Below are 109,054 nucleotides of genomic sequence, written 5' to 3'. Positions count from 1 at the left end.
CAAAGATTTTTCCTTCTGTGATCCTGGCCTCGGCCTGCGATTTAATAGGCGAAATGGGATAGATTTAAGTCCATTAGGCCTGTCGATGGCCCGCGACGTATGGGCCCATAGGGTGGCTCTTGTGAGGTTCACCAAATTTTACGACCCCCACCTTTTGTGTACTGCGGTTACGTTACCTGCCGCGTTGCCGCAGGGCCACGGTCATGATTGGGATTCAAACCGGTCTATCTTGTCTCCCCGGCGTCTCTTCTTTTCTTTTCTTTTAATAACTGAGGTTTTCTTTTTCAAATTCAAATTTCGATATTGTTTGGGTTGTCAACATCTCACCGATTCATGGAATCTAGCTGCCGCTAGGAAGCAGGATCGGTGGAACTTACAAATTATCTGTGTGCTTTGTTTGCTAATATTTGGGAAAGAACCTAAATGGACGCTGGTATTGTGTGGTGCAACAAGACGCTTTCCAAGTGAGATACAGGTTTCAGTTTGGCACAGCCACAGGTTCAAGATTTTGGGCCCAATGACTGAATAAGGTATAGTTATTGCAGGATTTCTTATTAGCGTAGGAGGTTTTACTCCTGAAATACTAATTTCCGAGACCAACTTTAAAGACTCATATGGTTTACATAATTTTTTTTAAAACATTATTTTGGAAAGTTAATTTCTGAAAATATGGTATCTAAAAAAGTGATTTTGATATGTTTGATGGATCATAAAAAAATGATTTATTTCAGAATAATTTATATTTAATTTAAAATTTATTTTTTAAAAAAATTGTATAAAATATTTATTAAATTTTTAATATAAGTAAAAAAATTATCCTATTTTATATAATTTTTTATTATTTGTGCATAAAAAATTATAATGGTTAAGGACATTTTTGGCTATAAATCTTGGTGGAGTATTTGATTCACTGTGAGGAAGGGAATGTACATTTCACTATATCTTTTGAATTTTGATGGTTGAAAGAGGAATTTTTGGAATAAAAACCTCTAATTTCCATCGTATTGGAAAGCTAAAAACTTATGCCCTGCATGGGTTTTCTTTCTTATGGAAACACCTATTACTAATCTCTCTCTTCTTCTTTTTGGTGAGAACTGGAGCCTGAAGCTATCATTATCATATATAGTAACATGTGGTACATGGAAGAACCTGCTGTGATAACCATCAGCATACTACAAGCATACCCGGTCTAAACAACACAAGGCACGAACTATATAATGCATCATACTATAACCCCACATATGAAAATTCCATTTCTTTTTGGAACAGGTCAAGAGATCTACTCCCAGATAGTCATGAGCAGATATCAGCAGCAAGCAATTATGAATTTGCTACCTTCTTCTCTTCACCACTCTACCCGTCCTATCCTCTTGCAAAATTGTGTCCAAGCCATCAAACATAATATCACTGCTATTTAAATACAAATCACCCTGCAATGCCTTCTTTGCAATAAAATCTGCAGTACGATTAGCTTCCCTATATATGTGAGAAGTTCTAAAATTCCTACACCAATTCTTCCTGTGCAAAATATCCAGTAAAACAGGGTACTCAAGCTTTTTAGTGATTGATTGATTAGAGATTAGAGACATAGCATGCAAGGAATCTCCCTCGAGATGGATATCATTTGAGTGCAGTTCTACCACTGCAACAAACATACCCCACCAGGCTGCAATTAATTCTGCATAATTAATAGGAGAAATAGATGTCTATTTGCCCCCTACTCTAATAAGAGTTCCCTTGCAATCTCTGATAATATAGCCTACAGCCACCTTGTCTGTTAGCACAGCCACATCAAAATTAACCTTGGGATATCCAGAGGGGGGAGGTGACCAAAAAACAGCAACGTAGGATGAATTGCCCAGATTGGGCATCTTTAAATCACTACCGCGCCTCGACGGAGTCCCAAGATCCACATGATTGCTGGTGCTGTTCTGACAGTAAACTAAGTATTGCGATCAATCTCCTATTGCACCCATCATCGATAAAGAACATCTGCAAAATAAAGTCTGCACTAATCAGAATGGTATCCGACGGAGATCCTCCGATACTTAAGTCAATGGAGAGTGATGAACAGTAGATGAATGTTTAGAGAGACAGAATCTCAGCTCAAAAAGAGTGTCTTACTAAATGATGTTTATTTATCTTCTTTTATAAACGAGTTGTTGGTAACCGTTTGTAACAATTAGACACATGGATCCCACTTATTTCGGTACTATGTGATCATAGGGTGGGCAGTTATACCCACCACTGATCATGTTCTGACCATTATGCGCTTTCTGCATTGGTGGTTTCTGTTATGCCGACTCTATGTCGGTAGTCTGAATATGTCGACTGTACGTCGGCAATTGGTAGAAATCCGAATGATCATCGATCGACAACTCTAATATACCGATGGTCATCGATCTGAAGTCAGTTGAGTCATCATAGTCGGAGTTTTTCAGAGAGTTTGAAAATAGCCGACTATTGGTCGGCTAACCGATTGATAGTCAGCGATTCGTACTTATCAGGCCGATTGAAAGTCGAAATTGGGGGAGTCAGCTGAATTGTCCTAATAGTTGCCCCTTGTTCTCAAGTCCAAGGTGAAGACTGTAGACTAGCACATGGTTTGGTACGTTGGACGAAGGGAGTTACCATATATTATTGCGAGCTCCGATTTAATTGCAGACATTAATGATTTCTTTGAAAAACGAAAAGTCTTCAACCATTTTGTCGTTTCGATAACTGTGAGATCATTATTGTAGTCTCACTTTGAGAAGATAGTCTGATGTCCGACGAATCTGATTGATTTGATTATGACTAGTCGATTTCGGTCATGTGTTCAGATGTCATTGGCTCTGAGCCATTCACACGGATAATGGAGAGGTGGCGTGATCTGAAGATAGGTGCGTCGAACCGTCTGATTAATGGTCGATTTTGATGTAGCCACATATCGAAATCTGAAGAAATCTTGATTTGAATAACTTCATCCAGACCGTTGTAGGGTTCTATATATGTAATATCAATTTCATTTGGAATCTTCTACTTCTGCATTTGTCATTTTCTCCTGCAACAGAGGATTCCGCCTCGGGTGCTGAGAGCTTCAAGAGTTTTTGAAGTCTTCCTTATTCTTTGTGTCATTTCCTAGTTTCAGGTTGAGTTTTTGTTCCTTCTTTCTAGTTTTTTTTTTCTTTTTCTAGATTATTCTGCCATCTATCATTTTCAATGGCAAGTAGGGGTAGGAAAGGGAAGGCTTCAACTTCTCGAAATAGTCGATCGAAAAATCCGATTGATGATTCTTTTTTGGATCTAAAGATGGAAGTTTCTTCCTTATCCAGGTCCAATATGGATCGGCTTCGAGAATAATATTGTATCTCGAAGCAATTTCAGCTCTTCGCTCCTGGTCCGAATGATCGGATGAATTCTCCTCCTCTGGATCAGATTGTGTTTTATGTAAAAGACCTTCAGGCCGGTCTTCGTTTTTTGATTCTATAGTTTGTCCAAAATTTTTTTGATTATTATCGTCCTTGTCCTGCTTAATTAACCCTGAACTCCATTCGGCTAATTATTAGTTTTGCTTTATTGTGTCATCTCATTCCAACCAACCCTCGTCCTTTTCTTTTTCGAGCTTTTTTCATCCTTTGTCCTCATCCGAAAGCCAAAGATTGATGGTTTTTCAATCTAAGGAAGGGTTTGTCTTTTATTTTTGATTTTTCATTGTCCATTCATGAGTGAAAGAATCAATTTTTCTTTGTCCCTTCTTTATCTTTTTGGAGCTTTCCTTCATCTTGGAGTGATCTGAGAATCGGCCCTAACAAACATAGTCGGGTCGGTATTATTGATCGAAAAAAAAAAATTCTGACTCAAGAATATGAAAGTCCCAGCGCAGCGAAAGCTAAAGACATATGATTCTGTGAGTCGAAGTAATTTTAAGCTGCATGCTTCGATTCTATGGACTATAAATGATTTTTCTACATATGAAAACTTATCTGAATGGAGCACCAAAGGATATCTTGCATGTCCAATATGCAATAGAGATGCATCCTCCTTACATTTAAAGCACGGATAGAAAATATATTTCATGAGTCATCAGTAGTTTCTTCCTGCTAATCATTCTTGAAAGATCCGTTATAATCAATATTTTGATGGTAAGTCCGACCGACGTCCGTCACCTAAAGAGTTAAGTGAAGCAAAAATTTTAGAACAACTTGAAGTCATTGAGAACGTCCAATTTGAAAAAACATCAGGTACTCGCAAGCGGAAGCGTACTAAAGCTGAGCTGAATTGGATGAAGCGAAGTATTTTTTTTAAACTATCGTATTGGAAGCAGCTACTACTTCATCATAATTTGGATGTAATACACACTGAAAAAAATATTTGTGATAATATCATCGGTACTGTATTGAACATCTCAGAAAAAATAAAAGATGGTACAAAAGCTCACTTTGATTTGCAAGAAATAAAAATTTGATCGGAGTTACATTTAGTTCATCGAGGTGAGAGATTTTTTATGCCACCTACATGTTATTTACTGTTTAATGAGAAAAAAAAATTTCTGTGGATGGTTCAAAATCGTAAAGTTTTCTGATGCATATGCTTCAAACGTTTCGCTGTGTTGGAAATAACGACAGTAATATTTCTGACATGAAAAGTCATAACTCATATGTAATGATGCAACGTTTGCTTTTTGTGGTCATGCGTAGCTATTTGAGTAGTGATGTTCAAACTGCATTGATTGAGCTGGGAGTGTTCTTTCGAGAACTATGTTGTCGAAAGTTGAAGATTAACTTACTTGAGAGATCAGAGAAGGATATCGTACTCATTCTTTGTAAGTTAAAAAAAAATATTTTCACTATCATTTTTTGATATTATGGTGCATCTGACTATTCATCTTCAAAAGAAAACTCTTTTGATCGGACCGATATATTATCGATGGATGTATCCTATTGAAAGGTAAAGAAATTATACGTACTTTATCATATCAATTATAAGATGTAAATATATTTTTAAAATATAAATTTATTTTTAATTATAGATTCTTATGTACCTTAAAAAAGTATGTGCGTAATAAAGTAAGGCTTGAAGAATCTATAGCGGAAGCATATGTAGCTACCGAGTGTGTCACATTCTTCTCGATGTATCTTGACGATATCGAAATAAGATTCAATCGTACAGATCGTAACGCAGACCGTGAATGGAATGACAATGAACCAACGTTGTCTATATTTAAACAAACGGTTCGACCTATTGGTGCAAGGAGATATGAATTCATGGACGTGAACGAGCTATCCAAGGCACACTTTTATGTTCTAAATAATTATAAAAAAATTAAAAATTTTATTAAGTAAGTACCATCTTACTATATTGTTTAATATTTTAAGTAAATTTTTTATGTCGATGTAAAATTAAAAATCGTAACTTCTTACAGTGAGCACAAGAGTATACTATATAGAGAGAATAATATGGATGTCGATGATCGACATAGAAAAAAATTTATAAAATAGTTTGGTGATCTTGTAAGTTACATTAGTGATATGTTATTTATTTACTTATAAATAATATTATTGAAACTAACATAATTTTTTATGTGATGATGTAGATGAAACATAAGTATTTCAATAAAGAAATGGATGCGATCGATGAGTTGTATGATTTAGCATATGGTTTCGATTGAAGGATTAATCACTACGCATCCTGTATCATTGGAGGAATAAGATTGCACACAAGAGAGCTTGAGATGCAATGATGGATCCAGAATAGTGAGATTGCTACAACAGGATATGAAAGAGAAGAAGAGATTGATTATTATGATGTACTGATAGATATCATAGAACTAAAGTATGGATCCAATAATTCTGTATTTTTATTTCAATATGAATGGTGGGATATTAGTAATAAAAAGATCGGTATTCATATCAATTCATAATTTATCAGAGTAAATTTTGCACAAACATGATACCAAAATGAGCCGTATATTTTAGCAACTCAAGCGAAACAAGTAATATATTTGAAGGATCTAAAGTATCAAGGTAATTGACATATTATACAAAAAATAACACCTAGAGACGTACATGACATACCAACCCGATTAGAGATAAATAAAAATTCAAACTTATATGAAGAGGAAACTTTTTAGTAAAAAGAATAAACATTAGTCGAGCTTTTAGTTGATGAAGAACTTGTAACGGTATTTTTGAATAGGGCTGATCTACCGTCCAATGAAGTTGAAGCTGATTTTGTATTTAATCTTGATGAGTCGGAGGATAACGATCAGTTCATAAATGACGATGAGATAGAAGACGACACATATATCGATTACTGTGATTCGGAGGAGCATCTACACATCGAGAAAGATACGAATATTGATAAGTAGATCTATATTCTTCGTTCAATCTTCTCTTACAATAATGGTACGTGATATAATTGTATTCATTAGAATATTATTTGATTTTTATTATTATTATTCACTATTATATTTATTTATATCTCAATTATTACAGATATGATATCAAGAGACAGACGACGACGTTCGCATTCACAGTCTACCTCGGAGGTTGAAGCGCCTTCACCGATCTTTGTTGCCGCACCGGCTCCACTGTCAGAGGGTCTTGCACTAGCAAGTCCCAGTGAGATGGATCCCAGTGAGTGTATTATTATATTTTTAAAATAATAATATTTAATTCTTTTATTTGGATCATACTAATGATTTATTTATTGTTGTTTCAGATCAGTCTTCATCGGTAGTGAGGCGAGGGCGAGATCCATCGAAGAACCTCACTCTAGAGCATTAAAGACACGAGCACCCAAGACAGCGTCTCCAGATCGAGATACCAGCCAGCTACACCAAACCCATTAGGGGATGGTGCGAGCCATGGCAGACTGATCTGAATATCATATGCCGCAGTTATACCCCCATGATGCTCTTCGATTGGTGTCACATTCTACTGGCTCAGAGAGAGATTTTCTACATCCACTTATAGATAAAATAAATTATATTATGAATATTTAATTTGTATAGTATTCTTCTAATATTTGTTATTGACAGGATGTATTTGATATCATTGATTTTGAGGAGGATCGTGTGAGACGAGCCATCGACGCTCATCTATCCTTGTATTTCAGCAATTATCGCCATCATATGCATTAGCATTGGTACCGGATGGTGCAGGATCATGAAAAAGAGGCAGCACGGTAGCAGCCCTATGACAACATCACTATGGGCGATTGGACTGCCATATACCAGCATTATAAGGATCCGGCATATTAGGTTACATATCTAAATTTTTTTTTTGAGTTTAATGACTAAATCATTTATTCTTAAATTAAATTTATTATTTACTAATTTGACTGATAATTTTACAGAGATGATGTGCTCAGAATGTGATGAATCGGACGAGATAGACCATGCCGCATTGTGGGGGTTCAAAATCGTTCGCTTGTCACATGGAGCACATGGTAAGTAATTTTTAATTAGCATATAATTTTTTAGTTATTTAAAAATTTTTAATTAATTCTCAAATTACAGAGAGATGCTGAGAGTGGCGAGCTTTCTGGTAAGATCGATATCTACTAGCGGACCCACCAGTGACGGTCGGGGGAGTGGACAATGGGCAATCAGGAGCTCTTTGTAAATTTTTTTAATTATTTTTTCATTCGTAATCTATTTTTTATTAAAAATTAAAATAACTCTAATTTTAATTTTCAAGATCATATGACAGACATGAGATCTTAGCCTATCTCTGAGGGCTCGATCGCACCCACAAATGATGAGATCTGTAATCGAATGCTCGACCCAAGACCCTGTTATGTTAGAGATTTAAGATATGGGATCACTGCTCCCTCATCCTCACACTTATCTAGGACTGACATCCATTCTGCATGCGAGGCTCGACTGATGGAGGTACAGAAACAAGCTGTTGAGGATCGACAGCAGGCTGAGTAGCGATCTCAGGAGTTGGCTGTACGCATCGACGAGTATTAGCAGCTACAGATCCAGATGATGGAGCGGATGGCGTAGATGGAGCAGACGATACCACTGATGAGGAAGCAGCAGGTCAGTCCGAGCTCTATCGTCTGTTCGAGTTCTATCGAGCGCTCTTTATCCCCAGCTCATTCTCTACATGTCGATATTTGACAGCTTATTGATGTATTTTTTTCAAATTTCTTATAATTTTAATTTAATATAATAAAATAATAAAATTTATTTATCAATTTATTATGTAAATTTTTTATTTTTATTTTTTTAATTTATAAAAAATATCATACATATATATAAATTAAAAATATATATTCATAATTTTTTTTTAAAAATGATTAAATTATTAGCGATAGAATTATTTTCGATAAAAAATTTATCATCAAAAATATTTTACTAATATAATTTAATTTTTAATAAATATATAATTAATAACAATGAAAAAATTTTCATCGTAAATAATTATTAGCGACATAAATTTTCATCGAAAATTGATTTATTTATGATGTAAATTTTCATCACTAATATTATTCAATTTTGTTTCCTAAAAATTTTTTATTAAATTATATTTTTTGTGATGTAAAATTTTAGTCACTAAAATTTTTAAAATTAATAGCGATGAAAATTTTTTCATCGCTATTAATTTTTTATTTATTAGCAATAATTTTATTTGTCACAAATATCTTTTTTTTTATGATTAATTTTTTTCATCTTTTATTTTTAACGATGAAAAATATTCATCGTAAATATATTTTATTAGCGATGAAATTTTTTTTCATTGTAAAATATTATCAACGACGGGATTATTGGTGATGAAAAATTAGCGATGAAATTTTTGTCACTAATATCTATTAGCAACAAAAATCTGTTATTAGCGACGAAAATTTTTCATCACTAATAACTTGTTTTGTTGTAGTGTGATGGCAACCCGATCTCAAATAAAATTATCACCTCAGTTCTATAAGCTCAGTTGAATGACGATTCTCCTATTGGTATACGAGGAATTGTATGATATTTTCATAAGATCGGATATAATTCTTCCACCTAGATGCCTATAGCTTTATTTAATCTGATCTTGAGATCATGTAGAATTATTCAGTTTGTCACCATCACTTCACCATTAGATTGTGGATGGCCGACTAAGATGAGCTTATGTGTAATATAAAATTTTATACAAATTTTTTTAAAATTTTAATTATCAAATTATCGATCGTTGTCAATGATGATGGTGTGTGGTGGACCGAATTTGTATATGATTGATTTCTAAATAAAATTTTCCATCTTACTTTCAGTGATTTGTTCCAAGGGTTCAGCTTCCACCCATTTGGTGAAGTAATCAATGACAATCTAAATAAATTTTTTCTGACCAGATGTCGGAGGAAAAGGATCAAGTATGTCAATTTTTCACTGTGCGAAGGGCTATGGTGTAATAATTGATGTCAGCTGGCTAGCTGGTTGATGTTACATATTAGCATACTTCTAACATGGTTCACATCTTCGGACAAGTTCAACTGTATTTTCCTTCGTGGTGGGTCAATAATATCTTTATCGTAAAACTTTATAAGCCAATGATTTGTCCTCCAAGTGATTTCTACAAATTCCTTCATGAATCTCTTAGAGTGCATAGTCGGGATCCATTGGTCTTAAGCACTTTAGTAAGAGAAGAGAGAATGATCTTTTATAGAGTTATCCATTCATTAAAACATATTGTGAGGCCATCCACCTTAGTCCTTTGGCTTCTGAAAGATCTGCAGGTAAAGTTTCATCGATCAAATATTGGATGATCGGGTCCATCCAACTTGACTCGTCATTGATTTGCTGTATTTCTTCTACTATGTCAATACTCGGTTGTTCAAGACATTCGATGAATGTCCGACCGAGCAAGCTAAATGAAGTAGTTGTGAGTCGAGAAAGTACATCAGCTCGAATATTCTCTACTCTTAGAATGTAAGAGATCTCAAAATATTTCAAGGTCGATGTAAGATCTTTCATTTTCTAAAGATACTTCATCGTAACGGAGTCTTAGGCTTCAAACTCATTTTTGACTTGTCCGGTGATCAATTGTGAGTCGGTGAAGACCTTCAAATTGTTAATGTCAAGCTCTTTGACAATCTTCAAATCGACTAAAAGAGCTTAATACTCGGCTTGGTTATTTGAACCTTTAAAATTAAATCAAAGAATATATTCAGTCACGATTCTTTTAAAATTGATGAGGATGAGACTGGCTCCACTGTCTTGTGTGTTGGATGCTCCATCAATATGTAGCACCTACACTGATGCTAAGTCGGTCTTAGGAGTTTCAATTTATTTCGATTTGCCGTCGAGTTCATCCTTAGGATTATCATCGGATACGGTACACTCGGTGACAAAATCAGTCAAAACTTGTGTCTTCATTGACAGTCATGGATAATATTGAATATCAAACTCGTCAAGTTTTATTGTCCATTTTGCCATTCGACTTGAAGTATCGAGTCGGTACAGAATTGCCTTCAATGACTGATCCGTCAAGACAACTATTGGATGTACCTAGAAGTATGGTCGAAATCATTGTGATGATATGATCAGAGCGTAGATCATCTTTTTCACTCTTGAGTATCGTATTTCAGCATTGTGAAGTAATAAATCGATCGTTGAATTTAGTTTTCATCCTCTTGGACAAGTACCGAACTAACCGCCTTTGTCAAAGTTGCCAGATAAAGATATAATATTTCTCTCATCTTTAGTTTGATGAGTAATGGTAGAGATGTCAAATATTTTTTCAGATCTTCAAAAGATTGTCGGCACTCATCTGATCATGAAAAATCTTTTGCTTGTTGTAAGGTCTTGAAGAAGGATAGACATCTTTCTATCGACTTTGAGATGAATCGGCAATGCGGTGATCCTTCCATTAAGTTGTTGTATCTTTTTCTTGGAGCTTGGATACTTCATATTAATGATAACTTTTATTTTCTCGAGATTAGCTTTAATTCCTCATTGTGACACGAGAAATTCAAGAAACTTTCTGGCAGTTACTTCAAATGCATACTTAGTCAGATTCAATTTCATCTGATATCATCGAAGTGTGTCGAAGGCTTCTTCCAAGTCTCAAATGTGATCAGAAGTTTCAAAATTTTTTATCAATATATCATCAACATAGACTTTCATATTGCGTCCAATTTGTGTCTTGAACAGTCTGTTAACTAGTCATTGATAAGTAGCTCCGGAATTCTTTAAATCGAATGGCATTATTTTATAACAGTAGATGCCTTTGTTGGTTATGAAGGCAGTGTGCTCCTCATCTTTCGATGCCATCTGAATTTGATTGTAGACCACGAAGATATCCATAAAGTTCAAAAGTCGATGTTCTGAAGTCGCATCAACTAGTTAGTTGATCTTTAGTAAGAAAAAACTATCCTTCGGACAAGCTTCATTTAAATTTGTATAGTCGATACAGATTCTCTATTTTTTATTAGCTTTTCTCACCATCACTACATTGGCGAGTCAATCAGAATAATTAATTTTTCTAATGAAGCCAGTCATGAGGAGCTTGTCGACTTCTTCGTCGATGACCTTCTACCTTTTAGGAGTAAAAAATCTTTTTTTCTGTCTCATCGGCTTAACTTTAGGATCAATATTCAGTCGGTGAGTTATTACTTTCGAAGAAATTTCTGACATATCAATCACCGATCAAGCAAAAATATTGATATTTGCTCTTAACAAGTTCACCAGTTGTCACTCCAGATCAGATAATTGCGATCCAATTTGGATCATCTTTTCAGGATTATCTTCTCTCAATTGAATGAAAATCAGTTGCTCGACTGGTTCACTCATTTCTTCATTTTCTTTTTGATCCAATTTATCAATAGATAAAGAGTCTTCAGATTGATTATTCTTTATAGAGATCATGAAGCAATATCGAGCAAGTTGTTGATCTTTACGTATTTTTTCAACTCCATTTTTTATTGAAAATCGAATCAATAAATGATATGTTGATACTACTGCTTTTAAGGTATTGAGTCCTAGTCGTCCAAATATGACATTGTAAGCCGAAGGATCTCGGACGATCATGAATGTCAAGAGAACGATACTTTATTATAAATCTATTTTCACAATTAATGAGAGAATAATTTTTTCTTCCACGATAACTGCATCTCCTGTAAAACCGACTAATAACGTTGAGACTCTTCTGAGTCGGTCAGTCGATAGTCGCATTCGGAAGAAAGTCAAGTAAAAGAGAATATCAGTAAAACTTCTATTATCGACTAGAATTTTTTTTACATCGTAATTTACTATCATCGTCGAGATGATGACAGCATCATCATGGAGAGTTTGTATTCTCCAAACATCATCTTTCAAAAAAAAATTATATTGTCAAGTCATCATTTCTTTATCGATTCTTCTTCGAAAGTTGCTTTCCAATCCTTCGGTCATCCAGAAATCATGTTGATCACTTCCGTCATTGATCGATTGTTGATCGTTTCCTCAACTTATGGCTGAAGCTGTTGGTCGATAGGAGATTGAGTCGGGCAATCTCATCAGAATTTTTCAAAGTAGCTGCCTCTATTTCATCCTTAAGCTGAATATATTACTCAGTATCGTGACCGTGATCACAATGAAACCAACAATACTTTCTCTTATCATGACTCCTCGATGGTGCTTTCATCGATGAAGGATGTCGAAGATACTCCTCTCCTTCGATCTCCATTAATATCTGTGCATAGGGAGCAGAAAGAGGAGTATAAAAGTCATACCTGCTGTCATAATTATTCGACCTTGGACTCCATCGATGGGGTGAAGCTCTTTTATTAGTTGTTGACCATCTTGGTTCAGTCAGAGCTTCACTTTTCTTTTGTTTCTTTTTTTATCTTTTTTCTTCTGTTTGGTGCCAGTCAGAAGCACCTTCGTTCATGCGAATATACTTGTATATGCACTCCAAAAGTTCAGCATAGGTCAAAAGGAGAGTTTTATTCAAAGAATAGGTAAATCTAGATCCCCTCAGATCTCTCTTCATGATCGAAATAGCCATATCTTTGTTGAGGTCCCTGATCTCAAGTGTGGCCGAGTTAAAGCGAGCCATAAAGTCTCTCAATGCCTCTGTCTCAACTTGCTTGATAGAGAAAAGATTATCTGATGTCTGCGACATCTTTCGATTAGTGCTAAAATGGGCCATAAATGAATGTTCGAGCTGCTCGAAAGAACTTATGTTCTCCGACTGAAGCCCAGAATACTAGGCTCGAGCAGCCTTCCAAATAGTTGTCGGAAAGCCAATACATAGGGGATGTCGGTCGCCCCTTGGATCATCATAAGAACCTTATAACTCTCTAAATGATCAATCGGATCGGTGGAGTCATCATATGGCTCCATTTACGGCATCTTGAATCGAGATGGGATCGATTCATCCAAGATATGCTGAAAGAGAAGTTGGGTAATGTGGAAGTTGAGGTCGTTGGAGGATTTCCGACCTTCCACTTGGAGTCGGACAAGTTGGCGGTCGATCTCTTTGAATTTATATTCATAATCAGTCGATCTCTTTGAATTTATGCTCATAATTATCGAGCCGCTGTTGCTGAGAAAATTCAGGGGTATAATCTCCTGAAAAACTTAAGGATAGAGAAATGAAAGGTACACGTGGTCTCTTCTCCTTCTTGATGCTATGTACACGGAAAGGAGAGAGAGATCACCATGAATGATGAGCGGCATGATGACAATGTCGAAAAAATGATTGCTCGACTCAATGAGAACATTGAAACAGTCGTCATTCTAGAGATGAAGAGGATGAATGCCGTGGAGGATGGTGGCTGTGCCTAGATGGCACTGAATGCGCCATCGGCTCCTCCACCAACGGCTGTTGCTGTTGCTGTGTCTGTTATTGTTAGAGACTGTGTACCGCCTTTGTTAGCACCTTCTTTTGCTACATTAAAGCAGCAATTTGTACGTCCGTAGTGACTACAGGACGTGAAGAGCTGGACTTTGCCATTGGAGGTAGGGGAGGAAGATTTTTCTGACGGGAAGCTTGCTTCGCGGATCCTATAGAGTTGTTTTAAGCTCTAGTTTTTGCCATGATTTTTCGTATCTCTCTTCCTCCTGATGCGTCAATCTGTTGCAGCCAATCTCCTGTTGCATCCATCACCGGTGAAAAGTACCTGCAAAATAAAATCCGTACTAATCGGAATTGTATCCGACGGAGACCCTCCGATGCTTAAGTCAATGGGAAGCGATGAATAGCAAATGAATATTTAGAGAGGCAGAGTCTCAGCTCAAAAAGAGTGTCTTACCAAATACTGTTTATTTACCTCCTTTTATAGATGAGTTGTTGGTAATCATTTGTAATGGTTAGATATGTGGGTCTCGCTTATTCCGATACTATGCGATCGTGGAGTGGACGGTTATACCTACTACTGATCATATTCTGGCCATTATATATTTTCTGTGCTGGTGGTTTCTGATATGTCGACTCTATATCGACAATCTGAATATGTCGACTGTATGTCGGTAATTGGTGGAAGTCCGAATGACCATTGGTCAACAACTCTGATATATCGATGATCATCGATCTGAAATAAATTGAATCATCACAATCAAAATTTTTTAAAAAAATTAAAAATAATTAACTATTAATCAATCAATCGATCAACAGTTCATGATTCATATTTATCATATCGATTGAAAATAGAAGTTGGAGGAGCCAGTCGAATTGTTCCACCGCATCGGGACAAACCTGTCTCATTTGTTGAAATGGAGAGGCAGCATAATTCCGAAACGCCCGGTCATTCCTACCAATCCAAATCAACCAAGCAGTAATTGCAATCATTACTTTATTTCTTCCCTCTACCCGGGCAGCAGACATTGTAACTACCAGACCTGGCAAAAAGCTTGGACGGCTATCTATCACGTACCACCTTTTCAATAAATCCCAGCAAGCAGCTGCATAGGGGCATTTAATTAACACATGATTCGTGTCCTCTATAACATCCGCACAGAGATCACAATGTGCAAGTGATTCATCCGTAATTTCTCTCCGCATAAGCAGTCCTTCACCAGGCAAAGACTTCCAGATAACCTTCCACCAGAATATTTTAATTCTTAGAGGCACATTTAACTTCCATAACCATTTTACATTCTGATTCAAGGAATTTTGAGGTTCCCAAATTATGGAATAAATATCCTTGAGTCTTATCTCACTAAAATAATTTTGATCCCATAATAACTCATCAGGCCAACTAGCTTGCGATAAGGGCATTTTGCTAATTTGGATCATCATTTCAGTGGACATCATTTGTGAGATAAGGCTCAAGTTCCATTGCCGAGAGGGAGTAATGAGATCTTTCACTTTTAGATCAAAAATATTTGAATTCATGTTAATGTAGGTAGGCCACTCAGCTATAGGCACAGTTGAAATCCATGGATCAAAAACAACATTTACTTCATTGCCACTCCCAATTAACCGAATACAGTGATGCTGAACAATCCTTCCACAGTCAACTATTTTATTAATCTCTCTCCTTTAAAAGCTTCAATCAAATAAGAAAAATTTTTATACTTGTTGCGGCCAATCGCCTCGTCGCCCGATCGCCGGGAAGCGTGCACCTGCAAAAGGAAGTCCGCACTGACCGAAGGCGGCTCCGGCGGGGACCCTCCGACGGTCAAGTCAGAGAGGTGACTGGGCAACAGTGAAATGCAGACAGAGAGCTCTGAGAGGGAGAGAGGGAGAGAGGGAGAGAGAGGAGCGAGCCTGCGTATGTGGGAGAGACGGACGGATCGATCCCTTGCACTGTTGCCTTCCCCGGTATATATAGTGGAGCACGGTATGGCGCCATCATTAATGGCGCGGACAAGTGAGGAACTGTCAACTCACTGTAGGCTGTCAGAGCCGCCGTGAAAATGTCATGTCGCCGTGTAGCCGTCTAATCACCAGGGTTGACCCGGTTCTCGGCGGGACAATGCCCCTAGGTAACTGTGCCGCATGTCCGTGTCAGAGCTGACAACGTCTGGCGGCCGTACGGCGGTTGGTGGAGTCGGCCGACCCAGGGTCGGTGGCCAGCAGAGTGGCGTCGGACTCCTCCGTCGGTCGGCGAGCTTCATGTGGGTCGGCTACCGGACCTCTGGGTTTAGTCGGTCGGGAATGGACCGTGGAATGGCTGCAGTTAGCCGCTGATGGCGTCCGTCGGCCTGTCGCCCGACTTACGATCGGCCAGTCAGAGTCGTCCGTCGGGTCGTCGGTTAGTCGGCCGGGCTGCCAGGTCGGGCCCTCCGATAGCCGGTTAGTCGGGCCGCCAGACGGTCGGGCCCTCCGATAGCCGGTCGGTCGGTCGGTGGGTATCCCCCAACAGTTGCCCCCCTCCACTCCCAAGTCGGATGGAGAGCTGGTCGATGTCTTCATTCGGGTAGCAAGGCCGGACGGCTGGGAGTGGATTTGTCGCATGTGCAGATCCGACCGTACCGCCGGCTGATCCGTTGTCAGACATCTCACGAATCCCAGTGATCCGAACGTCTAGTCGATGCCGGAAGTCGCGCCGGCGTCAGGTGTCAGACGCCACGTCTTGTCGTTGTCAGCCGTCACGTCTGTGCCAGAAGATCGGGTGCCGGACGATACGGCGTCAGTCGATCGGATATTCGGCGCCGATCGTGGATGAGGCGTCCCATCGGGAACGCGGACCGGCGCGGGCGGCCGACTGCGGAGCCAACCCCCGCGTGCCGCGTGTCAAGGTGGTTGGCCGGCGCCCGCTCCGGCATTTAATGCGGGCGGTGCGGGCGCCCCGGGGCGAAGCGCGCCGAATCCTTAGCCAACCGGCGGGCGCCACGCGTCGCGCATCTGGAGGACCTTGGTCGGCGCGGGAGCATCTCGGCCGTCGGTCGGCCCTATATATATAGGACCTCCCGGACCCTGACCCACATTTGCCATTTGCTGGGGAAACTCTGTCCGGGCGATTTTTCGGTCGTCGCGGGCAGAGTTCTTCTCTACTTCCGGAGGGTCCATCGGGTTCGTGGTCCTCCTTCCCCTTCTTGCTTTCTTCCCTCCTTTCCTTTCTTTCGGTTCCTGCACAATGACCAGGAAACCGACTCAGGGAGCTCGGTCGGGGAACCCGACCGACGACACCCGATCGGCTCCAGAAGATGAGGCCTCCTCGCTTTCGGGGCCGAATGTCGATCAGCTTCGGGAGCACTATCGCATCCCGGAGCAGTTTCGGCTCTATGCTCCAGGGGCCGGCGGTCGGGTCAACAACCCTCCGCCCGGTGACCTGGGGCTGTATGTTGAGGACCTTCGTGCGGGTCTTCGACTTCCGATTCCGGAGTTCGTCCGGAATCTGCTTGATTACTACGGACTCTGTCCGGCGCAACTGGCGTCGAACTCTGTCCGACTAATCATTTCTTTCGCGCTGTTGTGTCAGCTCTTGCCGACCAACCCCCGCGTTTCCCTCTTCCGGGCCTTCTTCGTGCTCCGACCCCACCCTAAGGCCCGAGGGTGGTGGCTCTTCAACCCCCGGAAGGGTCTTGCCTTCATAACCGGTCTTCCATCGTCCATTCATGGATGGAAGAACCAGTTTTTCTTTGTTTCCTCTTCCTCCTCTTGGGGCTTTCCTTCTCGCTGGGGTGTACCCCGAACTGAGGCCAATGACAACAGTCGGGTCGACGTGGACGACCGGGAGGACTTCCACCGACTCAAAGACATGTTGGTCCCGAAGCAGAGGGAGCTTGTTACCGAGCAAGCTCTCTATGATGCCGGCCTGAGTCTGGTCCCCCGAATAGGTATCGCCCGATTCCTCAGCTTTTCTTTTTGTTCGGCTTTAGGGTAGTTCTGGTCCGGCCTTTAACAGTGGTCGGTTTTGCAGGGACACCGCCGAGGATGAGGCCGACCGATGCCGAAATTCGTCAGTTTGCCGCCGCGAGGAAGAGGCCAGCGTCGGGGGCAGGCCCTTCGCGCCCTTCCAAGAGACCAGCCCCGGTCCCGCCAACCGTGGAAGCGTCGGCGACCGAGGGGTCGGAGCCGATTATAGCCCTCGCGGCTCCGACCGTCCGAGTCGAGGAGAGGCCGATCGAGGAAGTGGCCGAAGGAGTGTCGGCGGTTTCGCCGCCGCGGGTGGAGCCGGATGTCGTTCGGGAAGCCGAACATCGTCCGGAGGCGTCCGCTGGCGCAACGGGGGGCGCCGGGTCGAACTCCAGCGTCCCGTCGCTGCCAGCCCCGTCGGTCGGGGCAGCTGATCGGGGGAAAGCCCCGATGGAGCCCTCGGAGGAGGAGAGATCAATGCCCCCCAGCGCATACTACCCCGAGGGTGCATCGGCCTTGGCCGATCACAACCTTGCGAGGAGGTTGTGCCAGGGGATCCTCCTCCCTACCGACGTTCAGTCGTTGCGATCTCGGCAGGTGATCGAGATGCTGTCGCGGTTCTACCCGTCGATGGTGGAGGTAAGCTTCGCGTCACCTTTTCCCTTAAAAATTTTTGCTTGCCACATAATTCTGACAAAGCCTTTTTTCCGTCGGCAGCTGATCTTCACCATGTCCGAGTTGGAGGCCGGATACCGAAGGTTCGGCGACGTTCGGGCAGCCTTCAAGGAAAGGTCGGCGGCGGCCGAGGCCGAAAGAACGATGCTAGTCGACCAACTACAGGAGTCGGTCGACCGGGAGGCCAAGTTGACGGACGAGGTCTCCCGGCTTATGGCCGAACTGAAGTCGGCCAAGAAGGAGGCCAAGCACAAAGGTCGGGTCGTGCGTCGTCTTCGACGCGAACGGGACAGTGCCACCTCCGAACTCCAAGGGGAACGCGAGCAACTTCGGGTCAGCCTGGGGAAGCTCGCGGAAACCGAAGAGGACTTGTCCATCGCCCAAATCGACGCCGAAATTGCCAGGGCCGAGGCGGAGTTGGCGAAGGAGGAGCTGGCCCACATTGAGGACGAGGCACGGTCGGCGAGGGAGTCGGCCGATCGTGCGGTTGAGGACTTCCGGGCCTCCGACCGGTTCAAGGAGGAGATGCTTGAATCGGGCTTCGCCTCCTACCGGGTCGGGTTCGAAGATGGTCGGGATGCCGTCCATGCCTTGTACCCGGAGGTGGACGTCAGCCGAGTCGCGCCGCTACTCGTCGAAGAGGAGGGAACCGAAGAGGAGGCCGACCATCAGTCGGGAGGCATCATCCCAACGGAGGAAGTCGTTCCGGGGCAGGAGCCGACCGGAGGTCCCTTGCCGACTGAAGGACATCCTTCTGCCGCCGACCCAGCGCCGCTTATGGTCGAGACGCCGATTCTTCCCGATCCTCCGTCGGTCGAAGAGATTATCCAGGACGAATGATCAGTCCAGCCGACTGTCTTCCTTTTGTTTCTTTTTGAAAATACATGTAATCGGCTTCGGCCCGACTTTGTAATTTCTTTTAATCAATAAATGAAATTGTCTTCTCTTTTGCTTCTTGTTTGTAATGTTTCTTATCGCTGTAATGTCGAACCCTAGTCGCCAACTTAGAGAAGTCGCCAACTCGGGTAAGTCGGTAGGACTTAACCGGCTTGCACAGCTCCGAAGTAATCGCTATTCGGGCGCATCTGTTAAGTCGGGATCCGATCGAACCTGGTAAGGTTCGGTAGTCGGACTTCCGTAGATGCGTTCAGTCGAACATCGACCGGCGCAGTGTCGGGGGAGCGATAGTAAGTCGGATCCCCAAGCTCTTGCATCGGGTTCTCATGTCCTTCGACAGACGGTGGCGAACCGAGTGTCGTTCAGCCGGCCGCAAGTCGGTCGGCGAGTAGTGGGTGCGACTAAGGTCGCGTCATGTGATAGACGGTGGTAAGCCGAATATCCCTCGACCGGCCGTAGCCTGGTCGGAATGTCGCGGCAACAGCCGCGTGGGCTTTTAGCCTTTCTTCGGTCGGGGCCCGATCGATCAGTCGGCCGATGGATTCTGCCCGAAAATTCGACCGTAGAAGGAGTACAAACTCCCGTCATCGTAGATGCATCGGTCCGAGTAAGGGGCCGATGTGTCGTCGGTTCCAGGTCCGCGTCGATGCGTCGGGGCTGAGCGCCGATCAGTAGTCGAAGAGTTAGAACTCCGATTTTTCAAACTGAACTTGTATTCTGATGATTGAATTACAGAATTCACTGGTAATACAGCTTCAAGTTGTCGGCGTTCCAAGTCCGGGGAATGGTTTTTCCCTCAAGGGTTTCCAGCCGATAGGCTCTCGGCCCGAAGGTGTCAGCAACCTTGTAGGGTCCTTCCCAGTTGGGAGCCATCTTCCCTTGGTCCAAGGGCTTCGACACCTCCGCCTTCCTCAAGACTAGGTCGCCAGGTTTAAAGAGCTTTGGTCTGACCTTGGCGTTGTAGTACCGGGCGACCCTCTGTCGGTATGAGGCCATTCGGATTTGAGCCTCATCTCGCAGTTCGGGGAGGAGGTCTAGGTCGGCCCTCCGGCTTTCGGAGTTGTCCGGCTCGCGGTACTACTCGACCCTTGAAGATGGCAGGCCAATCTCGAGCGGGATCATAGCTTCTGTCCCGTAGGCCAAACTGAACGGCGACTCCCCGGTCGGGACACGGGGGGTCGTTCGGTAAGCCCATAGGACGGAGCCCAGCTCGTCGACCCAGAGACCTTTGGCTTCGTTCAGTCGGGTCTTGAGTCCATGGAGCAAGGTTCGGTTCGTCACCTCGACCTCGCCATTGGACTGTGGGTGCCCGACTGAAGTTAGTCGATGACGGATGTGGAACCTGGCGCAGAAGTCCTTGAAGTCTTGGTTGTCGAATTGCCGTCCGTTGTCGGTGATGATGGTGTGCGGCAATCCGAACCTGAAGATGATGGACTTTTGGACGAAGTCCTCCATCTTCCGCTCGGTGATCTGCGCCAAGGGCTCGGCCTCGACCCACTTCGTGAAGTAGTCGATGGCGACAACGATGAACTTCCTTTGGCCCGACGCCGGTGGGAAGGGGCCGAGAATATCGACTCCCCACTGAGCGAAGGGCCACGGAGCGACAATGGGAGCGATTTGGCTGGCCGGTTGGTGCTGAATATTGGCATACTTCTGGCATGGCTCGCACCTTCGGACCAACTCTGCCGCATCCTTTCTCATGGTCGGCCAGTAGTAGCCCTGTCGCAAGACCTTGAAGGCTAAGGACTTGCCCCCCAAGTGATTCCCACAAATTCCTTCGTGAACCTCTCGGAGAGCGTAGTCGGCGTCGGTCGGTCCCAAACACCTGAGCAGAGGGAGGGAGAACGACCTCTTGTAGAGTCGGCCGTCCATGATCACATATTGTGACGCCGACCATCGGAGTCGCTTGGCCTCCGCGGGATCTTTGGGACTGGTCCCGTCGGACAAGTACCGGACGATCGGGTCCATCCAACTTGGTTCGGACGTTAGCTGCTGCACTTCTTCGACCCGATCAATGCTCGGCTGTTGGAGGTTTTCGACAAACGTCCGACCCAAAGAATCATAGGCCGACGTTGCCAGTCTGGAGAGAGCATCGGCACGGGCGTTCTCCGTCCTGGGGATGTGGGAGATCTCGAAATACTCGAGGCGGGCCACGAGATCCTTTACCTTCTGAAGATACTTGATCATGGTCGGATCTCGCGCCTCGAAGTCGCCCTTGACCTGCCCCACGATCAGCTGAGAGTCGGAGAATGCCCGGAGGCTGTCGACGCCCAATTCCTTCGCCATCCTCAAGCCCGCGAGGAGTGCCTCGTATTCGGCTTGATTGTTGGAGGCCTTGAAGTCGAACCGGAGGGCGTATTTGGTGACTACCCCGTCCGAGTTCGTGAGCAGGAGCCCGGCCCCGCTTCCCTGAGCGTTGGAGGCTCCGTCGATGTGAAGTACCCAGGTGGAGATCGGGTCCCGCTCAGAGACCGAATCTCGTCCCGGGCCTTCAGCTCCCGACCTTTTGTCGGTCGTCGGGCATTCGGCGATGAAGTCGGCCAAGACCTGAGCCTTCAAGGCAGGCCTTGGTCGGTACTGAATGTCGAACTCGCTAAGCTTCATTGCCCACTTAGCGAGTCGTCCGGATGTGTCGGGTCGGCGCAGTACGGCCCTCAGGGGCTGGTTGGTGAGTACCACGATGGCGTGGGCCTGGAAGTATGGGCGGAGCCGTTGCGCGGAGACGGTCAGGGCGAAGACCATCTTTTCCGTCTCTGAGTATCTGGCTTCGGCGCCGTGGAGCACTTTGCTGATGTAGTAGATGGGCTGATGGGTTCGGCACTCGTTTTCCCGAACGAGCACCGAACTGATCGCCTCAGAAGATGTGGCCAAGTAGAGATACAAGGTCTCCCCGACCTGCGGCTTTACGAGCAGCGGCGGGGAAGCCAGGTACTTTTTCAGGTCTTCAAAGGCCTGTTCGCACTCATCCGACCAAGAGAAACCATTCGCCTGGCGCAAGGTTTTGAAGAACGGGAGGCACCTTTCAGCTGATCGGGAAATGAATCGGCTGAGAGCGACGATTCTCCCGTTCAGTTGTTGGACCTCCTTCTTGGTGTTCGGATGATGCATGGCGAGGATCGCCTTTATCTTCTCAGGGTTGGCCTCGATCCCTCTCTGAGAAACGAGGAATCCGAGGAACTTCCCCGAGGTCACCCCGAAGGCGCATTTGGTCGGATTGAGCTTCATTCGGTGTCGTCGAAGGGTGCGGAAGGTCTCCTCGAGATCCTGAACATGGTCCGGGATCTGCGTGCTCTTCACCAGCATGTCGTCCACATACACTTCCATGTTGCGGCCGATCTGGTCTTTGAAGACCTTATTGACGAGTCGCTGGTAGGTGGCACCGGCGTTCTTCAATCCGAAGGGCATCACCCTGTAGCAGTAGAGGCCCTTGGGGGTCACGAACGCGGTGTGCTCCTCGTCTTCAGGCACCATCCGGATCTGATTGTACCCGGCGAAGGCGTCCATGAAGCTGAGCAGTCGAAATCCGGACGTCGCATCCACCAGCTGGTCGATCTTTGGGAGTGGAAAGCTATCCTTCGGGCATGCTCGGTTGAGGTCGGTGTAGTCGATGCAGATCCTCCACTTCCCGTTGGTTTTCTTGACCATGACGACATTGGCGAGCCAATCGGGATACGTGGATTCCCGAACGAAGCCCGCTTCGAGCAGCTTGTCCACTTCCTCGTCGATGGCCTTCTGCCTTTCTGGGGTGAAGGACCTTTTCTTCTGCCTCACCGGTTTCATCGTCGGATCGATGTTGAGTCGGTGAGTCATTGTTTCCGGAGGGATGCCCGACATATCAGCTGCCGACCATGCGAATATGTCGGCGTTGGCCGTCAGGAGCTCCGCCAGTCGGTGGCGTTCGGCGTCGGGCAATTGAGACCCGACCCAAACTTTTCTGTCGGGATTTTCTCCTATCGGGATCGCCTCGAGTTGCTCGGCCGGCGAACCCCGCTCTTCCTCCTCCCGTTGATCCAGTTTGTCGATTGTCAGGGGATCCTTTGTCTCGTTGCTTTGGGCGGAGATTTGAAAGCATCGTCGGGCGAGCTGTTGATCTCCGCGCATCTCCCCGACTCCGTTTCTGGTCAGAAATCGAACAAGGAGATGGTACGTCGAGACGATCGCCCTGAGGGCATTCAGTCCGGGTCGCCCGAGTATGGCATTGTAGGCCGAAGGGACTTGGACGACCGCGAAGATGAGGGAGACCGTGCTTTGCCGTGGTTCGGTACCGACCGTCACGGGCAGGGTGATTTCTCCTTCTGTCGTGACGGTGTCTCCGGCAAAGCCGATCAAGGGCGTGGAGACCCCACTAAGTCGATCCGTCGGTAGTCGCATTCGGGAGAAGGTCGAGTAAAACAAAACATTTGTCGAACTTCCATTATCAACAAAAATTCGTTTTACATCGTAATTGGCTATTGTCGCCGACACAACAACAGCGTCGTCGTGGGGAGTCTGGATGCCCCGAACGTCGTCTTCCGCGAAGGTGATTACATCGTTCGATCGTGGCTTTTTCGTCGGCTCCCCCCCTGTAGACGTCCCCGATCCCAGCCGCTTGGAAATCATGTTGATGACTCCGGCCGTCGGCTGGTTAGTCGGTGCCTCTTCAGTCGGCTGGGGGCGTCGATCGGCAGTCGGTCGGGTCGGCGGACCCTTTCGAAACTTGCTGAGATACCCTCGGCGGATGAGATTTTCGATCTCGTCCTTCAACTGGATGCATCGCTCGGTGTCGTGGCCGTGGCTCCGATGGAACCGGCAGTACTTCCGATGGTCGAGGCCCTTTGCCTTCAGAGGCGGAGGCCGTCGCAGGTATTCCTTCCCTTCGATCTCCATCAAGATCTGCGCACGGGGAGCGGAGAGAGGAGTGTAGGAGTCATACCTGGGACGCACCGACCTCGGAGTCTGTCGGCGGGGTGATTTTTGGATCTGTCGGGGTGGAGAAAGCCGACTACCGGCCGTCGGCCTGCTTGGTTCGGCGGGCTCCCGACCTTTTCTTCGCTTCTCCTTCGGACCCCTGGGCTCGACCAAGCGTCGGTCGGACGCTCCTTCGTCCGCGCGCATATACTTGTATGCGCGCTCCAGTAGCTCGGCGTATGTTCGGGGGAGGGTCTTGTCCAGAGAATAAGTAAATCGGGACGGCCTCAGGCCCCTCTTCATGGCTGAAACCGCCATGTCTTCGTTGAGGTCCCGGACCTCGAGCGTGGCAGCGTTGAATCGCGCCACGAAGTGTCGGAGCGTCTCGTTTTCCCCCTGCTTGAGGGAGAAAAGGCTATCCGACGTTCGCGGCGGCTTTCGGCTGGTGCTGAAATGGGCCACGAACGAGTGCTCGAGCTGCGCGAAGGAATGGATACTGCCCGATCGAAGACCGGAGTACCAAGCCCTGGCAGCCTTGCGAAGTGTGGCGGGGAAACCGATGCAAAAAAGAGCGTCGGTTGCCCCTTGAATTGTCATGAGAGCTTTATAGCTCTCGAGGTGGTCGACTGGGTCGGTGGAGCCGTCGTAGGGCTCCACGTGCGGCATCTTGAACCGACTGGAAATCGGCTCGTCGAGGACCAGTCGGGAGAGAGGTTGGGCGGTCTGGAAGTCGACGTCGTTCGAAGACTTCTGGCCGTCCATCTGCAATTGGGCGAGTCGGCGGTCGATCTCCTCGAACCGTCGCTCGTAGTCGTCCGCTCGTCGATGCTGGGAGACCCCAGGAGTGGAGCCTCCGGAAGACTCTGAAGGAGAGGCCGACGGTGTGCGCGGCCGCTTTTCCTTCCTCGCCCGTTCCAACGGGGAAGGAGAGGGCCGCTGGGACCGTCGGTCGTCGCGCCGAGGTCGACCCTCCTCCTCCCCGTGGGAGCGCTGTTGGGAGTGCTCGCCTGGAGGCGGCAGGGGTCGGCGCGACCGTCGGCGGCTGCTCCTGGAAGGCATAGGCCGGGCCGCCGGTTGTTGCTGGAGGCTTTTGACTGCGTCGGTCAGTACGGTCATCTGCCGTACGATGGCCGCAATCTGGGCCTCCGTGGTCACTGCAGGGCGCGGAGAGCTAGGCTCCGCCGCCGGTGGTGGTGGAGAGGCCTCTTCCCGGCGGGAAGAGCGCCTTGCCGACCCAGTGACTCTCGATCGTTGAGCTCTTGTCTTTGTCATGCTGTCCCCTACCTGGCGCGCCAATCTGTTGCGGCCAATCGCCTCGTCGCCCGATCGCCGGGAAGCGTGCACCTGCAAAAGGAAGTCCGCACTGACCGAAGGCGGCTCCGGCGGGGACCCTCCGACGGTCAAGTCAGAGAGGTGACTGGGCAACAGTGAAATGCAGACAGAGAGCTCTGAGAGGGAGAGAGGGAGAGAGAGGAGCGAGCCTGCGTATGTGGGAGAGACGGGCGGATCGATCCCTTGCACTGTTGCCTTCCCCGGTATATATAGTAGAGCACGGTATGGCGCCATCATTAATGGCGCGGACAAGTGAGGAACTGTCAACTCACTGTAGGCTGTCAGAGCCGCCGTGAAAATGTCATGTCGCCGTGTAGCCGTCTAATCACCAGGGTTGACCCGGTTCTCGGCGGGACAATGCCCCTAGGTAACTGTGCCGCATGTCCGTGTCAGAGCTGACAACGTCTGGCGGCCGTACGGCGGTTGGTGGAGTCGGCCGACCCAGGGTCGGTGGCCAGCAGAGTGGCGTCGGACTCCTCCGTCGGTCGGCGAGCTTCATGTGGGTCGGCTACCGGACCTCTGGGTTTAGTCGGTCGGGAATGGACCGTGGAATGGCTGCAGTTAGCCGCTGATGGCGTCCGTCGGCCTGTCGCCCGACTTACGATCGGCCAGTCAGAGTCGTCCGTCGGGTCGTCGGTTAGTCGGCCGGGCTGCCAGGTCGGGCCCTCCGATAGCCGGTTAGTCGGGCCGCCAGACGGTCGGGCCCTCCGATAGCCGGTCGGTCGGTCGGTGGGTATCCCCCAACAATACTTTCCGTTGACTCTTGCAAACCAAATAGAGTTTCAAGAGTTTTGATTATATATAGTAGACAAATGTAATATAATAGCTGCTATAACCATTATAAATACTATTATTTCAAACTCTCGGTTTTGATACATTGACTAACATAAAACCCATATGTTACCCAAAATACAGTTTTTTCTCCTTTTCAACTATCCTTAAAATATAACTTGCAATAGGTATAAGGGAATAGATGAAAGAAATAAAATAGAATATAATGGACATAAGATCATAATTACTTTATAAAATAATTTTTTGATATTAATATTTATGATACATAATCAATATACAAATTCTAATAGCATATGTATATCTATTATTAATATAGATAAATGATACATTACTCTAAGATAATTAGATCATGATTCGGCATGTGAATAATAAGAAATAGAAAAAATATTGCATCCAGGAGTTATTTAAATACAATATAGCATGGTCACTGGTGGTTATACTTTCACTTTTAAATAAGATCATGATCATAAAGATAGGAATAAAATATTAATACAATCCAATAACCTTTGCAGCATATGGGTAGTTTACATTATTAGCATTTTTCATTAATACTAATATACATTAAGTTATTAATAATATTATTAATTTTGTATTAATTTAGTAATAATGAAAATTTTCTATTTAATATTTTTTAATAAGCTAATAAGCTTTTTATTGGTGATGCTATATTGTTATATTTTAACAAAGAACCATATTAACATAACATCCACATGAGAGTGCAACCAAAACCTCTATTTTAGTATACATAGATACATACATGCATACATATATGTATATATATATTACATGTGCAATTGGGAGGGCGTATTATCTTTTTCTCAAAAAAACATGCACATCTTTGATATACGCTTGGGCTTTTTTGAATTCTTTATTAGAAATTACAGAAATATTTTTCTAAAGTTATACTTTTATTGTTTCATTAGTTTCTTCAGAATTTTGAAGTAATAATATCTCTTTTTTCTTTTGAGATCAGGAGAAATCAATCTCCAACTTCTATCTTATGCCTCCCAAATCCCTTCATGATTGGCTTCAATCGAAATGGAACTCTCAAAATCTTGCCTAAGTGGCAAGAAGCAATATAATCCAAGCAAGTGCCTGATGGTTCAAGTAGTAATATCAAGCTCCTTAGAACTAACTTATGAGGAGGAGTACATCAAAGCAGAGAGTGGCTAATCTAAGTGGAAGTATATCCAAGCAAGAAGTCATTAATTTAATGCATCAAAGTTTGCTCAGCCTACTTGCTAAAAAAAAAAGACCTTCTTGTTGGACCTAATATTCTAAGTTTTATGGAAAGATTTATACCAGTATTTGCAGCAAGCAGCTCATCGAGTCACAACCATTGTGCCAACCATGAATGGTTGTGATTGTAGAACCCTCTCTTCCTAGACCAGTGCGGATGGGAGAGGATCCACAGCTCCACGTGCTATGCATATGTCTTCCCGAAAGGAGGGGTTGTGGGTGGTGAGGAGGAAGAGAAGAGAAAAGGATCAGTGTACGTACCTATTATAAAAAAATGATAAGCATAAATAGTTTGGCTAGCACACCTTTTGCATCGAAAGTCAACATTTGACTTGAAAAGATCATATAAGTTACGTACGTAGCTTGGCTAAAATCTCTGGCAGGGTGTTATAGCCCAAACCCGTTTCAGCCCAGCAGATTAAAGTCCAAAATGAAAAAAAAAAAAAAAAAAAACAGAGGAATTCAATATAGGGAAGAAGACTCCCGATGGGAGTCTCTTTCTCCGACGAAATTCGGACGGAATCAGGACTCCTAGGACCCCTCGGAGTCCTAGGGTCCTCTATAAGTAGACCCCTCCCCCTTGAGACCGAAGAACGGCCTCCTCCCTCTCTCTTTCTCTCCGTTTTTTCCGAAGAAGAGCCGCGGACACCGTTGTGAATTCCGTCGTGATTGCCCGCCGACGAAGTCCCAAGAGGCCGAGGTAAGTTCTTCTCTTTTTTTCCCCTCTTCCTTCCTCTTTCCCCCGTGCGTTGTGCGCGGTGGCCGGCGATGAACGTCGCCGATCTACCGATGGGAAAGAGACTCTGTTTTTGAGTCTCTTTTCTTTGAAATCTCCGACGCCGGCGATCGGAATTGACCGCCGGCCCTGTTTCCTCCGTGACCGAGGGAGATGGCCCGTCGGCCGCCGGCCTCCGCCGTGGCAACCACGGCCCGAACGGCCGATTGAGGCCTGAGGACAAGAGTCCTCTGTTCCGGTGCGGGAAGAAGAAGAAGAAAAAAAGAAGAAAAGAAGAAAAAGAAGAAAAAGAAAAGAAAAAGAAGAAAAAGAAAAGAAAAAAAAAAAGGGCTGAGAGAGAGAAACTCTCTTTGCTCTCTCTCTCTCTCTCTTTCTCTCTCTAGATCATAGGATTTATGGAATTAAATTATTATTAAAAAAAAATTAGCAATAAAAATAAAAATAAAATTAGGGTGTCCATGGGTTAATTCGAAAATCGGGATGCTGTCGACGAATTGATCCTAGTGGAGACATTAGATTTTAATAATTTAGTTATTTTTAATTTGATAAAAATTTGATTTAAAATATGATATTTGACGTATCAGGTTCTGAGAAGGATTTTCGAGATCCCCAGAATTTTTAGTTTGGACTTTCTTTTGAGGTAAGTAGTGTTTACTTTTACTGAATTTATCTGGTATATTATGAATTAAATAAATTTATGCATGCTTGCGATTGAAATTATTTATTGAAATAACTGCTGAAAATTATTTATGATTGAAGTTATTTGTTGAGTAATTATTATGATGATATATGATCTCAAAGAATGTTATAATTGATTTGACTCGAATATCAATTAATTTTATTATTCTTAAAAATAATATATGAATTGGAAGACGATATGAAATTGACAACCTGACTGTGTTGAGGACCCCGCCAATGGGAGCATATACGTTGGCAATTGACTGTCCTGAGGATTTATGTCGCCAGTGAGACCAGCGACATGTCGTCAGATAGACCAGCGACAAAACCACCAGCTAGACCAGCGGTTCCAAAGGACTTGGCTGCCAGATGATTCGCAGCCCACCGCAAGCAGATACGCGGTATTATGACCCTGCCACAGGGATAATGTGGTCATAGTCATGGTTGGTAAGAAGAATTTAAGAAATTGATGAATTTAAGAAGAAAGGCATAATTGGAAATTATGATGAATTGACTTTTATATATGATTGACAGTATGATTATGAATTCATGAAATTACATATTAATTTGTTATGCATAGTATTATTTGCCTGATTATTCGGTCAAAGGTATACACTGCTTACTGGGCTATTTAGCTCATGATAAGTTTTATGTTTTTCTTATAGATCCGAAAAATTAGCATGATGCGGGTTTTCGGTTGGGAGAGCGATTAGAGATGGAGTTAATTCATTGATTTAGGATTTTCTCAGAATTGATTCAAGACATTTAGTTTTGTTTTTGGTATTGACTTTGTCAGACAGTTACTTTCTTTTGAACACTTAGTTTTGATTTGTTATTTGAACCAAGGTTTGATTATTGAATAAAAAAAATTTATTTAACTATTTGTGAAGATATCATGATAAGATGCCTTGCATGCTTATGGGAAAAGTATTCTATAAGTATGCGGCAGTTGCCATGACCCTCGATTCACAATCTCGGGTCGGGGGCGTGACAATTAATATGGTATCAGAGCATAAGTAGATAGATAGAGACATGTAGAATAAAGTGAGTGATGGATAGACATTAGGAAATTGAAAGGTTAAGTTATGATAATTATGATTTGACTTGTCACAAGTTATAACCTTATTAAGGATAAGTTATTATCTCAAATCTAACATAGGTCAATATGCCTCCGCGACGAGCGAGGAATACTCAAGGAACGGTAGGAGGGACATCAAATTCACTTGGCGATAATACTCTCCAATTAAACAGCGGTACAACTCAGCAGGAGGGAATCCATGATCCTACCAGAAATACTCCGACAGCACAGGAGCCGAACATGACTCAACTAATGCAAACTCTGATCGGAGTAGTTCAAACACAACAATAGTTACTTCAACAACAACATGCACAGCCACATCAGCATTTTCCACCGGCACCTGGACATGGAGAACATCCGATGCAAAGAAACAATATCGTCGAATTTAAGAAGCTAGCCCCTCCAGCCTTCAAAGGGACCATCGAGCCACAAGAAGCAGATAACTGGATTATGGAAATGGAGAAGGCCTTCGCCGTGCCAGAATGCCAAGATGAAGAGAAGATCCGCTATACAGCATATCTGTTACAAGGCGAGGCATACAACTGGTGGAGTATACTGGAACAAAAATATGAGCACGATGGGATACCACTCACTTGGGAGAGATTTCGAGATGAATTCTTTGACAAGTATTTCCCCCGAAGTGTCAGAATACAGAAAGAACAGGAGTTCATTCACCTGAGACAGGGTAACAGATCCGTTGCAGAATATGAAGCCAAATTCACGGAGTTAGCCAAATTTGTTCCGAGACTAGTTGAGATTGAGCAAGACAGAGTACACAAATTTGAAATGGGACTAAAGATAGAAATCAGGAGACAGGTTGTACCCTATGAGCTAACTACCTATGCCTCAGTTGTGAACAAAGCTCTAATAATTGAGAGAGAAGCTAATGAAGCTCATGCGGAGCGTGAACGGAATCAGAAGAAGAGAAATAGGTTTAGTGGAACTCAAGGACGAAACCAGAACAATAAGGTTCCAGCAAAGAAGCCAGCAACTGATAAGAATCGTGAGAATGAGACAGCTAAATATTCGAGATGTGGCCGAAGAGAGCATGAGACTTCTAATTGCCCATGGAATACTGGTTCGTGTTTTAGATGTGGCCAGAAAGGACACAAGATTGCAGATTGCCCGCAGATGGACGAAAATAGATCAACACAGGCAAAGGACGGAGGTCAAAGGCCGAAAACTCAAGGAAGAATCTATGCCCTCACACAACAAGATGCTCAGGCCTCCAATGCTGTGGTGACAGGTACCATTCCTGTATCTGGTATTCATGCTTCAGTTTTGTTTGATTCTGGTGCTACACACTCCTTTATATCCACTACTTTTATTAGACAGCATGGTATAGGTTGTGAACCCATGAAAACCAAATTATATGTTGAGACACCAATAGGTGGTATTTTGAGTACCGAAAGTGTGTGCAAATCCTGTAGTATTAAGATAGGAGAAAGAGAATTACCAGCAGATTTGGTGGTCCTGGATATGCATGATTTCGATGTCATTCTAGGAATGGATTGGCTGGCTACATATCATGCCTCTGTGGATTGTCATGGAAAGAGAGTGAATTTTCACATACCGGGAGAATTAACTTTTAGTTTTGATGGAAGTACAGGAACCACCCCTCCACGTATTATTTCACTTGAACAAGCTAGACAGATGATAAGAAAGGGATGTAGAGGTTACCTAATATCAATAAAGAATAAAGAACATGATGAATTGAAGTTACAGGATATTCCTATCGTAAATGAATTTTTGGACGTATTCATTGATGATTTAGTCGGACTACCCCCAGATAGAGAGATTGAATTTACTATTGAGTTGGCACCTAATACCAATCCGATTTCCAAAGCTCCTTACAGAATGGCCCCTATGGAATTAAAGGAGTTAAAAGATCAATTACAGGATTTATTGGATAAAAGTTTTATAAGGCCTAGTGTATCTCCTTGGGGAGCTCTAGTCTTATTTGTGAAGAAGAAAGATGGTAGTATGAGACTCTGTATCGACTATAGAGAATTGAATAAAAATACTATCAGAAATAAGTATCCACTACTCCGAATTGATGATTTGTTTGATCAGTTACAAGGTGCACAAGTCTTTTCTAAAATTGATCTTCGTTCAGGGTATCATCAGTTAAAAATTAAAATAGAGGACATACCAAAGACGGCATTTAGAACTCGTTATGGACATTATGAATTTTTAGTGATGCCTTTTGGGTTAACCAATGCTCCAGCAGCCTTTATGAATTTAATGAACAGAATATTCAGATCTTATCTTGATAAATTTGTTGTCGTATTTATTGATGATATCTTGATATATTCAAGAAGTAAATTGGAGCATGAAGAGCATTTACGGTGTGTACTTCAAATATTGAGGAAAGAAAAACTTTATGCCAAATTTAAGAAGTGTGAATTTTGGTTGGACAAAATAGCCTTTTTAGGACACATCGTATCTAAAGATGAAATTTCTGTGGATCCAGCAAAAGTGGAAGCTGTGATGCAGTGGAACAGACCTACAAATATTTCTGAGATTCGAAGTTTTTTGGAAATGGCAGGGTATTATAGACGATTTGTAGAAGGATTTTCCCGCATAGCTGCACCTTTGACTCGTCTTACTCAAAAAGGGATTAAATTCGAGTGGTCTGAAGTTTGTGAACAGAGTTTTCAAGAATTAAAATAACGATTAGTGTCATCCCCTATCCTTACTATACCAACAGGAGATGAAGGTTTCATAATTTATAGTGATGTATCTAAAAAGGGACTCGGATGTGTTTTGATGCAACATGGTAAGGTAGTAGCACCGGTAAGATTCCTATTGCCGCAGGATGATATCCCGAGCAGGTCTCAGGTCAGGAGGAGCACAGCATACGACGGAGATGGGATCGAGCAGCCTGGCTCGACTCTCATGTTTGCCCATCCATGATCAGCAGGCGATTGCCCCAGGGTATGGGGGCGAGGAGATCCAGAAGCTCTCGGAGTTTTGGAGGAGACCGAATATCGAGTCGAGGTGGAGATTGTTAGGATTTGACGCCTCAAGATTTAGCCCACATTGAGCCCACAGCGAGGTTCGCGGCGAAAAATGGAGTCCAACGAGACCAAGATCACCTGAATCGGAGCTCGGATGGAGGAGATACGAGCTTTTGAAGTCGGTACGAGAATCGAGGCGGCGGAGGATCGCCGGCGACCGGCGGCGGGCGGCAGCGGTGCGGCCGCAGGCGGCGGCGCGCGGGACGCACGTCCCAGGCCCGCGCAGGACGCGCGACCCAGGCCCGCGTGGGACGCGCGACCCAGCGGCCTGCTGGCCCCTTGCCCCGGTCCACCGTGGACCGAGTGGTCCACGGCGCGGTCTGTGGACCGCGTGGGCGTTTCCCACGCGTTTCTCGCGGTCCACGGCACTATTCCGTGGACCGGAGCGCGATCCAACGGCCCAAAGGGCTCCCGGTCTTGATCCGACGGTTCAGGAGGTTTTTTGGCTTTGTTTAGGACTCCTAATCCCTCTCTAATCAAGTTTTAAACCCAGGTTTAAGCCTTTAAAAAGGCCTGAGACGAAACAGAGGGGAGTGGGCTCGGGTTTTCTCGCCGCCGTACGAATCAGAGGAGAGAGAGAGGAGAAGAGAGAGGCTAGGGCGCTGAGAGAGAAGGAGCAGGAGGCTCCTGGACAGCGGTCGTCAGGCTCTTCAGGGGTTCAGGGGGGTCTCCAAGAGAGAGAGAGCTTTTGTGAGGGGAACTTCAGGTGAGAGAGAATTGGGTGTATAAGGGTTGAGGGTGAGGTCTCCTCTTGTAAAATTTCTTTTTCGTAGTGAAGTTTGCATGCCCCGTGGAGACGAATCCTTTTGTGACTGATCCACGTATTTTGATTGTTTTTCATTTTATTTTGTTTCTTCTTTCTTCCTGTTGCATCGCGTGATACTGAAAGGATCTTGAAAGGTGGTGTCCTGATCAGACATCCACCCAACAAACTCTAAGCAAAACAAGTCATTCGAGTAGACACAATTCGAGCAGAACCGGTCATCCGCAACTCAGGCCAAACTTTGATGACAACACATTCCAACACCTGTTGTACTATTACTTAAATGTTCTTGAGAAATGAAAAAAATGATTCGCAGCAAGAAGAGGACGCGCGTAACCAAAATTTGGTTATGTTAAGAAAATCTGCGACGGCAAGCCAGATAAAAATGACCATCCTCAGATTTTGTCTCCATCAATGTCGTGTTCTGGGATCGTTTGTTCCGTCCATTGCTTCCTGTGCCGGAGGCATTTGTAGAGGCAGTTGTATTTGGTAGTTGGTAATATCTGGCCGGTTCATGACGCATTGAATGACCGTTTGATGATGCACCAAACACTGTGATTTAGCTGGACTCTTTCTTTGTTTATTTTTTTTGGCCGCTAGGAGTTAGATAAGGTCGCCAAATAGTTGGGAATATGGAATAATAGGGAGTGCTTGTGTAAGTCTACAAGATGAGCTGTCAAATTTGTGGATGATGGCAAGGATCCCAACAACCCCGCCAGCGGGGAGCCTATGGTATAGGGTGCCATCCAGCCCTTGATTGATGATCAAACGCCGGCCACTCCGAAACTGTTGTGTGGGACCTCCGATTCATGTCCAAATGTCTAAATCCGAGACTAGAGAGGCACAGAATAAACGGAGCGAGCGGGCAAAGTTCAAGCTTGCTTTAAATAAAGCACCTCCAAGTCTCACTCGTTTGAAAGGAGGGAGGGAGCGTGCGGCCACGATCAATGAACCGGTAAGCCTGGGCCCATTTCCTAACCCTTCTCCTTTTTTGTCCAACACTCTAGAGGATAAAGAACTGAGAGAGGTTCGCCAGAGAAGAAGGCGAAGAGGACTCGTTTGTAGCTTTTCCCAATATCTCTTCTCAATTCCTTCCATGAGGAAGCTCTGTCCAAATTTTGACCGAGAAGATGGTCTGGATACCGTCCTCGAAGTCCCCATCCCTGAAGAGATGTTCGCGTCCGGAGGCAACACCAGGGGCCACAAATCTCTGGGCACCACCATGAAGGCGTGGATGCGATCCCGTCACTCCCATGTAGACCGGTCTGCGCCCTCTCCTCTCGGCAGAGGTGCCGAGCTCCAGCTCATGCTCGGTGTCATCGGCGCGCCCCTCGTCCCGCTCCACGTCCAAACCCATAAATTCTCTTTCAGTCACCACCTCAAGGAGGATCCGATGGTAAGTCTTCTCCCTTTATTTAAAGGCGCAAAGCCAGCCGTTGTGGTGATCTCTCTCTCATTTTTTCTTCTTTCTCTTTTCCCTTTTTTCCCCCGAATAAATGGCAGGAAGCATCAATGGCAAAATACATAATAAAGCAATATATCGCGGCGTCAGGCGGCGAGCAAGCATTAAACTCGGTGAGTAGTATGTACGCCATGGGGAAGGTACGGATGACTGCGACGGAATTCCGAACAGGCAATGGCGATAACACCGGCCATGCCAACAAGAAGGCGAGTAAGGGTGGTGGTGGAGGGGAGATGGGAGGGTTCGTGCTGTGGCAGAAGAAGCCGGACTTGTGGTGTCTTGAGTTAGTAGTTGCCGGATGCAAGATCAGCGCTGGGAGTGACGGCAAGGTGGCATGGAGGCAGACACCATGGCATCAGTCACACGCCTCCAGGGGACCGCCACGACCCCTTCGCCGAACCCTTCAGGTACCTTACAAAACAACGCAAACGGTCTCCATCTATATTAATTTTTTGTACCAAGGGAAGCACCCAATCCTGACCCGAATTGTCACCCTTCCAAGTATCCCCTGCCCGTCCCCATTATGTATGCTAGTGGTTGGTCATATGTAAAAGTTGAAACAGAGAGGACTTGTACCCCAACCCCCTCCAGGAAAAGAGGGGGGGGGGGACAGAGAGAAGGATCGTACTGCTTAAGTTTATTTACAAGGCACTTTGATTAGAAGGTTCACCATTCTTGGCAATCACTTGCCTTGATTCATGTTCCATCTGTCCAGACTGTCCTTGCGCTTGTTTGTACATGGTATCTTCCCCTGCTAGGAAGCCACGGATGACAACCGCCCACCCAACCCAATGTGAAGCCATGTTTAGACCACACATGACCGGGCCGGTGCAGGCATGTAAGCAGGTTGGCCTTTTAAGGCGGCGGCCGTGTTGCTGCACCCAGCCTTTGGTGTTCATACTATTGATACACCAAGTCCCCACTCTTACGATTGGCACCAAACACCTCCTAATCAGAACTCAGAAGGCCGTCTCCTTTGGTCGTTACAATAATCCTTTTTTTTTTTTTTTGAATGAAAAGGGGGCAGGAATAGCCACTCAACTTTTATTGAAGATTAGAAGACAAAAAAAAATACAGTTGGTATTTACAATAATCTTAATCTAATTATTTTGTCTATTTGGCATTACAGGGCCTTGACCCTAGATCCACGGCCAACTTGTTCTCCAATGCTGTCTGCATTGGCGAGAAGGCAATCAATGGCGAGGACTGTTTCATTTTAAGACTTGACGCTGAGGCCGCCGCCCTGCAAGCTCGAAGCAGTAACAACGTGGAGATCATCAGGCACACGGTGTGGGGCTACTTCAGCCATCGCACCGGGCTGCTCGTCCAATTGGAAGACTCCCACCTCCTTGGAATCAAATCAAGGAGTGAAGAGAGTGTCTACTGGGAAACCACAATGAAGTCACTCATGGAAGACCACCGGCCCGTGGATGGCATCTATATCGCACATGCTGGTCGAACTACCGTATCCTTATTTAGGTTTGGTGACACCAACGATGGATGCACAAGGACGCGCATGGAAGAGACGTGGACCATAGAAGAGGTGGACTTCAACATATGGGGTCTGTCCATGGACTGCTTTTTGTCCCCAGGGGACCTGAAAGAGGAGGAGGAGGGTTGTGATACAATGGTGCAGAACAAGCGTCCACCTATCAGATCTCAGGCCCCGTTCAAGATTGGTCCTTCTAAGGTTGCTGCACTCGACCCATATGACTTAGATTAATGAAATGGAGAAGGAAGACGGGAAGCCATGACTTGAATATCATATGTCGTGCAAACGTGGTAGCAGCGTAAAATATTTGAAATGGTGGGTGCGTTAGAATTCTTCAGGTCTAGAAATTAATCTAATTGAGCTCATAATGTGCTCACATTTTCATGGCAGTCATATATATATTTTACGTCTGTATAGATATCGTTAATATAGTTCAGAGTATTTGTGCGTATCAGGATTTCACTGCTCTCTTGATGATTTAGAGTTTTTGTTTGTTGGCTTAGACGAATCAATATGCCAAGCACCTGGTGCTGTATGATACTTGATAAAGTAGCATAAAGCAGCAAGCTATGAGCTGATGGTGTAGTAGTAGCGTATGGCAGTGGGCCAATGTACGAATTGACGAAGAACCAGATTTCGCTTGGGTCTCTTTTGTCTGATGGAGGCATCTACATCAGGCTTCTAATTGTTTGATGAGGACAATCACGGTAAAGACAAAGTTAAAACAGGGAAAATACTGGAAGTACCAACCCGTGATCATGATCAATGTTTCCAAAAACCAAGTGATTCTGGTGTCTCAATGTGAATGAATTGATAATTTTGTATCCCGTTATATTGAATGCCAGTAGTCCAACCAAATTTGGTTGGCCTGAAGGACAAATGAACCAGCTAGAATTCTGTCCTCGTAACTTAAAAACAAAGTGTTTGCCATGTGTAAAGGAGAACCTTTGGCTTTCTTTAAATCCTTACTGTCTTTTTTTTCTTTTTGAATGTACTTTAAATCCTCACTGTCAACACTGCACGAGAAAAAGAGAAAAAAAGGATAAAAAGATTATGTTCTATTATTTTCTCAAGACGCAATATAGTACAAAGATCCTTACTGCCTTTTGAGACGAAGATTCTTCTAATGCTGTTCACATTAATATGAGTGCTGCTTCCCTACACTTATTTCCGCGCTCACAGGACCAGTCCATATGGCAGTCAGGGATCAACACAGTACATGCCTCACACGAATAACAGGCAGATCCTATGTATCGGTCTATTAATCACCACACGCGGGTGCTGGGAGTGGGGGAACAAGTGGTGCGATGAAGCATTTTTCTTCATATAATACAACAACATGGAGCCACGCATCGTAGCCCACATTTTGGCCACAATGGGCTTCAAGTACCACATGCCAGCAAATATGAAACAGCTATACGCGGAGGCAGGTCCCCTTGATTGTATCTACTTATTGGCACGTAGCAGAAAGAATTCAAAGCGCAAGCCAAGATATTATACCTTTCGCTCAACGGATCGGCAGGGGCATTTAAGCTCTCCCAACAGGGGAAAGAGGTGGATGGTTTGGTACGTAACTCCCAGGCACCTTCCTCCTATTTTCAGCAATTATATGTTCCTGTAAAGTCTGTCCTTCCACTGAGCGAATGGTTGACTCCCTGCTATGAACGATAGCTATGCAAATTGCAAAAGCCTGCGGTAAAGCAATGGATGACCTGAAATCAACTGTATACAGTCCCTCTTTGAAAGAAACCATACTGAAGGCATGTTTGCTCTCATGAGACCCACCCTGAGAAAGATCGAATTATACAAGCTAGTAAGTTCAACTGATAAACTTTAAATAGCAAAGAATCTATCCCACAAAAAAAGTAGTAAAAATCTAATTGCCATACCTGAACGAACAATTCAAATCGGTGAGTACCATCAGTGGTGCAACTAGCTTGGACCAAATCCGAGCTCCTTTTCTCTTGATTGTCAGTCAGGACAGTTAGCATGCAACCTTCATCCCAGCCACCACAATCGCACGTTCCGCCTGATTTCCATCTTTGGATCAAAGGGGAGGGTTCTCCTTTATCTGACAAGCCATGAACCCCACTTGGAAGTATGGCTATAACTGTAGATACGGATGAATTGCCATTATTCTGATCAACCTGCTGACCACCTCGTGCGCAACGGGAACATACATTTTCTTCCAAATTTACTGGTGACGAGTACTTGCATTTGCTGCAGTGTACTAAATGAACCCTAGAACTTTCCGGCTTCTCTCGAGGATCCTGGGCAATTATGGCTGCAAGCTCATTATTACACAGAGAACTAACAGATTTATGGGATGTTGGTGCCATCTCAGAACCAAACAAAACAAATTCTCTCACAACAGAATGGCTCTTGGAATCATGATTGGTGAGCATGGAACATGAAACCTTCAACTGGCCAATGACATTAGAGAGCAGCCCATGTTTCTTAGTCTTGCTTGTAGGGTTAATCCACATTCCACTTTTCTTCTTAACTTCATGAACAGAGAATATTGTATAAATGCATTTGCAATTGTCGTTATTAGATATGCTTTTCTTACTCACTGTGGCTGCAAGAATATCACTATCACTAGATGAGAACATAAACAGAGGTAGTCCATTCTTCCAAGCCAGTTGCAAAAGAGCTTGCCTTGTTGAAGCCAACTGCCCCTCATCTTTCTGTGACCCTCTGCTATTGTTGAGCACCTTATGTGAGGAGTTCAGATTTTCCTGTGAATGCCAAATGAAATTAAGGCCTGTATCAGATGAGTTGCGTGGCCCATATGATAATGCTAATTCTTCCCTCATCAGAGGCTTACCAGCATCATTTAGCTTTTGAGAGTTATGAATGGATGAGGCTGCAATTGGTCCAGAAAAATAAATGTGGTTCTTTGGCTTAAGTAATGGATCTAATATCCTCTTAAATGGGCTGCGCCTACCTTTGTTAGTTGCAGTTGCCTTGTCCTCATCAGACCTTTCTGGACATGCAAGTGATTTTGATTGTTGTAAAGATGAATCTTCCCATGAACTTCTGCTTGTAGAAGTTGGACCAGCACTTGACAAACAGTCAGGCAATTTTGTTCCTTTTGCAGTGGTTGCCTTTTCTTCAGCTTGACCTAATTTATCATCTTTATTAACTTGAAATTGCTCACAAAAATTGCGAGTAAATTGGTCATGTTTCCTATTTTGGCCTTCTGCATTGGTGACCTGAACTTTCTTTTCTCCAAGAAGATTGCTGGCTGATGCAGGTAAATCGGTAAAAATGGTGCAAGGGAGTCGACATGAGTGGGGAACATGACGAGATTGATAGGTGGACTGGATATCATCGGGAAATCTACCTGAAAAACTGTTGCGATGTCCCTCTGTTGGCATTCCATCATGAGATACAGATGACTCAAAGCTACTACATCTTGCACGAACACTCTGCTCGAGATGATCCCACATGCACTCCTTGTTCTGAAACAAAGCTCGGTATTGCTTTTGTTCTGCTTTCTTTGATCTACCATCTTCAGCCTCTACTGACTTGAGCATTTCTGAGGTATCAACATCTTTGGAAGTTGCACATGAAGTGCTCGAGTCTGGAGGTAGGGACATCTTACGAGACGTGCCACTGAAGCCTGGATATTTTCTCTTGTCTTTCAAATGCTTGTGCCTCATATAATTGGTACCTGTACCACGATCTGCATCTAGATGCATGGTTGAAGTTTTTGGATCCTGAAAATCCATGACATGTTCAGAACTTCTATTCTCCATCAACCGTGTTTGAGTTCCCATAACAGATGGATTTTGATAAGCATTCCCGAAAGCAGATTGCTTCCTTCGAGGAATAGGGCTACCTGTGCTTCCATGAGATTGGACAGATGATCCAAATGTAGAAAATGAAAAGGACTGATCACAAGTAGATGAAGAATTTTCACCTCTCTCATTTGCCATTTGTTTCTGATGGTATGTCCACTTCTCAAGAAGCCCCCAATCAAGAACTCCAACATTCAGTGCCTTCTCCTGAATGCTGTCTCTTGTCTCCATGCGCTGGAGATAACTTGGAACCTTTGACATGTGTTTGACCAGTTCTTCAGCTCCAGCTGCTTTTGTGCTGGGCCAAGGCTTTTGATAGCTCCCAGAGGGCATAGAAGAGACTGAGCCCACACTGGAAGCTTGCAGATCTGAAACTGTCATTACATTGAGCTTTGCAGTTTTCAAGGCCTTATCCTTCTCTCGCATTTTTATATGCCTGATTTGTCTGGGGTGTAATTCTCTCTCCTTTGATGATTTTGAGAACTGATGCTGAAGCGAATTTCTCCTTTCTTGTGCACCAGATTCCATTACTCTGGTTTCCCCATGCGCTGCTTCATCTGTCTGCATTGTTGAAGTCATGACTATAAAGTTCCAAGCATGTAAAGAGGAACCCCACTATCAGTTCTCATGATGGTACACAACATTCCATCATCATTTCTTTAACTGAAGGTGAGAGGGATTGGCAGATCCTCTGCTTGCACTCACTTCAACATGCTAGGCTACGCTGCTGAAGATACAGAGGCAAGTTTGAACATTACATGTTGCACAATGGTTGCAATGCATCAAAATATGAAGTTGCTACAACACATTGGCTGATCTGGAGAATGGGGGTCTATTCTAAAGAACATGAGAACGGATCATTACAAAATCAATATAAGGAAGTAAATTTGAGCCACTTCAATGAAATCTGAGGGGAAGTCAGAAAAACTCCATGCATTGCATTAAAGATTTTAGACATTACAGAGGTCCTCGAGCTTTTAGAATCTGGGGATATCAAGAAGGCCAATCAAATCTCAAAAGAGATCGATCCCATCCTCCACCCACCTACTAATGAGATATTAACCTCTATGTGAAGTTGCATCGACAGATACAAAACCCAAAATTAACCTAGACCTACCTCCTCAGTAAATATTCAAGACAATTTTTTTTGATTCACTGCAAAGCAAACAAATCCAGAAACGTCCAATCTGACTATCATCTTAATCATGGTCCATTTCCCCTTCCTCCTTTTTCCATGCACCGCTTAACGCCTCAAACGAAACCCATCCTCACAGAAAAGCCCTTTCTTGTCCCGAAATGTATAATAGAAGAAAAAGACGAAAGAAGGGGTAGCACTCATTAGCTACGGAAGACCAGATCAAGAATTCCAAGCAAACATTACATATACTCGAAGGAAATAAGCGGGAAGAAACATTGCACAAGCAAGATCAATCAAATATAAAAGAAATCAAAAAAAAATAAAATAAAAGAAATCAAGATCAGGGAAATCAAGTCGTACCGGAGTGAGAAAAGAATCAGAAGGATGAAAGACTTGGATCTGCTTTGCCTCCCCACTTCCAATTCTTCCTTCAGAAGAGTGTATCCCAGATTAAGTAGCCTTGGGAGCAAAGGAAAAGAGTCCAATGCAGCCTTGGGAGTAGACTAACGCCTCTCTTCTTTCTCTAAATCTCTCTATCCCCTTCTCCTTGGAAATTTGCTGTCTGCTTCCCAAGGGGAAGATCAGATTTTGCAGAGATCTGCTCTTGTTTCAGGTCCACAAGAAGGAATCCGGAATCATCCAAGAGAGAGGGTCAATGAAAGAAAGCAGAAAGGAAATAAGAAGTGGTGGGGTTACCATGTAATAATGGTAGTTATGGGGGTGCATGTATGGTTGGTTGGTGGATCTGCGTTCGGCTAAGGTGCTCCTTTCCTTGCTAAATGCGAGGTGGGAACGAAAAGGACGGCTCCGGCCGGGCCCGCCTCCCGCGCTTGCGTTAGAAACTGGGCGCAAAGACGATCGCGGGCCCCCCGGGAGCAGTTACGTGGCGATGGGTTCTCCCTGGAGTTGCGGTAAGAGGCCACATCGTATTCAAAAAAAAAAAGGATAAGTCGCCACATCGTTGGATTGGGAACTGGGATTCCTGGCGTGATCCTTTCCGCACCGCCTTGCTTCCTACCATTTTCGGTTTTTTTTCTTCCAACTTGCATTATCGCTGCAAGCTAACATTCTAGACTGTAGAGCAACCTTTTTCATGGTTTTCATAACATTCTTGCCGTTAACAAGTACCGATCCCGGAGTCTTATGTTATTCCTAATTATTATCATAATATAACTAAAGTTGGAGCATCATCTCAATATTTAAGTATGCAACAAACACTCATTATTAGCTGAATTCATAATTTAATATAGAGATGCACATTATGAAGATACCATTATACCAACCATTATGACAATTATATTTTATTATTGAAATAGGTATAGCATACATCAACCAACCGTTTGTTACACGGGCTTGTGATACAATAATATTATTGTGTTGCTTGAATCCGTCGCACCAAAAATATAAGAGGAATTATAAAAGAAAAATGACTCGTTTGACTATGCTCGTGTTCCTACAAGTTGCAGTATGAAGGTACCCCGCATGCTTATTCTAAGAAATGTCATGGTAGGAGGTTAAATTGACTATCAAAATGTCAGCTACCAACTTGATCTTATTCCTATTTGTTTTGTAAGCTTGCCATACAAAATGAGAACTATGCTAAAGATTACAAACAGGCGATTACAAAACGAGAGATACCTACTTGAATCTTAGGAACTATGCATTTTTGTTATTTTTTACTCGAAGAGGGGCCGTGAGATCAAAAGAAATATGTCAAAATTCAAGGTGAATGCCAAACGTGTTACATGAAATTGTCATCCGAAAAATATATTACGTGATGATGAAGAGAAACCATTCAAAAGTAAAATGATGAAAGGTAACACGCAGTGAGATATAAAAGTCATATTGGGGTACATATGGTATGATTCCTAATGTTTTCGGTATGATGAAGCTAAAGATTTCCAACGATTTTTTGAATCCTTTCAAAGCCCGCTACGATTATTTCTTTTGGGTCCCTTTCAGCAATCATGTTTGCTGGGCCACCTCTACAAGCTCAGAAGAGAAATCTTGCTTGGATAGGATGTCTTGAGGAGCTCGGAGGCAGGGGGAGAGGAAAATAAAAGCAAAAAAAAAAAAAAAAAAAAAGGGAAAAGAAAAGAAAACGAGGCCTCAAAGCCTATGTGAAAGTTGAGATCTGGTCACTAGTGTAGCCCATAAAGATGACTTAAAGCTGAACCGTGGTATTGATGCCTCCAATACTCATCAAGAGAATCCTAAGACGAGGAGCACCATCAAAGAATGAATAGGTTGTGGGAAAGCTGTGGATTACTAAACAAGTCCTGCTGGTTCGGGAGACGGTGGAATATGTCTGGATCGTGGACACGGAGATAGAAACTTTGTGGTGGTTAATTCGGATCATAATTAAAGTTGATGATGGGCCAGGCCCTGGGCCTAAATTATATTTAATTTTAGTTGAATTTTGGGTCAAGTCTATTTAAAATTAGATATTTCCTATGACCAAATCTAACCCATGATCAGCTCTAATTAGTATATTATTAAATCATTCAAAAGGTCCAAGCGTGTAACATGAACTCAAGTTCTTTCCTCCATGTTGAGTGACGATAATGGATCTTATACACCCATTTCGATGCTTATCGTGGCTAATTGGTCATGTTTGTTAGGTGAAAACGTAACGCGTGAAGAAACTGACCTCAAGCTTGTCATTGCATCTCCTTCGGTTTGCTCGGAGAAAAGATCGTGCTTTTCAGCGGCAACTCAAGCAGAGAGATAAGGGCCTAAGACCATGTATATTGGGTGGATCTTTGATCAGGACATCATCTCTCAAGATCTTTTCAATATCACACGATGCAGCAGGAAGAAAGAAGAAATAAAATAAAAGAAAAACAATCAAAATACGTGGATCAGCCACAAAAAGACTCACCTCCAAGGGACATGCAAACTTCACTATGAAAAAAAAATTTTAAAAGAAGAGATCTCACCCTCAACCCTTGTACACCCAATTCTCTCTCACTAGAAGTTCCCCTCACAAAAGCTCTCTCTCTCTTGGAAGACCTCCTGAACCCCTGAAGTGCCTGGCGACCGCTGTCCAGGAGCCTCCTGCTCCTTCTCTCTCAGCGCTTCTGCCTCTCTTATCTCGGATTCCGTACGGCACGAAAAACCGAACCTCCGCTTTACTGTTCATCCACGGGTCCTTTTAAAGGGTTAAAACCTAATTAGATTAGATTCAAGAGTCCTTAATCAATCCAAATCAGGTTCTGAACCGTCGGATCAAAAAATAGATCAACCCACGCCCTTCGATCACGACCGGTCCACAGAATAGTATCGTGGACCGCACGAAACGCTTGGGAAATGCCCGCGCGGTCCACAGGCCCAACCGTGGACCGTCCGGTCCACGGTGGATCGGGGGAAAGGGCCAGCAGGCCGCTGGGCCTGGGCCGGCCCAATCCCGCGCCCGGCTGGGCCGTGCGCCCGCCTAGGCCGCGCGCCCGCGTGGGTCACACGTCCCGTGCGGGCCTGGGTCGCGCGTCCCGCACGCCGCCGCCTGCGGCCGCTGCCGCCCGCCGTCGGTCGCCGACGGTTCTCCACCGCCTCGAATCTCGTGCCGACTTCAAAAACTCGTATTTCCTCCATCCGAGCTCCGTTTCAGGTGATCTTGGTCTCGTTAGACTCCATTTTTCGCCGCAAACCTCGCTGTGGGCTCAATATGGGCTGAATTTCGAGACGTCAAATCCTAACAATGTATTACTAAATGCGTAGCACTACAGGAATAATTTCTAGTGCTGCCCATATCAGCGAGGACATGGTTGCCCACGCGAAATATAAGAGAAATGCGCACCAACTACTGGTACAATGGATGTTGAATTCACCGAACCTACGAAAAAGAAAAATGTGGGTATATCACCGGTGAAGCAGCATGTGAGATCCGTCTGTGTAACATCTGTCCCCTGCACTCAAGTGGCTAATCATGGGCATCGAGTAATTGAATTGGTTCCCCTTTTCTAATGGTACCTTGCTCAATGAAACACCCTCTCCAGCCCACTTATCAGTGGAAGCAACCGTCTACCCGGGCCTAAAATTGTCTAATGTGGTTGCGGAGTGGGCTGGCGGTGGCACAAGGTCCAACAGAAATTTTTTTGTTCACTGCGGACAGTATAGAAAATCCATGCGAAGCATATCATCCTATCCAATTGATCCATATAATCATTATTTTTTAATATATATTTAATATCTATAAATTAATTTTTTTATTTAAAAATTTTATATGATAAAAATATTTCTGTCCTTTGATTATGGTATCATTTCATAAAAATTATGACATCCCTTCAAAAAAATTATGACAACTCTGTCTTTTGAAAAAAACTACAACATATTATGACATTATTTCATAAAAATTATGATATTCTTTCAGAAAAAATTATGATACCTACTTTAATTTTTTGTTTAGTACCGGAGTATCATAATTTTTGTGAAGGAACGTCAAAATTTTTAAGAAGAGATGTCATAATTCTGTTTCTGCATATATTCATCATCTTTTTTTCCTGTATAATGATATTTTGAGAATCATAATTCAAATCATGGATGACAGAAAGCATTGGTAAGGGGGGTTAATATCTTCGATTTTTTATTTAGTACAAGATGATATAATTTTTTTGAAAAGATGTTTTAATTTTTATAAAAAAAATATCATAATCAAAAGATAAAAATATTTTTATTATATAAAATTTTTAAATAAAAAATAATTTTTAAATATTAAATATATATTAAAAATAATGATTATATAAATTAATCGTATAAAATAATATATTTTATAATAATTTTTTTACACCACCTGTGATGCACAAAAAATTTTTTCAAGATCTAAATAGCAGCCCAGCTTCCGCTACCGCTGGTTGAAAAATATGTGTTTTGCTCTGGTGCTGCAAAATATATGTGTGTGTCTATATTTTTTATTCTTTTACCTCTAGTGACCATTGCACTCAAGATGGACGGTATTGGTCTACCCAGTGGCTGGTTTTAGCATGTTGGTGCAGCAAATAATTTAAACCGAGTGACTGGTGCAGTAAATAATTCCAAGTTTTCGGATTTTTTTTGAGGCTGTTTCTCCTCCTTCAGCTCTGATGCCACAAAAAGTTGCCGATAAGGTGGCTGCCCTCCCCCTCCATACTGCAATCGCTCGAGCTGATTGGTCGCTAAGCACGAGCACCTATTTAATTGGTGCCTGCCGGTGATCCATGCCTCTTCTGATGGTCGACTTGAACCTTCCACTTACCTCCCCTCCAAGCGATGCCACAACGACCTTCTCCAATCCACGCTGTGCATTTATGAAGATGCTGATCGAAGAAGAGATGGCTTCTCCCACAAGAACTATCCTTCAATTCCATAGTTGGCTTCCAAAAGCTTTTCGAGTCCCTCAATCTCGATAGATCTACGAGCGGTTTTCTCCAAAGTCTCCTCCATGGTCTTGATGCATCTGCGAGTAGGCGAAGAGGGTGGCTGATGGAGATTGGGGGGGGGGAGGCGGATGGATAAGAGTTTCAATTGGGAAGAAGGTGGATTGAAGGACAAAAAATGTTAAAATAATTATCTGTTGAAAAATATTAAGAAAAGCGGGCGCTGAGCTAGCTCCATACGTAACTTGTTCAACTAAGTCGGACCATAATTTATTAAAAAAAATTATTAAAAGAAAAAAGAAAAAAAAAAAGTTGATAATCTACTGCTGACTTATAGACAGTCAACAAATCTCCTACTGTTTATAAAATAACGTAAAGAACTGCCGGCCGTTGCAAAATCCAAAGTCTAAAAGGGCATACGCAAGTTCTTGGCCGGATGGCGGATGGATTTGAACATTGAGAGCAAAAAAAGAAAAAAACTATAACTACACCAGACAGACTGAGAAGAGCAGAAGAACGAAGCAATATGACGGAGGGAGGGGAGGCGCACGTGCTTGTATCCCCTTTTCCGGCCCAAGGTCACGTGCCTCCGATGCTGAAGTTTGCCGAGCTCCTCGCCCATGCCGGCCTTCGCGTCACCTTCGTCAACACCGACAACATTCATCGCCGCTTCCTCGCCAGCTCCCCCGCCCTCCAGCGGCTCGCCGGACTCCCCCGGTTCCGGTTCCGGACCATTCCCGACGGCTTTCCGGAAGACCACCCCCGGCCCTTCCTCGAGTTCCTCGACCTCGAAGAGTCCCTCCGGACTCGATCCAGGGAGCACTACAGGGAGCTCCTGGTGCCCACCGACCCGGATCCGGATGGATGGCCACCCGTGTCGTGCGTCGTGGCCGACGGGATGCTGCGCCTCGCGTCGGAGGTGGCGGCAGAGATGGAAATACCGCTGATCTTCTTCCGCACGAGCGGTGCTGGTGCCGTCTGGGCTTATCTTTGCGTCCCCGATCTCATCGAAGGCGGAGTTATCCCGTTCCCAGCAGGTACCGCTCATCATCGATCGTCTTTCTACAGCCTATGACTGATCTAAGCCTCCGATCGCCCTGCTGTTTTCCTTTTATTTTCTGTTGTTGTTGTTGTTGATTAGATCTTATTTAATTTATTACAGAGGAGGAGGACGGTCTAGACGAGACGATTCGAGGGGTGCCGGGGATGGAGGGTTTCTTACGGCGTAGAGACCTCCCAAGTTTTTGCAGAAATGCTAAATCGACTTCTGATCGCCCTCTCCTTTTCGTGACCAACGCCAACGCGAACGTGAGAAGAGGAAGGGGTCTCATTCTGAACACCTTTGAGTCCCTTGAGGGCCCCGTCCTCTCACACATCCGTTCCGCCATCCCCAACATCTACGCCCTGGGACCTCTCCATCTTCTTTCAAGAGCTTTTGGCGATTGCGGTGCTAATGTCCCGTTTTCCTCCAACTCTACCAGCCTCTGGCAAGAGGATCGCTCCTGTCTCAAGTGGCTCGACTCACAGCCGCAGAGGTCGGTCGTCTACATCAGCTTCGGGAGCGTCACAGTGATGTCGAGGGACGAGCTGATGGAGTTTTGGCACGGTCTGGTGGACAGTGGTAAACGGTTCCTATGGGTGGTGAGACCGGATCTGGTGGAAGGGAAGATAGAGGAGGCGATGCAGGAGTTGGAGAAGGAGACGAGGGAGAGGGGGTGCGTTGTGGGGTGGGCACCGCAGGAAGAGGTACTGGCCCACCCGGCTGTGGGATGTTTCTTGACTCACAGTGGGTGGAATTCGACGCTGGAGAGCGTGGCGGCAGGCGTGCCGATGATCTGCTGGCCTTTCTTCGCGGATCAGCAAGTAAACAGTAGGCTTGTCGGTGAGGTTTGGAGGATCGGACTGGACATGAAGGACAAGCACGAGAGGAGCGTGGTGGAGAGGATGGTTAGGGAGGTGATGGAAGGGGACAGAGCCGAGGAGTTGAGGAGATCGGCCGGTGAGATGGCTGAGCACGCAAGGAGGAGCATTGAGGAAGGCGGGTCATCCTACAGGGGCTTTGAGAACTTGGTCGAACACATCAAAGCCATTAGCTCAGAAAAATAACGGAGGCGGCACTCTGCGCGCGGTTTCATTTATTAGTGCTATTTTGCAAAATAAAGATAGTCTAATCATGCTGCCATTAAATTCTAAGTGCCTATTAGATCCTTGGAGCCATAGACGACAGAGGATGAGATTAAAAGATTTATTTCCCGTTTTCGTTTCGAACTTAACAAGAAACAGCGTTTATCTGTTTATGACTCTTATTGGTATAATGTATGAATATGTTTCTTCCACGATTTATTGAAGGAAATATTGAGCCTGTCATGATATTCAGTAATGTTAAATGAGTAAAGTTATATGTACATCGTCATTGATTATATCACATTTTCAGAGGTGAATGGAGACTTCAGACACAACAAAAGATGCATGCATGTAAGGCTACTGTTGGTCCCATGTCCATGTTACCGAATATAAAAGAAGGTTATTTACCCCATTTATTTTTCACATCTAAACCAAAACAATTCCGCAATTGTGTTCAAATCTTTTCCTCTCAAATTTTTAGTTAATAATATTTGTTTGATCAGTTTTATCTTCTACTAAGCAGCTTATACTCTTATGAGATCTGCCCTGTAAGAGATCTTGTGAATCGACTATGATTTATGTCACAAAACATCTCTTTTGAGAGTCTGGAGAATATAGAACCCCGCTAGCCTAAAATTGATACAATACATGGCAGATTTCATGGGTGAATTAGAGCACCTAAGTGTGATTGTGCGATTGCACCAAGAATCATGTGATCATTCGGGCTTTCGATCGGACAAATATTAAGGGTGGCTTGTTGCCCGTTCCCAATAGCTGATAAAAGGAAAGAATTGAGTGATAGTGGCTGATCTTCACTAGAGTCGGACAGAGAATAGAGGTCGTAGGCGTGTGTAGCCCAGGAGCCAACGAAAAATCCCTGATGGATGATACACAAGATCACATCGGAGCAGATGGTACAGCTACAAAAATATTTCACAAAGATTCTCGAGTTCCTGGAGGAAGAGATGAAGAAATCGAGGAAACAATGGGAGAACCTTTCAATGCTGGTCTGAAGCCTTGGTCAAAGAGTTCCAACAAAGTGGATTGCAAAGAATTTAATTAAGGATCGGGGTAAACTTCAATATGACAGAGGATCGTTTGGTTTATCTAAGGATCACCATCTTGTTTGGTTCCGATCAGAGATGGAGTGTAAAGGAATTATCAACGGTGGCCCATGGTTCGTTGCCGACCAATTTCTAATAGTAGAGCTATGGGTCTTAGACTTCGTCTCCAGCGTCAATATGGTGCGAAGGATAGTAATTTGGGTCTGTTTGCCTGGGTTGCTGATAGAATATTGCCTATCGGAGATATTGACGGGTATAGCTTCGAAGGCTGGCAAATTAGTGGCTATGGATGAGTTCATTGATTGATGTCAGAAAATCGGATTTGCGAAGATCCAGATGGGGCTCAACTCATATGAACTCTTGAAGCCGAGAGTTTCGATTTGAGGGCATAAAGAGATTTTTTTGGCATCCTTTTGTAAATGAGAATACGTCAGCCATCTCTTACCAGTGTAGCAGGCTGGGTCATGCTAACGACGACTGCCATTTTCCTCAGGAAGGATTGGACAGTGGGGGCTAGTCCCTACAGTCAGAGTACTTTTGCACCTCCCCGATGGCCGTGGAAGGAGATACAGTTGGTGGTGAGGCATCGATGGCCATTGTTTGGCCATAGCTTAGGCCATGGGTGGCAACCTCCAAGATCTGACAGCCTCGACAGACTAGTATTCCAACCAAGCTGAGGAAGGAGACCGAGTTCAACCTACATTACTCGAGGCCAAACTCATCTCCCTCTAGTTCGAGCTCGTCGAGGCAAAGAGAGAGAGAGCTCATCCGGCTCGTCAAGTGCTACCGGAGAAGCAACATGATGAATCGAGGCCAGATCGAGTCAAATCAACCAAGTCGGGTTCGATGTTACAGGTTCTTATCGATTGTGCCCAAGGTAGGAGGACATAAAAGTGGGCCGAGGGGAGAACCCAAGCCTGAGGGACCATTACATATCTGATGTGGGCGGGTCATCCTTGAAGCAGGCTAGGAGTCCAACTCGATTGGCCCAATCCTGGGGGCTCAGTAGTTTCCAGCCTAAGCCCCAAGTCCAGTTCCAACTGGGCCGGCAATTTGGGCTCGAGCTTAGGGTGGATAGAGAGAGAGAACCAGGGCACAGGAGGTGTGTCTCCAGATGCTCCATCACCCTCATCGGAGGAGAAGACCCTCGCACTAGCTGGGGGCAGTGCCGTATTGAGCTTGCAATCGGCAATCAGAGGTACGCATTGAGTTCAGATGAGGTGGGCATCAAAGGGCACTGCGAGGAAGTCTCTGACTGGAATCAATTAGGGGAGGAGAATTCTAGGCCCCCACCAAATCTGACCGTCAATAAATTCAGCTTGGACAGCAAGGAGAAGGTGGTTGGGGGTGATTTTGGGGAAAAAGGGGAGCCATCAATGGGTGGAAAAAGTGTGGGTCATGAGGATGTTGTGGGCCGGCTTAAAATGACCTTGCAAGCTGCCAATGGTCGATTAGCGTTGGGAGAAGCAAGAGAGAAGAGCTTGGAGTCAGGTGGTTCAACGATCGAGAGTTTTCGAGACCCATTCCCCCCATCATTTTATCAATGAAGATGATCTTTTTTTGGAATGTTTGGGGGGTGAGCAAGCTATCCTTCCATTCGATGTTTAGGAGAATCATACAGCAACACAACCTGGGGCTGTGTATGTGCTTGTAGAGATGAGACTCTCTGGTCTGAGTTTGGCTCACATTTATCAATAGTTTCTGATGAGTTGGCTATTCTATGTCATGGAACCTCAAGATTTGGTAGGAAGAATTATTGTTGTATGGAAAATTGAAGCAGCTACTATAAATGTCTTCCATCGATATCCTCAATAAGTTGCCCTTGTTATTTCAGCAATCCATAGGTCTACCAGGAGATTCATAGACTAGCCGTCCCTCACGACCCATCTTGTCTGAAGAATCACATCAGAGATTCGTGCGTAGATCTCTCTCCATTTGAAGGAGTAACTTCGACAGGCTTGGATCTCATCATCTGCTGGCAAATATCATACCTGACCCTCATCATCATACTCCATAGGCTATTAGGGTGGAGTAGAAATCAGATTGCATGCTAAGTGATCATGGTCTCCCGTCTTATAACCAAGGATTGAATACCAAAACCACCATCCCTCAGCGGCTGGCACACATCCTAGTCCAACCTATGCACACCACCTCCTCCAGGGTGCAAGCCCTACAAGAAGCTTCGAAAGTATTGCTCAAACTTAATTTGCCTTTAAGTCGGTGGCTGACCTTTATTAGCATTGATGTGGTGGACTCCATGAGGATATGTGATCTATTCCATCTGGATGGCAGAGGCTGGAACCCAGCGACTGTGACCCATTTCTTTAGGAAGCAGCTGGGAGAGCATGTGTAGTCTTTGAAAATTCCTATTCATAGTAGGCAAGATGTCAAGATCTAGAGATCTTCCTACCTTCCGAGAGTGGTAACAGCCGACCTCTTCCAGTTGTATCAGACGGAATCCACTAGACAGCTAGATGTTAGGTGGATTTGGAGGATCGGAGTATATCCAAGAGTGAGCTTTCTCCTATGAAAGTTGGCTTAGGGCTGGCCGGCTCTCGACTTGGTCTATCCTGAGGAACATGGGCATGGATCTCTAATTAGCTTGCCCATCATGTGGTTTAGAGGATGAGACAGTAGAGCATGTTCTCTTTCTACGTTCGAGGGCCAAATAGGTCTAGTACCTTGCGGGCCTGCATCAGTTGATTATCTAAGCCAAGGCTCTAGTTCAAGCTTTATTGGGGTTTTTGAGGTGGAGTGCTAGGAGTGATGCAACCGGGGAGGTAGGTATTCAAGTAGCCTATATTGTCCACCACATCTGACTGTCTAGGAATAACTTGGTATTTGAATCCAGAAGGTACCCGATGAGGTTTCACTCTTGAGAGCGCCCTCTTTCTGGGAATGGAGCTGATTGAAATGACCTCGAGATCATCAGAGACCTGAAATTCCCATCTTATTTATGTAGCGACCTAATGGGTTTTTTCTATCATGAGCCCCTTTCTCCGATACACCTCAAGCTTAACTTCGATGACAGTATGAGAGACAGATATTGAGGTGACAATTTTGTGATCTGTGGGTCTGATTTCAAACTTGTGGTAGCCTAGAGGAGCCATATTTTTGTGCCTACAATATCTAGAGCAAAGCTTCATGCAACTTGGGCAGGAATAGCATTTGCACGGTAGACTCTATGAGTCGACCACCTGGTCATCAAGGGAGATTCCACTATAGTAGTGATTTGAATACAAGGTTATGCATGAAGGTCGCTGCTCGTCTCCTCTTGCATAACATCTCGACTTTGTTGATGGGCTGCGCAACCCTAACTATTAGAAATATCTTCTGGAAGGTAAACACTGTAGCTAATTGGATGGCTGTTTTTGTTATGAAGCACTCTAGAGACTTTCTATCAATGGATGTGAGGGTGGTCTCAAGGCCGCTTAGGAACATTTTGTTTTTAAATTTTTTTGAATTTATTCATATAAGACTTATATGAATGATCTATTTTTTATCAATAGAAAAAAAAATATTAAGAAGTAAAAAAAAAAATAAATTATAAATGGCTGAAAATCACATTATAAATAAATTTGTATTTTTTTAGGTTTGATCCAATTGACTTGGTCCAATTTTGGGCAGACAGGAATTCTTGCCCATTGTGTCCAATAGGCATTTCTTGGCCACTGTGTTAAATTGGGTCAATTTCGTATGCCCCCATCACGTTTGAGGCCAGGCCCTGCCAGACTCAAAAGTATACGGGCCCACCCCACTATTAACTGCATATTATTTTTTATAATAACAAATTATGTGATTTCTTTTTCCATCCATTTTCTTGGGATGGTCTGCCTTCTCTATTTCAATTTTCAAAGGCCACTCCCCCTGGTGCCTGGTCAAGTACGCCTCCCCATTCCCCAAATCATCCTGCTTAGCAAAGCATACACATGCCGTTCGCTAGGTCACATAGCAGTCAACGCACATTCAGCCGCCTAATTTGACGCAGGAATCCGCAGATCAATAACCTGCGGCCCAGCAGCTTCACTTTCCCTAGGTACCTGAACGCCCTCACACTTGCACTGGCCTGGACGAACATCTAAAAATCTCTTTATGCGGTGCGGCGGTATGCGGTGTAATCTAAGCTCAACGAACCACACGAATCGCTGCTCGTCGTTATCAACTTTTCCATATTTTGGATTTGGTTCGGAAAGCTAGCGCTCGGTATTTCTCCTCTTCAACCGACTCAACTGGCTGGAATGAAAATAGCTCGTCATGTCTATCGTCACTTTCGTTTGCGTGTGGAATGGAAGCATTACAGCACGCCAATGGCAGCCCCTTTCTTACCTTAGCCGCTTAAGAGGATAAGGCCACCACCGTCTATAAAGTTGCAACAGCTTCATGCCAACCCACTGCATGAGAGCAAGATGGCGGAGGTGGCGGGGGAGCCCCACGTGCTGATATTTCCTTTTCCGGCCCAAGGTCACGTGCCAACGATGCTCAAGCTGGCCGAGCTCTTCTTGCTGGCTGGTCTCCGCATCACCTTCATCAACACCGAACGCATCCACCGCCGGCTCCTCCTCAACTCCCCCACCCTCCCGCCGCTCGCCCGACTCCCCCGGTTCCGGTTTCGGACCATTCCCGACGGACTCCCGGAGGATGATCGTCGAGCCTCCGTCCCGTTGCAAGAGCTCGAGGAGTCCATCCGCACTCGGTCCAGGGAGCCGTACAGGGATTTGCTGGCCCCGGCCGGCCGGGATCCTGACGAATGGCCATCAGTGACGTGTGTGGTGGCCGACGGAAGCCTGCCGCTTTCGTGGGAGGTGGCGGAGGAGGTGGGGATCCCGGTGATCTTCTTTAGGACGAGCAGTGCTTGCGCCTTCTGGGCTTATTATCGCATCCCCGATCTCATCAAGGGCGGAGAGATTCCATTCCCAGGTATGTACGTACACGGTCAATCATTCCTATTTAAAAGTTCAGAAGGGCCAGGAAACGCCTTTTCTTAAAAGAAAATACTTAAGACCACCACTCTCACATTATCCCACACCACATGCATCAAATTACCACCACTCACATTATCCCACACCACATGCATCAAATTACCTGAAAGTGATTCTTGGAATCATATTATATCATCCATCCTCTCTAGAGGAAGAGGTAGAGGCTCACCCTCGGAAAAGACCTTAACAAAGAGTGGCCTAAGAATTACCTAGACGTGATACTTCGAATCATGCATATTATATCATCCATAAGTCATATGCTAAAGAAGGCATCCGTGTCTTCCAGGGGTGGAGGAGAAATTCTCTGTCTCTTATCTAATGTTGGTCCGTACATCCATAGTAGAGCCAGAACGAGAAAAAGACGACCTTCCTACCACAAAATAAAAAAATTGAACCAGGAAAGATGCCATTTATCTCCACCTAATGTAATCATATAAAATATTTTCATTCATGAAACACGAGCATCTTGGCACATAAAAAAAGATCATTCAGACCCTATGTCATTTTGTCCAGATTCATGCTCTATGAAGTCATTATCAACCTGGAGCGGTTGTCATGCATGCCACATTATTTATCCGTGGCATATGATTGAAACTTATAAAATAGTTTCAACCACTCTCTTGGTTGCTGACATGCTTACTCATGCAGGATGTGAACGTGATGCTAGTATAAAAGAATAGAAAAAAAAATTTAAAAATTTTATTAATCCTAAACTATGCCAATTGAGTGGTTGCAATGAGTATTTATAGAGATTTTTTTTTTTTAGAATAAGAAAACTTGCTAAGCAAGAAAAAAAAGCAAAGGCCAAAATAAGATCCCCTAATTAAATAAATACTTATGATTAATTTTAATAAAAAATACTACTGCAATATACTCATTAAATTAGATAAGAAAATATGTTATAGCAATAATTAGTAAAATAAGAATAGAAATGGATAACTTCTATTTTACTCATTATCTAAAGTGTTCGATCATCTTTAAAGCATTATGCCCAACAATTAATTTATGATAAAATCAAATCTTTTATGATAAATATTTTGCACCTCAACAAAAGCTGTACATAATCTTGGATAGCTGCTATATCATCCTATCTTACATGTAGATGGCTATTACTCAATTGAGAATATAAAGGATCGTGTTGGGTGCCCAACACAGTATCTCATAAGAATAAGCAACAATCATCTATCCCCAGCAAAAGATGATGGAGACGGATCCTCTGTAGCGTGCAATTTTCACTGTTGGGAGTGCTACAATCTTGGATGCTTGCCGTATCGTCCAGATGGATAACTATCAGATATGGCGGACATCGCATGCAGTGCATTTTATGTACCATATCTCGTTAGATAGCTATCTGTGAATGATATGATGACCACCCAGATTCATACCACTCTCGGGCAGCGCCAAAAAAGCATTGGGGAAAATGCTGATCTAAGATGACCTGGCGGCTGTCATGATTGTACAGCCTTGGCGGTGGAAAGCATGCACCGCAGGGATCCCCAGCTCATCAATGGTGGGGTAGCGTGTTCCATTCTACGAAACCGTCTAGAGAGAAGAAAAACTGCAGTCAACATTGAAAGAGAAGAGAAAAGCTGCTTAAAGATTCCTAAAAGCTGTTCATATCAGAAACAAAAATCGACAAAATCAAGGCTTAAACTTTCTCCACTTCAAAACTCGAAGGCTCGAAGCACCAGCTACAAACCATCAACACGTCTCATTTAAAGGTTGCCCCTTATTCAATCTCAATTTACTCCAGAGGAGGCTGATTGGGACGAGAAGGTACGAGGCGTGCCAGGGATGGAAAGCTTTCTACGACGGAGAGACCTCCCAAGTTTTTGTAGAAATGCCAAGACAACATCTGATCGCGGTCTCCAGTCCGTGGACAACGCCACTGCAAGCACAAGGCGAGCGAGAGCTCTCATTCTCAACACCTTCGAGTCCCTCGAGGGCCCCGTCCTCTCGCACATCCGTTCCGCCATTCCCATCACCTACGCCCTCGGGCCTCTCCATCTTCTTGTCAAAACCTTCGAGAATGGTGGTTCATTTGTTACGATCAACTCTGTCAGACTTTCGCAAGAAGACCGCTCCTGCATGACATGGCTCGACTCTCAGCCGCCGAGGTCCGTCGTCTATGTTAGCTTCGGAAGCGTTGCAGTGATGTCGAGGGAAGAGCTGATGGAGTTTTGGCACGGGTTGGTGGACAGTGGTGAGCGCTTCTTATGGGTGCTGCGATCGGATTTGGTCGAAGGGAAGACAGGGGAGGCAGTACCGGCCGAGGCGGAGGGAACGAGAGAGAGGGGGTGCATTGTGGGTTGGGCACCCCAGGAAGAGGTGCTGTCCCACCCGGCCGTAGGATGCTTCTTGACCCACAGCGGGTGGAATTCGACGCTGGAGAGCGTGTCGGCAGGTGTTCCAATGATATGCTGGCCTTGCTTTGCGGACCAGCAGATAAACAGTAGGTTTGTCAGCGACGTGTGGAGGATCGGGGCGGACATGAAGGACAAATGCGAGAGAAGCATTGTGGAGAAAATGGTAAGGGACGTGATGGTACGGGAGAGGGCAGAGCGGCTGAGGACGTCGGCAATGGAGATGGCGGAACTTGCGAGGAGGAGCGTGGCCAAAGGAGGGTCGTCTTACAGGGACTACTGGAGTTTGGTCGAACACATTAGAGCCATTAGTTCAAATGGGCAGCAGAAATAAGTGCCATTCAGCACAGGACTTTATTAATGTTGTTGCTTGTTACAACTATTTCTGTCTTAAGCATAACAAGAGCAGGGTCTGACATAGCCATTTAATAATCCAGGTTGCATGCATGTATAGTCACTTTCGAACCATTTAACAAGTCAATTTTCTAGTTTCGCCAAGATGATATCTTGTTGTTTTGACCGTGTATATATATACACACACACATATACACACATATAGCTAATAACCAAGAATATTATTGGAGTAGGACTGCAGGGAAAGGAAGTGATATACTGCAGACTTTAATATTTTATATTTTTTATAAAATTATTTATTTTTATATTTTATTTTATAAAATATTTTATAAAATATTTCATCTTTTATTATTATATTTAATTTTTATTTAATATTAATTTTTAAAATAATTAATTTTTAAAAAATTTATTTAAAAATAAAAATAAAAATAAAAATTTGAATTGATTTCGATTTTTATCTTTATACGAATCAAGCAGCAATATTGAGAATCATCCATTTCAATTTCGATTCTAATCACGAACTAAATGCTTCGAGAGATTAGATCATTTTTATTTTGATTCTGATCCATTTTAATTTTTATTTCGATTCTAATTTTGATTTTGATTTCGATTTATTTTAATTTTTATTTTAATTTTAATTTTAATCATGAATTAAATATTTTTTTAATTTCAACAGTCTCGTTCTGCACAAAACTACTAAGCCACGTGTAAATAGACTAGTTTGTACCAACTATCACCTAATAATCACCTCTCAGGCCACCTAGAGTACAACAGTTGAGGGTATTGGGAGCGTCAATCGGGCTCCTTTGAATTTAACCAATCAGTGATTTTCACGTCTCTCGGTGAACTGACTGATGATGGACAGCAGGTGATCTATAACTTTTTTATAAAAAAACAAATTTCAATGAAAACAAGTCTATAAATTATCTCCTCAAAAGGAGAACATCTAATTATATAAAGGAGACAAAATGCAAAGTTTGCGTGAAGGAGGGAATGTCAAGACATCGCACTCATGACAATTATGGATGGCTCCTGGAGCTGGCATGAACTTATGGTCTCCACGACTGCCTAGCAAAATCAGTTTCATCCTTATCTTCCAACGCCAATGAGCCCGTAGAATGCTTCATCTCGCAACCTGTGCAGTCCATTCCTGATCAGGACAGGCCGTCATAGGCTACACGGCTGAAAAAATTTTGCCCCAATGGCAGTGGAAAAAGAATGCTCCACTGGGGGTTCTCACTCAGTCAAATTTTAATTACTTCTTTCATAGTTCGTGGAGGATGTAACATAAAATAAGTCCATTCTTTTTGGTTAATTGTCCGACGGTCCAACCCAAGGACGCATCTCCGTGCTGTGGGAACTCCGGGAGCAAGCTACCTTTGCTTGGAGATGGATGGATGTCGTCGGAAGGAGGCGCACGTGCTGGTATTCCCCTTCCCGGGGCAGGGCATGGTGAACTGCATGCTGAAGCTGGCCGACCTCCTCTCCGGCGCCGGCCTCCACGTCACCTTCCTCAACACCCACCACAATCACCGCCGCCTCAGCCAGTTCTCCGGAGCCCTCTCCCGGCTCGCGCAACGCCCAAAGTTCCGCTTCGCGTCCATTCCCGATGGCCTCTCTGAGGAAGAAACCCGGTCGGTCTTCAACTTCTTCGATCTGGAGGAGTCGATGAGGACCCGGGCCGCTACCTCCTTCCGCGACCTCTTGCTCGCCTACCGAGACAAAGATACCGACGGATGGCCGCCGGTGACGTGCGTGATAGCGGACGGTCTCATGCCGTTCACTATCGACGTTTCGGAAGAGGTGGGGATCCCTGCCATCATGTTCCGAACCATTAGCGCCTGCTGCGTCTGGGCCTATCTCTGCATTCCCAATCTACTAGAGAGCGGAGAGATCCCCTTTCCAGGTACAAATCGAACCAATTCTTCCATTCCAGTAAAAGAAACTAAAAAAATATTGATCGGTGCAATGGAACAGAGGGTGCGGATCTGGACGAGCCGGTGCGAGGAGTGGCGGGGATGGAGAGCTTCTTGCGGCGGCGAGATCTTCCAAGCTTTTGCAGGCAGGCGAGAGACCAGATGGACCGGGAACTCCAGGTGATGTCTTCTGTGACTGCCAGCACGAATCGAGCGAGAGCGCTTATACTCAACACCTTGGAGTCTCTGGAGGGCTCGGCGCTGTCTCACATCCGGAAACACAGCCCCGTCACGTACGCTGTCGGACCCCTCAACGCACAGGCCGGAACTTCATCAGATTCCGGCAGCCTGTGGCAAGAGGATCGGGACTGCATGACCTGGCTTCACGCCCAACCAGACCGGTCGGTTGTTTACGTGAGCTTCGGGAGCCTGACGGTGGTGACGAGGGAGGAGTACATGGAGTTCTGGCACGGGTTGGTCGACAGCGGCCAGAGGTTCCTGTGGGTGGTGCGGTCGGATCTGATCAACATGAGAGGGGGAGGGACGGAGGAGAAGCCGGCGGTGCCGGCGGAGGTGGAGGAATGGACGAGGGATAGGGGATGCATCGTGGGATGGGCCCCACAGGAGGAGGTGCTGGCCCACCCGTCGGTGGGTTGCTTCGTGACCCACAGCGGTTGGAATTCGACATTGGAGTGCATCGCGGCGGGCAAGCCGATGCTCTGCTGGCCGTTCTTTGCCGACCAGCAGATCAACAGCAGGTTTGTGAGTGCTGTGTGGGAAATCGGGTTGGACATGAAGGACTTGTGTGGGAGAAGCATCGTGGAAAAGATGGTGAGGGAGGTGATGGAAGGAGAAAGGTCAGAGGAGCTAAGGAGAAATGCCCGGGAGATGGCGGAGATGGCGAAGAAGAGCGTTGCCGAAGGGGGGACCTCTTACAATGACCTCCAAAGATTGATCCAGCATATCATGTCCTTCAGCTCCTACGTTCCGACCTGCTGAAAACATAACTTTAGTAGGAAATTCGGACCACCCTGCATGCAGTTCAATCCATTACTCTGTTCCCGTTTTGCTTCAATTAGAACGATCCTCCACAAAATTCTCCAGACCTTTCAGTTATGGAGTAACCTTAGCCAGGGGAAAGCATGTGAAAGCCATCCATTGGTTCCGAACTCTGTCTCCTTTGTTGAGAAAGGGCTTATCACTAGAGACATTGCATTCTCTCCGATTATCTCTTCATATATATATATATATATATATAACTCTCTTTGTACTTGTAATACTCTGTTCCCGTGATAAAGCTGGGGGAATTATCTTACTTCATTACTTCTCATTGGAAAAAAAAAAAGGACTACTTTGTTAGAGTTACGGCAGAGTGGAGTGCTTAAGGAACTACTGCAATCAAGCATTAAACTTCTATTTGAAAATTTTCTGGCACCATTGCATATCATATGTTCAGATTCACTTGTGCTATGGTGCAACTAAAGTTGTAAACTAGGACCTCATGAACACTCAGTATAATAATGATAAGGAAGACCTTAAGACAAGGCTCTATATTCACAATTCATGGTATTGAGTGCCGCATGCAAAGGTAAAAGAGGAAGGCTTCATGAATATTGGGCGCTTGAGACTCTAACCAGACCCTGTCAAAATTAGCATGAGTTACAATATCTAAAATTTCTAACACAATGTGTTCTCTATCAAAGAGAACCTTCCAGATCAACTGCATCCATGCACTTCCTCCTTAGTGCTAGGACATTAGGGATCTACCTAGTGAAACTGCAAAATCTTATGTGCCACATCAGCTAGCCTTATTATGCAAAGTTCCATCAGTCCCAGATGGCACAAACGACTGTACCACTTCTATCGCCTCGAGATACAAGAAAGCCAACCTTCATTTTAACCTATAGACAGGAAAAAGAGCTCTACGAGTAAACCACCCCACCTTTCCAGAAATTATCGAGTTCACTTGCTGCGGCACAAGGTTTTTAAAGCCTCATTGGAGCCACCCGGCATCTAGAGATAATTTTCTTGACAAAAAGTAATTAATTACCATCAATCATGAAGCCAACTCTCCCCTACTCTTCCATGCAGGATCAGTCCCCTACGTCCTTACCATCAGTATTAATCCTTCCCACCAATATATTTTAAAGCATTCTCCTCGCGATTCTTTTTCCCTAACAGTTCGTAGCTTCCGGTCCTTTGCCGCCCCATGTCTTTTCTGCAAATTACACACTTGCACAAATTAATCTCGGAGTTAGATGCCTTTTTCTCTTGATAATCACATCTAATCCATGTTATCAACATGATTTCAATCTTGCATGGACGTCATCCCCTTTGTCGCTTCTTAAATATTAATTTAAGAGGTACTTTTAGAATCACTATTCACTCAATTGATTTTTCTTGTGAACCACGTCTTGCAAACCTTTTGATCTTATCAATTGCTATGCATGATTGTCCTGTTCGAGCATGTTTTGTTTTTTCAGTTGCCAAATATATGTTCCACTCATAACACAAACTTATCAATAGAAGCTACCTGTTTTAGATGTATTGCACCCGCAATTTCATTGAGAGTCTAATCCTTGTCCAGCTTCTCAAATATGGTAAAACAAAACATCATATCATAAAATAAAACATTAGTTGTAAATTAGATAAAAAATGGCTATCGTGAGAGTCACTGTTAAAATGTAACATTTGTTGTTTTTAATTTTTAAGTTATGTAAGTTTTGATTTAGTTGTATATTGGGTTCATATATGGGTTCATATATGGTTGGGCTCAAGTTGTCATAGTGGTTTATGTATTGATGAATGAATTTTTGTAGGATGTGGTAGCCTTACACATAAGAGACCTTATGTATTAAGAAAAAAAAAAGAAAGAAATCTAGATCCATATTCTCCCCTAATTTTTCATCTCATTCTCTACTTCAATCTCCTCACAAATTTCATCAAATTGATAAACAAAGCTAACAAAAGTGGTATCAGAGCAAGAAAGATCAACAAAATTTAGTTTGAAGACAAGTAGGAAAGAGAGCCACCAAATCAAAGGAGGCATAGGACATCTTACAAGAGGAATTTCAAAAGAACACCAAAGTAAGGACTATCAAACTTCAAACTCTAAGAATAGAGTTAGATAATATAAAAATATAAAAAAATAAGAGGTTGGAGGATTACTTCTCTAAAATCATAAAGATTGTTAATCAAATGAAGAACTATAGTGAAACCATCACCGAGCAAAGAATATGTGAAAAAATTTTGACTAGTTTGTCTTCAAAGTTTGATACCATAGTTACTAGTGTTGAAGAATCTAAAAATCTTTCTATTTTAAGTATTCATGAGTTGATGAAATTTTTTGAAGCTCATGAGCAAAGATTGTTTAGGCACAAAGAATCACTATTAGAAAATGCATTTCAATCTAAGCTCAAGGTGTTTGATAAAAGTCCTCAAAAAGAACCATCTAGTCATACACAAGTTAAAGCGGAGTCATCTAGAGGTGGAAACTAAAGTAGAGGAAGAGAAAAAAATATAAGAGGAAGAGAAAGAAATAACTTTTCAAGAAGTGAAAAGGATGAGAGCACTCAACCTAGGTACAACATATATAAAAGGTCCTCTCATGTTGAAAAAGATTGCTGATTTAGGGGAAACCTCAATATTATAATTACAAAAAAATTGGTCATGTTCAAAAAGATTACAGTTACCAAATAAGTGAGCAAGCACACTTCTTCGAAGAAAAATGAAGACGATCAAAGTGCATTCTATGCATGTCAAACCACAGAAGAGCAAAAAATAATATATGGTATCTTGATAGTGGATGTAGTAACTACATGACCAGTGATAAGTCTATCTTTATTGACATTGATAGTTCTTCAATCTCACAAGTCAAGATGAGAAATGGTGGACTAGTCCAAGCAAAAGGCAAAGGGATAATTGCAATTGACACAAAGAAAGGGAGGAAGTTTATCTATGATGTTCTACTTGTTCTGGATTTGACACAAAATCTTCTAAGTGTTGGACAATTAATTAAGTATGGGCACATGATACACTTTGAAGATAATGGATGCAAGATATATGACAAAGGAGAGAAAAAGTAACTCATAGCAAATATCAATATAGAGAAAAATAGAAGCTTTCCTCTCACTTTGCACTATGCAAAGAATGTTGCATGAAAGATGGAGATGAATGATGAGTCATGGCTATGGCACAAAAGATACGAGTACTTGAACTTTCAAAGCTTGAGAAGTCTACAGTAAAAAAATATGGTGTATGGTCTACCGGCAATACAAGACAAGAAAGAAGTTTATAAAGGATGTGCACTTGGAAAACAATACCGAGAGGTACTTTCAAAAGAGCATGCATGGAGAGCCAAAGCACTATTGAAACTTATTCACACCGACATATGTGGACCTATGAAAACTCCTCATGCCAGTAAACGGTAATATCTATGTTATTACCTTCATTAATGACTACTCAAGAATGACATGGGTGTACTTTATGAGACACAAGTTCAAGGCATTCACCATCTTCAAGAAGTTCAAAAATCTTGTGGAAAGAGAAAGTGAGCACTACATCAAAGTGCTAAGAAGTGATAGAGATGATGAATACAACTCAAATGAATTTGAGAAGTTTTGTGAAAATGTTGATTTGCAAAGATAATTCTCCGTTGGCTACACACCGAAACAAAATAAAGTTGCTAAAAGAAAAAACCATACTATTTTTAAGATTGCTAGATCTATGCTCAAAGACAAAGATCTTCCAAATTCTTTTTGGACGAAAGTGGTGTACATGATGGTGTACTTGATGAATAGATGCCCAACAAAAGCTCTTCAAGATAAGACACTATTTGAAGCTTGGTCTGATAGAAAGCCTTCAGTGAAGCATTTCAAAGTCTTTGGATGTGTATGCTATGCACATGTTCCCAAGCAGAGGAGGCACAAACTTGATGAAGTAAGTAAAAAATATATCTTTGTTGGCTAATAGTTCTAAATCAAAAGGCTATAGACTTTTTAGCTTGAAGCACAATAAGATAATTATAAAAAGAGAAGGCTACTCGGGATTGGAAGGAAAAGAAAGTTGAAGAAAATATTGTTACTCTTGATAAAGAAATTCATGATGCTCAAAATGAAGAAAATGAGGACGAAGATTCACCACAAACTTCTTCAAGTGTAAATCCATCACTAACTTCAAGCTTAATCTCATCTCCAAATTTCACTCCCACAAGAATGAAAAGCCTAAGTGACATTTATGCCACTTGTAACTTTTATATGATTGAGTCTAAAACTTATGAAGAAGCTATATATAAAGAAGTGTGGAACAAGGCAATGCAAGAAGAAATTAATGTGATTGAAAAAAACAAAACTTAGAAGCTAGAAGAGAAACCAAAAGATAAGAAAGTTATTAGCTTGAAGTGGATTTACAAGATAAAATACAATCCGGATGGGTCCATTCAAAGACACAAAGCAAGATTGATAACGAAAGGATACTCTCAACTATCCAGGATTGATTATCAAGAAATTTTTACACCGATTACTCGACATAACACAATTAAAACTCTTATTTCTATAGCGGCACACAAAGGTTGAAAACTACACCAACTTGATGTAAAGTTGGCATTCTTGAATGGGATATTGGAGGAAGAAATTTATGCAGAATAACTTCAAGACTTCATCATCAAAAGTCAAGAAAACAAAGTGTCCGAATTGAAGAAAGCATTGTATGGATTGAAGTAAGCACCCCGAGCATGGTATTCTCATATTGATGCCTACTTCAATGGAAAAGATTTTCAAAAAAGTCTAAGTGAACCAATACTTTATGTGAAGAAGCAAGGTAACAATATTTTCATTATCTCTCTTTATATTGATAATTTGAACATTACTGATAACAATGAGAATATGATTTTAGCTTTCAAAAGTGATATGATGAGAAGATATGAAATAAATGATATAGGTTTGCTCCATTATTTTTTGAAAATTGAAATCAAACTAAGAGAAGATGGTATTTTTATTTGTCAAAAAGAGTATGTAGAAAGCATTCTCAAAAAGTTCAAAATAGATAATTGCAATGTTATGGTAACACCTTTGGTGATAAATGAGAAGTTTATAAAAGAAGATGGAAATGGTGAGCCAATGCACCACTATATAGAAGCATTGTTGGAAGTTTATTGTATCTCATAACTACATGACCGAGCATAATATTTATATCAAATTTACTTTCTAGATTCATGCAAAAATTAAGTAAGGTTCACTTTGGAGCGGCAAAAAAAGTCTTGAGGTACATCAAAGACACCAAAAATTATGGCATCATGTATGAAAGAAGCATAAATGATAATATGAAGTTATTTAAATTTTATGATAGTGATTGGGCCGGAAGCATTGATGATATAAAGAGCACACCGGACTATGCATTCTCTTTTGGATCTGGTGTCATATCTTGAGTATCAAAGAAGCAAGACATCATAGTATTATCATCCACAGAAGCCGAACATATCTGAACTATCTTGGCAGCATAATAAATAATTTGATTGAGAAGAATATTAGAAGATGTGGGTGAGAAGCAAGAAGAAGCCACTACACTACTTTGTGACAACAAGTCTAACATCTCTATGATAAAAAATCCTATCTACCATAGCCGCACCAAGTACATCAAAATCAAGTACCATTTCATAAGAGATGCGGTAGAAAAAAAAGAAGTTGAAGTGAAGTATGTGAGGACTCAAGATCATCAAGTGGCGGACATCTTCACCAAGGCATTATCTAAAAAGAAATTCAGCTACTTTAGAGATCTCATAGGCATTCAAGAACAACCATTAAAGAGGAGTGTTAAAATGTAATGTTTGTTCTTTTTAATTTTTAAATTATGTAAGTTTTGGTTTAGTTGTATGTTGGGTTCATGTATGGGCTCATGTATGATTGGGTTTATATTATCATAGTGATTTATGTATTGATATATAATTTTTTATAGAATATGATAGTCTCACACATAACTGCCTAGAGTTAACTTTTTTTTCCTCTTAATCATAAGAATAACGTATTAATTTTTCATTTTGAGCAAAATAATCATCTCATTGAATGGGACAAAAGATACTAATAATTAATTCTTTGGACGAGCGGTGGTACAGTTTCCAGGCGGCAAAATATGGTCCTCCAACTTTCGGTGTTCAATCTGCACCCCGTCGTGGATCGATTTCCTGTCTTTAGCAACCTACGCAACGATTTTTTCAATTTTTTTTTTTATTTGTGAGTGATGATCGATGCCAGTCCTGCCTCAGTAAAGCAGGAGGCTGTTCTCGCAAATAATATTTGTACAAAGCAAGATCAGCGTCAAGTAATGAGGACAGGGGGACCGGACACCTAGCGTTTCTGTATTTTAATTACTGCCGGCTAATACTACAAAGAACCAATAAGATCTGCTACGTGATGCGCCGGTCATATAATATCAAAAATAGAAAAACATCCTAGGTGGGCGGAGGACAGCAATCATAATTTACCCGCTCTTCATAATTTTATTTTAGACAAAATTATACGGATACCTACACCAATTTAGGGTGTGTCCCAGAGATATCCTTTTCATTTTGAAAAATTTCAAATGAATCCTTCGGATTTGCAGCTCATTCCAACCTGTGTATTGACAAAATAGCATTATAACCAAAATACTTTTCATCCAGTTACTTATAGGATGAAATTTTAGCATAAATGTTAAAAATCTCTTCACGTATAATTTATAGTTAAAAATTATCTACTACATAGATCTTAAAGTAATCCAGATTCCATCAACCTATTTTTATAGATCTTAAAATTTATTTACCGTGTGATCCATAGTTAAGAATTATTCATCGTACAGATGAAAGTATTTTAAATTTTTTCAACCTTCTACGTGTATGGATCTCAAAATATTATTAATATATAATATATAGTTAAAAATTATTTATCCCGGAGATCTCAAAGGACATCATGTCAGATCAACTTAAATCTATTTTTTCTGAATTGCAGTAGAAGTGGAACCCATTGAGAATGAGTTGTGGGCGTAAGTAATTTGAGACAACTCAAAGGGTATCTTTCAGTTTTAACCAAAAAAGAAGATATCTTTTTTTTTGAATGAAACAACTAAAAGGATGTCACGTCACATCAACAGCTGTACTGGTGAAAATTATTGAGAAGCAAAAAAAAAAAAGAAGCATTCAGTTTCATATATACTTCCATGAGAGCATCCATTTCAGTTTTAGTGATGACGACATCTGATAACCGGTCACAAACACCGCATCAAATGAAGCATTGTAATTTAGAATGACAAGACGTAATCCACCAGCTTGTCAAGAGCCACATGAGACGATCCTTCTTTTGCAACGCATTGCGCTGCTTTTTCCTTGAGATCTCGCGCTCTTCGTTTCATCTCGTCCCCTTCTTTCTCGGTCATCAGTCTTTTGATCGCGCTCTCAAGCTCCCCTCTCTCCAGCCCATTCTCCAGCTGTATGCCCACCTTCCATACCTCGCTCACATACCTCGCATTTCCCATTTGGTCCGAGAAGTAGGGCTTGCAGAGCATAGGGATCCCTTCGCTTATGCTCTCTACGGTGGAGTTCCAGCCATTATGCGTCCAGAAGGCGGCCACGGCAGGGTGGGCCAGCACTTGCTGCTGTGGTGCCCACTTCACTATCTTGCCTCTCCCTCGAGTCTCTTCCTCGAACCCCTGGGGCAACCCCTGGGGCAGCACGATTCGCGCAGAACCACGAATCGAACCCGGTCGAAGAACCCAAAGGAAAGGCTGCTGACAATTGGCCAAGGCCCAAGCCGTCTCCGCAAGCTCCTTGGTGTCCATGGAGGCTAAGCTTCCAAAGCTCACGTACAAAACGGACCGTGGATCTTGTTTATCTAACCAATCCAGGCAACTATGGTCTTGGTCCATCAAGCTACCCTCGGTTCTTGGGGACAACTTGTGGAGAGGACCTATGGGGAAAATGGGCACAGAGAGCTCTTCCCTGACTTTTTCTAGCTCATTTCCTTCGATGGCGAGAAAAGTGTTAAATATGATTGCCGATGACGTCCTTGTTTCCTTCACAACGAGGTCGATCAATTGGCGCAACTTTTCCGGATTGCTTTGCTCCACGCGCAGCAAGTCTCTCACCCGAAGGGGCGGAAGCTCATTTACCGGGACTTCCAGCCGAGAATCTAATTAAAAAAGACAAATGGATCGACATATCTTGCTGTGTGTTATATGATCCAAGTAGAGTACCAATTAAACACACAAGTAAGAGAACATACCTCTCTTTACAGGATATGATCGAACTAATTAAAACCTTATATAACAGGGTACACAACCATATATATTCCTCTCTCTCTCTCTCTCTTTTTTTTTTTTTTTGATAAAACGAATGAATTAACTAATTAAAACGAGGATGCATACATCTATGAAAATCGAAAAATAAAAATATTTAAAAATTAATGTGGAAGACTATATATTCTAATTTTCACAGCTATTAATTTGGAGGTGCTTTAATTGATTGGTGATGTAGTAGATATTGGTGTATTATTATATAATGTAATTCTATTCTCATATATGATGATATTTGCAAGGCTCAATATACCAATCTCTTCTTTCTACACAGCTTGGGTTGGTAGGTTGCCCTTCTTCAAGACCTCAAGGGCCTATATGGATGTTTCACATCCACTATTACATTTTTTTTTTTGGATGAACATCCACTATTAACCTATTAAAAGCAGGAAGGATGGTAGAGAGATTGAGGCTCTAAAATTAACAATGGGTTTGCTGGATTTGGAAAGGCAGCTGATCCAATTAACAATGGGGCTCTAAAATTGATGCTGTTATGCACACGCACCTTGAATTGGCAAGTACCCTCTTTTCCACAGCAGGGGAAATGCGATGAACATGTTGAAAGATGCTGCGCTGCCGGTCCTCAGTACCAGTGTCGGCAGCCCGAGCTGCTTGGCCACAGCTTGTCCTGAGTACAAGAGCGCGTCTACAACCACGCAAGCGATTGGCTCTCCACCGCGTTCCAAGCGCATCCGAGACATCTGATCGCGGAACGGGCCCTCGCAGTTGGCATTGAGAGAGAGGATCATGGCAACGACGTCATCGGTAGAGGTGGTGAGTCCACTGGGGACGGACACGAAGTGGTAGTTGGGATAGTTGGTGGGGTCGGGAGAGTTGAAGTTGGTGTGGAGGATGGTGATGGAGAAGCCCCTTGAATGGAGGAGGGAGGCCAGGTGGAACATTGGGTTGATATGGCCCTGGAATGGAGCCGGGAACAGCACTATTCTATGCCCATTAGCATTCTTCCGAACCATGCTTTCCATCTCACCACCAGGAGGCTTTGGTATATGGATGCCTGGTGAAATTATCAAGTAGAGCGTGTGCGGTGGGGGAAGAAGAGGAAGGATAGCGGCGGCGCCCCAAATACAATAGCCGGTGCGCTTGTCTGATCCAGCTGAGCCGACCAAGAATGGTGTTGATGAAGTACCGGTCGTGATCACATCGCGTCATTTTAGATGCACCCCAGGGAACATTGCGTCCGTTACACGCGCAATCAAACGCACATGATACTGCCAATTTCGGGAGTTGCTTATAGTCATTGGACTTCGTTCCGATTTAAAATTCCATCAATTCTAAGAGGAATCCAGAATTGCACATAAAAATTGGAACGAATGGACAAACATGGGATATGGTTGTTCAGGAATACGACAACTCTTTTATTCGATAAAGCGTGGCTTTCGAACGTATTTTTGACGCAAATCATGGATCAGGATGCATGCGAGGGGACCACTCGTCTGATACACGGCGCAATCCCACACACATGCTGCCAACTTTAGGAATTGTTTATAGTCGTCGAATCTTGTTCTAACTTAAAATATCATCCTGGAACCGACTCGACGTGATAGAACCAATCAATCAAAACCTGCCACAAAATTTTCACATCGGTCAATCAGTTTCTACCGTATAGCCACTTTCAATCTTCCACCACCCGATTCAGCTAGTCTTCGATAATGAAACAGTCTCCGTGACCATAAGATACGCATAAGAATCATCTCACGGTATTTTCTGGATGTACGAATAGTTATCACAACAGTCATCTTCACACATTCCAAAATTTCATCGCAATGGGCTCTAGCCCTAAAGATCTTGCAGGTAGATTCCAAGTTCTTAGTCCCGATGGGAGAGATCCAAGCTAAGTCTTTAGTAGTTCTAGACTGTCTGAAGTCCCTCTACAATAAATTCTTTCGATCCCTTTTTTTCTTCCTCATTTGTTTTCTCTTTGCCTTTCACTCAGCATGTCTTTTATTTTCTAAGATGATCTAATTTAGACATCGTATGATTCTTCATTAGAAAAATTCTAACAAATAATTTTTTTTTTATTTTTAATATTTTAAGATCAATTTTAATGTTGGAATAAAGATCCAACAACCATTATGTTAGAATGAGACTTTAAGAACTACTTATATAATTTAAAAAACTAAACAAAAATTTTATTATAAAAATTATAAATGACTAATAAAAAATTTAAAAATAAATAAAGATCAAATCCAGAAAATCAAATCCGAAAGCATGTCGGACATTATCCTAACGTATATTTTCATATTTATACAGAAATATTTAAAAAAACTATCCCAAGATACGATCGGGATCTTTCATTTACAAGCATGATTATGAAGGAGGTTGATGAAGACTCTTTCAATACCTACAAAAAGAAGAAATATTATAATAAAAAAGAATAAAAAAGAATAAAAAAGGAAGATATGATCATTTATGATCGTTTATGACTGTGGGGGCTTTTATTGACCCATCAAGACCTTTAATAGAAGTCCAATGGCCAGAATCTTTAATATAAGATCCAACGATCATAAAATTAAAATTAAATTAAATATACATGATCGTTGGTAATTAGAAATACAATGGTTATAAATTAAAATTATGATAATAAAAAAATTAAAATATTTAAAAAATAAAATTAAAATATTTAAAAAAAAATTAGAAAAATTTTGAATTTTTCTTTTTAGATTCTTTTTAACACATTATCCACTTCGAGATCTTTATTTAAATTTTTGAATCGCTAAGCCATCTCGTTAAGCTCTCCAATATACCAACCAGTTTGACCATCTAGTCGAATCGATCTCAATGACAATACTATCTAATCCGCTAATTCTAAGAGGAATCTAAAATTCTAGATGAGGTAAAACTGAACATAAGGAAAAACATGAGATAAAATTATTAAAAATAGGACAAGTATTTTTTATTTAGTAAAGCCTGGCTTTCGAATTACACAAGCATGGGAGGGAAATAATAATTTAGAGACGTATTCCGGGTGGGCACATTACTTTAAAACATTAACTTGTTAGTGATAATTATAATTTTAAAGTTTTGGGATTAGATTACCAAAAAAAAATTATATATATATATATATATATATATATATATATATATATATATATATATATATATATATATATATATATATATTAATGATTAACTTGAGCGGTACGCGGGATGTAAACAATAAAATTGATAACTTTAATATTTTCTTTAGAAAAAAAGGAGTTTGATGCTTTGGCTGTCGTGCAAGCAAATGAAGGCCTACAGATTTCCCTTGCCGAATAAGAAAACAAGCCAGCCGACCATCCCAAAAGAAAAAAAGCCAAACAAATACCTCATCTCCCCTTTTACCAAAAAAGGCCCTGCCTTCGGCATTTCCATCCATATCACGCAGGTCGATAAAGTCGAGGATTTATTTATTTCTTCAATTCTCTTGTCGGTATTGGTGGGCTCTTCCGGATGGCCCGAGGGCTATGACATTTCCTAGAAATTAAGTGTCACACCAATTAACCCACTCTTAAATCTTAATTAACTCCAACCTCAGCTGCCTGAACGCACACATTAACTATTGGAAGCGCGTCACCAGCCTGTCTGGAGAAAGTATTAGATGAATCCAGCCAATAGTCGCTCGCCACATCATCCCTTTTTTTTATTTAAACTCCTCAAGATCAAAATAGGAGGTGAGATTATCCACCGTACTTGCGTTCCCGTGATGCGGCCTGGTCCTGGGACCGCCTTGTTTCGGCAACATCTATGTTTCGACACCCATCACTGCCTCGACCTACCTTCCTTGTGCATCTTCTCTCTGTTTTGTTTTTGGGTTATTTATCCCTTGGCTAGCTAAAGACTGGCAGCAGAAAAGGGCGAGATGGAGATGGAGATGGGCATGGGTGGTGATGGCATGGGAGGCATGATGCCCCCATCAGCCCCAAATGGGATGCCCATGCCAAGCGGTGGCGGCGGCGGCATGGCGATGCACATGACCTTTTTCTGGGGGAAGCGCGTGGAGATCCTCTTCTCCGGCTGGCCCGGCGATCGGGGCGTTGGCATGTACCTCCTGGCCCTCCTCTTCGTCTTTGTCACCGCTGCCCTTGTCGACTGCCTCTCCTCCATCTCCCGACGACCAGCTGCCGCCGCCGGTGATCGCCGGGTCTCCAATGCCGTGCTGCCGACCACCCTCCATGCCGTCAGGTTGGGGCTGGCTTACCTCGTCATGCTCGCCGTCATGTCCTTCAACGTAGGCGTCCTCATCGTCGCCATCGCCGGCCACGCCGTGGGTTTCCTGGTCTCGGGTGGCGGCCTCTCCAAAGGGGATCGGTCCAATGAACCGGAAGCCCCGACCAAAGCCATGGATTCATAACTTACCTCCAAACACACAGTCTGGTTTCTTTGTTGCCGCATGCTCGCTTGTCAGTAATATTGTAGGGCTCTCGTTCTTGTTTCGCCAGGCCCATCGTTAATGTTCAAGCAAAATATCTGCTATTTATTTCTTGTCATGCTACTATTGACTGAATTTTCTACTTTTTAACATGTGAGACGCTCCTGGGTAAAGGATTTATAGGCCTTCTCTCTAAATGTCCCTAATATCTCTGAATCTTGGTGATGAGACTTGAACTCAGATCTCTGCCATAACCCTCAAGCGATTTAGTTCAAATCTCAGCTGCAGCCCTCAACAGATTTTATACTAGCTTCGACGACGACTAAGACTATCTAAAACTTAGAAAGGGGAAGATGAAAAAGAAAACCCGAGAGAAGAAGAAGAAGATGAAGCCACAGCAAACGGTTCTGAGAATGTTATTAAAAAATATAAACAAATCGTGCAAAAATAAAAAAAATAAAAGAGAAAAATCACTTCATCTCTAATTAATGAGATTCCATTCATAGACATCACAATGGAGCAAGATCTAGTTTATTTAACTAAGATGGTCAAAAAAGACAATTGATGGTCCTCAAAAATAATAATACCCCAAAATGGTCTAGTTAATAAAAACATCCATATAATTCAGGGCTCATTTGGTGTTGGTACTATCTTCCGTTTTTGTTCTCAAAATAATAAGAATATAAAATAAACTACACTAGGTGACATAACTTCTTTTTGATTTTTGAGTTTGTATAGTTTTTAGAGCTTTTCAAAGCACAGATTCATTGCTTTCTGAAGAGAATTTAAAGAAAATAAAGAATAGTGGAAGTTCTATGCAAATACTCTGAAACATCAAGGGCCATGCGGTATTTCACTGACTTGCAGAGGAAAAACTAAACAAAAGCAACAATGATACCAAACACGCACAATAGCTGCCACCAAGGCACAACCGAATCCGGACGGCTGTGAGAACCCACCTTGTGTACAAGCCCTAGGGTAGAATGATTTCTCCTTTAAAGAAACTACATTCTGCCATCTACAGATTATCTCTCGGGAAGCTGCAGTTTTGTACGCTGCCAGTTATGATACTTGGCTAGAAAAGTCGACTAATAGATCGCTCTACCAAGTATTTTACAGAGCACAAGAAACCCAAATTGTAAAATTCTCCAGCTATCATTCGTATGGGAAAAAGGTAAGCACTATTTGCTTGAATAGATGTCTGATATCCATTTGGGCTAAAATATGTTGCTTGCGATATTAATCAAGCATCAATATACACATCTCCATAAAGGTAAAACTGGGCAAGCCAGGTCACAGCTGGTTTAATTATTCAAATTTTGATACTTTGGTCCTTGATTTCATCTCATAATACGGAGCATTTACGCAGTCCAAGAGTCTCACAAGATGGTACATTTGTTGAGTCCTAAAGCAGTGAAGAATCTTCTACCAACTGGCCATAGGCGACCCAGCAATCCTACTTGATCAGCTTCATGAACACGCTCTGCTTTATCCGGATTTGAATTCCCACTCAAACTACGTTCTCCTTGTGAGTCTGCTGCCTCATCTTTATGTTCTATCTCATCTGGATTCTTTCCATCTCCCATATCCTCTATGACTTCAGCAATTTCCCCTGGCTTCTTGTCAAATAGTCCTTTGAACTGTTTCCTAGACTTCTTCCCAAATTCCTGGATTTAAAAACATACTCGTAAGATAATTTAAACATAAAGATGATTGCTTATCTAATTGTCGCTTCTCACCTGCTCCTTTTGCTTTAGTTTAAGGAGGGCAGCTGCAGCATCAGCTTCTGACGATTTGTCCACTGTCATCATCTGAAGACAATAAAAAGGTTGCACACTTGAATCTTATTTGCAACTACTTAGAGTAGTTAATGATACAATATGCTAAGCAAGTAAATGGCTATGGTTAAAAAAATTTTTAAAAAAATGACAGAATAAGGATCAAAGCAAACCATTTCAAAATCTTTCTTTGCCTCGTCGAAATCTCCACCTAACATGTAGGCCGTGCCACGGCGATATAAACCTTTGACATGTGCAGGGTTTACATCTAAAACCTGCCCTCCAAAAAGGAACACAAAAGCTCCTATTATGATTCTGCACTATGACTTTTGAGCAAAATCATCTCAATTTGAATAACCAGTCACAAGACCATTGATAATGGACATGCCAACATATGAACTCAGAATAAAACAGAACATGGAAGTTACACAAGTTAATGACCAAATAAATGGACAAATGCAATAATGGAAAGAATATGCATATGAAGAACAAAAAGAGAGAATCAACAGATATCAAACCAGCTTAAAATCCAAGAATTAGTATCAACAAAACCAGTATACCACAACCACAGATTTTTACAGTCAAGCATAAAAGGAACACACCAGCATATCATCAAAGCTTTTAATGTCAACAGTAGATTTATCAAGGTTTAATGTCAATTATAGATTCTCTCTTACATCATATTATGACTTGACGGTCAAAATCACAAGTACATACAGAAAATGATTAAATGTGCCTGCATTGTTAGACAGGTATCCTGATCCAACAACTCACAAAGAGTTCCGCCTTAATTTTAGAATAGATGATCCTAACCCTAGCCCTATTGATGAATATTATAAATCTGACTACCAATAAAATTTATCAGCATCAGTTGTATCTGACTTTTTCCTCCTCTTTTTCATGTTAGGATGGGCAAAACCATTGTAAATTTCATTCAGCTAAATGTAAGGGTATATCAACAGATAAACAGAAGACACATTACCAATAATTAAAAAGCATTTCTTACTTCATTCTCATGGAAATCTTCTTGCTCAGGTTTTGTTCACATTATCTAACTAGGATATGAGCTGTAATTAAGATGCACTGTACCTTATTGCATGTCTCAATTGATCTTCTGTATTCACCCATTTTCTGGTAGCAGGCAGCCACATTTAAATGTAACGAATTCTGCAAGGATCAAGAAGAGGAAATCTGCTCAAAACACATCAGAAAGAAATGATACTATATAGTTCAACACTTTCTGATAAGCCTACGCCAGATTATTTAGAAGATTTCTGCCTTCAGTTGATAATCAGAGAGTTTAGCTGATTGAAGCCGGGATAAAGAATTACTTCCACTCGCCCATTCTATCATGTTAGATAATAAAGAAGAATTTTGCATGGATATACAGGGATCATCTTACTCTTGAATTCAAAAAGATTTTTCCTTCTTCGTCATCTTGTGGATTTACATGATTATATTCTCGAAGCACCTGTGATAAATAAAAGAACCTATCGTTAAGTGAAAAATTAAAAAGAAAAACACAAAACTTATCGGGATAAATTAGTAATTTTAGAATATTACACTATGATGCTATCTAAGAAACGACGTCTGCATAAGAAACTTGTCAACCAGAACAGCTTGAAAAGAATAATGCCTAGGCCCCAGGGTCAAAATTTTGAATATTGAACAGTTCTTATTTCTACATATTAGCACAATTCGAATTTTTCCCTTGAGTTCATAGTGGCAGAAGGGCGTCGAAGAGGTATCTTCTTTTTTATTTGGGTTGGGAATTATGTGGCTTTGGTAATTGATGTTGTCAGGGGCCCACACAAGAAAACAATCAGTACATAAGAAGGGGGAAAAAGGTATTTGTGGAAATAAAATGAACAATTCCCACAAAAAAAATACAAAGTGCATACATGTATCCCTAACAGCAGGAACGATGCATCGTACTTTGTCAAATAGGTCCCAGAATAATCAGGAAGCATGCCTTCCACAACCCTTACCAAGTCAGTAGTATATGGGGAATTGGATGACCCATGAACCACCAGAGGGAACAAAAATTCACAGCCACCGAGAGACTACAATTTACCACTACAAGATTCTTCTGGACCACTTAATTTACCTTTAGCCTCAAACCTGAATAAAGCACTAAATTTCCCTAACCTGCTCAAACTTCTCTGAGCTGAATTTTCTCAAACCCAACATCTTCCTTCTCCAATAAATCTTCGTCCCATCTTGCTCTCCAGCAACAGCAATCAAGCATTCTCCCGAACAAAATCTAGCCTATCTGATTTTTGAATTGTTGGTGATGCAATGATTGTTTGAAGCTCCTACAGTCATAATCTCCAATCAAAAATTTGGCTTGAAACAGGGAAAATACTTCAAATTCACACCCACTTTAAGAGAACTTATCTCTCACTGAACAAGGTATCTATCAAAATCACCGTAAAAAGATCTTCTCAAATTATTTTTAACTATTTCCAAGATCATTAATGAACTTATAGTGTTGTGAAAGCAAAGCAAACACAAATAAGGCCAAACTACTATTTTATAGCCGAATTTAATCCTAACCTTTTTTATGAGCAGTGTACTACACTTCCTCTGGTTACAACAATTCTACCTTTCAAGGAAATATAGGGTAAATGTGAAGAAAAGATGGAAACTCAGAAACAAGATAGCACAGTCAATTGATGCAATTATTACATGCATTGATGCATCAAATAATTTGGTAAGCGATGAAGATTTTAAACCTCATCACAATCAGCCAGTGAAAATTTCTCCATGTGTTATACAACTCTCCTTGACTGTTTCCTCTGAACTGAGATTTGGAGCAGTGTACCGGGCACAGTGATGCAGGTCTAATTCATGTGTTAAGTGGTTTGAAGCAGCTGGCCGATCCAAAATGTTTCTGTTTTGTTGTTTACTTTCCTACATCTTTCTGTTGTTAGTACTACAAGTTGTCTTGACAAAGATGTCCTGTACTGGTTATGCTTTTATTTCTTTAAAAAAAAATAACTTGAAGAACTAGTTCAAAACATCACTTAATTTATCTGACATTTCTTTCAAGTTTCTTGTTTAGAATTTCCACCTCTATTTCAACAAGTTCACTATGATTTGTACCAAATAAGTGAATTTAAGAACAGTTAGGTAAGTGTAACATCTGTGAAAGAAATTCTACCTTATCATACTTTGCCTTTGCAAGTTCAAACTTTCCTTCTTTGAATAGTCTGTTCCCCTGAAAGAAAAGAACATACTTTAGAGTCATCATTACTGTGAATTCAAAACTAAGTTACAATTATCACTACTTTGACAGATGAGATTTATTTTCATGTCATATACATAATTATGGAGTAGAACATTCCCATGTCAATGCAAGACAAATCACAAACATAAAAGTAGATAAGCCAATAGTCTTAAAGAAAACATTGATATGCTCCAGTAACACGGAATGCCTATGGCCCTTCTTGGCTGGTGGTCATAATTATCCATGGATGACTAGTATTTAGAGGGTGGTTCTGTTCAGAGACAACCAATAATGAGATTGGAGTTATCAGGGCACTCCGGTGATTGGTAATCCTGGTTTTCAAAGGATTACATAAATCACAAATGAAACACATTCTACTATTGCTAAAAAGCAAGGACAGTTTAAACTACAACGAGGATCCTTGGAACTTTGTCCCATATCATACTTTATTTATCAGAAATTATCCGACCTGCAGATAATATCCATTGACTAGGGATTCAGAAACATCCAAACAGGCCCTAAATGTACAGTAGTCTCACATGGTTCAGAATCAGAGCAAAACAGACAACAGACATTCCTAGAAATAGCGCATTAATGATCTTTGAACTACCTCTCTACTATTATGAACAAACTGCCCGAGGCACCTCTCTTTGAGGCTCATGAGGCCTTGAGCTAACCAGCAGTTTCTATGAAGATGCTCTTTTTGATAAATACACCCCACTTACTTCATTTCTATGTTAAGGGAAAGAAACAATAGCGGTGCACTAGCTGAGTAGGAGTGTGTTTATCACAATCCATAAATAATAGAAGGAAAATAAAAGCATAGGGGATCGAAGTCATCCATGCCTCCTTACATGTATCCCGCATGCCTGCTACCATGCAAATACCTTTGTTCCCCCCACCCACACCCCCGCCCCCAACCCTTCTTCCCTTTTTTACTCCCTTAATGTATCCCACATGCAAATGCCTACTACCATGCAAATACCTCATGCATCCTCTTGGTAACCAACATGTATCTGCACGCAGCTTGTTTATTCATACTGAAATTTTACTATTTTTCAGTCAAAAAAAGAAATTTTACTATTTTAGATGTTCCTAGAATTCTAACAAGGCAGCATACTTCAACAATATACGTATTTGCCAAGATACTAACACTATCAGTTCTTTGTAGCTACCGGCTCAAATGTGGAAGGATAAATAACTGGATCAACCCATAAGAAACATAAAATAGAACCAAAAAGAACCATTGTAGTTTGGTTCCATACCGTGTTTTTTATTTTTTCTACTTCCTCCATTATTTCTTGGAAGGTTAACCCAGTCCAGTCCTGCAATCAGAGCTCATCAGTGCATGTGCAAAGGAGATTATATAAACAAGAATTTCAAGATAAAATGATGTATAATTAATCTATCAAGTAAATGTAATATACTGACAAACTTAATGTATTAATAACTTCTTATGCTTATTAACTTGTTTAACATGTCATGTGAAATAAATATAAGTTGTCATCTTCAGCTTCAGAAAAGATATGGCATTTTTAAAAAAAAAAAAAAAAAAAGTCAGCAACACACACTATCAATTTTTGAAACTCATTAGTATTTCTTAGTGGATTTTGCAATTTCCTTCCATTAGCCTTCTTACATATCATAAAAGCCTTTACAAGTCCAGTATATTATACTCAAATCTCACAAAAAATTCAAGCTAGGGCAAGGATACAGTCGATGTAATCACAAAATAATATCATGCTCTCCAAATATTCACATAAACCTTTGGAATTTTCCAGTATGCACAAACAAAACAACAAATCAAACTTCCTAAACATTAAAGCAGTAAAGAAGCAGGTTTCTGATAGGTTAAAAAGCAAGGTCTGCCTATTTTCTGTGAAATTAACAAACCATGAGATGATCAAAGCACATATTAGAGCTTCCAAGCAACTTGGAACAATCAATTCAAAATTCACAAGAATCCCTTTATTTTTTAGCAAAACAGTAGGAAGGACCCCAAGACATAAGAGTCCAGATGTTTGGGGCACTTAAGAAGCTACATTACCTTAGGCATTTCAAAGCCAAGTAGCTCAATTTCCCACCGAACACAAGCTCCTTCAGGAACATTAGAAGGCCTGTTCATGAAATCTCATTAGTATTTTCAAGTGTTTTGTTCAGAAACCAAGATAGCCATTTGGTTTAGAAAATTGACCTTGTAAACTTATCGTATGCATAATCTGGCGGGCAAGTGACAAGAGAAATCTCTCCAGGAAGCATTAAACGAACACACATTTCAAATCCTTCGGGCACCTAAAATCAGTTGGAAATGAAAGTATGTTACAGCAAAACAAAGTTGAATTAATAAACAGATTAGCCACCAATGAAAGCATCTGAAAACTTAAAGACAATGCTATTTTTTTAGGGGAAAAGATAGGCAACCTGCTTTTTAATCTAGTTGCATCTCAAACTAGGATCCTCAAAATACAACTTTAAAGTTATCTCATAAAGCAAGGGATCAGAGATATAGCACTTACAAGCCCTTCTCCAGAACTGAATACCAAAGGCTCGCCATCATTATCCACTCTTGTATCATAAAACACCGTCTTCTCTTCATTAAGAAGCATTCCCTTGTAATGCACCTTTAGTAAGCTATCATGAAGAGGACAGTCCATGGGAAATTCACCTAATTGTTTCAAGAATAAAGTACTTAGACAAATACTGGAGAAAGTAAAAACATCTCCAAAGAAGCCGAAAAGCTATAACATGATATTGTTGATTGCTATGATAATATCAATATACATCATCCTAGATTTAATGGAAAATTCTTTTGCTATCTAAACTAGGATCCCATGCCTTATGGATTGAACATTAGCTACATACAGTGTGAAATTCTGTATCGGATGTGGAAAAGATAAAACAAAACTGCAGGATAACCATGATCAACTATAAGCATTAATAACTTTGCTAATGGATAGATATTTTTGGCAGCAATGTCGTGAACCACATGCTGGTGTATCAACTAGAGGGGAACATCCCATAGAGGCAGCAGATATAACAGCAGTTCTATAGGAATATGCAAGTCATTAGAAAGAAGGGATCACTTACACAGCCCTCTAATAGATTTTACAAAAGACCAGATTAAAATCTGTGTTACTTGGACAGGTCATCAGTAATGGGTACACATTTTACTTCAAGTACTGCTTTGAATCTCATGTATGTGGATCGGCATGGGTTATTGCAGTTGAAAAAAAGGGGGAAGAATATATATGTGGCCTTAAACGGGATTTAAACAACAGTCCTCTGTTAGGAAGCAAGTAAATCTATGATCCTATCAATAATAATTTGTTGCATGAAGAACATACATGCTGCTTTACATAGGATTCAAACCACAGTCACTCTGCTAGGAAGCAAGTAAATCTATGACCCTATCGATAATAATATAGCAGGAAAGAAAGTTGTAATATCATCTCATCGAGTGCATCCTAACATCAAGCAATTGTACGAGTTTGGGCATGCAAGCATAACATTTTTGGTCTAGTAACCAGTCAATGATTTCATATATAGAAGTGGTAAAGAGATAAAGTTTGCAGCTAACATCTTAGAGCTGCATAATGCAATAATCATATAAGAATCATGTTGCGAAGTTACAACCTCGTCCATCAACAATGCGGCGCTTTATAAGTCGGCCATCACCAAGCATGTCTCTCACCTGGTAGTCTTAAATATAAAATATTAGAAGAAAAATCTTTTGAAACATGATGACACCAAAGGATACCTAAATGAAATAATTATTAAAAACAAATCAGTAAAGCCCATTAACTGGATTGCACGTATTTTGAAACTTGAGAGAAATCACCTGATATCTGAAAAATCAGCTACATTTTAAAATCAAAATCATAAAAACCCTACTTGTAAAAGAATTTTGCTTTCAGAGAAACTATAATTTGACTGAAAATAAAGAACAACTACAATTAAAAGCTTTTCAGGTTCACAACAAGGACAAAGTACCTGAATAAAGTGGACAAGCTCGATTTCAAATTGCACCTCTTCAAGACCTTCTATGTTTGGCATTAGAGGAGATTGTGTCAAGTAGTCACTGCTAACAAAAATCACTGCCTTTTCTCCACGTGCCATAGTGCCAATCCCCATCTCAAGCCCTTTAGGTACCTACACTATAAAAAAGAAAAATCAATAAAAATCATATCAAAAATTCAATATGTAAAGGTTAACTTCTTCAAATGCAAATAGACAACATTCCCCTAGGGGCTGTCATTGGGTTGGGCTGGACCAAGCAATCTGACAGCCAGGCCAGCAAAAAAAAAAAGGAAAAAAAAGGCCCAGGCTGAGAATTTTAGTCCAATTCCCGTCCCTTTTTGAAAAGTTGAAATTTTCTAGCCTGAGCTGAGGCTGAGATATCGGGTTGGAAATGAATAGGAGCCCAACTTGGGCCAAGTCTGACTCAAAAAGTACCCACAGCCAGGTCAGGCTTGGGGCTAGGACCCTCAGGCAGAGACAGACTCAGGCCTGAGCTTTCAAATTCAGGCTATAATCAGGCCTAGGCCTGACTCTGCCTGTTGATGTCCCTACTTCGCACCCAATAAAAAAATCCCAATAACATTCTGTAAGCTACATATTCAGATTTCTAAATCAGTCCAGCACAGCTTGTCATCAAGCTTAGCTAGAGGAATTGTAAACAGGATCAAGCTAAGATGGTCAAATACCACTTCCACTTTCAAAAGCATCTCATCCAGCTCATCCATGTCAAATACAGTTCCAGCAACACCCAGTAATTAGCTGCCTATGATATTGGTAACCATGGATCCTAAATCATCACACTCCATCCTATCATCTCTTCAGATGAAGGAAACAAGAATTTAACTACAGAGACGAGTAGTTTACCAACCTCAGATTTACCCAAAGTAAAGCAATATGGCTCTGGTGTAGATGGCAAAATCAATTTCCCACCAATTGTCTTTGCAGTAACCCTGAAATGACAAATGTATTATGTCTAAATGGACTCTTTATGACAAAGATATTCTATGGTTTAAAAGTCTTGACTTTCATAATTTAACTTATAAAATCCAAAGTCAAAGCGAATATAAAGGTTTTGCAAGATAACAAACATATCATGAGGATCATGAATTTATGAGTGTCCTGCATTGCCATTCTTTACAGCCTATACAATTCTAGCATTCCCCTTATTCAGTTAATTTCTAATAGACAAAAATGATTATCAGATGGGGCAGGCCACTTTCCATCTTCGCACAATAAATACAAATTATACAGGGTAAACACAAAGTTAGGATGCAATAAACATAAACCCTTTTATAATAAACACAAATCATCTCAGAATAAATACAATCGAGTCCAAAATAAACAGAAATAGAATAAATAGAAATGCTCCAGAATAAATATAAACTCTACGGAATAAACAAAAACACCTTAGTATAAACACAAACTTGAATCCCAAATCTTGGCATGCATGGACTTCTTTCCCATGCACATTAATGGCCTAGCTTTTTCATATTTTTTCCATCCTATCCACATTAATGGCCTAGCTTTTTTATATTTTTTCCATCCAATCCATATTAATGGCATGGCTTTTTTTTATATTTTTTTCCATCCCATTCACATTAATGGCCTTGCTTCTTTTATATTTTTTTCAAATCCAAACCGATGGAAAAAGTGTCCATAACTTTTTATTTTCCTACAAGAAGATCCATGCAGATTTACACACACACACACACACACACATAACATTACAATGCACCTTATTTATGCTATAACCCTACCTATATGTGTAATCATACATGCACACACGCATGCCACACGCCCACATGTGCGTGCCTGCGCATATACACCCACCCACCCACCTGCATGCATGCGGACACCGACTAAGAAGGATCCTGCTAAGTTTTTTCTTTTAATTTATGTTATTTCAATTTATGTAAATTAGCATAAAACAGTATGTTGATTTTAGTCTTCATATCAGCATTAATCTGATATAACTAAAGCATAAAACCTCTTCTGCTTCATTTTTGCATGAAATTTGCATTTTGTCATATCAAGACAGCAACCATTCACAATTTAGCATGTTCAATACACACACACACACACAAACAGACTAGGAAGAATCCTGCTAAGTTTTTTCTTTTAATTTATGTTATTTCAATTTATGCAAAAGCAGCATACTAAAGTATGTTGCTTTTAGTCTTGATATCAGCATTAATCACATATAACTAAAACATAAAACCGCTTCTGCTTCATTTTTGCATGAAATTTGCATTTCGTCATATCAAGAAAGCATCCATTTACAACTTAGCCTGTTCAACAGGATAATTTGTTAACTCTGCAAAATGCAGTGTCTGTAGACACAACCTCAAGAAGATTTTGAAACAACCCAGCAGGTAAAATGAAAGCATTTTAGTCAATATATTATGTTAAAGAGAAAAAAAATACCAGCAACCATCTTTCTTAACCTTAAAATAGGGGAAGATATTCAAGGAAACAACTAGGGCTGAAAACTGACGGGATATGGATTGGCTACTAGCATATCCATATCTGTATCCACATTTTTCAGCAAATACGAATATAAATCCATATATTTGATGGATATCGAGATTAGTATCCATATTTGTTCCAAACAGATATAAAATGTAAATCAGATATTAAACATATCCATATTTGTTCTAAACATATATGAATACAAATTGGATATTAGTTATATCCATATTTTCTCTGTTTATGTACAAAAACAAGTCGGATATAAATCTGATTTTGAGCAGACTTCAATAATGAAAACCAACATAAACAACATAATCATAAAGGATGGATAAGGAATCCAATGTCAAGATTGCACATGATACACAGCCAACTAGGTAAGAGTCTGAATTTCAGTTATTGAACTTGCAAAAATACTGACCTGGACAAAAGCCTAAATCATCGATCCAACTAGATTTATATTAAAAATATATTAAAAATTAATTTTGAAATAAAAATATAACATAAAAAATATCAAGAATCATCTATTTTATAAAAAAAAACTTGCAAAAAAAATTATATTTAGATGTAAGAAAATTTGTAAAAAAATTGTTTAGATGTAAGAATATGTTATATGTATCGATATTTTTAAATATTTTAAACAATAAAAAACTGAAAATATCATAAGGAAAATATTGAAATATTTGATTTCATCATAGTGAAAAGGATTGATTTTTTTATAAAAAGAACTAATAAATAGCATATGGAAAAATGTTATTTTTATAATGTGAATAAGTTTTAAAGAAGTATAACAAAATGTCAACAAAAAGCTGCAATGAATGTTGGCTTAGCAGCTGGTTGGTTGGTGTCTAAGGACAATGGTTCATTTCCTCATAATAGCAGTATTTTAAGATTTTTTTGTCCATATATCCGAATCCAAATCTGAAAATTTTCAAAATCTACATATGGTTCCATATCCAACAAAATTCATGAATGGGTATCCAAATCCGGATCCAGATCTTATCAAACTCAAACATACCTGTTGTAGTATAGGTGGGGGCATCATTAGTCCCACAACGATTACGAGCCAAGAGAGAGTATAGCTTATATGGATTGGAACCTTCTCTCCTATATGAGGCGCATTTTAAAGGACAACTGTGAGGCCCCGTGCAACAGCACCAGAGGCCAAAGCAGACAATACCTCACGTATGCGGGCACGGAGGCATAACCTAACCATCCGAGCTATCCGACCCCTTGACCCATGATCGCAACATTGGCGCCGTATGTGGGATGCCTCTTGCCCCCACACACATACTCCCTCTTGACTGGGGGGCTATGTTGTGGTATAGGTGAGGACATCTTTAGTCCCACATCCGTTATGAATCAAAAAGAAGTATGGCTTATATGAATTGAAACTCTCTCCTATGTAAGGTGTCTTTTAAAAGACAAAACCGTGAGACCCTATGCGACAGTGCCAGAGGCTAAAATGAATAATACCTCATGTATGCGGATGTGGAGGCATAAGCCAACCATCCAAGCTATCCAACCCCTTGACCCATGACCACAACAATACCTATCCGAATCTAAATATGAAAATAGATACACTTGGATAATATCCGGCTTGTTTCAGCCCTTGAAACAACAAATAGCTTTGGCAAAGTAGCCATCATTAATGGGAAAGATTTGCAGCTAAACCTTAGAGCTACAATATGACCGCCCCCACCCTGAAACTGACCCACGGCATAGCACCCATTCGCTTCGCACGCAGGAAGGCAACGAAGTTCAATTCAAGAGACCGCAGCAGAGTGGAGCAGCCGCAACACGAAGTTCCTTACCTTAGCTAGATCTCGCTGGTGCCAAGCCAGAATTGGTGGTACAGTGAGTGGCGGCATCAATACAACATCAGGTGACAGCATGGCCAATGTAAGCACGACTCCTCAACAAGGACAACTTGGTCAATGAACATTCCAAATAGGAAGCCCTTAACTAAAAGTTCGAAAAGCCAGCTAGCTTGCACAAGCATTTGCTCCTGTTACCACATAGTGCTCTTATTGATATGTATGTTATTTAAACTTTTAAGTTCTATGTTCACTATTACAATTGAGTCAGTGCTTGAAACCAACACTAAAAAGAATGTTGTTTGCCAACAACAATCAAATTTAGTAACAATATGGATTGCTTATGCATTCAACGGCCTAAGATTGCTGCCCCTGGTGGAGCCAGCAACAATTATAATAGGTAAACAAAACATGCCATGCATGCATCATAAAGATGATTCACGTCAACTTTCAAACATTCACCAGATAAGTTGTAAACATTTAGCCTATGCAAAAAGAAAAGACATTCACCTAGCTTTTACTTCATACGGTTCTCTTGGAGATTCCCATCCCTGTCCTTCATCAATTATCTGACCACAAACAGAAAGATGGTAACATGTGACATAACCAAAAAAAAGATCAAGCAAATGCATTATGTTCATGTTTTTGGCAATATTGATCTGCATAGACTTGTTAAGTAAGGTACATATCGGACCCGTGGATACCTGGAAAACTACTGCTAACAAATGAATAAGCACAATGCATGTAAAATAAGTACCTTTTTCAAGACTCCCAAATCCTCACTGATAACCTACAAAGAGAAGAAAAGTGATCTTTTGAGTTTCTTAAAAAAAAAAAAAAAAGATGTTAGCAAGTCACTGGCTTCAAGAAACTCAGATACAATCAACAAAGTAACCACTACAACAATGTGCCAGGAATCCATGATTTGCTTAAAGTGACTCAAGTGGAAAGAGAGATGTGGACCAAGTTCTGAAAGATTAAAATAATGGAATAAATGCAAGCAAAATACTCTGAAAAAAATGCCACTAAAAATAAAGATGTTCTTTAAGAGATAAATTAAGTCATTTATATTGGTATTAAAAAGAGCAATGTTATGTATAAATACATGTAGTGGTACAAACTGACAAACAAGTGAAAATTGATTATGAAAAGAAATGGAAGTACACCTGCATTAAATCTCACAAATCTTGAGAGAATTTCAAATAAAAAGGTAACAATATTATAAAATGAGTAGGTTGGTAGTAAGAAGAAAACTTCCATTTAACCAGATCCCAAATCATTACTACCTTGACTTTGCAGAAATCTAGCATCTCAATCTCAAAATGAAGTTCATCATCTTTAGGGACAGCCTCTGGAGCTGGAACTGGACAATCATCCTCAGCAAAGTGTAACTCAGGTTTCATCTTGAACTGAAAATATAGACTATTAGAGTGAAAAGAAAAGAAAATTTTCGACCAGAAAGAATGACAGCACATCCTAAACATTTGCAAAAACAATTTCACTTTTTGAGGACAACTTGCTGTTTAGCTATTAATAGCAAAATGATTCAATTGTTATATGAAGCCTCTGCATCAAGTAACATGCATGATATACTACAATCAAACCTTTGTTCTTGAATAAACTAACTTAGCAAAATACAAGATTTGAGAACAATTAATTTGTTGAGATATATGTGCTAAATAAATAAGCATTTGTGAATTAATCATAATCTGCACTAATAATTACTCTCAAAGTTTTGATCCTATCTCCATCATGCAAACAAACACTTGCTTCATGACAGCTGCCCATCAGACCAATACAACACACCAGGTAATGCTTTTGGTTTCTTTAGATGATTTAATAGAAGTGTTCTATTTAAACAAGTTGTGGTGCTTGGCGGACATATGACATGAGTAGAAAATGAATACTTCCTCAAAGTTCATAATGGAAGACCCAGAGAGTCACAAGGAAATTACTTAATATGGTACAGCTTATGTATGGCAGTCACCAAAATTCATTTTTCATAAAGAAACAACTTAATCATTAAAGACTACAAAACGCTATCCTTGATTACACCTTTGCGAACCCACATAAGCAGTTATGCGTCGCATACATTTGTCAAATAGTTTAGACAGCTTAAAGAAAAATACCATTGCCACCTCGCCCTTCAGCATAGTGGGAATGCCTTCAGAAAGTCCTAGAATCATCTTGCTCTTCCCCAGGATATGTCTGATAGGACTGCCCTTACCTATTACATCAAATAGTTAGCCCAAGAAATCTGTTGTTACCCTTTTGTAGGAAAAAGAAGACATGCATCAAATGCTAGAGGCAACGACTGTATGTTATATAAGAAAAAAAAATGTAACACTTTCTGCAAAAGCATTCTAAAGAAAAATCATGTTCAATGTGTCAACATGTTGCATAAATGTCAATAATCCCGAAATTTTGCCTACATTGAGTGGCTGTCAAAAAAAATTTTTTTTGGGGGGGGCGGAGAAGGGGGGAGGGGGGGGGTGTTACTGCAAATCAACAGAGGTGAACACACATTTAGAGGCCTAAATATCATATCTGTACTTACAGGTCCTCATTAAAGTAAATATGGAATAATTTCTAAAAGAACACATGTAAGCACGCATTCTGTGACTTAAAGTTACTTTAACTATAATATTAATGGGTCTTCATGAAAGTAGGTACAGAAACAAGGGCATAGCAACAAACATCACGATTCGTTTCTCAAGGGTGAGCATCAAAATCTTATTGCACAAGAATGACTTCGTGTCATTTTACAAATTTCTGACGAAATGAATCTTCATCATGACACCACTGACCAAAAACTACATCATTTGCCACCAGATGTCTAGTCTAAGCAAGGCAGATCCAGATTTCATAAGTAATTGGTAATGTGTTATTGTGCCTGAAGATAAACAACATTAAGCATGTCAAATAGGTTCAATACAAATGTTTTGTATACTGCTTCTAAATATGCACCCAAACATATCAAGAAGCAGGATGTATTTAGCTAGAACATACAAAAAAAAAAAAAAAAGGAGTGTCAGCTCTTTTTCAAGTCAAAATTTGTGTAAGAAATAAAAGGTTCCACATTGGAAGATGACGACCAAGCATTCAAATACTCTTTCTCATTAAGCTAGGAGCAACTTAAGGCGTAGTCCAAATTAAAATATACACGTACTTTTTTGGAGGAAAGCAAGATAACAGAAATATTTCAATAGAAGATGGATTATGCACTTTACATTAACTCCTTTGTAAATGGAGTTGAAGGTTTTAGAATCAATAAAAGAGAATTCCAATTGAAGATCCAAACCATTGAAAATGAAATAATGCTTAGAAACCAAAATTTATATATTTTTAATATTCTGCAATCTAGGTATAAAACTGGTACAAAAATAAATGGTATTAGTTCCACTTGTGTGGTAAATACATGATAGGAGACATAAAATGAAAATCTAGGATCACGTTCTATGCATGGTAGACTTTAAATTCACTAGGTTTAGATGATTCATATATGATAAAACACAATATCATGCTATTAAAATTATCCATTTTGACATCTACTTGATGATTATGTTAGAGAGACAACCAAAATACCTGAATCTTGATTTCTAGGTATTTTTTCTAGCATAGATCATGTTCAACGGTCTGGATATCGAATTCAGATATTCTACCATTAATTCTGAAACGTTAACTCCTTTCAAGGAGTTCATATAAAGTGTGTAGTCCGACTCTCTCGATATCTGTGATTACATCAGACTCTGTGACATAAATGCAAGCTTACCTCCATGTTCTGATCTTGTAGAGTTAACAATAACACCATCCAATGTTCGAATAGTGCAATGGTATATGACCTGCATCAAAAATTGAGAGGCATATCTAAGCATGTTGTTAAGTCGACTCAGAAAAGGCAAAACATTAGCCAATTATGATGAAGTCATACTAAAAGATGTCTAAACGACCTACAATAGCCACATAATTATTATTATTATACTTATGATATTGTAAACTCCAACAACAGAGGTCACAATATGAAGTGATAAAATTTGTAAAGAAACTCTACCCAGTGAAATATAAACAAACAAATGAAGCAAAAAATGTGAACTGTCCACTGGAAAACAAAGATCAAAGCATTATTTCATCATTATCTAAGATCAAAGCAGACCGATTCTCCAGACGATCAATAAAATTATATGGCGCTAACGCATCATTGTAGTAGCAAGTGGATAAGAATTTCTACCCGATCTCCATCTGCAGGCTTCTCTGAACCCTCTCCCGATCTGATAATTGCTTTCATCAAACTTCCAGGAGTCATTTTCTTTCTCCTAAAGAGCAGAAGTTAGCGGCAATCAGTTACTTCAATAATTTGACGCTCATAAATGAAAAATATTGCTTCACAACAACTATAATAAAAATAGATTTCAGGCTGGTACGTAAATAGAGAAGGTGAGCTCAAAAAAATTTGAACAGCAGCTTCCCTTTAAAAATTCACAAAAAAAAAAAGAAAAAGAAACAAAACAATAAATAACCATATTTAAAACAAGGCGACAAATACTGAGCAATCAAGTCCCGTAAGTAAGCAGCCTCAATCTTTCTACACAAGAAATAAAATCGGATGCGAAGAAACGTGGCTCTATTGTTATGGAACTAGAATTAGAAGAAGATGAACAAAAGCTCCATTAAGCCTACAGCTTCAAGGATAGAGCATGGGAAGGTGTACCTCCTCTCAGCTTCCTCGGATTTCTGCTTTTTTGGTCCGAATTCTCGCTGCCCCTCAGCTTCGTCCATGGCCATCTCGCCTCTTCCTCCGGCGAAATTTCGACCAGAAGTCCCAAATTCTCAAGAACGAAGGTAGCAGTTGAAAACCCTAGTTCTTTCAGTCGTCTGGTCGGCGTCCACCGAAGACCTCCCTCCCACGGCGATTCCAAGGCGCCTGTTCTTGAATCTCGATGAACGGTACAAATGTAGGGGACACGCGGCGGTGGGCCTCGGTTAGGGCTGGAACCGGGCCGGGCTGGGGCGGGCCCTATCTCAGCCAGAGCCTGGTCCGAAATAATTTTTTGGGCTTTAGGTCGGATTTAGATCCGATTTTGTTTGAAAAATACAGATTCGAGCCCAGGCCCGAGAACAGCCCAAGCCCAATCGGATCGGCCCGCATCCAATTGCAAAAATGGAGCTCTAAGTCGCAAACAGTAAAGAAACCATAAGGCTACAACACAGGTTCCAGAGAATCCAAAGCCTATGTTGATAAATGGGACTCGTAGGACTTCCAAATCATGAATGGCATACAAAAACCCTGAGGTAGGGCTTTTTGGAGGTAGAGATAGGGGAGGGGAGGCATCGAGGTCATCCATGAGATCTCAGGCGTTGATGACCGTGGTGGGTGAGACAGAGGCGGCGGCAAGCTAGGGATCGGTGTCGTCTAGGGTGTCGTCTAGGGTTTTGAGGGAGCCGTAGGTGGTGAAGGTGAGGGAGATGAGATGGATAGACTAAAAAGGAGGAAGAGAGTGGAAACCTAAGGAGAAGAGGAGGCGGAGGAGCGGGAGGGGAAGGTGGTGCCGTCGGGAAGCACCATCCAACTCGCCTCCCACGCGAGAGCGACGATGACCTCATTGATGTCCGTCCGTGCCCAGAGATTGTAGTTCCCATGCCGTCGGAGTTCGGATAGGATCTTCACAGTGATCACCCGCCGATGCTGCTCCCTAAGCTTCATCCTTTCTTTTTCTTTCGGCTGCGGCGGCCTCATCGCCCCTCCTTGCATCATTTCCTCCCCTCCCCGGGCCGCTGCTGCCACCGATTCTCCCCAGGACCCATCCCTAGTTGCTCGAAGTAGTTTGGGAGCTCGGGCCTAAATTTGGGCTGAGTGGAAGAGGTCACCGAGGATGGTGACGGCCACAGACTCATCGATACCATGAGCGACGCCGAGCCCTTGATCGATGCTGATGACCTCGTAGCAAATCAGGATCTGGGAGGGGCGACGAAAAATGAACGGGGATTAATTAAAGCTCAGGCTTGAGCTTGAATGTTGGGCTTGCAGTCAAGCTCGGGCTCGGGCCGGGTCTGGGCCGGGCCAATGGTAGGCCCGAGCTCTGCTCGAAAATGAAATGAGTTCTTTTTCTGAGCCTAAATTCGATCCGATTTTATTCGGGCCTAGCTCAAAGCCTGACCTACAAGCGGCCTGGCCCGAAGCGGCCGGCTCGAGCCCATTTTCAACCTTAGCCTCGGTGTAATGATTTCTTTACAGGCCGACAAACCCAGCAGGCCCTCGGTGTAATGATTTCTTTACAGGCCGACAAACCCAGCAGGCCCTCGGTGTAATGATTTCTTTACAGGCCTGTAAAATTGCTCCGCGCCATTAGTAGCACGAACTAGGGCGCTACTAGTTAATAATCTCGGAGCAAATGATTGGACATCCCGCCAGCTTAGTCAAGAGAGGCACTGCATAAAGAGAGATACAAGACCAAGCTTTGGGCTGGGAGATGGAGAAATGAGGGAGGTGCTGCTGCTGACATGGCCACTTGTTATTTAAAAGTCTAAGCCAGATGACCTGTGGGCTGGGCAATGGCAAACATATATAGTAAAATCCAGGCTGGGATGGTATTGGGCCGGTTTCCTGGATTTTAAGATCCAAATCCAAGTGCAGGCCGTTTAACATGGTGGGCTTATATGTCAGATACGGCTTGGTCTGCTGGGCTTACAATTCAGATCCAGACATGTACGAAAGACTTCACACTGAGCAGGCCGAGCAATCTTTCTGGCCCAAGAACAGGACTAGGCGGGATGGAAACGGATTATGGAACAGGTCTGGCCAACCGGGTGCGTATGCACAGCGGACCTGGAGGAAGTGCTTCAAAAAATAATCAAGTCTATTTGTAGGTTTGAGCAATTGAATGGCTAACAATTCCATACTAATGATAATGCTGGGATAAACAATACCTTACAGGCAGGGCCTGACGTTAGGCAAGGGTGAAGCTCGAGCCAATCTGTTCCTATTTGCCTTCACCTTGTCATGTAGAATATTCACAACATATTGCATTCCAACCATGTTTCCGATCGCAGCTAACCTTACCCAATGGTTAGATTCAATGTTTTCAAAAAAGCTGAGTTAAAGACTTCATCAGACTTCATTTTATTAGTCAATACAGAAGATGAAAAATTTAGGAAGAACCATTGTTTTCGAGATCTTGATCGACATTTTAGAATCAGATATTAAAATCCGAGTTGATACGTACATCAATAACTATGATTTCAAAATCTGTTAACTAAAACATATACATAAGCTGTTTGAAATGATCATTTAGCGATATAATACATTATTGTAACCGCCATTACACGGAATTATTAGATTATACCGTTATCACCAAGATAGGTGGGACAAAGGGAAGGACCGCATGATCCCCGGACAGAGCTGGTCCCACTGTTTCAGCATTTTAAAGTCCAGAGCCAATGCGCGCGAACAACCGGACAAGCCAGCGCGCTCCGCCCGTACGTCTAGAAACCCAAACAGTGGTTCCCACTCCCAAACTTGAAAAAAAAAAAAAAAAAATTTCCATTACTCTTCCATACCGCTTCTACAAAGCATCTCCAAAACTCGTTTTCATGCAGTCGTCCAACGAAATTGTTAGCCAGAAGACAGCTTGCACATCACTTTTGGTTTCCATCAAACGAAAAAATTGGTTCTCGTAAATTGTACCCGGGTAGCAGATTATTTTTCCGTAGACTATCAATCCACCCTCGTGAACCCATGGTGAGCTTAACCATGAAGAGCACCGCACAAAGATTCGTGCTGTGGTCTGATGATCCGGATTGTGAAGAGAGAGGATCTTTATATCTTGCATCACAAATGCCACAATGTATACATCAATATATGGCAGTACGCCAATATAAGAAAAGTATATCAAAAAAGAAGATCAATCATACTAGGGTTGTGCTATATAACAATGATAAAAATGCTTAACATTCTCTGTCAATCTCAATGTGGAAACAAAAAAAAGTGAGAGTTTGGAAACAAGCTCATGCAAGCATCTAGATAAAGATAGAGAATCTCTGTATCTTCTATCACAATTACAATAATATATACATCAATATATAGCCTAATAATGTAACTTTGTAAAAAAAGTGGATCAAAAAAAAAGAAAAAGCAATATAATAAGAACAAAAGAGCTGTTGGGCAGCCATCAAACCAGAGCACAGGTGATCACCTAACCAGGTGGATAGGCCCGTCCCGTAACCAGAAGTCCTAGAGATGTCGACCATCCACCGCCCCACCAACCGGTCCAACATCGAGTAACCCATCAGCGCGCCGGATCTACTTGATCAGATGGCCCACAGACAACCATCACATGACGATGGCAACCGCCGGTAATTTTCTTGGCAGTAACAGCAACGTGTCACGCACATGGTAGGGCCATCTGAGGCATCCATCACGGATCTCGAGACGCTGGACTACCCATTTTTAGACCTCACCAGACCCACAGATGGTAGAACGTGCAGTCCGCACATGCGGACGCGTGAATACCGCCATAAAACAAAACAACTTTGCTTCGCCCCGTCAACTTACCTCCTCCTATGGAAGTCTTCTCCCCTACTCTACTCGATTCCACGATCACTGACAGATTTTTTCTGAAAAAATGATTAATATTATTTTATAACTTTCGGTGGCCTTTACCACACTACTTTAAAAGCAGAGGTTTGACTAGGTCAAGCAGGAACCTCGAGTCCCAGAAGGGAAAAGAATGTACGCATAAATAAAAAGACAGTGGAAAAGGGAGCGACACGTACCTCGGCTACTACACGGGCAGCCGCTCCTGGCCACAACTTTACAAAAAGGTCAAAAAAGAGAGAAAGGATTATAAATTACAATTTGACACTTCGGCTTTCGGCAATTTATGCATACGTCCTTTCTTCATTAAAAATTTTGATTAAACGAGACTTAATTTTAAATTTTTTGGTAAGCACTTAATTTTTAATTTGAGTCAGCGTTTTCCTCCCAGTCTTTTGTCCTATGCTTATGAAATGACCAAATTATTATTGTGGTATAATATGGTTGAAGTGAAGGAAAATTAGGCTACGCTTGATGTTACTTTTGGATGCCCAGAAACACCACTTCGATGGTTTGAAATCCCCTCTGATATTTGATACAAATTCTATGTCAACTCTCTAATCCTTTCAAAAGCTGAAAAAAAATTTATCAAGAAAAGCTCTAATTTGAATTTTTTGGATAAAATCTCTACTTTAGATTGATGGGGAAATTGTCTTTCACCCAAAGGTCCCAACCTTGAATCCCAACAGAGAAAACTTTTTAAAAAAATTAAATACTTTTCATTGCTGTCACCATTTAAGTTGGTAACTTTACTATCATAATCATGCAATTAAAGATCTTCATTTTCAACATCATGATGATTAGGTGGCTCTACTTATTTCTACTTGCTTAGAAATTGATGAACAATAGGAAAAAAAGAACAAAATAAAGTCAGATAATTATATCACTAGTAGAATTAAGAACCATCCAATTTACTATTATGATAAAAAAATAATTGTATTAATAATTAAGGTATTATTCATATTGAAGCAAAAATAATTTATATGTTAATAATACTTTAAAATAGCAACTTCCAATAGTACAAATACAATCATAATATAATATAATATAATATTATTATCGGTGCTATTATTACTATATTATAGTAGTACTATTATAGCATTGTAATATTATAAAAATATAATAATATTTATAAATAATACATAAGTTTATTATTCATTATATTATTTAAACAAGTATCATAAAAATAACTTATAAATTAAAAATATTTTACAATAATAGGATTTTATCGTAGAAATAATTAGACAATTGACCACATTATATACCATAATACTTTAAAAAAATACATAATTATTAAATAGCAAATAACTCTTTGTTAAAACACTGAGTAAAAATTTTATCATAAAAAGCTCTACTATATATAGCAATATCAAAATATAATTTTTTAAAAAAAAATCTTCTCCCATCCCCTTTGCCATCATCGTGGGTATCGGCACCTCTTTCATGTTTGCCCTATTCTAGCCAAAAAGCTCACATCACCAACTCACCTATATGGCCATCCACCACCAGTGCCAAAAACATCCTTTGCCCCGCCATCACCAAGATGGCCAACCACACTTGCCAAGATCTAAATCAGTACTACCATTGCTTCAACCTCACCTGCAGTTTGATTACCAATATTGTCGTAGTCAATTTTCAAATTACTAAAATATAGTGCCTCCTTTGATATGCAAAACTGTAATAGGTCAGAAAGGTTATCGGAGTTGACTTCAAAGAAGCCCTTTAATGCTTAAGATAAAGAGTTTTGATGATAGTGTGGGAGGAGAAAGATGAATAAGTCTGAGTATTGTCGTCGTTGTCATCAGCCTTCTTTTAAAATGATTTTGGGCCAAATATGTAGCCATGACAACTGGAATCTCCTAATGATTGTGCTGTAATTGTTCAGAATTGTGACCTAACTACATTGGGATATGACATAACTGCTGAGGGTCATCATGGCAATCTTCAATTCCGGACATAGTAGGAGTGTTCCAGCATAAAATAGGGAGACACCACTCAAGATGAGAGAGCTCGGGTAGATCTTGGATGGATACTAAGACAAAATGACTCAGAATAAGCTACAACACTTCATCTGCATGTTGGATGATATAAGATTTCAAAAACTATTTTTTCTAGTCTTTTCGTCATCTCCTTGGACTCATTTGGTTTTGTAGGAAACAAATTTTTTCCCTAAAATATTATTCCTAAGAAGCTAATTCCAGTAAACATGATGTTTGAAAAAATAATTTCGAATATATATAGCCAACTATGGAAATATACTTCATTACAAATTGACTAATATTCGGTTAAACATCTAATTTTCTTAAAAAATTATAAAAAATATTTATTATATTTTTAATATAAAAAAATTATTATATACTATACATTATCATTGTTTATATATAAAAAATTATGATATTTAAGTATATTTTTTATCATAAATAGTCCTAGAAGAATGTACATTTCAACTATAGATTTTTTTGCTAATATAAAAAGATATTTTAGAAAAAAAAAAATTTCAATTCTCATCCCATATAAATGCTCAAAATTCATATCCTATAAAAACCTCTCATAAAACATTAGAATTATATTCAAATAGGAAGACCTTATTTTAACCTCTATCGATTGAAAACTTCAACCAAACAAAAATAAAATTTTATCATTTCTCGTGGGCCATACTTTACCCTTTTCACTTGCTACCGCACATCCTTTATTGAATTGGAATATATGTAATTTGATCATGCAAAATTTAAACCAATAATCAGACAAATCCAATTAAACTTGATCGGAATTGTGGCCTCCCACGCAGATCCATTGTGAGGTTGCCCGTCCTCCTGATCTAATGCACGCGCGAGCTCGAGACCGACATGGCAACATCCGGTGCAACACTCGGCCACGACGTCGAGAAAGTTAGCGAACGGAGGACGTGAGACCGCACAAAAGCAGAGCAGCGGGACAAAGGCGGCCGGAAACAACACCACCACGGAAAGTGCCGTGGAGATGAGAATCCTTTTTAATTTTGACGTACCATAGACATGTGATAGTCACATGTGTAGACAGTCAACCAATGAACCCAAATGACCGGAACAGTGACATAGCCCTCCGACGGAAACGGACGGAAAAGTTAAATTAATTCAAAATTCGAAATAAAAATAAAGGGGAGTCCACACGTACAAAATAAGCAACCAAGCCAGTCGTCCTCGACGCTACAGATTGCATGTCGGGTAGATGACCGGTCATTAACGAAGTTATACATCAACACACAGGAGCAAGAGAGTGGAGCAAAATCTCCAACATCACGGTACCACACGAAGGAACAAAGAAAACCAGAGCCCACTAAAAAATAAAACTTGCACTAAACCATATTCTTTAATACATTATAGTTTAATAAAGCATGCTACAGATATTGTTGCTAAAGATGCCACCCTAACTTGCTCATATGTCCTCGCAACTTCCATCCCTCAAACAAAAATTACAGGAGAGAAAATATACTGCAGGCAACCAACCAAACCCCTATTGCTTATTATTACTCAAGCCCAAAAGCTCGGTCTTTACTTGTAAAGTCAAAAGGCTGCAAAAGATAGAAATAGGTGGCCTTCGCGAGTAAACATAGAAGAAATTATCTTATTCGATATAAGTACCCACTTCATAATTTTTCTTCCAAAACATCAAAAAACTGCTGACTTATTTCCACCTTCCTGCGGTACTTGTATTCCCCCGCACCGCAGCAAACCAAGACGCAATCTCGTCCATCCAAGCACGTCCTCCTTCCCAAAATCCAATATAACATAATGCAAGGTCTACCACAACTAACGGCTACTATTTCTGCTGCTAATCTTCTTTTTTTTTCATTTTTTAAAATCCAACTATAAGTTGAAATCCTAACCTATACCTGCCGGGAGACTACACGCTACCAGTAAGCAGCAAGAGAGGTCAGTGGAGAAGAGTTAGTAAGTCCATTCTTGGGGTAGGAGGATGTCATGGCTTGCAACGGCCGATGGTTGGTGATGGAGGCTCCGTTTCGGTTGGGACAGCGCGTTGTTGGTCCGCCCAACCAGTGCATCTGTTACCAAAACATACAACTTTTAACAAATACTATAGCCCCCACATTAGCTACACAACAAGATTTGAAGCAAAGAAAAGAGGGCTTGCCGTGGTCAAGAACAAATCCACCAGGATACCGTTGCTGGGCTCCCAATTCCTCCGGGATCAAGTTAAGAGCCTGAACGACTCTAGCCGGCAAAAGCACAGTCGAGCAAGCTGATCATAATGACCGATGCAAAAAAAAAAAAAAAAAAAAAAGTAAATAAAAGGTGTCGTGGTTAAATTGGAATAAACCCCTACCAGAAAAAGTAAATGGACCACAACGAAGACATGCGATACTTGCGGCCAGATAAAACAAAATCATGATACAAGATAACACAATTGATATCCCATAAAACAGAAGTCTAGGAAAACTGGAGGCAACGAGGATTCCCTCTGGGTAACCTAGAGCATAATAATCAAAAGCTCTACAAAAAAAGCTGCGAGAAAGTTTTTTCATTAAAACAAGGAGAATGTGAGGATTATTACCTGGCTTCTTGAGGGACTCGGTTGGAGTTCCGACCCTCCGGGGCAGAAACACACCGGTGCCAGCAGATTCCCTTCTGGCACCCGGTGCGTTGAGGAAAACAGCTCTCATCCCAGACCCCGGTTGGGGTTGCTGCTGCTGCTGCTGCTGCTTCTGGAGAGGCGGCGGCAGACCCATCGATCGGCCTCCGCACCGCCCTTCGATGGAATAACCCCCACCGCCACCGCCGCCGCCGACCCTCGCTCTGCCCTGCCTCCCCCATGCGGCTGAAAGCTGTTGCTTCATTAATTGCTGCTGCTTCAGATGATAAAACTGCAGAAAAACCACAAGAACTGAAAAAAATTAGAAGTGCTCATCCGTAATAAACAACTACATAATTACGGTAAAGAGAGAGAGAACTACCTGAGCCGCCTGCAACTGCTGCTTGGTGAGCACTGCAGCATGATAATAGCCGGTTTTGTGGGGGTTCTGGGAAGGGGCGGGAATCGGCGGAGAAGGTTTCCTAGGCGGCCCAAGCAGACCGCGACCCTGAATGATCTGTTCGTTTAACCTCAGCCGCATCACCTGTCCTGCGGCTTCGTAAAGAACATCCCAGGGATCTTCCTCGTGCTGCTCCATCGGAGATGATGGTGGGGAGGAAACCAGCGAAGGGCCGGTCGGCCTCCCCTTGCCGGAGGCGGACCACGCGCTCAGCGTCGATTGAGGAGAGCCGAGCATCATCCGCATCTTCTCACAAAGAACCCCATAGATCAGTAAAACAAGAAACAGTATCAACCAGCAAAAAGCCAACAATCCTCAAAAGCTGTGCCTTGGAAAAGAATACCTTAGCGTTGTCGCCACCAGGGAGAGCACAGGACACCTTGTCGTCGTCCTTGAGAAAGCAGTGAGCCATCTTTTGAGTGAGTCCGGCCATGTAGTCTTCTTCATCGCTTTCGGTTCCGGTCACTGACTCCACTGGCGAAGGTGGATTGGAACCGAACCCGTATGGAAGCTCGCCATTAAAGCAAACATCGCCTACCCCGGCTGCTTCCGCCCCGCTACGGTTCTTCCCTCCTCCATCGAGGAAGAAATCGTCGCAGAGGAAGTCGGATGGAAGCCAGAACGCCGGGTCCTCCAGATTTTTCGCCATATCGGGGGAACAGAAGATGCCGTTGGTGTTGGTGGGGGTGTGAAGGTGGTCGAGGGGAAGATGCTAAAAATAGGAGGGAAAGGAGAAGGTGGACATGACTCCAGTTGGGATTTTGCTGGTTAGAGAAGAAATAATAATAGCACACACTTGGGAGGGAGGGAGGGAGGGACGGACGGGGTTGCTCCTCTGGCTTCCACTCGCTGGGGCCCCTCGACAAAGGAGGGCGCCGAGAGAGAGAGAGGAGCGAAGAAAGCAAGATGGTTTGTCCCTCTTTCTTGTGGAAGATGAGATGAGAGAGAGAGAGGAATAGGACAGACTTAGAGAGAGAGAGAGAGAGAGAGAGCGAGGTGAAGCGGAGAAGGGATGTCGATCGACGGTAGCAATTTGAGTAGTGGGCTAAGTGTTCCCTGTTATAAAGAGAATATGGCGAATTATTATGGGTTAAGAAACCAAAAAAAGAGGAAAGGTAGAAAAGCGAAACCCTAGCAAGCACCTATTTCCGCTCCCTCTGCTATCTGCCATCCGTCGCGTTTCCACGCAACCCTACCTCCTTCCCTTTGTTAATTCTTAATAATTATATACGCTTTGGCAACTTGACGTATCTGCCCTTTGTTCTTGAGCGTCATAAATCATGATGGCAAGGACGAGATCGTCTTTCCACTATAATAATTTACAATAAAAAACGTGAAATGATTTCAACTACTAATAAAGATTTTAAATTTTGATAAGAGGTCCGTGTCCAGAAAGAGCTGAAAAATTAACCAGCCAACGACAAAAGATGCCACTGGCTTGCTATTTTCTCCTCCGGTTGCTTAAACTACCGTCCATTCTTCTCTAATTAATTCGTTAATCAGCAGTTAGATCAACAAACTGGGAGTGGAAAATATATCACTACAAATAAAAAGATCTGTTCGTATAAAAAGGCCATTATTATTTGTTCGTATAAAAAGGCCCAGACACGTCATTGACGTGTAGGGGGGAAATTAGAATCCGGTTTCCGGCGCGAAAAAGATCTGAAACCGCCACGTCGGTACGGAATGTCGTGCATGACAGGTGGACATGTCTCACCACTGAACTCCAATTAATTAAACACAGTACCATACCCACCAGAATCCTAGGATTCCGGAAGGCCCCGTTCCGTTGCAACGGATTGTCCGCAAAATCTCATCCCCGGGTGAACTCACCGTTGTACTCGTTCACGAAAATCGAAATCTGAATCCATGGCGGTGCTGCTGTGGCGGTTGTGGAGAAGCTGGTACGTCCGCCTTCCTCCGTTAGGTCGCCGTTCTTCATTAAAAAGCAAAAAAAAAAAAAAAAACGCCGCCCTTGGCAGCGCCGCCTGGGAACCGGACGCCGGAGACCAAAGATGCCCTCCGCCTGGGTCTCCGGCATCCGGTTCCCCACCGACGCTGCCAAGTGCCAAGACCACTAGCTGATCGCTCTCCCGTAAGACGCAAAAAACGTCCGCTTTCCTCCGTCTGTGTCGACGACCGTCGCTTTCTGTCGGCAACTTAACGGCAGCTGTCGCTCCCAGTCTCCCGGACGCCACTCCGTGCCATTAAATCCGGTTTAATCATCCATCCCGCCAAAAACCGAGAAAGTATTTTATACTTACAATATATGTGAGAGAAAATAAAATAAATAGGAAATAGAAAAAGGTGTGCAGGGGGTGGGGCAACGTGACCTGCTCGCCTGCCGAAGAGGACAGCACGGGTGGAAGTGGGATAAAGAAAAGGCGGGAAAGCCTGTAGACGGAATAAACATATATAGTAATAAAAAAATATTCACGGATTTAAGGAATTAATTAAAATATATACTAATTTCATCAAAAGGCTAATGGGGGAAGAGCTTTCCGGTCCGCCTCCGGCCGGTCATAGCTTTGAGATCCTCCTATTCCAATTACCTATTTTTTTTTAATTCCTATTTTAAAATTCGAAAAGCAAAATCTTATGAAATTTCTAATAAAAAAAATAAAAGGCCAAAGCCATTGATTTGGGCTTTACCGTACAAGGAGCTTTTGAATCTCCCGCCGAGGGAGGGACCCTTCCACGCGATGGACCACCGTCCCCCCCTGCACTAGACGAGGGTCTTGTGTTCCCCAGATCAGATGGGATGGGGGCCATGGGGCCACCTGCTTGCTTGGTTGCTTGCCTTTTTTCTGCTAAAAGAGATCAACCATTTCCAACGCGAACCTACAGAGACCAGAACAGGGAGCTTCTGGCCGCGGTTTTGGTGCCTAAATTCGCTCTGGCCTCTTGAAATTTAAAAGCTATGCAAGTTAGGCGCCTAATTTGGGGTGGCGAGTGGTGGATAGCTATGCACTTAGCAATTATTGCAGCGGCCGAGTGGATAAGGACAAATAGAGCAACGCCATCGCCGTTGATTGCTTTCTCATCGCATCAAGGGTCATTAATTGAACGGTTTGGAGTTGGTGGGCACTGGATCCGGGACAGGCCTAATCTTAAAGACGGATCACATGGAATTGGGTGGTCACAGTTATCGATGCCGCAGTTGATGCGAGGACTAAGAAGCATACGCCAGTCGCCATTACATGTAATCATGGTGTATGTCGCTGCTCTTCATTATTTTCACATCTCTGAGGGACCGGCGACGAACCACCCATTGCATGACTCTAACTTGGAGCACTTAAGAATTGTGGGCCCGGAGATAAGAGTGCCTTATCCTACGGAAGATTTCTAGTCGTGATGCATGGAATGGTCTCGAAACAATAGATGGGACCTCCGAAAAGCATTTATATTTCCACTCCCATGTTTTCTGATCGCGCATCGTCTTCTCTACCCCTGTCGACACCGGCAACAGCAGGCTGCATGTTCTGCGCCTTCCTCTGATTAGGCCAAGTTGAGGGGTCCGTGTTATATCAAAAGAGCAAAGCTCTGAAATGGGCTCAGAAAAAGGATGGACTCCGGTCTCCAGTCTAGGATGGGGTCAGGTAGGACCTAGCAGGAGGCCCTGAAGTAGAAAAGTGAGGCATGGATATATGTGTTACTGATGGTTACCCCCCTTGATAATATTGAGCTTTGACCTTTGAGTGACTCTTAAGCTTGCAGCACGCCACCATTCTTGGCTTTCATCCTTGCCTTTCCTTTTTCTTGCTTAGATTTTTTCTAGCTTGGAAGCAATTGTTGGGGGATAAGAACAAACCACAGCAAAAGTGGGGGTCGGTTGCTCTGCCTACCACCTTGCATGGCTTTAAATTTTTCAGGATTTGATGGGCCCTACTTGATTTCCATTTTTCTGTAGTGCATAATATGAAAATGAAAGTTATACTGTTATATATACGTATCTTATGATTCACGCAGTGCTTGCATCTTAAAAGTAAATCAATGTTAAAGGTTTCTGACCAAAGAAAACCTTTTTTTGCTTCCACTGTATTTTGATTTTACCAGACGATAGAGTCTTATTTCCATTGAAGTGATGTGGAATAACACTCAGCAAAGAAAAGTCCTGGATGCCTTAATGAACAAGTATAATGACGACTTGAGGCGTGGAATGTTCCACTTAATGACGCATAGGACGACTAATGATTGCTCGTGTATGGCGAGTGCATGATTAAAAGACAACTGACTTGATTGGCATCAATCACAGTGCTAGAACTTTAATTTTGATGTGGAAAGCGACGGTGCAGCACATGGAATACGCTATTAACATGATCCTTTTTTCTTTTTTTTTCTTTTTTTTCGTGACTCAAGGTCATGACCTTGACTTAAAGTTAAGACCGAGGGGAATACTTAAATGGCAGTTAATCTTCTCCAGTTGTGCCTCGATTTGAATATTTCGTTAGGAAAAGGAATTCAAATACGGGAACCAGTCTTTGTTTTTAGATTTCGACTTATTAAACAACCCCTCGCGGGGGTCACGCCCATTATGCACAGATTTGGAGTCACCCTCTACGCGGACTAATCATAGTTTCACAAGCCCAATTGTACGAATCATTGGGATTAGTTTCATGACTTAAATTCTGTAAACATGTTTTGAGAGATGCATTACAAATTTTGACTTGGGATTGTGGTGCGGCCAATCTCCCATCGTTAGATCATCGATATCGTACATCTGTAAAAAAAATTCATAGATCGAAAATATCTTTGATAGAGACTTCAGACGGTGAAATCAAAAAAAAAATTAGAGAACAGTAAAACTCAGCGAGATAAAAAAAAAAAAAAAAAAAAAAATTCAGAAGCTTACTTAAAATTTATCAAGACCGTTGCCTTATTTCATTTTATAGTAGAATGTAGTATGATCCAACCATTAGTGATGCAGATAATTAGAGAGTTATCAAATCGTCGGAGATTGTCAAATCACTATGAGTTATCAAGTCACTGAAATTAATCCATGTTCTTAGCAGGACAATGCTCTAGAGTGGCCATACCACATATTCTTGATAGGACAACTGTCCATAGCAATTGTATGGCATTTGGGCGGTCGGCCGACTATATATCAGTATCCGGCTGTCGGGATGTCGGATGATAATTCGAAGATACCGTCGGTTGATCTGGTGCTTTACGGAAGTTGGATGTCGGTTGCCACCCTCGACAGTGAGTCGGTGGTATGGATTCGGACGTTCGATTGATCGGAAACAATATGAATCTGTTCGACCGATACATTTTCGATCGGATATCGTCGACAGTCATTGTCGACAGTCATCCATCGAAATCGTTGTCGAAATCATTCGTTGATCCGATCGGTAGAATCGAACGTCGATCGGATTAATTTGAAAGTAAGTCGACGTACAGAGATTATAAGGATCTGCTGTACCCATTATATTTTGGTATGTGATATTTGTAACGGCATTTGCGGGTGCACTACCGTGGTGCTGGACCAGTCATGGTTAAAAAATTTGTCATGTATTACATTTATCACAAAAGAAATACTTCCCACTGGATGCAAAACGTGGACCATTTATCTCTTTTTATCTATTTTCTTTCTTTTATAGAGGAAAAATCTAGATCAATGATCTTAAATGTTTTAAAGAAACATACAGCCATGCATTATTGGAGACGTACAACAATTGGACAGATAAGCAATGATTCTGAAAATAAAACAATTAAGAGATTCCTAACTAAATATGGACTTTATTTAAGGAAAGAGGATTTCACTGCCGAGAGATGGTGATGCCGAGAAGAAGAATTTGATGATAAGAATAAGATAATTATAATAATTATCATTTTTTTTTATTTAAAAGATAGCTATTAATTGAAAAGATGCATCTGAATCTATTTTAATGTATGTTAATTATAGATACAATGGATCTATGATCCATTGCACATGTTCTTGCTCTCTCTCGGCCTAGAAAACATGTAATCATGCAAATCAATATTGAACATCATGTATTATGATTTATTCTTCACACCAATATGAGTAATAGTGCGTGGAGCAAAAAAAAAATAAAGAGCATGGTTATCAACAGCAACACTTTATATATGGCATTTAAATTCGTTTTGTCCAATAATTGTCCATCTTTTAGTGGTTGCTATCGAACATGGTGCAGTATTCTACAGTTCTACTAATCAAAGAGATTTCCGGATTAAAAATAAAATGATGCAACATCATCTTATTTTTTTTGTACAATACTCTTATTTTCTCTAAAAATTAATTACAACTGTGACACCTGTGGAACCAAGCAGTATTATCTGCTCTAGACATGTAGTTATTTTTGAATTCAACATTCATATACCAAAATCTTCCAACGGATGTACTAGTGCTCCTCATGTCTATTTTGGCTTCTTTATCTTTCTCGCAAATCACATGCCACATGGGAATGAGAAGATAATTGGTAGTCTTCAACCCCTCAATACAAAAAAAAAGAAAAAAAACATACAACCTTCAAAGATGGTTTGTTGTCGTATCCTCGCCACATCACATAATACATGCACATGGACCAACCTTCCAAAGTCTCCATCGAGAGGGTTCCCATGCATATTGTGTCCTCGATACCATACTTGCTCATCATAATTCAGAAAAGATGTTAGAGTTTTTGGAGGAAATTTTAAAATTTTTCTTTTCTGTAAAATATTCTAAAGATTTTGTTATATATTTAGTTCCACATTAAAAATGGATAAATATAATTTTGAATTTATTTGACTTTTTTTTTTTTTTTTGCTCATCTTTGTTTCGATCTTATGGAAGTGAATTTTATATTCTACACATGCAGGACGGCCCAACAAATTAATCCTTTAATCTTATGTACCATAGGATTTTTTTTTCAAGCATTTTTTTCATAAGATTTTTCATAACAGATGTCATCTAACACAAAAAAAAAAAAGGTTCAGCAACTTGCTTGTAAGCAACAAGTAGGCTAGCATTTGCGATCGTAGGCCCAAGGACCTGATGGGGGGACAAAAAGTGGTGAGGGTGTGGTTCTTATTCGGTGGAGAGCGATGAGGGCCGGTGCACGAAGTCTGGCTAGGATTGGGTGGAGGACATGTCGCATTGAATCACGGGAAAGATTCCGGATTCAAATTGCTGTGTCCACGACCACGCCGGCCTCTCCCCTCGTGGAGATGGGGGGGCCTATTCGTTGTCGAGGGCCCGGAGAATCTTTGAAACCTTTGACCGTGCTCCAAATCCCCCGTTTGACTCTTATTAAGTCCAGCTCCCATTAGTTTATTAAGATCCAGTCTGTATTTTAGCCACAAACCCCCCGTCCTGCTCCATGTTTCGACTTTTAAATCTACAGAGGCATCTTGGCAACCCAACGCTACTCTAGGCTCGTGGGAATAAAACAATTAGGAAACAAATAAAAGTATAATGCCACTCTCATAAATAATGCACTAAATAGATTCATCAGGCATTCATCAATCCACCACCATCTCCCTATTTGAAAGGAGGGCTCCAAATCTAATTGGCACCTTACCATCTAAGTTGGTTGTTTATGGAAGTTGGATTGCATATAATTCACCATGAACTGCCGTCACATTCAGTCGTGACATGAATCAATTCGTTACAAGTCTAGCTGTGATGCTGTCGATCCTTATATAAAAAAACTAGCTGGAAGCCGGTAAGAGCTAGTTGAGACAGCTAATGCCAGCACAACGCTGGTGGTTCAAGCAATAGAGACTTCTTCCAAACACTTAGAAAGTCAAGGACCTTGACATCAGTTGCAGAAATTTTTTTCCCAACTGCTGTCGGCTAAACCAAACTAATGGGCCACACTTGTGAGTGATAGCGATTGACTACCTCACTCAAACTATAGAAATCATGTCATCGGCGACCTTGGTTGAACTATAGAAATTTTGTCGAATATTTAAAAATTTTTGGAGCAGCCAGAACACGAATAGGAAAACAGGTTCAGGTGAATCAGATAAGAAGGTAAAGCGGCGAGATTAAACACATCTTACATGATACAGCACCTAGAGTTGAATGAAATAGCTTTCAGAGATATCTGCCCGGACCCTCAAGGGAAAAAAAAAAGAGGTCATCATGTCTACTTTCCCATGGTTTCAGTAGTGCCTTTGACACTGTATATTGGAAACAAGAATATCCATGTCACAGAATCGACTCCCCTCTTGCCTTCTCAACAGTTCAATTCCTAGTGGCACGACGACACATTAAGAAGAAAAAATTAGTGTTACCTTGTCAGGTCTCATTATTCTAAGAGACATACAGTCTGAGAAAAATAAAAAAACAAATTCCCAGCTTCAGATTAACTCCCTTTTCTTTTATTTGCATTTCATATACTTTGTTATCCTTATAAAAAATGCTGTAAATAATTAATAGGAAGCTCATATATACTTCCCTTTTTTAAAAAAAAAGAAAAAAAGAGAGAGGCAGCTCATATAGAGCACTACATGAGACATGAGATAGGAAATTGAAAGCACCTTCAACCGATCCTTCAAAGAATGACCATAGTGCAATGCATCCTTGCTGCAACAGGAGTTGACGCACAAGTTCTTACATATCCTTCCCGTTCAACATAACCTGCACTTGAGAACA

At 41.9% G+C, this 109,054-nt stretch overlaps 9 protein-coding genes and 1 long non-coding RNA gene across 23 annotated transcripts in view; 4 read left to right on the top strand and 6 right to left on the bottom strand.

Moving 5' to 3' along the window:
- The first annotated feature begins 34,693 nt into the window (after nt 1–34,693).
- Nucleotides 34,694–37,198, top strand: LOC105046320 (uncharacterized). Its single transcript, XM_010924878.4, has 3 exons — nt 34,694–35,189; nt 35,297–35,662; nt 36,385–37,198. Exons 1-3 carry the CDS (start codon nt 34,890–34,892, stop codon nt 36,976–36,978), a joined length of 1,260 nt encoding a protein of 419 aa, XP_010923180.1. The 5' UTR covers nt 34,694–34,889; the 3' UTR covers nt 36,979–37,198.
- Nucleotides 37,199–37,788: 590 nt separating this feature from the next.
- LOC105046322 (uncharacterized) lies at nt 37,789–42,493 on the bottom strand. Of its 3 annotated transcripts, XM_010924881.4 has the most exons (4): nt 42,049–42,493; nt 40,673–41,277; nt 38,637–40,591; nt 37,789–38,533 (listed from the first exon to the last, which is right to left on the bottom strand). In XM_010924881.4, exons 2-4 carry the CDS (start codon nt 41,127–41,129, stop codon nt 38,276–38,278), a joined length of 2,670 nt encoding a protein of 889 aa, XP_010923183.1. In that variant the 5' UTR covers nt 41,130–41,277; nt 42,049–42,493; the 3' UTR covers nt 37,789–38,275. The 3 variants fall into 3 exon arrangements, with proteins under 3 accessions (XP_010923183.1, XP_010923181.1, XP_073114734.1); XM_010924879.4 differs by having other exon boundaries at nt 38,637–41,277; nt 42,049–42,492; XM_073258633.1 differs by having other exon boundaries at nt 38,637–41,274; nt 42,049–42,492.
- Nucleotides 42,494–46,845: 4,352 nt separating this feature from the next.
- Nucleotides 46,846–61,162, top strand: LOC105046323 (uncharacterized). The gene is made up of 5 exons (XM_010924882.4): nt 46,846–48,076; nt 48,202–49,142; nt 51,193–51,718; nt 59,221–59,829; nt 59,901–61,162. The coding sequence occupies exons 1-5, from the start codon at nt 47,566–47,568 to the stop codon at nt 60,836–60,838; spliced, it is 3,525 nt and encodes a 1,174-aa protein (XP_010923184.2). The 5' UTR covers nt 46,846–47,565; the 3' UTR covers nt 60,839–61,162.
- Nucleotides 54,410–58,067, top strand: LOC105046324 (myricetin 3-O-rhamnoside 1,2-glucosyltransferase UGT709G2). The gene is made up of 2 exons (XM_010924883.4): nt 54,410–55,144; nt 56,960–58,067. Exons 1-2 carry the CDS (start codon nt 54,634–54,636, stop codon nt 57,901–57,903), a joined length of 1,455 nt encoding a protein of 484 aa, XP_010923185.1. The 5' UTR covers nt 54,410–54,633; the 3' UTR covers nt 57,904–58,067.
- LOC140858207 (uncharacterized) lies at nt 54,670–55,674 on the bottom strand. Its single transcript, XR_012141746.1, has 2 exons — nt 55,274–55,674; nt 54,670–55,234 (listed from the first exon to the last, which is right to left on the bottom strand). It is a non-coding gene; the product is annotated as an uncharacterized lncRNA (long non-coding RNA).
- A 6,829-nt stretch (nt 61,163–67,991) lies between the features above and the next one.
- Nucleotides 67,992–70,292, bottom strand: LOC105046326 (UDP-glycosyltransferase 76F1). Its single transcript, XM_010924885.4, has 2 exons — nt 69,663–70,292; nt 67,992–68,994 (listed from the first exon to the last, which is right to left on the bottom strand). The coding sequence occupies exons 1-2, from the start codon at nt 70,138–70,140 to the stop codon at nt 68,108–68,110; spliced, it is 1,365 nt and encodes a 454-aa protein (XP_010923187.1). The 5' UTR covers nt 70,141–70,292; the 3' UTR covers nt 67,992–68,107.
- Nucleotides 70,293–72,848: 2,556 nt separating this feature from the next.
- Nucleotides 72,849–73,647, top strand: LOC105046328 (copper transporter 1). Its single transcript, XM_010924886.4, has one exon. The coding sequence runs from the start codon at nt 73,020–73,022 to the stop codon at nt 73,509–73,511; it is 492 nt and encodes a 163-aa protein (XP_010923188.1). The 5' UTR covers nt 72,849–73,019; the 3' UTR covers nt 73,512–73,647.
- Nucleotides 73,648–74,693: 1,046 nt separating this feature from the next.
- On the bottom strand, nt 74,694–91,754 carry LOC105046329 (peptidyl-prolyl cis-trans isomerase PASTICCINO1). Its single transcript, XM_010924887.4, has 20 exons — nt 91,545–91,754; nt 91,065–91,149; nt 90,609–90,678; nt 88,966–89,063; nt 88,123–88,245; nt 87,594–87,626; nt 87,347–87,405; nt 83,422–83,503; nt 82,527–82,685; nt 82,170–82,227; nt 81,053–81,201; nt 80,731–80,828; nt 80,584–80,653; nt 79,802–79,861; nt 78,471–78,527; nt 76,710–76,778; nt 76,397–76,474; nt 75,481–75,582; nt 75,269–75,340; nt 74,694–75,196 (listed from the first exon to the last, which is right to left on the bottom strand). The coding sequence occupies exons 1-20, from the start codon at nt 91,616–91,618 to the stop codon at nt 74,909–74,911; spliced, it is 1,884 nt and encodes a 627-aa protein (XP_010923189.1). The 5' UTR covers nt 91,619–91,754; the 3' UTR covers nt 74,694–74,908.
- A 6,988-nt stretch (nt 91,755–98,742) lies between these two features.
- Nucleotides 98,743–101,497, bottom strand: LOC105046330 (uncharacterized). Its single transcript, XM_010924888.4, has 5 exons — nt 100,799–101,497; nt 100,378–100,701; nt 99,978–100,287; nt 99,558–99,665; nt 98,743–99,468 (listed from the first exon to the last, which is right to left on the bottom strand). Exons 1-5 carry the CDS (start codon nt 101,102–101,104, stop codon nt 99,353–99,355), a joined length of 1,164 nt encoding a protein of 387 aa, XP_010923190.1. The 5' UTR covers nt 101,105–101,497; the 3' UTR covers nt 98,743–99,352.
- A 6,882-nt stretch (nt 101,498–108,379) lies between these two features.
- LOC109505818 (uncharacterized) overlaps nt 108,380–109,054 on the bottom strand; it is a 5,626-nt gene continuing 4,951 nt past the window's right edge. For 4 of the 12 annotated variants that reach the window (XR_012141735.1, XR_012141737.1, XR_012141736.1 and 1 more), the window contains one exon: nt 108,759–109,039. Coding sequence is in view for 1 of the 12 variants with exons in the window: in XM_019850445.3 (XP_019706004.1) it covers nt 109,013–109,039 (27 nt within the window). In the remaining 11 variants the exon portion in view is untranslated. The other 8 variants (XR_003800996.2, XR_012141743.1, XR_012141744.1 and 5 more) reach the window with 4 other exon arrangements.

The sequence above is a fragment of the Elaeis guineensis genome, chromosome 5, assembly GCF_000442705.2.
Source record: "Elaeis guineensis isolate ETL-2024a chromosome 5, EG11, whole genome shotgun sequence".
NCBI classification, from domain to species: Eukaryota; Viridiplantae; Streptophyta; class Magnoliopsida; order Arecales; family Arecaceae; genus Elaeis; species Elaeis guineensis.
Note: the sequence above shows the minus strand (reverse complement) of the source record. Positions and strands in the feature narration are given on the sequence as shown.

Excerpts from the sequence above, each read along its gene's own strand:
- LOC105046320 (XM_010924878.4), top strand. The coding sequence starts at position 34,890 with ATGAGGAAGCTCTGTCCAAATTTTGACCGAGAAGATGGTCTGGATACC. Across the intron at positions 35,190-35,296 it reads ACCTCAAGGAGGATCCGATG|GAAGCATCAATGGCAAAATA; the intron begins GTAAGTCTTCTC and ends AATAAATGGCAG. Across the intron at positions 35,663-36,384 it reads CCCTTCGCCGAACCCTTCAG|GGCCTTGACCCTAGATCCAC; the intron begins GTACCTTACAAA and ends TTGGCATTACAG.
- LOC105046322 (XM_010924879.4), bottom strand. The coding sequence starts at position 41,129 with ATGACTTCAACAATGCAGACAGATGAAGCAGCGCATGGGGAAACCAGA. Across the intron at positions 38,534-38,636 it reads GATTTGAATTGTTCGTTCAG|GGTGGGTCTCATGAGAGCAA; the intron begins GTATGGCAATTA and ends GATCTTTCTCAG.
- LOC105046323 (XM_010924882.4), top strand. The coding sequence starts at position 47,566 with ATGACGGAGGGAGGGGAGGCGCACGTGCTTGTATCCCCTTTTCCGGCC. Across the intron at positions 51,719-59,220 it reads AGAGAAGAGCTTGGAGTCAG|TCCATTCTTTTTGGTTAATT; the intron begins GTGGTTCAACGA and ends ACATAAAATAAG. Across the intron at positions 59,830-59,900 it reads CGGAGAGATCCCCTTTCCAG|AGGGTGCGGATCTGGACGAG; the intron begins GTACAAATCGAA and ends GCAATGGAACAG.
- LOC105046324 (XM_010924883.4), top strand. The coding sequence starts at position 54,634 with ATGGCGGAGGTGGCGGGGGAGCCCCACGTGCTGATATTTCCTTTTCCG. Across the intron at positions 55,145-56,959 it reads CGGAGAGATTCCATTCCCAG|AGGAGGCTGATTGGGACGAG; the intron begins GTATGTACGTAC and ends AATTTACTCCAG.
- LOC105046326 (XM_010924885.4), bottom strand. The coding sequence starts at position 70,140 with ATGGAAAGCATGGTTCGGAAGAATGCTAATGGGCATAGAATAGTGCTG. Across the intron at positions 68,995-69,662 it reads AGGGTACTTGCCAATTCAAG|ATTCTCGGCTGGAAGTCCCG; the intron begins GTGCGTGTGCAT and ends TTTTTTAATTAG.
- LOC105046328 (XM_010924886.4), top strand. The coding sequence starts at position 73,020 with ATGGAGATGGAGATGGGCATGGGTGGTGATGGCATGGGAGGCATGATG.
- LOC105046329 (XM_010924887.4), bottom strand. The coding sequence starts at position 91,618 with ATGGCCATGGACGAAGCTGAGGGGCAGCGAGAATTCGGACCAAAAAAG. Across the intron at positions 91,150-91,544 it reads TCCGAGGAAGCTGAGAGGAG|GAGAAAGAAAATGACTCCTG; the intron begins GTACACCTTCCC and ends TCTGCTCTTTAG. Across the intron at positions 78,528-79,801 it reads TAGAAAAAATAAAAAACACG|GGGAACAGACTATTCAAAGA; the intron begins GTATGGAACCAA and ends CTTTTCTTTCAG.
- LOC105046330 (XM_010924888.4), bottom strand. The coding sequence starts at position 101,104 with ATGGCGAAAAATCTGGAGGACCCGGCGTTCTGGCTTCCATCCGACTTC. Across the intron at positions 100,702-100,798 it reads CTGGTGGCGACAACGCTAAG|ATGCGGATGATGCTCGGCTC; the intron begins GTATTCTTTTCC and ends CTTTGTGAGAAG. Across the intron at positions 100,288-100,377 it reads AGCAGTTGCAGGCGGCTCAG|TTTTATCATCTGAAGCAGCA; the intron begins GTAGTTCTCTCT and ends GTTTTTCTGCAG.